The 134,253-nt window shown below is 41.7% G+C and overlaps 5 protein-coding genes across 7 annotated transcripts; 2 read left to right on the plus strand and 3 right to left on the minus strand.

Moving 5' to 3' along the window:
• Nucleotides 1-8,349: 8,349 nt before the first annotated feature.
• Nucleotides 8,350-70,254, minus strand: bckdhb (branched chain keto acid dehydrogenase E1 subunit beta). The gene is made up of 11 exons (XM_069702179.1): nt 70,039-70,254; nt 68,549-68,626; nt 67,072-67,140; nt 61,846-61,979; nt 59,796-59,951; nt 56,424-56,532; nt 50,629-50,726; nt 48,086-48,196; nt 24,719-24,805; nt 9,264-9,413; nt 8,350-8,826 (listed from the first exon to the last, which is right to left on the minus strand). Exons 1-10 carry the CDS (start codon nt 70,232-70,234, stop codon nt 9,273-9,275), a joined length of 1,179 nt encoding a protein of 392 aa, XP_069558280.1. The 5' UTR covers nt 70,235-70,254; the 3' UTR covers nt 8,350-8,826; nt 9,264-9,272.
• A 2,515-nt stretch (nt 70,255-72,769) lies between these two features.
• Nucleotides 72,770-85,857, minus strand: ttk (ttk protein kinase). The gene is made up of 25 exons (XM_069702188.1): nt 85,768-85,857; nt 85,204-85,317; nt 84,895-85,111; nt 84,638-84,744; nt 84,398-84,541; nt 83,691-83,805; nt 83,527-83,608; nt 83,304-83,443; nt 82,568-82,652; nt 82,326-82,434; nt 81,062-81,284; nt 80,395-80,501; nt 79,334-79,477; nt 79,081-79,250; nt 78,044-78,189; nt 77,696-77,834; nt 77,347-77,439; nt 77,095-77,252; nt 76,738-76,889; nt 76,517-76,641; nt 74,857-74,931; nt 74,566-74,742; nt 73,740-73,836; nt 73,495-73,580; nt 72,770-73,416 (listed from the first exon to the last, which is right to left on the minus strand). The coding sequence occupies exons 2-25, from the start codon at nt 85,289-85,291 to the stop codon at nt 73,330-73,332; spliced, it is 3,066 nt and encodes a 1,021-aa protein (XP_069558289.1). The 5' UTR covers nt 85,292-85,317; nt 85,768-85,857; the 3' UTR covers nt 72,770-73,329.
• Nucleotides 85,858-86,402: 545 nt separating this feature from the next.
• On the plus strand, nt 86,403-92,776 carry ebag9 (estrogen receptor binding site associated antigen 9). The gene is made up of 7 exons (XM_069702180.1): nt 86,403-86,692; nt 86,920-87,022; nt 87,452-87,533; nt 87,697-87,852; nt 89,065-89,175; nt 89,815-89,906; nt 90,682-92,776. Exons 1-7 carry the CDS (start codon nt 86,668-86,670, stop codon nt 90,797-90,799), a joined length of 687 nt encoding a protein of 228 aa, XP_069558281.1. The 5' UTR covers nt 86,403-86,667; the 3' UTR covers nt 90,800-92,776.
• A 1,353-nt stretch (nt 92,777-94,129) lies between these two features.
• On the minus strand, nt 94,130-108,700 carry sybu (syntabulin (syntaxin-interacting)). 3 transcript variants are annotated; one of them, XM_069702184.1, is made up of 8 exons: nt 108,576-108,700; nt 103,185-103,231; nt 101,554-101,740; nt 100,861-101,007; nt 98,992-99,082; nt 98,626-98,778; nt 96,812-96,967; nt 94,130-95,966 (listed from the first exon to the last, which is right to left on the minus strand). In XM_069702184.1, exons 2-8 carry the CDS (start codon nt 103,206-103,208, stop codon nt 94,784-94,786), a joined length of 1,941 nt encoding a protein of 646 aa, XP_069558285.1. In that variant the 5' UTR covers nt 103,209-103,231; nt 108,576-108,700; the 3' UTR covers nt 94,130-94,783. The 3 variants fall into 3 exon arrangements, with proteins under 3 accessions (XP_069558285.1, XP_069558283.1, XP_069558284.1); XM_069702182.1 differs by having other exon boundaries at nt 100,861-101,061; XM_069702183.1 differs by having other exon boundaries at nt 100,861-101,061; nt 108,572-108,700.
• Nucleotides 108,701-114,682: 5,982 nt separating this feature from the next.
• Nucleotides 114,683-121,495, plus strand: gdf6a (growth differentiation factor 6a). Its single transcript, XM_069702189.1, has 2 exons — nt 114,683-115,043; nt 119,158-121,495. The coding sequence occupies exons 1-2, from the start codon at nt 114,683-114,685 to the stop codon at nt 120,132-120,134; spliced, it is 1,338 nt and encodes a 445-aa protein (XP_069558290.1). The 3' UTR covers nt 120,135-121,495.
• The last annotated feature ends 12,758 nt before the right edge of the window (nt 121,496-134,253 follow it).

Consider the following 134,253-nt stretch of genomic DNA (forward strand, 5'->3'; position numbering starts at 1 on the left):
CTACTGGTAACCAGTGAAGGGAGCGGAGGAGCGGAGTAGTGGGAGTGAATTTAGGAGGTTAAAGACCAGTCGAGCTGCAGCATTCTGGATGAGCTGCAGAGGTCGGATGGCGCTAACAGGTAGACCTGCCAGGAGGGAGTTACAGTAGTCCAGATGTGAGATGACCAGAGCCTGGACCAGAGCCTGGACCAGAGCCTGGACCAGAGTTTGAATGACAGAGCCGAGAGAGTTGGTGTACAGAGAGAAGAGGAGGGGACCCAGGACGGAACCTTGAGGGACATCAGTAGTGAGAGGACAAGGTTCAGACACAGATCCTCTCCAAGTTACCAAGTAGGTGCGGTCATTGAGGTAGGATGAGAACAGGGAGAGAGCAGATCCTGAGACACCGAGGTCCTGAAGGGAGGAAAGAAGGTTCTGGTGGTTCACTGTGTCAAATGCAGCAGAAAGGTCAAGAAGGATGAGGACAGAGGAGAGAGAGGCTGCTCTGGCAGTGTGAAGCTGCTCAGAGACAACAAGGAGGACCGTCTTTGTTGAGTGGCCTGTTGAAACCAGACTGGTGAGGGTCAAGAAGGTTATTATGGTGGAGATAGGAGGAGAGTTGATTAAAGATAGCTCGTTCGAGAGTTTTGGAAAGAAAGGGAAGAAGAGAGACGGGTCTGTAGTTGTTTACTTCAGCCGGGTTGAGGGGGGGTTTCTTCAGGAGAGGGTTCATTCTCACCTCCTTCAGAGAGTTTGGAAAGCAGCCAGTTGACAGAGAAGTGTTGATGAGATGGGTGAGAAAAGGAAGAAGGTCTGGAGCAATAGACTGGAGAATATGAGATGGGATGGGGTCAAAGGGGCAGATGTTTGGGCGGGCAGAGGTTACCAAGGTGAGAACTTGATTGGGAGACGGGGGTGAAAGAGGAAAGCGAAGGGGATGAAGATGAAGATGATGGACATGTAGTTACAGAAGCTGGGTTTTAAAATGAGGAGCGTATGCCATCTATCTTTTTAGTAAAGTAGTTGACAAAGTGGCTCGGTAGAAGGGTGGAGGGAGGAGGGGAGGGGAGTCAAGGAGGTTGGAGAAGATGGAGAATAGCTTTTTGGGGTTGGAAGATGAGGATTGAATTCTGGTTAGGTAGAAGGAGCTTTTGGCTGCAGAGATAGAGGCAGAGAAAGAGGAGAGGAGAGATTGATAGGTGAGCGGGTCGTCAGGGTGGTTAGATTTTCTCCATTTCCTTTCTGCCGCTCTCATAGTGGCTCTCTCGGCACACACCGATGCCATGACAGGTTGCCGCTTGGGATTAATAGGACAGTACAACCTTCTGGTTGTGTTAGTTTCCTTCATCTTCATTACATTTTCTCTACACAAACTTCAAACAGTTTTGACTTGAACATCGTTGTTTCCCCTTTTCCAAGAAGCCTACTTGAAAGATGGGTACAATGAAAAATTAGGAGGAAAGAAATTATATTAAGGTCAAAGCTAACTTTAAGAAGCCTTGCTTTGAAATGTAGCTTTCAAGAAGCAAGCAGTCAGAGGCTCAAGATGTTTTTATTTGTTTTTAGAGTACACAAGCACTGTTGTGGAAACTGGTCTATCAGAGTTTTTTCTGTCTGCAAGAATCCAGTCCGAATAAATCTGTTTCCACTGCAACCAAAGCATTGATGACCTCATGTCACCAATAACTATTCTGTTTCCTTCACCAAAAGCCTTTTGGATCTGTAAAGTCTACTTTACAGCTTTACAAACATTATGATCCATTGACGGTCAGACTTGGGCAGATGGTACCCATTTGTGTCGAATCAACTTTCACAGACAAATAGTGTGTTGCTCCCGCCGAGCTGGAGAATAGAAATGCTTCCCTTGTTGAGTGGGGAACAACTTCGAAACAGAGACCCTGTTTGCCATGGATGGTGTAAATGTGTGAGCCTGACATGCAATGCTCCTTCAATTAGGGCTGGAAATGCTTTTGTTGCCACACAAATTAGCACCCCTTACGTCAGATGAGACTGAACGACCCTCTGGGTCTAACAGGATGTCATTGGTATGTACAAGCCGTCAAGCCGACAGACAGGCAAAATAACCCCACCCCTCTTACCATAGCAACCAGTCGTCAGACCCAACAACGGGAATTAAAACCAACCCTCGCCGAACTTTCATAATATCCAGCTCATTTGTGAGAGAAGGCATGGTGGGATCGTCAGACCGGCAGATGTACATGTGTTTTGTGTTTCAGTCCTGTTGTGAGTTCTCTGTTTGGCTCTAAAGAGGCAGTGGACCACAGCTTGGAAACCCAAACAATATGGTGTGCAGTCGACGCTCTCAGTCTTGTGGCACCAGTGAACTAACATACCGTACAGGCCTTATGTGTGTGAAGTCATGAAAGCACACTGCTTGCAGGTAAATGTTTGATGGGGTAATGAAGCTTTGGATAAACATAACACAAAACAGCTGGTGTTCTCCATTGGTTCCTTGTGGTTCTAATTGGCAAACTCTGGCATTTGTGTTTTTAAAGGCAAATACACATATCCTAAAAGAGAGAGGTTTCATGTCTGCCCTTAAGGGTAAAATTTGGAACGTCTCATCATTTTTTTTTTTTTTCAATAAAACCGATACATAGAATTGACCACAACACAAGGACCTGAACTCAAATGTCTCCTCATCAAAGTCCAACAAAGGCTTAGCATCATACCTCCCCATTACAAGGAAGTAATAAAATATACATACTGTTTTGGATCAGCGTTCATTAACTCTATGATTCATGAACCTCTGAAGTCAGTTGTTCTGTTCAGATCTGAACTACAATGGGAAAAACAAAAACCATGACATGGTAGCCATCGGTCTCTCTTGTTTCATCAATATGACTGAGTATAACAAAAACAACAGCTTCCTTTTAGCTTGAGAACAGAGGGATGGTTTATTTAAGATGACAAGAAAGTTGTGTGGTCATTGTTGCTCTTCCTAAAGCCAACTCCAAAATGCATTACTAAGTTTATGTGGATATGTTCTTAATTCTTAGCATGTTTGGCTCACGTCACAGCATGTGATCCACTAGAGGATACTATCAATGTCATGTTTTACCTCACCTTAACACAAAACGTACACGTATGTCTGAACAGGGCCAAAATAGGAGGTCATGTGACGAAGGGGATGGTTCAATGAAACAAACAGGCTGTTTTTCCCTGACAACCCATAATCAAGTCCATGAGAAAGAAAAAGTTACCAGTATTTCTTTTACGTACATAACGTAACATATTTTACTCATGTCACATACGTTAAGTAACCTACGTGATGTGACATTACTTAAGTAAAATTACAAATTTGAATCCAAACCCTTAATTTTCCCAACCCGAACTAAGGGGTTTTATGCCTCACCCTAACCGATTACTTTTTGGTGGGCAAACCAGACCAAATTGCATTCAACCCAAAACATAATTAGTCATTTATTAGCAAGCTAACAAATGTTTTGTCAGTTGGTTAAGTCATCTGTGCTGCTGTCATCCACCTGCATTTAATTCTAACAGGCAGGTAACGTCATGCAGGAAATGCAAAGTCACAGAGGAAAAAAGATGAGGCCGTTGGGAAGATCAACATTTTCCTCAGACGTAGGCTATTATCTAAGTTATGAGGACAAACTCTACGTGACTAAAATTACAATATATTAGCTTAAGGTCCAACAAAAAAAAAGAACTTCCATGATCTGCCATTCATGTAAACATCAGCAAACACGTAACAACACGTGAATACCTCATGAGGGGGCCGTTTATACTGACTCTTCTTGAAACATGAAAGCAGCATCATTCCTTCCAAAGAAGTAGCTGGTGTGATATAGAAATCTCTGTTTAGTAAAAAGTAATTTCATGACTGACCTCATTCCTAACTTTCAAAAAGAGTAATACCTTGGAGGACATTTCACAGCTAGCGCTGGGAGACTTGATGCGATTGACAGGCATGACTGCAGGTATGTTCACCACAAATTTGGTTATGTTCTGTCGAAATGAACTGTCACAACACAGTGTACTGCTAATTTGCTGTTTTTAATATAACCAGTTGTGTTTTTCCTATCAGAGAAAATTAACATGTTTCTCAGAAATGAAATGAGTTCCCTCATTACATTTATGCAGCAGTGTAAGAAAAAGGACAAACCACCATCGGTGATGCTCAACTCAAACGAACCAACTCAGTAATCCAACAGGCATTTTTCTGTCCACCGCACATTTATTTTACCACCACCATCATCATCATAATTTTACACTTTAACCACGACACAAACTATCCCAGGCTCGACCTATTATAATTAACTATCATAATAAAATAGCCGATGGACGTTGAATAAATACCATCATCACAATCCCATGAATGTGTAATGATGCTGTAAAACATGCTCCGGCACCCGAAAAAATTCACAGCGGGCCACATTACAGGCTGAGCGGTTCTATAATCTGCAGTAATGCCTGGTTGTATGGATCGACATGCAGTAGAGCTTCACCCCCCGTCGCTTCACGTCGTGACCTACCACCCCTGGTTTCTGCGTTTCATGTAAATATAGTGTGTAATGACACACTGCCAGAGCACAGATGCTATTACGGCCTTCCTACCAAGCAGAGGTCATATTTGCCACCCCGCCCAAAGGAGGGCCCGCCTTACCGCCGTGGTTAAAGGCCCTGCTTTCACCCAGACCAAAATGACACACAGGATTTTATCTTTACATTTTGAGCAGGGTTTGTGGTGGGGAGTGCTGAGAATCTTATCTGAAACTTGAAAAAAATATTCACTAATTAGAGTAAATGTTTCATTTTTTTTTTTACATTTGGAAAACTATCTGAATCTTTGCTCTTTTTTTTTTGCCTAGTTTTCTGCTGCGTCCAGATGCTGCAAACTGCCCACACACTATGATAGGTGTCACACCGGCGTACAATACACCTCCATGATTATGAGAAACCGGGAGAGAGCATTTCGTGCAGAGGCAAATATCCATTACATTCCAGCTTTGAGCCAATCCAGAGAGACATCAACTGTCTGCCTTTGAAAGTTCAGATGGTGATAGGCTGTATATATACTGCAGATAGAAGAAATACAGTTCAGTTCTATCACAACCCTTCCAAATGTATTTATTTTTTCAACTGGTCTTATTTACCACAAGAGACAATTTCTCGGAAACCCAGAAAACATCGGTTATCAGTTTTTTCATGTAAAGCACACAAAGCCGTTCCCATCACTTTCAAAAGGTGAGGGAAAGTGGAGCGCACTGCAGCAGACATCTTAATCTTTATACTCATAAAATATTTCCAAATAATACAAAGAAATTGCCAAACCTGCAAACTGAGTAATGTTCATAAGATTTTCCAAATGACTGTTTTACATTAAAACCATGGGACTTTCTCTGGTTTAGATTTGAATTTAAGCCATCCTGTCAAGACATTTGCTCCACATTCTCCTCCCTTTCAGAAAAAAGAAAAAGATCCCAGTCGGTACCATGGGGAAAACATCCCTGTTAAATTAGTCGCACTTTGAAGTTGTTCTCACCTTTCTCCTAAACTCCACGGATGGGTCGAGTTCAGCGTTTAAGACTCATTAAAAGCAAAGACCTTGAGGCACAGGGCCATCTGCTCTGTCTTATGCCTTTACTGTACATGATTCATTAGCAGGATGATTATTCTTTCCCCCTCACAGGAGGAATAAATGACTGCATACAGTGAGGGTGAGCAATGAAGAGTGGTGTCAAAACTACATCTACAATGTCTGCTCATATTGGGTGGAAAAATGGCACAGAGAAAATAGCACAAAATAAACGAGGCCTTTTAGGTTTACATTTCACTCAATATCAGTTTCCATGTTTCTGCTTTCTTCTGTAAAGTCAGCGCATAGATGAAAAACAAATGTGGGCAAAGAATGAGATGGCATTGAGTGGGTTGGGGTGCTGGGTCCTAACATGCACCACAAGATGAACGATATGAATAGAAAAAGGCTCAAATGTGAGTTGACCGAGATGTCAGTAAGCGCCTGAAGGTCGGTGCGTATGTTGGAGTCCGACAAAACGTGCTGAAGTAGTAATAACTTGTACTGCTAAGTTATAAAATACTGGCTGGACATTACAATTCCATTTGGTAATTTGGCGTCTTTTTTCCAAGCTTAGGACACACTGGAGTCATGATGTAATCAAGACAGTGATGTTGATACAGTGAGAGCACCTGGTATTCATAAAGGAGAAGAAACCACTATTCAAATAGAACAAATTTGGGTGGACTTATCATTTGACCCCAATTCAACCCAATTAAAAAGGCTACACTTCTTGATGGTTTTATATCAACAATGGATCAAATAAATATATTTAATGTGAAATAGGTCACTTGCAGTGACAAGACCACAGAAAAATGATCAACAAATCTGCAGTTCATAGACTTTCAGCTCTGTTAGGATTTTTAGGCCAATAACTTCTTCACTCTTTACCCCGTTACCAGTTGCAGCAGACAACCATTTATTAAACCAAACAAACAAAACAAGCCCTGACAAACCCCAGTACATATCTAGCACCAATTGGCAGATGGACAAAGTTAACTCGCTTGTGAATAGTTAACTGGTTGGTTAATAACTAAGGAGAAACTAAAAGGAGAGAAAATTAGACCAACTTTTGTTATGTGATTAGTCAAAATTCGTAATCAGGTTTATAAAAACTGACACTGACACGCTAAGCTTGAGTGAACTGACGGTTGTTTTACACACTTTGGCACAATACTGAGCTGCAGAAACATGATTCCACATGAATGCTAATATTGTTCTAGGCCTAATGGATGGATAATTAGGCAGCAGTTTGTCAAAATGTCAGCTATAACCCACACTATAAGATAATCAAGCAATGGTGCATGTTTTGTGTCCCCTTTAATACTGATTTGAGCGTAGCTGGAGAAATAAAACCTGGCTCCATGCAGCTTTTAGCGTCTTTTAGCTCATTGTTTTGAACTTTAGCTAACACCACCTTCAAGTAAAACTACCAACTTTGAATGTGTATGAAAGTTATGTTTTGGTTTTGGTCATTCGTGGACCTCAGAGGATAAACTCACGACACTGGGCAACATACATTTTTGTACATGGTTCACAGCGTGCCTGATTGTTTAACAGGAAGATTACAGATGAGTTTTACATCACACTTTTTTATGCTTCAGAGAGCATCTTGGTCTAATTTGGTGATGAGTCCAAATTTGTAACCAGGTACATAATAAAATTGTGGCTGCAGGTCAAAATTGTAATTGATCATAATTTAAAGAAAATAAAACCTGCCGATTTTGACATTGAACTTAGACCATAACTTACACTTGTATGCAAAGAAGTGTTTTCCTAAAGCTTGCCAAGTTATTTGCAATTGTATTCATAGTCCTTTTACATTTTTTTGATTGTGCGATGTGTTCTCGTGACATCCTGACCAAGTGTAAAAAAATAAACTCCATATACAGTGAACCCTCGCTATAACGCGGTTCACCTTTCACGGTCTCGCTGCTTCACGGATTTGCATCGTGCATTGAAATCACATTACGACTATATGTAACGTAGATATATTTAATGTCCAGTTCTATCTATTTCAATTGTAAAATAAAGGTTACTACTTCACGGATTTCACCTATCACGGTTTCTATTTGGAACGTAACCCCCGCGAAAAACGAGGGTTCACTGTATACACATAAACACTAGCTTTGAGAGTAGTGAAACTGGTTGAACACAGCATTGTTCCACATCGATTTTATGTAATGGAATTATTGGAAGAACTCCAGCCTCCGATGGGCAATTTTCATTGTTGTTTAAGTCATAGATATCCAAGGATTAAAGATTTCTCAGACAGATGTGCAGTAAAAGTGTGCAGGGTTCAAACAGTGATCGATTCCATGACTCTCCGTATCAAAATCTAAATTGGCAGGAGATAGACAAGAAGTTTAATGAGGAATGATAGAAAGAAGAAAGATTTTCTTCTCTGGTAAAATGAAAAGGTCTTAAAATTTCCCAGCTGTTTGACCAGTGGCCCACGACATAAAATTCTGACATTTTCTACAGTTTTACAATTTTACATCTTTAAATCAAAATGCTACTTTAACTGAAAAACATCAGTTCTTCTTTTGATTTTTTTTTTTTCTTCCCTGCAGGGAGAACTGGATGGGCAGCTTGCTGAAAAGTAAGAAACTAATACAATGAAAATATTTCAACAAGTCGTAAAATACCTCTGAAATATGTTCCGAGACTTCATCGGAAGATTTAGCAAACTAAATGTACATTTCTCTGGATCCGATGAGCAGTGTGGACCCAGTAGGTCAGGAAACACTTTATTTTTGCTTCCAAAGGGACACAGTAAAATCCAGACAAATTCAAAGCACCAAACCAAATGTTTTCACCAAATTCTAATATTTTTATTGTCCTTAAAAACCACAGATCCACTATGTTAGTACAATAAGGTTCAGTTCATGTCAAACTAAATATAGACTGGTGCACAGTTGGACACATTCAATCAAAATAAACACCATAGAGAGGCAGATTTCACAAAGTCAACCCAATACCGTTTTCACCTCAGTGTCCAACTTTTACTTAGGAGGAAACTAAATAATGTGCATTATGTTGACAGCCGAGGCCAGAGAACAGTCTTACCATACGCATCCCCAACAACAGAATGAGGTTCTCTCTAATCCAGAGATATGGTAACAGTCTTTTAGCTGCAGGATTCAGAAGGACGTGGAGCCCATCTGGATACCGCTTTCTGATTGGATAGTCAACCAAGTGTCTTTTCCTGGCTGCTCTCCACTGACTGGATGAATGGAGAGGAAAAGGTGCAAGAGCGTGGAGTTCAGGGCTACCAGAAGTTGGCTCTGGGAAAAGGAGAGAGGTTCAAGAAGTGAAAATCTTGGCAATCCCCAGCGGATGGCAGATGAAGAGGAAAAGTAGAGCTGGATGGAGATAGTGAGCAGCGAGGATGTACAGATGGATTTCTGATGGTGTTATTACTGAAGGACCCTGGAATGTGTATTAGCCTGTGTTGTTTGGACAAAGATCAACTAGATGTGTAGTGAGGGGTGATATAAACAGTAAAAGAGTGTGCAGTAGAAAAGGCAATAACGTTCTCTGTACTGAAACCTCTTGTTCCAGATGACAGGTCATATTTAAGTCACCTTTTCATGCCTTCATAACTGCATTACTGGAATAAATAATACAGATTACACGGTAGCTGTTGGCAGGCTTTAAGACACATTCAGCCTATGAAAATGACATACATCTGCTTCAAAAGAAGCCATCAGATCTTTTCTACCTGACGGGTTCAGTAGTTGATCATCCTCTTGATTGCATCAAAGCACTTCCACTTATCTGGGATGTAGAAAGGCTCGAAGATGTGAGGGAAGGGAGTGTCGTAACCACACACCCTACTGATGGGCGCCTCCAGGTTAAGGAAGCACTCCTCCTACAATAAGAAAAAAACAAAACAGATGAGGACACATACTGCCATTATTGGTTGCATGCTGTCAGTGCTCAGACATCTTTCACTCAGACAGGAAAGCTACGCTAACATGTTCAGACTGCAGTGTTTCGTGTCACAAATACGTTCAGTCAAGATGTGGGTTGAATCAGTAAGGCCAGGTCACCACAGACCACAACATCCTGATCGACCATTTCATCACTCGTTTGTTTACATAAATATATCCAAATGGATTTGCAATTTTCATCATCTAAACACAAGCACATGCTTGCACACTGCACCTCTGAGAGACTGGCAGTAGTAACTCCTGTAATCTAGAATTAAATCAAATGTCTTGTACAAATGTGTCGAGTGTTTGGGAGAGAAAAAGCAGGTATTGTTTATTGTTATGAAGACGGGAGTGGTGGAAATGAAATGTTCAGTAAAGTAGCAATGAGATGTGCATTAAGGATCAATACAACCACAAACACCGAGTTTCTTATCTGAGCTTTCTCTGACACTGACCTTTGTCAGAGCAGGAGACATGCATTTGCTGGTGGTGTGCAGTGTTTTTGAAAACGTTTTTCTCTAAATTGTGTCAGTACAATGGATGTAAGTGTAGCCTGAAGTCCTGGTCATTTTATAGGGAACGTGACCTAGATTTAAATTAATTATGCTTTTATTTGACAGAAATCAGTGACTGTGTGGCTTGAAGATGTTTCAGACAATTGGGAATTGGTTGTCACAATTTTAACCCTCACCACCACAGCCAGATTTATAATCCAACACTACGACCCTGGATCGGTGCTTTCGCAGGACCAACCTAGTCTAGTGTAACCCGACCCAAATTCACTCTGTAAATATATGATTTTAGCCACGCTCCAGTGAGGATTGTTTCCAGTCATTGCATCCCAATGGGCGTAGACCTCAGGTACATTTTGAAACCTTTGGAGCAGCGTTCAACCAAATAGCATTGACCACCAAGTGATGCATGTTGTATGCCGAAACTCTAACAACACCAATGTTTGAACAACTTCCAAGTCATTGAGTAAGCTACCCCCCCCCCCACACACACACACACACACACACCTCCCGGGTCCCTGATTGGTCCACCCTTCAGAGTGGCTGAGCAAACCTTCATGTGAACAGGGTTTTCAGACTATAATGAGGACCAGCCTTCAACACCCTCTTATTTAAAGAAAAGTAGACACCTTGTTTAGCCTTTCTCTGTCCTATCTAGAAGGGATATTAGATATAAAGCAGGACAACAAGTTTAAAATGGTTATTTCAGAAGAAAAAAAACAACCTTTAGTTTCATTATCATATCTACCTTGTATGAAATGTGCCAAAATGTCTCAATCAGGCTCCTCAGCAGGCCAGTACCTCAGGCAGTTTGGCTGGAGCGCAAAACAAGCCACGACTCGTGTCTCTATATTGACTTTTGACCGCCTCCCATGGAGACAAAGCAGAATGAAGTTGGCCAAAACACTCCAAATGGGACAAACCCCCTGATGAGTTAAATGAACACACTTGGACGCATGCACACACATTTGCAGAAACAGACCTGAAGTACCCTCTTTTCAGATTGAACTGACCTGCCAGCAACTCAAGCCGCCGAAGCAAAAATACCGGGGTTGAAGTTGTACGCCGCGTGTTCTCTCACTGACCACGACCTGTTTTTTGTGACACTGACTGCATCACAAACTCAGCCATTCATGTAATCCCACATTATGAACCCACCAATTGGCTGCCATGGAGCAGTTTGATGTTTGGCAGGGAAGGACTTGTATGTTTCACACTATGTTTTTCAGTTGTTATAAAACATCTGGCAGAGTCCGGGGGAATGTCAGACTTGATGAGGAGGCCGTTTGTGCTTCGGTGCTTTTACAGCTTGTAAAAATACAACACAACAAGAGAAACAGAAAGAGACGGAGAGAGAGTTGCTGCAGAAGCTTTGTGTGCCTGTGTAGCTCACATGGTACAAGAGCAGCTTTCCAATCAGGATATCAGAATCCCAAACAGGAAGACAGCATTATCAAGATTGGATGCAAGAAGCAATCCATGTAACAGCTGAACCGTAAAACCATCAAACTTATAAATCCAAGCAGGAGAATACTGATGCCACTGGATAAAGGACGTGTTCCATGGTGGGATGTCTGTGGAGGTCATTTCTGATGGGATTGCCAATTATTTATATAATCCAAACTGCAACCTTTTGCATCAACAATGGATAATCAATTTAGCAATCAGTTAACCATTATACTACACACACTCCAAAAAAGATGGCTCCAAAAAATAAAGGAAACACTTAAACAACACAATGTAACTCCAAGTCAATCACACTTCTGGGAAATCAACCTGTCCAGTTATGAAGCAACACTGATTGTGAATCAATTTCACCTGCTGTTGTGCAAATGGAACAAACAACAGGTGGAAATGAGGCAATTATCAAGACAACCCTATAAAGGAACGGTTCTGCAGGTGGTGACCACAGACCATTTCTCTGTCCTCGTCCTTTCTGGATGATTTTTGGTCATGTTTGCATTTTGCCAGTGTCCTCACCACTAGAGGTAGCATGAGGCGGTGTCTACAACCCACAGAAGTTGCTCAGGTAGTGCAGCTCATCCAGGATGGCACATCAATGCACGCTGTGGCAAGAAGGTTTGCTGTGTCTGTCAGCACAGTGTCAAGAGCACGGAGGAGATACCAGGAGACAGGCCGGTCCACCAGGAGACGTGGAGGGGGACGTAGGAGGACAACAACCCAGCAGCAGGACCGCTATCTGCTCCTTTGTGCAAGGAGGAACAGGAGGAGCACTGCCAGAGCCCTACAAAATGACCTCCAGCAGGCCACTAATGTGCATGTTTCTGCTCAAACTGTCAGAAACAGACTCCATGAGGGTGGTACGAGGGCCCGACGTCCACAAGTGGGGCCTGTGTTTACAGCCCAACACCGTGCAGGGCGATTGACATTTGCCAGAGAACACCAAGATTGGAAGCTTCTCCGTCGGCGCCCTGTGTTCTTCACGGATGAGAGCAGGTTCACACTGAGCACATGTGACAGACGTGACAGAGTCTGGAGACGCCGTGGAGAACGTTCTGCTGCCTGCAACATCCTCCAGCGTGACCGGTTTGGCGGTGGGTCAGCGACGGTCTGGGGAGGCGTTTCTTTGGAGGGCAGCACAGCCCTCCGTGTGCTAGCCAGAGGTACCAGGATGAGATCCTCAGACCCATTGTAAGACCATATGCTGGTGCAGTGGGCCCTGGGTTCCTTCTGATGCATGACAATGCTCGGCCTCATGTGGCTGCAGTGTGTCAGCAGTTCCTGCATGATGAAGGCATCGATGCTATGGACCGGCCTGCCCGTTCCCCAGACCTGAATCCAATCCAGCACATCTGGGACATCGCGTCTCGTTCCATCCGCCGACGCCACGTCGCACCACAGACTGTTCAGGAGTGGACTGATGCTTTGATCCAGGTCTGGGAGGAGATCCCTCAGGAGAACATCCGTGGTCTCATCAGGAGCATGCCCAGGCGTTGTAGGGAGTGCATACAGACACGTGGAGGCCACACACACTACTGAGCCTCATTTTGACTTGTCTTGAGGAATTTCCACAGAAGTTGGATCAGCCTGTGATCTGATTTTTTTTCCACTTTTATTTTGAGTATGATTCTGAATCCAGACCTCCATGGGATAATGATTTTGATTTCCATTGATCATTCTTATGTTATTTTGTTCTCAACACATTCCACTATGTAATGAGTAAAGATTTTCAACTGGAATATTTCATTCATTGAGATCTAGGATGTGTTGTTTAAGTGTTCCCTTTTATTTTTTTGAGCAGTGTATTTCCCACCCTTGTCTTCCTCTTTCTAATCAGACAACATAGTAGATGGAGTTGTGAATGAAGACAAACTACTGCTCTGTATTGCAGAGTGTCTCCAGTATTTTGTGGTCTGCAGGTTCCCCACGCTTTTTAGTGATCCGGTCAAATCCCCGAACAATTTGATCAAATCCCTGTCGAAACAAAACCCTCCCAACACACTCTGTTTCACTCAGAAATCTGTCACAGTACAAAAGACTAAGTTGTACGCTTAAGTTTTAAATGCTTATTCACTCACACCTGGGATTTAAAAGTTTCAACTGTTGGGGGGAAACCTGATGTTGTTTCACACCTTGGGGAGACAACAAGCAGGGCAGGATGCCACCTGTGTTTAAGCTGTGTGACAGGAAACGGTGTTGGGTTAGAGACTAAGCCCGTCACTTTTCATTCACAATTTTAACTGCAATGAAAACAAAATGTATGGTCTATAAGTGCAGTGCTATATGTAGCGTCTATTCACATGAATCCAAAGCACTTATGCATTGGTTCAAATATGTTCAAAGAGTTTGAGCTTAAGAAGACACCAGTCATCTAGTGTGTTCAAATCAGTAAAGATAATCAGTGATCCAGTAAAGAAAGTAAATAAGGACCAGCCCAGTATTTTACGAGGTCTCTCATTGTGGTGCCAGTTAGAATAAAACCCAGAACCCAAGGGGAGCTGCTCCTGATTTGCTGTGCAGGACTTTTTGATGTGCCTGGCAGCTGGATCCAGCGCCCTACGGCTGGCAGCCTGCACCACCCGGCTAATTAACTGTGATTAGCTTTAATGAATGTACACTGAGTGGAGACAACTAGTTCAACAAACCCTCCTTTCCTCTTCACTGCTCCGTTTCCTCCTTCCTTAAGGACCTCAGAACAACCCGAGACTGATTCTCTCCAACAGGCTGTGGCAGATCCTGACAACAGCCACTGTACTACGGTGATGTGAACGCATAATCGTGGTATTTTCCACGTCTTTTCCCTTTAAGTTTGCTTAAGCACATTACTTTTATGTACTGATAAATGTTCATGGCCTTAGGGCCTGCGGCAGGTATTCAAACGCAGTTGTGTATTTAAAAAGTGTATTTGAGTAAAGAAAAAAAAAAAGCATTGAGTTCTGAATTGGGAAAAGTTTGAGTCTTTGAGAACGTTAGGTGTCCTGCTCACACAGCTTCCAGTAATCTACACTGTGACTTCTTTCTTTGGGTTATAATATCTTCAGAAGTACATATAAATAAAAAAACCAGATTCTTCAGTCTTGTGTTGAGGATCATTTCAACATCCTTAATGCATGCCGTAGCTGGTGGTTTACAAAGGTACCCGGTGTTTTCTCGGGCAAAGTTCAGTCTTATTCACTGCAAACCTACAAACTTTGTCCTGTTGAATGTCAGCGTTGAACAGGAGTGTACTTGAATAAGACTTAGCCTGGAGCAAAGCTCTTGCACTCATAAGATTTTGTCTTGTCAGGTCTAGACCAACACAATCACTGCCTTTCTATAAATGTGCATCTGTGTTTCTTGGTTTGTTTGTATATAATATATATAGATATATAATGTACTGTGTATACTGTGCATTTTATATTTATATTTTCTACTGCTATTTTATTGCTTTTCTATTATTCTATTCTATTATTTTATTCTATTATTTCTATTATTATCTTATTGCTTCTGTATGCTGCTGTAGCGAAAAAATTTCCCCTCGGGGATTAATAAAGTAAATACCTACCTACCTACCAACCTACCTGTGCAGGCTTAACTGAAAATCTTTTTTTTTTTTTTTTTACAGTATTATTCTGACAGTATGACAGTGAGGGAGTTTTTGTCAAGGTATTTAAGAAATGGTGAATTTTTGCAGGAGAATGAAGATGGAAAAAAAAAAAGTTTCTCACTAAAATAATCAAACACCAGGAGGTGCTTTCTTTTCATCTCAGTGTATTAGTGAATGTGACACTGTGATTCCCCAAAAATCCATCGAGAGTACAACCCTGGAATCCGTTCTCTGCCCAACTACAGACAACCAGTCAGACAGTACCAGGGAGTTTGCTCATTTGTCTGGATCAGATCTGTAATCTCCTCTAAATACATTTACTGCAAGTGGGAGAAAAGTACAGTAGTCTGCCTGCCTGCCACCACAGCTGGACGAGGGACGGCCACACAACTCAGATTTCATTCAAATCGGTGTTTATCTTTTGAAAAGTGCATCATTATATATAATACAGTTAAATGTCAGACTGAAAATATGTCAACATGGCTGTATCGAAAAGCTTGGGTCCTACAGTGGCGCAGGATTTAAATAACTTGACAACGGGGGCTTAGCATCACAGTGACAATATTGTGTCTCCTGTCACGCGAAAGTCAGAGATTGTCAGAAACACCCGCAGATTGGGGGTTTGCAGTAAGACAGGGGAAGGACACTGCCAATATCACATGCTATATCAGCTAAGACAATGCCAGGCCAAACTAGCTGGAGTTCAACTGAGGACAGGCTCTAACTGTTTTTGAGTTCTCAACGTGTGTCTTAAGATCGCTCAACTTAAAGCCTGAGTTGTGGTTCTTATCTTTATCAAGATGCTAAAATGGTACTTTGCAAAGTGGGAATGCATTTCAACCTGCAGAGTGACAGCTTTCAATGTTGCATTATGTTTGCAGAGATTATCTGTACAGCCGAGTCTGACTATGTACAGATAACCTTGACGAGTGCATTGTCCTAAAGCCTACTGTGTAATGAAATATTCAGAGGATACAATAACCATACAGAAAATACCATCCATTTTCAAATAAACCAAGGTGTGAATTACAGCAGGTGATACTGAAATATAGGGCAATCAATTAATGAGTGAATCAACACATTAACTGTCATGATGACTTTCTAACCTGCCAATTTTCCTCATGTCGATATGTTTAATAAATAAATTATTTCACATAGACAGCTCGCTTATCCTTAATGCTCTGGAGCTGCCTTACCTCACCATCAACCAACCACTCATTAATGTAACTAACCGGGGGAGAATAAAGTCATTACTGTGCAAATCATAAGTAAAAATTGAAGACCAACAAGTCCTAAAGAAGTTATTACCACATACCATATTACTGTAAAATGTTTAAACAGACAATTATTTCATTTCATTTGAACAATGATTCAAATTTGCATTAATTACTTTCAAATAACAATTTGAAAAAGTAATCAATATAATGCAAAATATTCAGGTGTAAATCCAGTAAGTGAGAGTTTGATAGATTTGATAAAATGAGTGTAAATGAGTGTATTTTTTTGTGCACTTTACAGTGCTGCAAATATAATTCTAAATGGATCAAATTTAAAACCACAAAGAAAATATGTCTTTATAAATTCTTGCAAAATTATTAAGAACCAAAAACTGTAATCTCACATTTACAGACCTTTAAGTCAATATTTGGCAGCCATTACAGCTTCAAATCTTCTTGAGTGAGTCTCTACAGGCCTTGCACACCTGGACTTGGGCAGTTTGTTCCCTGTCTTTCTGACAAATCCTGTTTAAGCTTTGTCAGATTGGATAGGAAGCGTCTGTGAAGCCAGATGTTCTTCATGTTGTTTAAGTCTGGGCTTCAGCCGGGGCCACTTAAAGATACAGTAAGAGACTTGTCCTGAAACCATCCCAGTGTCGTCTTGGCAGAATGCTTTAGTTCTCAGGCGAAATGCCTGGAGGTTTTCTTCAGGGGACCTCTGTGTATCAACCATTCCCTCAACTGTAATCTGTCTCCCTGTCCTTGCTGCTGAGAAACACCCCAATGGCCTGATGCTGCCACCTCCTCGGCAGATGCAGCAGGTGATGAGCGATGTCTGGTATAGTCCTTTGAGTTCCTCCTAAACAGTTCAGTTTTTTTCCTCAACAGATCAGAAAGTCTTTCCTCTCATGCTCTCAGACTCCTTTAAATGCAGTTTGACAAACTCTAAACAGGCTGTTGTGTCTTTAACTCTTTCAGCTGCTCTGCCAGAAAAGCCTGATTGATGGAGTGCTGCTGAGCTGGTTGACCTTTCAGCAGGTTCTGCAGAAAACTTCTGTTAGACTGCCTATTAGGTTCCTGTTCAAATCCCTGACCAAGGACCTTTTGCAGCCAAAGCCTGATGAAGGAAACTCTCCAAGCCTTACCAAACCCTCCTCTGTTCATAATACAAAAGTGAAACTGAAATCCATAAATGGATCTTTCTGTGTAAGCCCAGAAGCCTCAGGTAAAATGTGGAGGTAGTAGTTGAAGCCACTTTCTCCTGAAATAACAGTGAAGTTTAAACAAAGCTCCCAGACAACAGAACCCAGACTATACAAGTTTACCAAAAGCAGCTTATCTTTTTCTCCCTCCATTTTGAACCTCATAGGACTACACAAGTAAACAAGAAGGTGTGGTAGAAATTAAGACCAAGTGGTCACCCACTGTGGCCTCACTCACTGTTTTGTCAACTACAGTTTTGAAGCCTTCAGTTCGGCATTGTGGTCGTCGCTATCTTGGATTTTTGGAGCCAGAAGTCACCATATTTGGACCTGGGTGGAGCGAAGGGTGGATCTAACCAAGAACCCCAGGACACTATATACCTGCCCATCTATACCAGAAATGGGAGACGCCCTCAAACACCTCAATTTGAGGCCTAATATCTAATTCAATTTTGAATTATTTTGTGAGGGACCATCAGAACACTGATCAACTTTTCAAATGGAAGTCTATTTGAGCCAGACGTTTTTTGGAGCCAGCCCGTCCTCAGTGGTGTTGCAATTTAAGACACTTCTGCATTGGATTCATTTGCTGCTAATAATCTACACGAGTCTGACTCCAACGTCCTGACACCCATCCTGAATGTTATTGTTGTTGATGCAGGCCTGTGACTCACAATCTCCTTAAAAGCTGTATTTTTAGAAGCTTACTTCCATAAAATACTTTAAAACTCTCTTTTTATTTCATGACTTAAAGCCATCACATACACGACAACATGTTTTCTGCATTGAAGGTAGCAACAAAAGTTGTATCAAACCAAGGGTTTATTGAAAAGAGACTGCAAGAAAAACAACAACATTTATAGCATCAAAGCCAAGGAAATGCCGATGGAAATGGAAATGGAGAGAAAGAGAAAACAAACTTAATGTTCAGGCAAAAACATGCTTGGAAAGGTCACATTTTACTGCCTGATGTCAGATTCTATGACAGTAATCACAGTCAAACAGGATTCTACGCCTCAAGTAATACGTTGATTAATGACTTAGTTTATCAATAGAAAATTAACTAGCAACAAAAAGCCAAATGTTTCCTTTATCTATCTTCTCAACTATTTATTTGTTGCTCTACTTTGTATTATATGATCACAGGCTGAATATGTTTGAGTTTGGTCAGACAGACCAAGCAACTTGAAAATGTCAACCCGGCCTTTAGGAATTTGTGATAGCCATTTTTCACCAATTATCAATTAATAGAGGTCATCATCAGGAGATTAATCAATTATGAAATTCATAGATTAATGAATCTGTGGTGAGTTTTGAGGCTGCAGCTCTGCTAGTGTTGTGTTGAATTCAAGAAGGTATTTATATTTCTATATATTGTTGTCACACTGAAATGGAGGTGGACAATAACAATTCAAAGAGTTCAAATACTACTCCACCCAAAATCTTATCTCCTTGAGTATCAAGCACTCACCTGCTGCAGACTTTCTATAGGAGAAAGATGGTTTTGGGGAACCAGATTGCTGAATGGTTAAGGCCTAAAGAACAAAGCCTACAAGGTCCTTAACGAGTCCCTGGTCCAATAACCAGCTGGACAGACCTTTACTGCATGTCATTCCCTGCTTTCTCCCCATGTTTCCCGTCTTTCTCTCGAAAGTGCACCACCACATGAAGGCAAAAATACCAAAACATTATCTAATAAAAAGAAATGGTCTTATAAGAAAAAAACATTAGATTGTAGTTAGCTTAGATCCACAGCGGTTACAACAGATCCCCATGGTGACCGAGTTTAATGATGAAGGAAAAAGAATCAAAACATCCACACAATCCTCATAAACCACTCAAGCAACATAATCTACTCTCCTCTGCCCATCCATCTACTTGGTATATACAAAAGACTTTGCCAAAATATGTCCGAATACACAACTGCAGTTTGAGTCCGGACTCAGCCAAGGTACAAGCATGTTTCAGGTCTAACGGTCATATTCGGTTGGGAAGGGTGCTCTGAGATGACCAGGTAGGTTCATCTGGCCAGTACTGGCACAAGCCAAAGCTGTGTTAGGTAAGGCAGATGGTTTATTATGTTTGTCATGCAATGTGCTTGTAACTGGCTGCAATCTGTAAAGCCTTAATGGCACATCTTTTAAGAGGAAAGGGTTATTGGCTATTATACAGTAGGTGACTGTGGGCCATTATACCTTTTGTTTGTGTAGTGTCCTAAACAAACATATCACTTTCTCTTTGAGGAAGAGATATCTACAGTATAATGCAGTGCTTAACAGTGTGATGAAGGCCTGGAGGTCGAGCTGCACCCTGTTAAAACCCAACTTTAAACAAGTCTAAAGGTTTCTTTCCAGCAGGAGCATCCAATTCATCTGAGGCCATGTAAAAACTGCACATCATTGCAATCAGTGAAAACACCAACAACTTACATCACCCGCACACAATGTGGAAACATGGAAATGAGGGGGATGAGTCACTGCCCAATTCAGCCCTCAGACAGAGAAGAGAGCCACATCTGACTGACAGTGAACACAGAGAGGATCGATCCGTTTGATTTGACAGCTCCAACTCCTGCACATTAATGAGGAAACTGCTCCAGGTAACACATGCAGTGTCATGCAGACAACAGGTATGATGACATTTGAGGAGGCAGACATAAAGCAGAATGGTATTCACTGCTACAGTAAAAGCCTCACAGAGAGAAAACACTCCACATACCGAAGATAGTTACCTCACCATGCTAAAATAGATGCAGTTAGGATGATGGGAAGTGGAGGACTTCACACCTAGCTAGGAATTTGTCATCATCTGTCTCTGACACATCTGCATTACAATGTCCAGGCCTTTTGTGTTTCCAGCTGCAAGCAATATTTCGTAAACCACATTTGGGTAGTCAGTCTTAGACGAGTAGATTAAACTTCCCCAACACTTTCCGTGCAGCTCTGTAGAAGACTGACAATGAAGCTCCCCGAGGATGTTTTCCTTGGTTTTCACTTGTTGTTTAAAGGCTTATAGCAAAATCACAGCTACAGTGCATCCGGAAAGTATTCACAGCACTTCACTTTTTACACATTTTGTTATATTACAGCCTTATTCCAAAATGGATTAAATTCATTTTTTTTCCTCAAAATTCTACACACAATATCCCATAATGACAAAGTGAAAATAGTTTGTTTAAAATGTTTGCAAATCTATTAAAAAATAAAGAATGAAAATATACTACGTACATAAGTATTCATAGCATTTGCTCAATACTTTGTTGAAGCAACTTTGGCAGCAATTACAGCCACAAGTCTTTTTGAGTATGATGCTATAAGCTTGGCACACCTATTTTTGGGCAGTTTCTCCCATTCTTCTTTGCAGGACCTCTCAAGCTCCATCAGGTTGGATGGGGAGCGTCGGTGCACAGCCATTTTCAGATCTCACCAGAGATGTTCAATCAGGTTCAAGTCTGGGCTCTGGCAGGGCCTGTCAAGGACATTCACAGAGTTGTCCCGAAGCCATTCCTTTGTTATCTTGGCTGTGTGCTTCGGGTCGTTGTCCTGTTGGAAGATGAACCTTCGCCCCAGTCTGAGGTCCAGAGCGCTCTGGAGCAGGTTTTCATCAAGGATGTCTCTGTACATTGCTGCATTCATCTTTCCCTCCATCCTGACTAGTCTCCCAGTTCCTGCCGCTGAAAAACATCCCCACAGCATGATGCTGCCACCACCATGCTTCACCGTAGAGATGGTATTGGCCAGGTGATGAGCGGTGCCTTGTTTCCTCCAGACATGACGCTTGGCATTCAGGCCAAAGAGTTCAATCTTTGTTTCATCAGACCAGAGAATTTAGTTTCTCCTGGTCTGACAGTCCTTCAGGTGCCTTTTGGTAAACTCCAGGTGGACTGTCATGAGCCTTTTCCTGAGGAGTGGCTTCCGTCTGGCCACTCTACCATACAGGCCTGCTTGGTGGAGTGCTGCAGAGATGGTTGTCCTTCTGGAAGGTTCTCCTCTCTTCACAGAGCAACGCTGGAGCTCTGTCAGAGTGACCATCGGGTTCTTGGTCACCTCCCTGACTAAGGCCCTTCTCCCCCGATCGCTCAGTTTGGCCGGGCGGCCGACTCTAGGAAGAGTCCTGGTGGTTCCAAACTTCTTCCATTTACGGATGATGGAGGCCACTGTGTTCATTGGGACCTTCAATGCTGCAGAAATGTTTCTGTACCCTTCCCCAGATCTGTGCCTCGATACAATCCTGTCTCAGAGGTCTACAGACAATTCTTTGGACTTCATGTCTTGGTTTGTGCTCTGACATGCACTGTCAACTGTGGGACCTTATATACACAGGTGTGTGTCTCTCCAAATCATGTCCAATCAACTGAATTTACCAGGTGGACTCCAATCAAGTTGTAGAAACATCTCAAGGATGATCAGTGGAAACAGGAAGCACCGGAGCTCAATTTTGAGTGTCATGGCAAAGGCTGTGAATACTTATGTAGATGTAATTTTTTTTTTAAATTTTTTTTAAAATTTTAAATAGATTTGCAAAAATTTCTAAAAAAATTATTTCACATTGTCATTATGGGGTATTGTGTGTAGAATTTTGAGGGAAAAAATGAATTTAATCCATTTTGGAATAAGGCTGTAACATAACACAATGTGGAAAAAGTGAAGCGCTGTGAATGCTGTCCAGATGCACTGTACTTCATAGAATAAATTGGGCTACACAAAAACACAATCAGTTTGAAAATCAGTGGTACTTCCAATGTTTTAGGACAACAAAAACTTGTTCTATGCAGTTTAAAATGGTTTGAGGATTTTTCCTGTCAGAGGCTCGGAACACAAGACAAATATCGGTACATAAACTAAGAGCCTTATCAATATCAAACAAACAATAAAGTAATAATAAGTGTATGCAAGCAAGAAATATGATGCAATTTGTTTTCAGGAAAGAAAAATAACATCACACATTACGGACCAAATCTTTAGTTTTCAAGCAGTTTAGTGTGGAGGAGTGCAACCCAGGTTGTCTGTAGCTACAATTAACAAGTGGTCCTTAAACACCTCACGTGCAAGTTATTGCCCGTTGCTACGATTTTCTAATGTTCCCTAAATGCCTCGCATGCTAACGCTAGATGTCGCAAGCTGTGCACAGTGAAGCTCATGCAGGTCAGAAAGATATGAGGCCAAAGATTAGTTTGAAAACAGTGAAATAAGTCGTTCTAATGTAAGATTTATATACACTCACCGGACACTTTATTAGGTACACCTTGCTAGTACCGGGTTGGACCCCCTTTTGCCTTTAGTACTGCCTTAATTCTTGGTGTCATAGATTCGATTAGACTTATTGTAAGTCGCTTTGGATAAAAGCGTCAGCTAAATGAAATGTAATGTAATTCAACAAGGTGCTGGAAACATTCCTCAGAGATTTTGGTCCATATTGACATGATAGCATCACGCAGTTGCTGCAAATTTGTCGGCTGCACATCCATGATGTGAATCTCCAGTTCCACCACATCCCAAAGGTGCTCTATTGGATTAAGATATGGTGACTGTGGAGGCCGCTGGAGTCCAGTGAACTCATCGTCATGTTCGAGAAACCAGATTGAGATGATTTGAGCTTTGTGACATGGTGCGTTATCCTGCTGGAGGTAGCCATCAGAAGATGGTACACTGTGGTCATAAAGGGATGGACACGGGCAGCAGCAATACTCCGGTAGGCTGTGGCATTTAAATGATACTCAATTGGTACTAAGAGGCCCAGAGTGTGCCAAGAAAATATCCCCCACACATTACACCACCACCACCAGCCTGAAGCATTGATTCAAGGCAAGATGGTTCCACGCTTACATGTTGTTTACGCCAAATTCTGACCCAACCATCTGAATGTCGCAGCAGAAATCGAGACTCATCAGACCAGGCAACATTTTTCCAATCTTGGTGATCCCGTGCAAATTGTAGCCTCAGTTTCCTGTTCTTAGCTGATAGGAGGCACCCGGTGGTCTTCTGCTGTTGGAGCTCATCTGCTTTAAGGTTCCACGTGTTGTGCGTTCAGAGATGGTTTTCTGCATACCTCGGTTGTAACGAGTGGTTATTTGAGTTAACGTTGCCTTTCTATCATCTGAAACCAGTCTGGCTGTTCTCCTCTGACCTCTGGCATTAATAAGGCATTTTCGCCCAGAGAACTGCCGCTTGCTAGATATTTTCTCTTTTTCGGACCGTTCTCTGTAAACCCTAGAGATGGTGGTGCATGAAAATCCCAGTAGATCAGCAGTTTCTGAAAGACTCAGACCAGCCCGTCTGGCACCAACAACCATGCCACATTCAAACTCACTTAAATCAACTTTCTTCCCCATTCTGATGCTCGGTTTGAACTTCAGCAGGTGGTCTTGACCATGTCTACGTGCCTAAATGTATTGAGTTGCTGCCATGTGATTGGCGGATTCAATATTTGCATTAACAAGCAGTTGAACAGGTGTACCTAATAAAGTGGCCGGTGAGTGTAAATTGTAACCCAGTAAATTGATCTACATGGCGAGCCGCTCAAGTAAAGGCTACATATAGTAAACGTTGCGGCTCAGTGACGCTGTGATTCACTTCTGCATAAACCTGGCCAACCACATTTATAGGCACTACTGAGTGGTAGGGAGCATAATTCCTTTGGTGCTCTAGGATTTTCAATGGTAGACATGCAGAATCAACTATCAGCAGTACCTGTTTGCTATGTAGCCATTGATGTACAGACCACACTGGATTACTTTGACACTTGAGAAAACAAGAAACCTCTTCTTACATTTTGTATTTACAGTATTTGCAACGGGCATTGGAGTTAATCTTCTGTAAATGTAAGTCACAGTTAACCCAAATATATGTGTGCCGAATCTGAGCAGAAATATAATTTTTGATGCAAATTGCACTAAAGACCATTAAATGGGTCTAAGTACTTTAATTGATTGCCTCTATGAGCTGTTTGTCACCGCCACTGCTGCAGTTCTGACTGCTGACTGTGTTGGTGAGCAGCCAAATCAGCTTCTCTTCCACCTCACACATAATCTCTGCCTCACCGCTCCCCCTCACCTCCCCCACCTCACAGTTTGAAAACCACATTCTCTCCTCAGTGAGAGCCTAATTGAGCTTTATTACAAAGAGGGACTTTTATTGAGAAAACCATTGCAACCTATTAAGACCAATACCTTTGAAGACCGCCTCCTACCCCAGGCAGCTACACAGCCCAATAAAATGTCATAAAATACAGTGTGTTCTTAACACATAGGATACACACACTCACCTGTACTGTGGTGCCAATTTCAGAAGCGAAACCTCCTGTCACTGGTGCCTCATGGCTGATGAGCAAACGTCCAGTTTTCACCACCGACTGAAAAACAAAAGTAAAATGACACAATCAGATAAGTGGAGTTTTGACTGAGGATGATCAGAAGACGCTTGCACACAAATGTCTGTGTGTTTGGGTGTGTCATAGATGTATGGGATCCTCTGCAGGGGTGAGAGGTTATCTCCTGGAGGTGCCACACTTGAGGCTGAATGTTGGCCAGAAGACGGGTGTTACCAAGTCAGAGTGGTTCAGTTACTGCCCGCTGTGGTATGCTATATCTGTATACTTCCCTCAGGCTGCGTGTGTCTGGCTGTGTTACGCCGTGGGTGTGAGTGTGAGTGCATGTATAAAATGGATATGACACAACAGTATAAGCTGCAGGGTTGATTTAGGCTGGTACACAGGGCCAACAGGACAATCATGGACATTAGAGGTCTCAGCCTCCTAGGCATTTGCATCTGGGTTTTCTACAACCTGACATTACTGCAGAAGGATGCCTCTGCTCCACCCGTTATCTACCACAGCATAAAACCAATACTATACTATAATCTCATCCACTTGCCGCTGGTCCAAACCAAAGCTATGTCTGCTCTTTGCAACTTCAGCAAACCTTTTCTCTCCTCTGTCCGAGGTGCAATCCAAACGTTAAGAGACTGATCCTGGTGTGCATAAACAGGAGCACAGCACTTGTGTCAGTAAATATTCCAAGTAACATCACTTGATCAACATCATCATCCGTGTTGTGTATTTTTGTGACTACTGGCATGTGCACATTTGTGATTTCACCATGGGTCTTAATTTAAGCAGCATGCATCAAATTTTGAAATTCTTCAGAAAGGCTATGGCAATGAGTTGGTTGAGCTGTTATAAGTGGCATTTTTACATTTCAATAGTGGCTGAACGTCACTGTCTGGGACCGAAAATGGCGTCAGGTCAGGAGCGCAACCAGGAGGATTTTCTTTGACATTTCCAGGTGTGCGTTGTGACTTCGTCCCCCAGGGTGAGACTGTCAACACCGAGTTCAGTTGTGATGTTCTGGAGTGTCTGAGTGAAAATATTCAGTACAAATGACCTGAATTGTGGTGCCATGGCACTTGGGTTCTCCAACACGCCCTTTTACAGAATGTTTAAACGCTCCACAAAAAACAATTGTTGCTGCCCACCACCTCAACCCACCAAATTGGCTCCCTGTGATTTCTTTCTGTTCCACAAACTTTGATGTGTGCTCTCGGCTCAAATCCATAATAAAAATCACAAATATGCACATACCAGTGGTTACAAAAGCGTGTGTTACTCAGGTACTGATGTTGATTAGGCAACATAACTTTGAATACTTACTCATGAAAGTTATAGCTTCCTCTGTTCTATGCACATCACTGTGCTGCGCTCCATTTGTGAGCGACGGGAACAATCTTGGTACTTCTTGATCGAACCTCAAAGTTGTGATAGTTTATGAAATAAACCTATATATTTGGCAAAAACCTCTGATATCAATAGCTATCAGCACATTATTTTGAGATCTACAACTTTTACCAGCATTTAAAAGCAATGTGTGAGTAGAATCTGTGGTCCATGTTAAAGAATGTGGATGGATTGTCCACTGAAAAAACGTCACTGTGCAACACACTCTTCATTTAAACACAGCTGGGTGAACATCACATACCTCTCCATCCCTCAAAGCCACAAACCAAACCAAACTGACTGTTGGAACTAAATAACCTACTCAAAATAAGCATTATATGTCCATAAGGCTCTTTAAATTCAGTCTGACTGACACACACACACACACACACACACACACACACACACACACACACACACACACACACACACACACACACACACACACACACACACACACACACACACACACACACACACACGAGCATTCTGGGCCCTCAAGCTGATGCTACACTTGCAAATGTTTACATTGCTGAGGTCCCGGCTTTGGCTGTGAAACAGTGAATAACTGTGGCTATCTGTGCCACTACCACTCGTGAGTATTGAAGGCTAAATGAGCCAGCGATGTGTCACTAACACCAACATGCCTCAGGGCAGACTGTAAACACTGTCATAAGTCGAGCTATTTAGCAAAATGAAAAGAATTTGTGTAGAAAAATCAATGATTGATCAATTAACAGAGGCTTATTTAGCAATCCTTAAAGAGCTGAGGTGAATGAGTTCAGTATGCAAAATATACTGATTATATGACGTTATCTTCAGGAATGTGGAAGTTAATAACAACACTGGAAGACAATAAGAGTTGGCAATCGGCACAGAGAGGAGGAATCAAGCGAGGGGCTGAGAGATGGGCGATGTCTTGATATGACATGTTGCTGTTAGGCTTGCCTTAGCACGATGACTCATACAGGTCTGGTGACTAAACAGAGCTGGGGCCCAATCTTCTACCCCGCCCTGATGCTGAACCCATTCTTCATCTTACGCAAACACTTGCACAAATACTGTGTTAACATAACTTCCAATTTACACTGTGACACCAGCATCGCCCTGATCTCCCATGTTGGTCATCTCCCCCCCGAGGGGACGTCCATCACAGTGCTCGCTGCATCAGGATTGCATTCTTCAGATGCTTTTGACACAAAAGGAGCCAGCCACTGTTTTTACAATATCGTGGGATAGAATTTCAGACACTGGGGGCCAGGGGAAACTCATGACCTATTTAATAGACTTGTACCAAATCTTTGCAGCTTAAACACAGCATAGTTACTGGCAACTGGCTCAAGCTAACTCGGGTCACGCTATTCCAGATGTAGCTTGGTGAAAAATGACAAAATGCAGTAATGTCTGAGACCTGTGGCAGCGGGGACACTGGTACGGTAGGTAATGCAGATCATACCATGAGCTGCAGTCACGGCATTTCAGTCACAGACATTAGAGGAGAAAAATAAACTAAAATCCACACTACTACATTAAAACAATCACATTTGCTTGCCTTTCTGCTGCTGAACATATTACATAAACATCCAAAAACATGCACCTCAGGTCAGGTTACCTGGCGCCGTGCTAGTGGCAGCCTGTTGCAGCAGCTCCCCCCTGAGAGCCCCCCTGCTGTAGCGAAGAAATTTCCCCTCGGGGATTAATAGAGTGAAATAAAATAAAAAAATAAAAAAATAATATTGAACTTTGGGTAAATAATCCAACAAATTTGTGCAAATTACTGCACATTTTAATATAACGGCTGTCTATGCTGGACTAACTGACATGTCTAGTTTATCTAGATACCAACGGTGTAGGTTTTCGATTTATAATTCAACATTGGATTATTGCTGTTGATATGATGAGGTCATATCCTGCTCCACCTTTTTTATTCTTGAATATGTGACTTTTCCACGCTGTTGCAGTTGTTTCATTCTCCATGTCACAGAGCAGGAAAGGCTCCAGTTATCTAAGTTTTCCATCCATTATCTATACCCGCTTTATCCTGAACAGGGTCACGGGGTGGCTAAAGCCTATCCCAGCTCACTTTGGACGAAGGCAGGGCACACCCTGGACAGCTCACCAGTCCATTACAGGGCCATTATCTATGTTTTCAACAATCTAATGATATCAGAAACCTGTGAGAGGAAGCTGGTTTATGACCAAAGTTTCTGGTAATAAACCAAATTCCTGATCATCTGGTTCATTTTTAGAGAGAAAGACCATGCATCGCCAAAGTCATTAGGATTAATCCTCTGGGCCCCTGGACTTCACTGAAAACCTCAAATGGTGGCGCTGGATGAAAAGACAGGGGATGACCAAAGTCATTAGGACTAATTGTCTGGGCTCCATGAATGGATGTTGGGATATTTCATTCGATAAAAGAACATGTTGAGCTGCTGGTAGAGAATCGATTCATCCTCTGCAGAACATGAATATCTGTACAAAACGTCACGGTGACCCATCCCATTTATTTTTATGGGGAAAAAGTGGTGAACAGATTGACATTACTATCCGTTGAGGCAAGCAGATAGAGGCACTCAACAAGCAAGATCAAAGTCAGCAGAGTCTGAACAAAAGTTAACGATAATCCTTTGGATATACTTCGAACTGGACTCATAGAGCAGCACTTCCATCCCTTCAGAAACACTGCCAGCATTGTTAAAATGAATTCATGATAAAACAAAAGCCGTTTTACATTTGTCTCTTGAAAGACCCCTTTGGGTACACATTTCTCTCTTTGTTTCAATGAACCACTTTTACCATCTACACTGAAGAGCAACTGTAATGGCTTCTGTCGTCAAATTTCCAGTCTATCTGTTGCCGGCCTTACACTGCAGCTGTCCAACTCAATGCCTGAACTTCAATTACACATCATTTCAAGAGACATTAAAAAGACACACACAGACTCAGTCATTTTTACATCTCTGACAGGGGCCTGTGACAGGACTCCAACTTCAACATAGCAATTGTGGCTGTAGCCTTTAACCCAGTTGCTTCCGGTTGCTGGAAGGGTTTTCAGGAGAAAGAACCACCCGCTCTCATCATGCGGTTTGACCCTTTTCTCCAAAGGCAACCAGGCCTCTTATTTGCCCATGACCGCCACCTTTTATGTCAGTGAAACTGGGACTCAAAACGGGGCAAAGCTGCTACTTTTAAGACAGCGGTGGAGCCTAAGGAAGTCCACTGGACACTGTAGGGAAGATGACCAGTTAGATGCGTCCAAGGGGAGAAATTATATGCTTTCAGTGGGGAAAGGACAGTTAAACATGTCATGAATCTTTTGATTTAACCTCAGGACAACGGCTGGCAGGGGGATCTCTTTGTTTTGGTAAAACCATGGACACTTGTCTGATGAGTTTATTAGTAACGGGTTCACGGCCTGTGAATCAAAGAGCTTCCTCTGAAGAAAGTAAGAGCTGGAGAGTATAGTAGCAGACTGCACACCAATACCAAGGTAGAGAGTGACAGAGGCACCAAGGGAGTTCAGGATGGAGACAAAACATCCTTAATGTGGGTTCAGTTTGGAATAGGTCTTAACTTGGTCAACATATGTGGTTGTTTCACAATTACAAATATAAATGAATAAAGAAATAAGTAAAACGAGCACTAGAGATGTTTCGTGCAAATAAAATAAGAAATTCTGATGTATTAATTCTATTTTTGTTCTTCTTTTTGACGTTTTCCCCGGCTCTACTGCACTACTGCATTAATATAGACTGAGGAAAGCAACAACGTTGAATCTTTCCAAACACTGTCTAGCTTCTGAGAAAAAACAACTATCTCTGAGGAAGTCGGGCTATAAATTAGTAAACTTATCATTTACTACCAGACAATAATTACCTGACAGAACAAGGATACACACCCAGAGTCATGCTTGATATAAGTGCCAGCTGGGACACTGTGGAATCATCTCAGTGACACCGGTTTCATTTCAGTGGAGGGTGGACACTTGCCAAAGTACGGCTGGGTAGAAAAGCCTCTGCATGGGACTTTATGTTGCTAATCAAGTCGGAGATTCAATGTAGTAAGAAAATATAGTATTTAGGGACCTTTCCTGAGTTGGTGGAATATTTTATCAAGCCAGAATCTCACTTGTGTAAAATGCTAGTGTGATACATCCTGCTCCTGCCCCGGCCCTGGCTCTGAGTCAAACTGAGGGCTCCTGCTTGGTGCTGGCTGGTGGTAGTTGGGCTGGGCGACAGCTCTGGTGACCACAGCTTTACTACTCATTGTGCTGCAGAGCTGTTATTTGATCCCGGAGTCGTTCCGCTGGCTGCAGGGGAAATGTCATGTTTACTGCCATTCCCATACACGCCCAAACCTAATGAGCAGCATGGAGCTCGTCCTCAGCGTTCGCTCAATCCTCACTTCTTGGCTCTGCCTTTTCCTCCACCTGGGCCTCATCTTGACTCCGTTGTTTCTCTGTGCTGTGGTCTGACTCATCTTCGTCATTTTCACTCCTCCCACCATCTGTCCCTCTAACCATGCATTTGTCCCGCTCTGTTTTCATGCACCCTGTTCTCTCGGCCCCTGCTGTGCGGCCTCAACGCTCGCAGGCTGCCAGCCAATGACCTGGCATGGCCTCAGCGGCTAAGGTCAGCTCTGTCACTCTCCCATGGCATATAAACTCCCTAACACGCACACACAGGCTGACGGGGGGGCCTCCAAGGCATCTAATCACACACACCGCACAGCCACATATGCATGTGTATAAACTATGTGCAAGTACACACATATACACACACTGCTTTTCACACACTACTTATTCAGGATTGATTGATTTACATTCTCTAATATGCATATAGGAAACAAAGATCCCGAAAGGCAGTAGCATATTCATACAGTATATAGTGATCACAGAGCAGCGACTCATTCTGAAAGGACAGAGTGAATAAAAGTCTATGCTTGGAGCTAAACCGCGATGTGGTTTGACTGGTGCAGAATCGAATAAAGTGCTTTCAAAGTTTTCAAAACACACGCGAGAATCTTTCCAGAACACGTTGCCAACAATCATTTGTTGCGTCTGTATTTTTACACCACTAAATTGGTCCAGAATAATTCAAAAATACTGGTGATGACAAACAAAATCTGCTGCGCTTGTACTGTACGCACACATACACACAAGACTGGAAGTGGCTCCCCGTGTTCCCATGTCTTCCTTCGGGCCGTCCATCAAAACGCGACAGGAACACAGAGTTTAGTTCTGTGCCGCCACCGAGGAGTCGTCCTTGCCGCTGGCTTTGCTCCACTTCGCCGACCCTGTAATTGCGCGGCCACCGCAGGGTCCTAACTCATGCGCCACCATGTGATCTCCGTGACAACTGAGAGTCGGGACGAGGCTTTCCTACTGGCTCGGCCCTTTAAAGTGGCGCTCTGCGATTAGCGGAGAGGGGTGAGTTCTAGGCGAACCGGAGGCCCGGTTAAATCACAGCGCTGAGAGGGAAGCAAGAAACACAAACACTCGCTCACTTTTCGGTGCCATTAAATCCCTCGCTCTTTCACGACAGAGAGGGAAAGTGAGAACCAGAGAGAGGGAGAGGGGGTGAGAGAGTGCGAGAATGAAAGAGCAGAGGAGAAAGTGTAGAACAGCCTCGGTGCTGGGCGACGGGCCAAGCCATCCTCCAGAGGAGCCAGAACGCCAGAGGAGACCTCAGACAAAAATAACTCCAAACATCCCATAAAGACCCATTAAAACCAATTCAACTCAATTACTCCCTGACGCGCACACACACACACACACACACACACACACACACACACACACACACACACACACACACACACACACACACACACACACACACACACACACACACACACACACACACACACACACACACACACGCACACACACGCACACACACACGACTTGATGACATTTCTTTGTGATACAGGCTGGCGCATGTATGAGGAGACAGTGCAGTAGTAAAAATCAATCAACAATTTTTAAAGGCTCTATAAAATGATGTAAAAACATAACAAAGGGGTGGTTTCTGGAGATGTAACATCCCGAGCATGGCTTGTAAGCAGGAGGTTTTCTCAGCAGGATAACCTGTATAATGCAAAATTATACAGTATTTGAAGTAAACACGTCGTCATTTTTGACTTAGGATGGAAACAACATTAAGCACCTAAGGTTAGGCACTGAGGACAATATGGCAGTCTGCAGTGAACTCTTTGCTTAGGCAATCCAACTAATTGTCATGATTGAGGGGGATACTACAGGTGGTGGACAGAATATTAGGAACCATCACAGTCCAAAACCAAGCTCATAATGCTGTTTTTTTCAGAGTCATAAGACTGTTGATTGTTGTCTATTAGAAGTGACACAATCGGCCAACCTGTATGACCAAATAGGTCATTGGTAAGACCCACAGGAGTGTTTCGCCAGGTTTTGGCAAAACCAAGTGGCAGAATCCACTTGGTTAGGGAAAGATAAGGGTTTGGGTTGAAATGATGACTTGAACTGTGTTGTGCATTAAAGCTACTGCTTCTTTAAAGTTATACTACCTAAGTCGTCATGGTAACAGTAAACATTGTTTTAATAAATGGTCCTGACTCGCGGTTGGAAATGGGAACCAAACAGAGGCCATATGCTCCCAAGTCTGCTGTTGCATCAAACCCTCCTGCCTCCTCCTAACAAGGAAAAAGTCACATTATAACGACTTCATCTGAACTGCGACACTTCTCCGGGACACCTGAACGTTGTTATTTATATGACCGCTAGACGTCACGTCACTTTAAAACCTGAACTGTGAGTCTTAATGCAGATGCAGGAAGACAAAAGATCTGTGGGTTAGTTTGCTGGAGGACAGTCTCCTGGTTTTAGTCCTTTTTGATGCCTAGACTCCGAGTATTCAAAGTTTCCAACATAATGAGTTACTCCATTTCTGTTTTAAAAAAAAGTTCATGGACATTTTTTTGTTTTATTACATTTTGTGGACCAAATGATGGATCTATTGGTAATGACTATCATCAACTGTTCCCTTGTCATTTTGATTGGTAACTAACTTACTTATAAATTGCAGTTGGCTTTGTTTTATGTAATTTCCAATGCAAGTTTCAATGTAACACATACAAATCTACATGTAAAAGGCAATTTTATTTGCCTCAGAGAAATTTTAAAACGTGATAACACTAATATTTAGTAGTGATGTGAGGGAACTCACATTGGTGTAAGAATTCTATGACAACAACCATACTCTGTATGATTTTCACTTCATAAACCTCTTTAATTTGTCAGCATTTGCATCTAGATGACTCCTCAATAAGAACACGAATCTTCAAAAAAAAAAAAAAGAAACACTTTGAGGAGTACATTAGTACAGTGGTAATACATTCCTCATGAATGATCACCGCATTAAAATACAAGAGTCAAACCTTCCCAGCGACCAGCATTAGAAAACAAAATATCTTCTTCCTACGTGACCATAACGCAGTGCTTGATAATAACAAACAGTGCTTTGAATTTGTTTGGGGCTTTGTGGCTATAAAGACATTGAACATAATCAAAAGCAAACATTATGCAAATAGAGATTTCTTGTTGTGAAAGTAGCATCACAAGACAACAACACAATTTCCTTAAACAATCAAAAAATCACCACAAGACAAAAGACAATACATTTGCGAGAAAGAGCCTCTGCTGTAGCACTTCACAAACCTCCAAAACAGGAAGCAGTTTTAATGCGTCCCAGTGCCAGTGACATTCCTGCAGGAGCACAAAAAACATCACGGAGGACACTGCATCTTGCTCCCATCAATACTGTACAAAAGGAGGGTAAAAGACAACATTTTCCAAAATCTATTGTCTCTTTTACAAACAGCATCAGTCCAGAAGTCAACATCATTTACCGGGTGACTCTTTTGGAAGAATTTAGGCTTTTAATATTAATTGTGATTGTGCATGAAATTATATTTTAAAAAGAAAAGAGGTTGAGGACATCTATTGTTTTCATAAAATTTATAGTAGGTATATAAAAAGTAATACTATAAGTAGTATTGAACTACGACTATCTACTACCAGTGTATGTCAATCTCAACCTCTCATGTAGCACCAGTTTCAAAATATGTGCACATTTCTACTGGATAAACAAAACCATTTTAATTAAAGACCATCTTTCCAGCAGTGAAATTCACCTCTAAAGCTAAATATTGCAATTCTATTCATCCTTGGTGCTGATGTGAAAATAGAAATAGAAAAACCTTTGTGTGAGACTGATGATAAACTATTATTACTTTTAGGTTTCAGTTTGTGTAACTGACTTGATGATTTATAATTGACTTTTAAAGGAACTGGAAAATCTCTGGGCAACAGATGATCTGGTGTGTGTGTGCGGACCACTAGGATTTATCTTTGTCCCTGTGACTTCAGTCTCCTGCGTTTTCCGTTCGGGCCTGTTATCAGCCTAAAGGCTGACCTCGATGATCTCAATCTGCCCACACCTCTGGCCAAGGCTCCTTAACAACACTGTCCTCTCCAGTGGAAAACCGATGACCTGGCCCAAAGCGCCATCAGCCGCTCCAATTTCAAGAGCCGTGTGCTTTCAGAGGGGTTGTGTCATAGCAAAAACTGCCATTGCCTTTATCATTATCATCTGGTACCAAAATCACATTTAGCCAACAATCACTAAATGACACAGATGGGACAGAGATTGTGTAATCTCCCTGCCTAATCTGAATTTTTGCATGTACTGTCAAAGGTAATTAATCTCATGTTTGTTACAGTGATTGTTTTGTTTTTTTATAAAACTTTAAAGACCACATTTCCCCAGTGAGTGACACTGGGAGGAATATGAGAAATCTCCAATGCCTAGCCGGGGAATGTGAGCTACGGCTTCTGCCAGGACGGAGAATGGAAAAGCGGTCAGCGGCCGACAGACACGAGTGGGGGGATTGGAAGAGACAAGGAGGTGACTTTACTATACCTTAAAAATTTCTGGTAAACCACATATGGCCTTCATTAATTTCAAATTCTGTGATGTACACATATACTCCTGATTAATGACCCAAATGCTGTAAAATGAAGTTCTGGTTGAGGATTTCTTCACCAGAAACACTGGGAGAGAGAAGCAGCATGAGTAATTTTCCATTGATATAAGCAGTGAAACACTGCTGCAGCACGACACATGACAGTGTTATGACACACACACATCAACTTTAAAGGCCCGTATGATCCCGTCCACTTCCCAAACCCCACTCAGTCCTGCCGGTTGGATCGACGGAGCTCAGTGTTAACATTGTAATTACAGATGTGCGCTACAATATTACGAATATGGGCCCCAAAACCTTGCAGCACTTTCTTCCCTTGCCATTTTCTTCTAGTTTGATTGTTTCCAGTGCGTGTGTGACATCAGGCCAAAGATATTAGGAGTGCTGCGGTGGGCCAGTGAGCAGATCCTGGCTGAAACACTCGGCATGAGGCTGATGGCCAGCAGGTTGCCTGCCTCATCCCTGGCCCGGCTCCACAATACAGGGTCAGATAAAGGCAGAGGTTGCTGGACACCAAGGCACTGCGATACATCCAGACATTTTCATGACACGTTCGTTTCAATTAAATGACATTTTGGAAACTATGCCCAATTGATTTAACAAGATTGACTGAATGTAGAGCCACTTCAAAGGTTTTACATCTGCTGATGTGAGCAATCCTTTGACACACAGCAGGGGTCCCCATCTTTTCAAAAAATAATTTCCCCGCACAATCCTAACATCTATGGGCTAATCATGTTCTCTGAGCATAACTCTCATTTTCTAAACAAGCATTTGACAGGTTAGTAGCTGACTTTTAAGATCTGTTGTTAGATGCTGAGACTTTGTGGTCAATCACCAATGGGTGTCATGACAAACATGTATTATCTGGACAATGATATCTGATCCATGGGTGTCTGCCAAGAGGCAAATCACTGTGATGCCACCTATTGGTTTGTGAACTGCCATTTCAAAGCATCCAGTCTGGCATTTTGGCCGTCTCCATCTTTTTTGGAACCAGAAAGAACCATATTTGGACGAACTGGAGATTTCATCCATTTCTTCACCTTTAGCTACACATTTGACGTTTCCCTGAGGTCGACTCGGTATTCAAGAGGGTTGTTGAGAACTGCTGTGTTACAGAACCATAAGAGCAGAGTCATAATAGATAACTTGTTCCTGTAACAACTTCAGCAGCTTTAAAAACAGAAATTCTACAAATGTAGTTTGGTACCATCACCGAAAACATCATGTCCTTGGCTTTGTCTGCTGTGTGAATATGATGGGAAAACCTCTAACTTGCAGTAAAAACTACAAATGCAATATAGATCTTCATTAACTTTTTTTTTTAAATACATTCGCATGAAAGCAATAAATTATTCTGTTACCTAGAGTTCTTATTGCTTTAACAAGAATGTGTTTAGGTTTTTGGTCGGGATTATCTATTATTATTTCTTCAGATTCAACAATTATTGTAAGAAAAAAGAATCTAATTTCAAGAGATTAAGTTGACCGGATCATGAGCCATGTTTTATTTGAATACTACGACAACTGAAACAAGTCCTTCTTGATAATAACAGCAGTTCTCAACACACAAAAACAGGCTGGCCCTGGCCCACAATCTGGAGGCCACCTGTTGGGAGCCGTGATTTGCTGTTAAATATGATTATCATAATGAGCCTCAAAGCTCATATTTCAAAATGGGAAATTAAGCCAAAAAGGATGGGTCATCATTTCTACTGGAAGTTTCATGGAAACGCAGAGTGTGTAGGAGGCGGCGTGTGCTGCGAGAGCGAGGTCACGTCAAATTACTTCAAATGAAAAGTGATGTCTCCGGGTTCACATTAGTGAGTTTCTTCACTTTGTTTAAGAGTAAGTAGTTTCCATATCTGTCTGGTGTCTGGTGCTGGACTACAATCAATTAACATTTTTGCTTTCAGCATCATGAGCGTCGGGGTGACTTAAATAAATCTGAACCAGCTTCTGTAACAGATTTCCATGTGGTCATGCAGAAGCCGGCTTGATTGGTTGGGCTCTACACAGTTTTATGATTCAAAATGAGATTAGCTGAAGCGCAAAGATAATGAGGTTGCTGCGAGTGGCAGATATCAAAGCAGACCTCTGAATTGCTGGGATAGGGACTGTGTCCAGGCTTAGTAAAAAATAAATGTGTCACTTTTTGCTGGCTTAGTAATAACTACAAAAAAAATTCTAAAGTCAAATTGATTTTTTTCCACTGACCACCTGACAAAAAAAAAATCCTTTAAGTCATGGAATCATTAATAACTGAGCTCGGGGTCTCTTGTAATGTTTATTATGGAGTTATTGTAAAATGCTGCTGCCAGATGTGGCAGATCAATTCTGTGTCAAAACTGAGGACACGGAAAAAACAAACCCTGTCAGACTCTTGCCATGAACTGATCTTACATTTGAAACGTAACCACAATAATTCAAACACTCAAACATTTCGATATTAGATCAAGTTTTCCAAAACATGTTCAGAGGAGGTTGAAAAGAATGCGGGTTGGGGGTAATAATCAGCGCGTCAATAAGGCTTGTTAGGGTTTTCTAGCTGAAAGCAACAGCCAGCCTCTTTTATTCATCATAAATATTAATGTTATGGTTTAAACTGCTTCAGAGTCTGCTGTTTATTCATTATGTTTCCATCTGAAGAAGCCAGGATCAGTTTTGCACAAGTATAGACAATCAAGTATTTTTTTAAGTCATCTTTTTCATGTGTGGTTGCACTTTTGGAATATTTTCCAACGTGCACTGCTGTGCTCCAGTCTCTGCTCAGGCTACTTTAAATGACTTCACTCCATATAATTTGGTAGGCTGCATTAGAAACACTAACAGCCACAGCTGTCAAGACGAGAACAACAAGTTGAACTTGATGCTGAGCAGAAACAACTCGGTGGATCCTCGAGTCCATTTGTTCACGTCTTTTTCCACCTGAGCGAAGGACAAAAATGTATGTCAGCGCACCGTGTCCCACCTGGCTGCCGGCTGCTTCCATATTTACCTGCTGTCTTTGACTCTGGACACACATTACAGCTTGAAACCATTAAGAGAGAGTGAGGGGGTGAGCGGAGCCGTGATAAGGAGGTCTTATCTGTACAGTGAGTCAACAGACTGCAGAGCGATCCGAACACACATCATAACCTGCTTCACTTCCAAGAATCACAACTGATGCTGATGCAGGCCCCCTCGAAGAAGGATTCAGATTCTTTACTTAAGTAGAAGTACCAATAGAACAACATTAAAATCCTGCTTAATTTAAAATGTTAGCCTGCCTCCCGGTGGAACAATCAGCAGCCATAAGGGTACGGCTAAATGTAATGACGATGAAGGCGGAGGTGGTAGAGCCAGATGAAGCGATACAAACAGTTGTAGCAACGCCATCAAATATCAAGGAACTGAAGCCAAAGTCTGCAAAGTTGGTGTTGCACTCTGCTTACGCTGGAGGAGGGTCTCTGTTGGTGGTTCGTCAATGTCAATTGGTTAAAGGCCGCTCCAACAGTCATTTTGGGTTTGGTAATACCTAACAAGCAAAATGTTGCTAAAATATTTAAGTAGTGATTTGGGCTCTCGGACTGATTATTAATGGTGAAGCATCAGTGTGCCAGCAGCATAATGCTGTTGTAGCTAATAAACAGTTTTATAGACAGAGACAGCAGATCAATCTAAGGGGTCGTCAGGGAATTAGTGGGCGAGAAAAGAAGAACAAATCTGTTTTCAGTTTTTGGACTTTTTTTCGAATCTTTGATTTTTGCTGAGATAGCCGATCATTTGAACATTTATTGAAGTGAAAGCATGCGAGAAGTTTAGAGGAAAAAAGTACTATTTGCTGCTACACTGCTTTTTGTAAGACATCAGAAGATGAAAAGGTTGGAAACTGCTCGTTTAATCTTTAACAATGTTTTGTATTTCAAAAGCTTGCTATATTTTACGTTGTCAGATCATTTTACAAGCAAATAAAGCTGTCAAATGAATGAAGTGTATTAGAAACTACCTGCGAAATACAGCAGTGCGAGTATAAAGTAGCATCAAACAGAAATGCAAAAGTAAAATATAAGTAGCTCAAAAGTGTACTGGTAAGTTAGGTAGTTGAGTACATTTACTTAGTTACTTTCCACTATTGTTTGGGACTCTGATTTAACTTTATTAATCTGCTTGGAGACTGGGGATATTGGTGCACTGCATGTCCTCAAGTGACTCCTCGAGCATGTGTTCTGCAGGTTTGGCCAAACTGCTTGCATCACTACAAAGGCAGCGCCACAGTCACCGAGACTTCAGCTGGGGCGCACGCCAAGACACATCTAGTGAGGGAGAAAGTTTACACACACACTTAAGAAAAGACAATGAGCTGGAGAACAGCTGAGGCACACCAGTGACCTACAGGCCATCTTCAGTCCTGAAGCGGAGCATCAGAGTTGGCACTGATCCCAAACATTCAGATCACTGTAGCTGGTCCAGCCAGTCAAGACGTCCTAAAATCAACACTTTAATGAAAAGCACTCTGGCATGACTATAAACAGCCTGTCTGGTCAGCTAAAACTACTTTGAAATGTCAGTGGTGACAGGTTTGAACAGCGGAAACTCACAGGTAAAGCAGCTATTATTAAAACTGCCTGTTAAATCCTTTTATAGCCCGCATGCTATATATTAATAATGTTCTGCTGTCTGAAGAAGAAAATTCTGTCTTCATAGAGCTTAAACTCTCCCTTGTATTTGCAGAGCACATGTTTGTAGCTGTACTGTGGTGTAGGGATACTCACTAGATGTCACATAGCCTCGGTGTTCCCGGCATAGACCCTGTGTGAGCTTTCACCCTCCTCATTGCTTATGAGACACTCACTAATAGGCTCGTTCAAGGTGAGCCAGGCCTGCACAGATTCAATCACAGCGATTGGCGCACAATGCAAACAGTTCGATTTCTGTCCAATGTTGAGCCCGATTTGCTCTGATGTCATTTAACAATGTGAGATCAAGGCAGCAGCAGGTTTTGCAGTCGGGCGTCACAGATGCTCTCTTCATCTGCATGATTGTCACCTTATCTACGAGTTGATTGGACAATTAGAACCATACAATGTCCTCTCGAAACCTTTACATTTTTTTGAGCTGGGCAGATTTTGAGTGTATTTGTCTGATTTTTAAGGTTTATTGTGTTAACAGAATAAATGCTGTTGGTTGAGGTTGATGATTATCAGTCAAAACAGGTTGAATACATTCAGATTATAGATCAATAAACTTTACATAATATATCGTAGTTCAGTCTGTTGTATATCAACATTGAGATAATTAAATTCACTGAAGTATTTAACAACATAAAAACATCTGGTAAATGGGATGTGAGGATAAAAAAAAAATTACATCTGTACAGATTTGATAGTCTGATTTGTGAATAGTAAAAGTTATTGTCTTGCATTGACTATTCATTAATGTTTTCAGTTTATTTATATAGTTTGAGAGAGACAGGTCTGCTCAGTTGATTTATTTACAGCTGCAAACTGTTAAGACGCTGACTTCCAAAGCAAGAATTTAATTTGACCATGTAAAATGGCCTGTGTGTTTTACTGTGCATATAATAATAAAAATCTCTCTCAATGTAAAATGGAGGTTGAACCATGAACAGACTTCACAGATCACATGTACAGCATTTTAATCGGCTTCCCTGCTGAATTAAAACCATTGGAAACTGTATACAAACCGTTAACCGGGGCTGATAACACTTTATTAGATTGAGATCAGCTCCAACAGGATGTGAGAGTTTCTGTGACTTCCTGTTCAGACTGAAGGCTGCTGAAAACTACCCGAGTTCATTGCAGCTTTTTGTCTCCTCCCCCGGCTGCTGCTGCCTGCTCTCTTTCCAGGCGAGGAGCAGTTCATCTCAAGCGGGCCTATTGTCTTTAACAGCATGTAATTGAATACAGATCCAATTACACTACGATTGTAACGCATACATTCACATTTTCAACCCATCCTGTTTGCTTGAGAAGTCTTCCTGAAAGGTCTCGATAAATCACAGAATTCAATACTGCCTTCTTTCACTCAGCCAGACAAGGTGCATGCTGGGTAAACAAGGCCACACACTAAACAAACAAGTTGACAGCAGAGTATTATGCGAGCTATATTGGATGAGAAGTTTTGATTGATTTTTGTTTTCATGTTATCCAGCTGCGAAAAATCGTTGCCATTGGAAATGAACTCAAGCTGCAAAGAGCCACCGCTCATGAAGGAGCAAACACACGTTCAGGTTGGAGTGTTTTGACACTGAAAAGACAGATTTTGGATGAAGTATCACTTTAGGGGTTTTACAGGAGCAGATGGGACTTGCAGAATCACAAGCTAGCACGGACTTGCTAAAAGAACAACTAACATACTCCCTGTGTTGAAAAAAAAAAAAAAGACTCAGTGGGATGAGTCCAATAATACTTGGAGAGATAAAGGGAGGCAGAGACATGACAGACCGAGCTTTGTGCTCAGCGAGTAACTAAGAGATACCAACACAACACAGGCTGTAAAAACAGCTTTTCTCCCTGAAGATATTACACTCCTTACACAGAGACACACACACACACACACACACACACACACACACACACACACACACACACACACACACACACACACACACACACACACACACACACACACACACCATTATTAGTGATGTCAAGTTTAATTTTGTAGACATCACTCAAAAAAGGAGGAAACAACTGTGAGGTTGGTGTATGACAATGAATGAATGTAAAGTTAATAGGATGTTTTCAGGGGTGTGAAACTCTGATCAGGACAGAAAAACAATAAAATCTTTGAGCAGTCCAGTAAAACAGAAAATTCATTCTTTCTCATGACTTTTGAACTTTTTGTTGATAATGTGCAGATGAGGAGGTTGTAACTGCTCTAAGAGAGTTTCCCAAATAATGTAACTTCCTTTTGGCCACATCATGTAATTGATCCCAGCGGGTTTTGGTCTGGCCTAATTCTGTCCAGTCCCATTTGAGAAGCTGAGAGGAGATAGCCTGACTACCCACCTATTGCAAATATTTTCACTCTTTGCTTAGATTATAGTCTGGAAACCCTGGTTGCATGACGGTTTGCGCAGCCTCTCCAAAAGGCGGACTAATCAGTGAGCAGTGGGTGTGGCTAAATATGATGACAATAAAGTCGAGGGTTTCTAAATGTAGTTCCAACAATGGTACAATGGTATAACTAGGTGAAGAGATACGCACAGTTATAGTGTTGCTAGCAAATATTGAAGAATTGGAGCTAGAGCAAGAACAAAAACTATTTAAGCCTGCAATGGTCATTTACAGACATGACAGCAGCCAACCACGACATCACCCATTGGTTTGTGAACTGCTGTTCTGAAGCCTCAATTTCAGCATTTCGGTTATCGCCATCTTGATATTTTTGATCCAGAAGTGACCATATTTGGAAGAACTAACGAGGAGCAAGGAGTGACTCGATCTGATTGGGAACCCGAGGACACTACGCCTCGCCCGCCTATAGCTGAAGACTGACTGTACCACAAGCCTGTCAATCAAACAGACAACCCCCAAACGTACTGCTTTATGAGGTTTAATATCTAATTAATGATGCCATTATTTTTACATGAACCACTAGAAAACTAATAAGGAGTCGCTTTAGCAAACGACACCATAATGACTTTGTATTTCGTGAGAGAAGTTGAATGGGAGTCGATGGAGCCGCAGTCTTTTTGGAGCCATCCCCATGTGACTTTCAATGGTATTGCAGTTTGAGGCACTTCTATAGTGGCCTCACTTTTCAGACCCAGAAGATACATCTACTTTTAGAATGAATCTATGGTTGCACTCTGCTTTCATTGGGGGAGGGTCCCTGTTCTTTACAGCTTGGTGAGTTTCGGCACACAATATGCGTCATATGGTGGTCAATGCCGATTGGTTAAAGGCTTCCCCAATAGTTCTTAAATGAACCCAAGGCCCATTAGGATGCAACAACTGGAAGCTATCCCCAATGGAGCATGTCCAGACCCATATATTCATGAAGTGAATTTGGTCTGGTAATATCTGGGCAGAGTGAAGAACCACTGGAAGAAAAAGGATGAAAAAAGCAGGCCCCTCTTAAAGGCTCCTCATGGTATCCTGGGTGCATGAGCTGCTGCCCATCAAGACATGTGTGCTGCTGTGGAAGTGCATGTCCCATCATAATCAATGGACTGACGACTGTATTACAGAGCGGCCCTGGTGAGCCATTCTGATTCGTCACTGGCCGGATCTGCAGTCTGGAAAACCTGAAAACGAGTCTGAATCACCGACGGCGGACTAACAGAATAATGGCAGCAACAGAGAATTTTTTCATGCTGACTGGCCGAGTCAAGGCCAAGTCAAACAAATGAGGATCCATGTAAGGACGGATGGAAATGTTGGCCTCATGCCCATCTGAACAACAATAAAAGCCATTAAACAGCAGGGAGTAAAGCAGCCCGCTCTGTGAGGAATCAAAACAGTCAGGTAGGATGTGCTCCTAACATGAACATCTTGACACAACTTCACATGTTCCTGGTCAAAGCATGACAGGAAGACTTTCCATAGCATATCATCTGAGCCTCGGGTCTGGCAGGGGTAACCAGCCATTTCGTTTATCCCTTAAAGAACGACTATTACATTTTCTGGACCGCTCTCGAAAGTGGGACTAAATAAAATACACTCAATTTGATGTACTTTTACAGCGATCTCTGCCCATGACTCCCTTTGTCAACAAGAGGGTTGAATATATTTAGATACAAGTATAGCTGGTGGCTGCCAGGATGGATTCCTCAGGAAAAGAAATATGGCATGTTCCTCCATAGCGCTGCTTTAATGATCTCATTCAGACAGACAGACAGACAGACAGACAGACAGACAGACAGACAGACAGACACACACACACACACACACACACACACACACACACACACACACTTGACTAAAAAGGATACGCGAGGTAAATGTGACTCAAAGGACATGAAACATTTTAATTGGCTGCCAGCAGCCGGTTGTGTGTCTGCGGCCTATCTCCCTGTCTGCACGCTCGCCGCATCAGGCGGACGTTAATAAGCAGCACAAAAGGCCAGCTTTAGAGAGACATGTGCATGCCGGAAAAGCTGGACACCAGGTGGACAATCTTTTGAATTAAGAAGTTGACGGTGTGTCTTGGCTACTCCCTCTCTGCAGCTAAGAATGGCACTGTTCTCAAAAATCTATTTATCACAGGAGAACACCCTTTTCAAAAGGCTCCACCAATTCTGCACCTTCTATTCACCGAAATGAAAACATTTCCACTGTCGACTTTCCTGCGGTTTTCATACAACACAGTGCCTCAGGACTACATTCATACATTTTAGTCAGCTTCAGTACTTGGTATATCCTTTTTACTCAATTTAAGTGTTATATTTAAGTTGTATCTTTGTTGTCTTTCATTTTATCTTTTACTGTGTGTGTGTGTGTGTGTGGGGAGGGGGGTTAGCGGGGGGATTTTGTTGTTTTGTTTTTACTGTGTAAAGCACTCTGTATTACAATGTATTTCTATGAAAAAAAGCTAAAGAAATAAAGTCTGATCGATAGATTAATTGATACACAGCGACATGATCCGCAGTGATGAAAATATAACCCAGGATCCTGCTTTATAATTTTAGTCCAGTCACAGCAGTCATAAGAAAATGGTCATCTTGTGTATAATTTAGAGTTTAAAGATATTTCATTAGTGCAGTTTCACCTGCGGGAGCTTTTGAAGGATGGTGTAGAGCATGTTGCTGCCTCAGGGGAGCAAAAACAGCGACAAATAGAACGAGTCAAGTCTCTTAACGTCTTTATCTCAAAAACACAAAGAGGTCTGGAATGTCTGTCAGACAGCCAATAATCATGACAGGTGAGCTAATAAAAAAAAGTCTGAAATTGCCTTCTAAGAGCCTGACAGGAGACTGTGAGTCGTGACGCAGGCAATCTACACTATTGTGGGTTATGCTCTAACTGCAGCATCCTTTGTTTTACTTACATTTAGCCTACTTTACATCTTCTGGTCATCTAATATTATGACCAACACAGTAGATTTCACCTCTGTGTCAATCTGGAATTAAGCATTCCAGGACTTCTTGTTTAGTAAAAATATCAACATCCAGTTTGTTTTATCTGCCATCTGTGAGGATTCCCTCTGTTTTAAATCACTGAAATTAATGAAATATCTTTGGTTTCTGAACTGCAAGCCAGACAGAACAATTATTTTTTATTTTTAAACAGGTTTTGGGCTAAACAATGAATAAATTCCTGAAAGTAAATGACAGATTAACCAGCATTGAAAATAATCTGTAGTAGCAGTTAAAAATGGTGCCGTATATAGACATTCCTCTTAAACTAGTGGTGCCTGGGTGGGTTTCAGTGTGACGGACCTCTTCGATATTTCTGTGGCTGCAGCTCCGCTCATGCTCAGACATTTAAAGTCCCGCCAGCCCAGAGCAGCTGGGCAGCACCCAGTAGTTAGGGCACCACTGCGCGGGGTTACTGAGGACACGCAGGGCCCTGCTTCTCAATTTATGCATTTGTGTTGACTCTCATCGTTACAGAAAAGGGGACATTAAGGTTTGGGGCTTTTTTTGTTGTTGTTTTCCTGTGGATTTTAGGAGGGGACTTCAATTTCTGTGACATTCAAACTATTTATTTTACAATGCGTTTGAAACCCAAATATGCAAAGCACTTTCCAAACAGGAAAACTGTGATGATATTTTCTAATGCTGTCACTCACTTTTGAAGACTGACATTGTTAAAATACTAACCAGTGCAAATTCTTAAATTTCTTTAAAAAAATTGGAAGCAGAAACTAACAACAGAACTTTTTTGTCGTGTAGATTGTCTCAGCTGTAACTCCTTCCATCACATGTCAAATAAGCCAAATGTAAACACAAGCAGACACTTCTTATGGATAATAAAAATGTATCCGTAACAGAGATTAAAAATGCTGAAAATGTTCCTTTTAAGTGGATGTCCAATCAGTGTTAATGGTAAGGCAGTCAATTGAAGCAAAAATTCTGTAAAGAAATTCTTTGTCTCTGGGAAGCAGCTGCAGAAGTTGTTGTTCTTCAAGCACCAGGAGAAAAATGTCCCTTTAATTCGAAAGTGGAAGCAGCACTGGAGACAAAGTTCACACCGACCATGACAAATAAAATAATAGCAGACATTTCTACCTTCAGACAACCAAAGGTCATATCAGCGCTCTGCCCTCAGCTCCTTTAAGGCATCAGGGGAACACGATATTACATTTGTGTATCTCACCAGCTCCTTTTTTCCAACACCTTTTATTTGTGGTGACACGTCTTATGTAAGCTCCTCACATTTGTTTTCATCCTGAATACAGCACATCTGGATATCTGCCTGTGGGCTTCAGATTAATTAAAAGATTAAATAAAAGCCCCTAATGTGTATTCCTTTACATTTGTCTGAGTGATAACAATCATGATTTAGACTGAAATTAATTCTGGACCGTCACTGAAATTTGATAATAGCTTGATTGAAAGGCTGCATCTCTGCTCACCCAGCAGAGGAGGCCAGAAAAACACACACACACACACACACACACACACACACACACACACACACACACACACACACACACACACACACACACACACACACACACACACACACACACACACACACACACACACTAGGGATACCAGTGACAGCCAAATATGAAAGAAGAATCAGGGTATGTGCGTGTGCGCGTGCACGTGTGAGTGTGGATTGCAGGGTTTATGGCTTTGACAGATGTTTAAAGGTTATTTGGTTGGAGGAAATGACACAGAGATGTTGTTGACAAGCTCGAGGTGGCAGGCCTGGCATTAGGCCCACTAAGCAGCACATAAACACAATATTTAATTTCATGGCAGTTGCTTTAATGGAGCACTACTTCCAAAAAAAAAAAAAAGAGGCCACATTCACTTGTGAAGCCCCCTTTTGAACAAACAATCTGTAACTGACTACCGCTCACTTGGAGTTCAGCGCCAGAACAATGCTGCAGTTTCTGCCATCAGTTCCAATTGACTCCCTATTAAATTACTACCCTGCAACCACAGTTTCATCCTGCGCTTTAACTGTTGGTTATAAGATTTGCTTGGCAGCAGGACCAGCATGGTGCTCGCTGACAGAGGAGCTACTTGAAGGATAAATATGCTAAATAAAAATTATATCTGGTTATTGTTGCCACTGAAAGACATCTCGCGATGCATTTAAGAGCCGTTTAGAAGGCAGCGTCCCGACTCGAGTGTAGAGAGGATGCGGACTCATCCCCCGCAGTGAAGCTCCTTGATGTCTGCCTCAACACACACCTTTGGTTTTCATTTCCAAAGCGCTCTTCAAAACCTCAGCCTTTCTGCAGCTGCTCTTCTGCTGGTTTAGTCTGTCAACACTCCCCTCTGGTGAGCAGGAAAGAATCTTTCTGTGCCACTATTCTGCCCCAAACTATCTTGTGCTGTGCTGCTTCCTGCATTTCAGAGTAAATAGAAATGGAATATCTAGTGGAAAGAAAGCTCCTTTTTCTCAAAGCCCTCCCACATTAAATGTTTTGTTTTGTGAGTGCCATAGGCGGTGTGAGGCTGAGACAACACAAACTGCTAGTTGAGTTCTTACCAGCAGTGGAAGGAATCCTGTTTATCAGGCACCAAAGAGAACCGCAACTGGCCAGAGGAACAATGCCTCACACGGCACCACAATAAACACAAATCCAGCAGGAAGATTATCTCAGTGAACAACAGTATGACTGTCAAAGAGAATTTTAAAGGATCTAAAGAAGAGTCAAAGTCATCACTTGGGAATTTAGAATGTGGACACACTGCGTGTCCCTGAAGATTCAGACTGCCACTCAAACGACAAGCTCTTATTTTGAAAGAAAGTGTGTTACCTTGCAAACCGTTTCGACATCCCAGGGCAGGATGGTCTGGAGATCGATGACCTCGCAGGAGACTCCCAGTTTCTCTTGAGCCATGTTAGCCACCTCCCTCATCACATGGATCTAAATGAAATGAGGAGCAAAGAAAGCCTTCAAAACAAATGGGATAATGGAGTTTGCAGTTTGGCACTCTGCCATACATTTGCTGTATTTATATTCTCATAGGCTTATAAACACAAACGCACGCGCGCGCGCACACACACACACACACACACACACACAATCAAATCTAAGGTGCCTGACAACAAACATTCAGATTTTCATATTATGTCCAGATGTTGCAGGGTTCCCTATTTATCAGAACACAATAACACAAGCAGCCTAGTTCCAGTCTTAAAACCAGTCTTCTCCTACAATTGCAAATTTAACTGCAATACAGCACAGAGCAGTTTTTAAATTACAAAACACAAACACAGACTTTGGATTTGCTAAACAGAAGCTTTTTTTCTTTTCCACCACAATGTGGAATGTGCAAGAGTTGTTTCACAGCCCCATGATGTATTATCTAAAACAGTGGTTGTCAACTGGTGGCCGTGTGACACAAAGGTAAGTTGCGGGGCCACTTTGAATGGCTCACGGATGTATGCATGGAATAAAAACAAACCTTCTGCTGACGTCCTTTTTATTTTGAAGCACATACATCTCACATGATGCAGCGTGACTGCAGTTGTAATTTGCTACAAAATGGCAACCTCTGGAACTAAAACAAACTAAGCCAAAGGCCAAAAACTGCAGTTCCTTGATAGGCCACTTAAGGCTGTCTCCAAAAGTGACTTAATCCCCCAGATCCCAAACTTTACAGCAGAAAAAACCCCGATGTAAACTTGATACGAAAACTGGTTCTGGTCTCTTATTATAAATGTTTGTATTCATGACAATCCTACAGGGGGTATACAACTCCCCCTTTTAAATTGTGTTACCGCTTAAAGTTATGCATAATTAAGATCGCGAATGCTTTGAGTGACAGGTGGGTGATGTGACAGTTGGTGAGCTGCCTGCAGGTTTCAGCAACCAGGCTTCATTCAGCCTGCCTCGGCTCTACCCACATGCCACCTCTTCGCCCATCTTCACATTACTGGGAGTATGGCTGAGTCGGGCACTGCCAAGATGGCGACAGCCAAAGCCACCTGCAACTGAGGTTCAACACTGCTCTTCAGGAAACCTATGGGTCACGTAACAGAGGCTACCTCCATTTTTTACATACAGTCTTCGTGTGCTACCAGCATTGTCATGACAGTAATGACAAGAAAAGCTGCGGCAACTCAGTAGTTAGCTCTGATCACCAGGTTAAACTTGTTGCACATATCCCTGTTGTTCAATGCGAGTCTGATCTGAATTCAAAACTCATTCTTTTGACTTTTTTAATTGAATATTCACCTCAATTACTTTTTAAGTGCCATGCTGCTGGTAAAAACTGTAATTAAATATTAATGAACACAATTTTCTTGAATTGCTTTCTATTAAAGACACACAGCGTGTAATACCTCATTGTCTAATAAACAGAAGGCTGAAAACAGCTATTTAAACCTCAAAACATGGCATTCAAGTTAGGCCTCATTAACTCATCATTTCAGTGTTTGAGTTTACTGGAAGGAAATATCGGCTGCTTCCGAATAAGAATTACTGTGATGAATCTGAATGATCACAACTACAAATGTTTGTTTGAAAGATACAGGTCCTGGTTTAAAGCACATAATATTTGTGGTATTTATTGTTAAATGATGCTTCTATTACATTATTTGTAGAGGATTCAGTTGATCTTTCGGAGGAAGAAAACATTTAGGAGGAGGAGGACTTGCACAACTTGCTGTGAAAATTGAGCACTGCTCCTTTTTTACTCCTCTCAGTGCAAGTTGTTTTCTTTGTTCTGATTTGCACTCGTCTGACAGACTATGGGAGTAATGAGGTGGGGAAAAAGGATGACATTTCAAAAAAAGAGCATCCCGCTTTCCAATACTTTATCAGATCCTTTTTCTCCTGTGTACCACCCTTCAGTTTTAATACTGGCTTTGATGGAGACGTTTTACCCACAACGCCCTCCGCCCCCCCTGCCATGCTGCAGGTACATTGCACCCTGGATAAGCCTGTTAAAGTGGCTCGGTACAATCGAAGTCGGGGATGACTCCCGGTGAGTTACAGGCACCTTATACCCAGCTGCAGAAAATAAAATCTCTTGGATGAAAAGAGAGGCAACAATGGAAAGTGTGCAGCGGGCGTGTAGCTTTAACACATGGAGAGCCTTGATGTTGTGGAGATTTCTAGGCAGATACAGGCTCAGACTGCTGGCTGAGAGACCTTGCTGGGACGAAGGGGACTTGTGATAGACTTAAAGTTAATCCACCGCTACCCTCCGTGGCTTTAAAAATCATTTAACAGAGATGAGACTCGGCTCCTTTCTTCCTGTGGCCATGGAAAATGAGCCAAAGATAGATGACGGGTTAAAACTGCTTAGGTCACCCGCTGAGAGTCGGACAATGATGAGTGAAATTGCCTACCTGCGTCCCCCAGGCAACCAGAGTGACATCACTTCCTTCCTGTAAGACCTCGGCCTGCGAGAGCGGGATGGTGTACGACTCCACGGGAACCTGCTCCACTGAAGAAACACACACACACACACACACACACACACATTCAAACACATTACATGCAAAATAAATGAAGGTCGATCTTAAATGCACTCATTCATCATTTCACCATGTTCCCTGCGGTTTCCATGTAAAATATTCTGCTCCCAAACTGACCGGAGCTCGAAATAATAGGCTAGATGACAAATTGGTGAAATAACAGACCATCAAAAAACACTAATTCCTACTTCAGGACATTTTAGCTAGCCCATATCGCATGCTTTTTCCAGAACCTCATCTCTCACCAGAGGCAGTGTGCTTTTATCAGCATAATCTACTGTATGATCTAATCGGACCGTTTGCCAGCTCCGGACCAACAACTGATTCATCTTAACAACAAAACACGGGGACGGGGTATCAATCAGAAAAGGGGCCACATAAACGGAATATCGGCCCGAAAACGGGGAGCCTCGCTTTGAACTGCAATCCAAGACCAAGTGCACAGAACTATATGGTTTGAATAATAATTTTTAATGTCTTGGAAACCAGAAGCATGGAAATTATTAGAATGAAAAAAACGTATCGTAAACTCAAACTGCCATCACTTTCAAACAAGCATCTTATTAGCAATATTTATACGGCACAGACACAACATATAATCTCTGAATATATTATTTGACTGTCTTTGAATCCCACTCACCATCATGGCTTTGGCTGGACAGTCTGCACAGCACAGGGTCTTAAAGTGTGAGTGGATTTTGGAGGAACTGAAGGACTAAAAGCATTCCTACAAGGCAACTCATGAAGTCAAAAATTACAATTAGGCAGAGTAATTATACTCTGGGGAGACGCTGGGTTTGAGACCTTTCTGGAAACCTTGAATGGCTTCCATGATCCTTTCGAGCCTCCGAGAAGCCGTAAAGGAAAGGAAAATTGCCCATCCCGACGACTCACTGTGCTAAAACAACACAGAGTGTTCTGGTGAATCATACGTACTCTAACTCCTGGTTTGGGCTTCAAGACGAGACAGAAAATTGGCCAATTGAGTGGAATAATAGCATTTTTCAGAAGGTTAAAATTGAATTAAGAAAGCTGGGTTATGGTTTAATAAGTGGAATCTCAGGCCCCAAAAACCAGTACTGCCTCGGTGGGACAAATGTGTGGTTTGTGCACAAGAAAAGGGGGAGGCCGCCGCAATTAAAAACATGACTTCATAATCCAGGCAGAGATCATTAGAGGCATCTGGCGCGAGAGCTGCTTCGCTCTGCTCCTTCAGGATATCAAAATAACCTCGACACGCCACCACGAACCCTCAGAGTGAAGCAGATAAGTGATTCGTCAAAAGCTCTTTTCAGACGGCAATTAAATGTGTCAGTCTCACGTCTGAATACGCAGCCTGGTCGCTTTTTTGTACAAGTCACAAGAGCAATGTCACTACATGGGACCTGGTTACATGTTTATAGCACTATGAACACGGTACATGTCTGAATGGAACCAGTTATGCTGACAGACATACATGTAATGTGCCTATAGATCATGACAGCAGCAGAAACCAAGGAAACACTTTGACCTAATCCCAGACAACATTCAGAAGCATCAGGTTTCTAATTGATGGACATAGAAACACAACACAAGCAAAAACATGTCACAAAAATGACAAAAGATTTGCGCTTTCTTTCTGTTAGGCCAAAGTCAACACAACCACAACACAACCAGGCAGCTTAATGGAGCCGTAAAGGTTTCATATATTCTATGTGGCTGAATAAAGCCAGAAGGAAGATGAATGTAAAAGTCAACCATGTCTGAATGACACTCAGCCACCACTTCAACAGCAGTTTAACCAAGCCAGCAATGTTGTGTGTTCCATGTCTGATAACGGTGTAAACAAAGGTGGGACAATTCGTTATTAAAGGTGGAATTAAAAAGTGATGCATTTACTTAAATACTGTTCACCTTATACACCACTGACTTCCAGTATAACTCGGGGTCATGCCAGCTGCTGAAGTTCTCCAATGTCTCTGCAGTGGTTGGGTGTATAAGGGATGGACGGCAGGAGGAGTACAGGGCATTAATGGAGGACTTTGTGGAGTGGGCGGGCAGAAATTAGCTGCTTCTGAACGTGGCCAAGACCAGAGAGCAGATGGTGGTCGACTTCAGGAGGAAGACGACGGCTCCACAACCGCTGAGAGTTCTGGGAGAGGAGGTGGACATGGTTGAGGAGTACAAGTTCCTGGCTGTCTCCATCGACAACAGACTGAACTGGAAGACCAACATCAACGCTTTCTACAAGAACGGGATGAGTCGACTCTTTTTCTTGAGGAAACTTCGATCCTTTAATGTGTGCAGCGAGATGTTGGAGATGTTCTACCAGTCTGTTGTGGCCAGTGCATTGTACTTCGCTGTGGTCTGCTGGGGGAGCAGCATTGGAGCCGGAGACACCAACAGACTTAACAAACTGGTGAAGAAGGCCGGCTCCATCACTGGCTGCAAATTTGACAGTCTGGAAAAGGTGGTGGAGAGGAGGACGCTCAACAGACTCATCCAGCTCCGCTGTCACAAGGACCGATACAGGAGATCATTCCTGATACAGGAGATCATTCCTGCCCAATGCAATAAGACTATACAATAGCTCACCTCTGGCCAAATCAAGCTAACAACTATAACACTGTTGCACTGTTGTTTGTTTAAATATTTGCACTATTTTATAGTTAGTTTAATTTAATATTATTATAATATTAAATATAAAAATGCACAATATATACAATAAAAAAATATACTGTATAGATTGTGCATTTTTATATTTCATATTTTTTACTCTGTTATGTGTATTGCTTTACCTGTATCTATAAATGGTGCTGTAGCGAAAAAAAAATATGTCCCCTTGCGGGATTAATAAAGTAACTATCTATCTATATAAACTTGAAAAATTCAGCTGGTCATTAAAGGACCAATTCACAGATTTTTAACCTTATTGTGTCCGTGGGAAGCAGTTTAAAAACAATCTGTTATTGTTCCAGTAACAACTGTCATTTGACGTGCGCAGTGATGTAGTTGGTGGACAGATGAACTACACTCTAATTGAACTTTCTGGGTAGCCAAAAAACCCTGAACAATATACAGACTATACGACAGAAGAAATGCAGCAGAGAGAAGCAGAAAGCGCTTTAGCTGTGGAAGAGGATACAGCCGGCGGGGCCCATCCAGAAACTGAGCTGCTGCTCGTGGTTCTTCTCATGTCAACAGACACTGAATCATTTTACTGCAATGAATTTCAACATGGGCAGTTTCTGTTGGATGCGCGCTACAATACGATACATGAAGGTTTTCTCCTCACAAATACAGTGTCCTTCTGGACACTGATGATAAAATGATAAAGACACCTGAAACCAGCAGGGCTGAGAGGTCAGAAGACCACAGAGCTTTTTTGTCATCTAACTGCAGTATATGATATCACTACGAGTCACTTTCTGATGAATAAACACTCTTCAAACAATATCATCTGGCTGCTTATCGTCTTTTGGTTGAGAAAGTGTTACATGGTGTGCGGGTTCGGTGTCAGAAGCTTACGCGCAATGCATTCTGGTACATGCAGGCCCTGCTGGCACAGCAACAAGCAGGAAAACTAAGCTTTCTCAGCCAAGACAACAGTACTGAGGAATGTCTTGCTGAATTTAAATACATTTACTTTCAACAGAGGGGACATCCGCATAAAAAGTACCTCCTCTTCCAGACTGGCCTCGTCATTGATTTAGACTTTAAAATCACACAAGAAGTAACACACTGAGCAATATAATATATTACAGATTTACTATCTCATCGCTCTCCAAGAAGTCAATAAACCTGACTGAGAAAGAATGCAAAAAAAAAAGAAGAAGCCCTGCAAGGAACCTAGACACCTGCTCTCGGCTGCCGGTGGAGCCACATCAATCTGAAACATGATGCTTGGATTACATTATCAATTCTTTCACAGCCACTGAATCCTAAACAGCGCTGACTATTAGATTATAAAGCCACAGCTGTGAAGTATTAAAGACATCCATAATGATAAAAGTAAGCTTGCATCAAGTGTCTGCCTTTATGTTTTGTTCTACAGTTTATTTTATGTCTGCACTTTGTGTTTTGTAACAATCATAACAGACTCTATGAAGGATCCAGTTTTCAAAGTCTGACTGAGGCCAACACTCCAGCTAAAAATTGAACAGGTTAAATCAGTTTTGTCCAAGGCAGCGTGAGAGAAGCTTTGGAACTGTAAACAATTTTTTTTTGTCCGTTTTCTTTTGTCCATATATAAAATGCAGACAATGCAGATCTGATATTGAACACAGGGTGGAGTATTGACATATCAAGTGTATATAGCTACGTGACAGGAAACAGGTGATTGAAATGGGAAATCAAACAGTTTTTTAAGTCATATCTGTGTGTTAATACAAAGATAAACAGTGCATTAGACATTGGTGGTTTTGTGGCCCAGAACACGTATCCGTTCACCCATTAGTGAGGCTGCACGATTGTGGATAAAATAAGAATCCCAATTGTTTTGCTTTTTAGAATAAGAACATGATTCTCATACATTTTTTTTTCTATATAAATGATTAGTGCAGAAGATAGATACAGAAGAACACACACAAAAAAAATCTAATGGTGCCTCATAAAGGACTTCAACTTTAGACAACAGAAAGGGAACACGCTTGTGTTTAGCATATATGCAGCAGCTCCATGAATCTGATTGGTTCAAGTTCAATCTCGTCTTCTTTTATTAAACACAACTCTGAACAAGTATTTTTTTCTGTGCTTTTTCTTTTACTTTTCTTCTGCCTTTCACTTACTCCGCTGAATTTAATTTCCCTCCTGCCAGTTTTTTATGTGCCACCCGAGTCCCATCATGCACCACAGACTTCCTTATTAACGCACCCCAACGTAGCGACAAAGAACTTTGATCCCTGCGAGTTGTGAGTTATAGAAGCATGATGAATTTTGACAAGCATTGTCATTTTTAATCATGACTTTTAATCACAGCTCGAAGCTCACAACTCTCCTTTTACATCCTCCCCTCCAACTTTTAAAAGAATGGAGGGTTGGATAGTTGCAAACATTATCCAGTTTCAACTGACCGCTGTCAGGCGAGTATAAACTGCTCCATAGAAGAGACGTGGTTTGTAGATACATTTCACAACCTCGTCTGGCTTTCATCAAAGCAGGAAATAAAACTTCTTTTTTTTTTTACTTTTCTTCGAGGATGGTCGTACCAGTCTGTTCAGGTCGTGTCTTCTGTTCAGGTCGTGTCTTTCAGTACTATAATGAGCTCAAACATAATCTTCAAGCCTCCAAATCTGTCTTAAATCAAATTATTATCATAGGCAGCACTGTTTTGCAACAGCTGCCAACAATTAAGGAGTTCATTACAATAATGCTGGACACCTTTTAGCACGGCAGCCTGCCCAGAGCCATGCTGGCCTTCGGTTTTTCCATACTACTGGACATGGATATGGAGGGGAGGATTCAGCTCGGCACTGTCAACACTTCACAGCCCATTTAGACGGTCTGCTTCACATTTGTGCTCCCGCTGATCTCACTCACATCGTTTGCAGCCAGGCCTGTTGTTTGTTTGTCTTGCCTAACACCTCGAAAAAGGGAGAACATTTGCTTTCCGTAAAACCCCCGGGCAAACAGACGGAGGGCCAGCTCAGTTACATGTTTACTTCAGGTTTATACTCAAAGCGGCTTACCTGCTGCTCTGTACAGGATCTTGGGCTCGAAGAAGATGCAGGGGTTCTGGTCAGCGATGCAGGAGAGGAGGAGCCCTTTGGCCTGCACTGGACTACGAGGGATCACAACCTGAGCAACACACGACATCCAAACAACGTAGTCAAGACTTCTGAACTTGTTATTGATTACGAAAGGATTAAGATTTGAAATGTTAAAGCATGAAATGCTGATTGGAAGTAAGTAAGGAACATCATCAAGTAGGCCAACATGGTTTGAAGTAGATTCCCAGTCCACCCAAACTACTGGTATGACTTATACAGAACTAATCAACGGAGATAAAACCTGCAAAAGTAACAACGAATTAACTTCTTAATCTTAAAGCGTTGTTTCTCACACATATTATTTACTTGGACGGGCCGCCCAGGAATATTTGGCAAGTCATTTCAGCATTTTTTATTTATTCATTTTTTAATCTGCCTGAGACAGGGACAATGGACCGTCTCCCCTCGCTCTTCTTCAGTTGTGTCTGCTCCACACCGTGTGAGGTTTAGCTCTGCCACGAGTGAGACACACAGAGATCCGAGGACAGAAACTTCAACACACCTGCAAAACGCAGCTGAGACTCTCACACTGAGCTGGAAAGACACTGGTGCTCATAAATTAGGTAAATAACATAAATACAATATTTTTGGCTGGACCGCAACAATAGGGCTGAAGCTATAAAGTGAGTGTCTGTCACCGAGTGAGTGAGAGATCAAAGTGACACAAATGAAGACAGAAAACTGACATTTTGGTGAAATATCTGTGTGTCATAAAAACACTGATCCAGAGCTGCATCAAGCCTGCCAGCCCGTGTGTTTGGGAGTCAGACCCTCAGATGGAGCGAACAGTGCTGATAGTATGTACAGAGATTAGCATTTATCAGTGTGACCTTTGCAGATAGACAACATGTTTATTGCTCTCAGCGGTGGTTACTCACAGTGGATGAACTGCAGCTGTAAACTATACAGTCCCTCTCAGTCTGAGGCATATGAGAAACCTTCATGATGATGTCTATACGTATGCTCAGTGAAAACCATCAAAAAACATTTGAACATGATCTTGTTTACTTTGAGCACATGCTGTTAATTCCATTTTAGTGACACAATTAATGTTCAGAACATAGTGAACTGTAGCTCATACAGTATCTCAACTGTATGAACGTATAGTATGAGAAGATCCATTATTTTAATCCTGAGGCTGCTACATACAGAATCTCCCAGAGCGCACTGATTGTATATAAAATGGACGTAGTCTCTGGATCTGAAAACAGAAGCCAATGAGGAAGGGCCTTAAAGTGTAATACTACTGACGATCACTAGAGGCCAGCTCAAAAAACATCTGGTTCCAATTGACAGCCATTGAAAAAGCATCAACTTTCTTGAGTCCTTGTGGTCTTTCTAAAAACATAATTCACTTATTAATTAGCTATTAGGCCTCAAAGAGTGCTATGTTTGGAGGCGGGCCTGGGCTACAGTCAGATTTGCTGTATATGTGGGCGGGGCATAGTATCATCATGCTTTCAGTTAGCTCCACCCCTCTCTATTCCCCAGCTCCTCCAAAAATGGTCATGAATGACTTGGGGCTTTGAAATGGCAGTTCACAAACCAATGGGTGATGTCATGGTAGGTTGCCACTTTGAGCATGAAATTAATACAACTTATATTATAATAATAATAATCATCATTTATATGATTCAACAGTTATTATGTACCGTTGCCACTCCACTGGTGCCTGGATCTCTTTCTAAATTTTGTTCGTAATTTTCTCTTTACTTCAACTCCCTATATTTAGACACTGACCTCAATGATCAGCCTTTCCTCCATTTTGTTGCAACTGTGCTTCTCTTTTCTGATTGGGTCTTAACTAATCTGATTTATTGGCAGAGAACGAAAAGGTGAACCTCTCAGGTTCTCCAGGTTGCACCTCCGTGATTTTATTGTGTGGCAGCTGGATGTTTATTTCCAAAATACATTTACAGTGAGTGACAGCCTGTCATGCCTCCAGTGTAGGAGCGTACATCCAAATGCTGCTTATTCGACTTTAATGACATTTAAAATGAGGAATGCCTTGTGAAGTTCAAGGTGACAGACTTTACTGCCTGCAGCCATCAGTGGACTAACTTCCTGTATCTCATCATTTTACACTGCGCACACAGAAACACCACCTCTGTGCTTTAAGATGTATACACTCTATCAAAGTTATGTTTAGGAGGAGGAAAATAAAGTTTTAGTCTGAACATAGGGCTGAAAGGAAATAGATGCTTTTACAAATTTAATAAGCTTTAATTGGACAGACTCAAAACTTCCTCTGTGATTTTTAGGACTGATAATACAGCTCAGCTGCTCACATTAAACTGTATTTATGTTGGTTTATGACAGAAGATATGACAACCACAGAATAATGAAAATAATGAATAAAGTCATTCACAGAAAAAAAAAAAAACCTGTATTAAATCATTGCAATGGCTTCGTGTGGACAAAGTCTCAGGGTGCATTTGCAACAGGGGGAACATTGAATTCAGCACATTTTTACCTGGCAGGATGTAAAGTTTGAAGGGGATGGAAGTTGTCGTGAAAAATGTCTCCCTATCTGCCTGAGAAAAATAAAGCTCAAAAGGAATTAACATCTCCGCAAAAGCCAAAGAAGCCTTTGTTTTGATGATGTACACAAGATGTTTGTGGGACAGAAACAATCCTGTGAACCAGAAATATTAGCTGTGTTCATACTGAACAAGAGTCCAATTTCTTCAGAATAACTTCACTCCTCTGTACGAGAAGAAAGTTTAGATCCAAGTAAATCCTTGGTTTCCCTCACAGACTCCCTTGTTAACTCTCCACCATCTCCCTGCTTCTCGTGGCACTCTCATCCTTACCGACTAAAACGTATATGTCTCTAACTATGGTATAATTTTTGATCAGAGGTCCTCAACTGGTGGGTCTGGACCCAAAAGTGGCCATTTTAAATGGGTCACAGATGTGTGAATGAAACAAACAAACAAAAGTTGAGGGAAAAAACAAATGTTAATACTCAAAGTTGGATAAAAAATATTGAAGGGGAAAAAAAGTCCAAGTTGTATTTTAAAATCTACAGAATTTCTGCTGCTTTTATTTTAAAGGACAAATGTTTCCCATGAGGAAACACACATGCTGTAGATGTTTGCTGCCAAAATAGACACGACAGTAAGAACCAAAAATGACTCACACTATTATGGTTGCCTTTACATCAACATAACGGCACAGATTTAATCACCCTAATTTAAAAAGAAAAAATGGTCAAGAGATGACATTTAACATTGAACAAAGATGAGGGGAAAAAAACAACAACTCAGTGTAATGAACTGTGAGGCTGACCTTGATACCGGGGCAGTGGGCGAAGAAGGCTTCAGGGCTTTGAGAGTGGTAAAGAGATCCGTGGCCGACACACCCCCACGGGGCCCGGATGGTCAGGTTCCCGCAGTCAAACAAGTTGCCAGAACGGTAACGGTACTTGGCTGCTTCATTGACTATCTGCAAAGGGACCGAGACGATTCAGGTTATGTTGACAGCAGATTATTAGAGGAGACTTTCCTGTGATGCTGTGGCAGCAGAAACAGGAAGTTATAGTGTAAAGAAAGGATAAAGAAAACATCACTGAACAAACACATCCTGAGAAACAGAGCACTTTCTGTGTTTTTTTGTGACTTTAGACCACACCACTGGCTTCATGTGCAGAATCGTTCTCTCTGCTATTCCCCGTCAAAATATTAAAAAGCTACTTTACTTTTAACGAGCACCATCACCTCAAGTGTCTCCAGTTTCTTTTACTTACTTCTACAGTTTCTGACACTGAGCTTCCTCCAACAAGGTGTCCCAAATCTTCCCCCCTGACACCCAGGTGGGCTGTTAATCTGAGCTTTATGCCTCTCTAAGGTCAGTTTGGACTGCATCATTTTAAGTGAGAGCACAGGAGGCGAGAGGAAGCCCAGGCAAGGGCCGACAACAGATTAAATCGATTGTTTCTCTGCATCGCAACAGGAGGCTCGTGGAAAACAAGACCTATTGTCACATATTCGGTTTTGTGTTGCCTTGACGTAGCAGTGGGGACTCTCATTCATTTTGTGGAGGGCGAGAGTACACAGTGACACTCGTGTCAACATGTACGCATGGTTAAACAGCAGCACTGCCCACTGGCCTGCTCAGCATGTTAATGTCACATTAATCTTCCTCAGGAAAGGTGCAAAGCAAGAGGTTGTAGAGAGGGCTGCTGTTGTTCAACTCATTTTCCTTGGCTGCTTTGTGGAAAATGAAACAACAGATGTTCAAGGTCTGCTTACGAGGAATATGCTGCATCAGTGTGAAAACAAGGCAGAGAGCATTTTCCTGTCCTTCTGTTTTGTTTCTGTCTCTGAGTTTTGGATGCACTGCTAGGAAGCCTCCTCACTTCTATACAAACTAAACTGCATATACAGAGAGGAATATCACATATATACTAAAAGAGTCTCCATGGATGCAAACCAAAGGTAGATTGCACGATCACGTCCTCTACTGTAACACCGATCTGTGACTTTGTTGTCTTGGATGTTCAGGTTCAGTGATTACTCCGTGCATGTTATTGGTGGTCTGCACTCCTGCTTGTACACAGTCCAGAGTCCTGCAACAGCAGAACAGCATGTGCTGATACCAAAGGCAAGTATAACAGCAGGTAGCGTTGTGCTTTCAGATTGTAGCTGCCAAACACAAAATTATTCCATTAACGGGTTTCATTAAACCTTTCACAACCTTTTTTTTATATCTATCTGTAGACTAATGGTATAGACACACATGTCTTAGTTTTCCATAAATTCGTAAAAGTGTACTCCTACAATTGAAACTCACAATGGTGAGCTTACAAAAAGCAGCAGAACCAGAGATATAGTTGTTTTTAATCTGGCATCTATATACCCCAAATGCAGCTCAATCATTGACAGTGTGGCTGTGCTACTAGTGGCTAATGTGGCCTCAAACTGCTGACCACAAGCAGAGGTGGAAGCACCGGGTCAGATACAAACACATGATTGTGGCACTGAGAGTTGCATTTATCTTCATTGCCTATTCAGAGGACGTCAGCTGAGTAGGCGGTCTTCCTATGTGGCCCTGGACGCATTAATGTGGCCATATGCGTCCCTCGCCACCTCTGAATGTGGCCTGAGCAGATCACATCTCACTGACCACTGATGGATGTTAATGCTAGGTGTGCTGACACTCGTTGATATTTGTGTGGTTCTGAGGTGTCATTTGGTGCAAACGACCTGAACTGTGGCATGATGGCACTTTGGTCAGAAACAGTCTTTGAACTTTTCGATCATCCTTCATAGCTCTTGCTTTGTGCTACCACTGGGTTAGTTTGCACTAGTATGCCACTGGAAGAGGGAGTGTGCCGTACCTGGTCAAATGCAGGATAGATGTAGTCCGCAAACTGGATCTCAGCAATGGCTTTGGCACCAGCAACCGCTGCACCGATGCCAAATCCCACAATCCCCTGCTCACAAAGAGGAGTGTTGAAGACTCTGTCCTTACCTGGGCAGAAAGGAAAGCAGAGAAAACAATGATGACATAGTGAATAGATGCAACCAGTGGGTGAGAAAGGTCACAACAGAAGTTCTCAGAAAGCTTTAAGGTGTGGTAGCCACCATTCAGGATGAGACTGCTCAGCAGCCCCCTGAACATACAGGAATTACTCATTGGGGATGAATGACCACAATCGTGTGAAATAGTGGGGCTCTGCTGAAACTTCTCACAGTTGACCGATGAGATTCCAAAGAATACTCCGTGTCACGATGCCATGCAGTCCTAAAAACAACTGGAGTGACAAGTTGATGACTCCTCCTCAGCTGTAGCCAACCAAGCCTGCGATGCACATACAACCTTCACCGAGTAAAAACAGAAGAAAGAAAATCTATTTTCCACTCTCCACCCTATAATCTGAAAATGAGCCGCAAGTGTGGGACACTAAATTTGGGCTGAGAATGTTATTTTTGCTCTCATCTTTGTGTATTTGCCAAGCCGGTCTTTTTCGGTTGTGCTGGGAAGTGTGCTTCTCGGCGGTGAAAACTCTGCCCTTATGTGCCCTCTGCACTCAAAGTTCAATTAGCAACCAGACCCACAAACCCTTTGAGGAATAACAAATTAAGTGATCAAAATGTAGTGCCTTGCTGCTCAGACTGAAGCCAGCCTCAAACATGCAGCTTCATGTGAAAGTGACAGCAAATCAAATGTGTGTGTGTGTGTGTGTGTGTGTGTGTGTGTGTGTGTGTGTGTGTGTGTGTGTGTGTGTGCGTGCGTGCGTGCGTGCGTGCGTGCGTGCGTGCGTGCTTATGTGTCATCAAAGCAATCAGCAGGAAGTCAGCTAATGATCAAACAATACAACCGGTCGTGTTGCTGTTTGTGCCTCACACGAGTCTTGACAACCATTTTAAATAGACAACGTGTTATAGTCGTCCGTCTGACAGCATCACTGCTTTCAGTGAAAAAGGACAAACACATCATAGAGAGGGAGAGCGAGTCAGAGCACAGAGTCAATGTGTGCCGTTGTTTTCACGGAAACAGCACTCAGAAGCAGCTGGCGGCGGGAGAGCTGGATCAGCGAGGTGAACGCATCCGTCTCGTAAAAAGCCATTCATATAGTGTCTGCCCTGCATTAACCTCTTGTTCTGTGTAATGGCTGCGGGTGGCAGAGGTGTGCACCATCCCTTTCAGTCGTGCGAGGGATAAAAACAGCTTTGCGCTCGTCACTGTACACAAGGATGAGATGGAAAATAATGATCCTTTTCCAAAGGTCAACACTTCTGACGTCAATGAAAACAAAAGGCAGAGCCGGCTACTGTAGGATGGATCTGAGACTTCCCGCTATTAAAAAGGCAGACGGAGTAAACTGGAAAAAGACTCTTAAATAAGGCAATCTATATTCAACATGTAATTATTTTATAACGTGAAAAAAAAAAAAAAATCACGCTCTGTCGTTGCAGTTTCCATGCTGTTAACCAGGTTTTAAAGCACTTGGATTTATCTGAGGACACAGAGCTGTGCTATTACTTGGATGCTGTTGCCAGATTATTAGAAAATTCTGCATATTTATTTCTTTTAAACTATCGAATATTTTACCAAAGGGCATTAGAAAGTGTCTCCACATGAGTCCTAAGTGAAGGCTGATCAGATCCCACATTATATGCAAATAAACATGTACATCATGTATATAAACAACTGAGTAGACATGAACAGAAACGCAAGGAGAGTGGCTGAGGCAACAGGCATTAAATAAAATGAGGCAATTTCGCTCACTCGAGCCTCATTTTGATGCACAATCAATTCGCCTATTTAGGACATATTTCACATTTGTAAATATATGAAGACTCGAGGTTGTAATTCACAACCTGGACCATCAGACTCAACCTGATTATGTCTGTTCAGGCTGAGATTATTTATCCATTCCAGAAGGTTATAGAGGGTTGGGCTCTGCGCTGCGATGGATAAATGAACTGTGCGAGGGGGCGGGGCTGTTCCTAAGCTTTGGGGCTGATGTGTGTCAGCAATTACAGATGAGGTAAACTAAAAGCAAGAAAACTAAAGTAAACCGAGAGGAGACTTTAGTGAAACAAGCGTCAGGAAGACAGCCCGTGTTCTTATTCAGTAAACAGCTGCTCTAAAGCTTACCGGTTCAGTTAGCAAGAACATCTCTCCTAGTCTCTGTGGGGTTCAGCTGAACCGTGAGCAGTTCATGAAAAATGCATGCGACATCGTTTTTCTAGAGGATTTATAGGATACGTATATTAAATATAAGATGTCAGTTGAGTAGGTGGTCCTTCAATGTGGCCCAGGACACATTTGCGCTCACACTGCTAAAAGAATGTGGCCATGTGCGTCCCAGACCACGTCTGAATGTGCTCTGAGAACATCGGACCTAAATGTGCCTTCAATGTGTCTTGGCTGTGCTCACACCTGGACTTTGAGCTGATCACTGGTGATCGAATCCCCCTGGACACACGTTTATTCCAGGTCTGAACAGGGCCAAAGTGTGTTTTCATCCACCTTTTTTTAGGCACATTTTCAATCCCAACATTGATGCTGCCGCTCTTTTAATAGATTGGTGTTCTTTTAATAAAGTCGTCTCTTCTTCTTCCGTGGCTTAATGATAGCGCCTGCTGGGAGAATTAGCACCACCAACTGTTTGTGGGCTTGGCTGATTCCTATATAACAGTAGTACCGTACTTTCCAGACTATAAGCCGCTACTTTTTTCCCACGCTTTGAACCTCGCGGCTTAAACAATGACGCGGCTAATTTATGGATTCAACGGGTTTGGAAAGGCTGGACTGCTGCGTGTCGAAGAGGGCAGCATGAGCTCAGCGGGGAATTTGCCTCCGGATGAAAGTAACGAGAGCGACAATGAAAACGATCCAACATCGGATGAAGCAGTTCTGAGGCTGTTCAACTCCAACACCAAAGGAGGTGACTTCAGTGGTTTCAGTGCACAGGAGGAGGAAGATAGTGACCAATGACTTTCTTGGTAGGCTACTGTTCACCACTAATTTTTGATTTTTGTTACAAGCCGTGTTTCGTTAAAGCCTGTGTAAAGTTAATTTGTTTCAATGTACCGGTAGGCACCTGCGGTTTATAGACATGTGCGGCTTATTTATGTTCAAAATAATTATTTTTTTTCAAATTCGGTGGGTGCGGCTTATATTCAGGTGCGCTCAATAGTCCGGAAATTATGGTAGATGGAAATGCACATTAATTTCTGTTTTCTTTGGCTGATTTTTTTTTTGGACATTGGTTAAAATTTGCACTGCAATTGTTCAGAAACTTGACCACAAAGGGTGTAATTAGTCAAATGAACTATGGCTGCATTACTTTTAGCTCCTTCAGTTTAAATCTAGGCAGACACTGTATGGATTTGGCTTGATTTTAACCACAAATAAGTCACATCCAACTTAATTTAGAATTGCGTAGATTTTCTACCAGATCAGTTCTTATTTCACGCAGCTTGAGAGCACAATTCAGCAAGTTACCTCAATGTGCTCGCAAAACACGAGCAAATGATACCAAATATGGCACAGTGCGCATTGTGTGGACAGAATCTATGGAAACCAGGTTGACTTCTGGCAACAACACACTTGCCTGCAGACCTGTTTTTCTCTCTGTTGAGGATGTGGCCATCTTGCTTGAACAGAATTTTACTGGACTAATCAACGGGCAGACCTTCGTACATCCACAGGACAAATCTGTTCTGTCCCCCTATGAAAGGCAGCAACCACAAGGCATCTGGTTTACTGAAAATCCATACGAAGAAGAAAAATCAGTGCTGGCGCTCATGTCATGACTGCTTGATGAAACGTCCAAGTCTGAACGCAGTGTGAGCACAGAGGTCACGGGCTTAATGGCTGATTAAAATGTGTAGTGCAAGTTGACACAATTAATGAAAAGCGCACAGTGTCTGCTTGGCTTCGAGGTCCTGGTTTTGTTCATGCTGGCTCTCTGTCATGGATTACTGGGACACTTGAAAAGAACAGAGCCATGGTTTGTTATTAGTAACATCTGTTATTTTTCAATGACAGCTAAAAATTTCAGCTGTAAAAAAGGCCTACAGAGAGCAAAGTTTTACAGCAAAGGTATTACTAAAACATTACAATTGGCTCCTCTGCATTTAAAGGTCCAGGATTGTATGAATTCAGATTTCCCTTTTGATTAAAAAGCAGATCTAGGGTGCTACACAAATACTGTGAAAGTGTCAAAATGTTCAGTCCACAGAGAAATGCACATACAAAACACAGCGAGTGTGCCATTTGGACTTTTTGAATTTGAATTTCTGATATCACAAACTCATGCTCATGCTGAAGAAAACCTGTGGTTGGCCTGCCTGTGCTACTTTGAAAAGAGTCAGCCAATCAGAAGAGAGGGTCATAAAGACTCTGACACAAAACAGCCTGTTTTGGGTAGAGAGAGAGAGAGAGAGAGAGAGAGAAGCTTACAAGAGATGAGAAACGATATTGAGATGGTCTTCAGTACTTAAATCCACAAAAATATCTTCTTATGGAAATCAAGAAAGCAACTAAAACATTGGAAAAGTGTAAAACACAGGATTTTTGGGTGTCCTTTTAAGTTCTACCTGTCAGACAAACTAAAGAGAAAAATCAGAAACACCCACTAACAATGTTATTAATTCAACCTGTGCGTCTCCTGCTGTTATGTGTCAGTCTTTGTGACTATAAAAGTCATTGTATCCTTTAAGGGGGACATTTCTGATCAACCCGTTGGATTTTAAATGTACCATTTCAAGTTTAGGTCACATTTGAGCACTGGAGGCTAAAATGGAGCCCTACAAAATAACCTCACAGCAAAGAGCATCGACCTTCTCTAACAGTTCACTGTATCAAGTTTAGGCGGCCCTGCTACAATGAGCACATACTGCAAACGGATCCCTGTGGTCCTCCAGGTGAACAGTGAGCTGTAAAACGACCTTGCAAGAGCAGTCACTGGTGAGATTCTTTGCGGTGCTCTGCTGCCCTCTAGTGGCAAAATAATGTCACAAACTGGAGAACCGGTTGCTGACGGTTTCTGCACTCAACAATCAGTGACTTTTGAATGGTGGATTTAAAGAAGTACAGTGTATCTTACCGTATTTGTCTCTCAGACCCACTGTGCATCGGAAAACTCCACCAAAGGCAACATCTTCCCCGAAGATGACTGCAGATAAACAAGACAACACAGTCGGGGGGAGTGTACGTTATTCAGCACACAAGACAAAAGTATTAAATCCTGTAAATGACAACATGAGACTGTTTTTAGCTCTGTGAGTTGGGCTTATCAGTCGTGGCAGCTGATCAAACAACATTTCTGCATTGTGAAGTGGGAGGCGCTGATGCTTTCTTCCCCATTCTGTGTTCCTATTTCAGTTTTTCAATATCAACTAGACTGGCTAATGTAACAACCCTTTAGTTTTATGTTATGGCCACCAGTTCTAATAATTTCAACTACCTTTCGAAGAAATCATGGGGTGGTGACATTGGTTTTTTTACATGTTTTGAAGGCTCCAGTTTGGCATTTCGCCCTTCATCAAGTTTGTCAAGTTTTAGAAATGCAGCTGCACAGCAAGTATATCAATCAAACCAGACACGCCCACAATTATAGCTCTCTTTCAAGCCTAATTTGGAATTAATTATGGAATTATTTTTCGATGGACCACCAGAACACGGATGAGAAGGAGTGAATTTAGTGAATGACACTATAATGACTTGTAGAAAAAAATATTAACTTTGTATTTCATGAGAAGCTGAGACTTTTTGAATGGGAGTCTATTGGAGCCAGAAGTTGCTTTGGCCCTCGTTGGTATTGCTTCTAAGCCACTTTTGCAGTGGCCTCATTTGTCAAGACCAGACTTTGATCATTGTTATATGCAGTCTATGTCCATACCCATGAACTGGCAGCCGTTGCCATGGAGAAAAAGCCAGTTAAAGGTGCAAATAAGAGGAACAGTAAACTAAAACTGTTTCATTGCTGAATTTGTGAACGCAACAAGTCGATTTCTGAATAATTGTAAACTTGACCGAGATTGAGATTCAAAGCGTTGTGACTAAAAATGCCTCTTTGCAGTCGCAGATAACTTTAGAGTATTTATCAAAGAACCAGATATTTTCAAATTCAGTTGTTCATGTTTTGGACTGATGATTTAAATGAGAGGGTTTAATGGCAACACATGTTGTAGAAGAGGACAAACTATGAGCCACGTAACATTGTGGAAAAAAGAATACAATTTGTACTTTTGAAAGCAGGACATCTCACACTTCACAACTCTGTAAGGGATTTGTGAAACATTGCGTGGGGCAACACGAACAAACTCATTAGAATGAGGATGCACCATAAAACTAAATTTCCTGAACCCACATGTAAATTGTATTATATTATCATTCTACACCACTTTCACTGTGTTACTTAGGTTTTAAAAATGTGTAGTAATCCCCTCAAGAGTGAAAGTATAGTTCTATTTCCTGGTGGCTTGGAGAGTCCATTTTATCTTCTCAAAATCGTCATAATTGTTAGCAGGATCGATGTTTTATAAAGTGTATGAATTCCACTTCCTGTTTCGGGGCCCTACCTGCTGTCGGATCACTAGCGAGAGTGTTGTCCAAGGCACTTGTAACAGCCTGAAACAAGTTCATCTTCTGGGTAGAACCTGAGAGTTAAGAAAAAAAAACCAAATACTTTAAAGAGCTTGACACAACAAAACAATTCATTGGCATGTTAACAGTGGCCAACAGTGCACTGTCAAACACAAGTACAACTCTACCACAGTAGAGTACAATACTAGTTATAGCCGGAAAAGTGATCACAAAGTAAATGATGATTCACTGACTGCAAAACAAACACTTCTTTGTTCAAGAAAAATAACAAATAATACTTGTACACACTCATAACTATGTTGACTTCCTGGATCCAGTAAAAATGATCGGTATTATGGCTGAGTGCCAACATCCTGCAAACAATGGGCTCATTTCTTCTTTGGGACTGCCTGGCATTGGGCAACACACAGATACTCTGTTGGGTGATAAGGTCACTTCAAAAGTCCTTTAGTGCCACTTAGTACAGCCAAATGTGTCCCCAGGCAGTGTTTTCATTCCAGTTAATGCCGATAACCTGGCTCGGCAGTGCTGCTAATAATAAATCCCCCCAGCTCCTCACCAGCAGTGTGAAACCCAGCTGTTGTTCCAATGGGAAATAAAGCTGCTTGGCATTATGTCATGTTGCACAAAAGGTAGTTAAGCTTATTCATAGGGCTGCATATAATGACTATTTTCATTATCGGTTAATCTGTTGGTACTTTTCTTGATGTCTTAAATGTTTGGTTTTTATGATGACAGAGGAAAAATGTGGACGAGTGTTTCCCAAAGCTCAAAAATGTTTAGTTTAGTCCCAACCACCAGTCCACAAACGAAAGATTGTCATTCCTTTCATCATGGAGGACAAAAGGGAACCAGAAAATATTCACATGTAAAAAGGTGAGATCAGTTAATTTGAGCTTTCTTTCATTAAAATGTGACTGAAAACAATTCATTGATGATAAATAAATTAAAAAAACCAGTTACAGATTACTTTTCTGTTCATCAACTAATCAACTAATTGAAGTTCTCCTTTTAGCAATGATGGCAGTAAAGTTTTCAAACTGAGTTTGCAGATGTTAAGTAGTTACCGTGTAGTAGTCAAACAGGTAAGATGTTATAGCCAGTTAATGAGAATTACGTTTAGTGAACACACTAAGTTTTAAAGCTGCCCCTCAATGATTAATATGTTAATTAATGATGTTAATATGTTAATTAAATTGAAAACAAGTCTATCAGACGCATATTATCATGTTGATTACTCCTTTTCTAGCATCTCCACTCAGTAGACCTGTATGACGGATGTTGGTTAACATGTCCAGAGTTGAACAGCTGGATAGAAAATGTCTACAGCTTTTTCCACCATAAAAGTCTCCAGTGTGCTCGTAATCCTCGTGTCTATTTCGCGGTTAAACTACGAAACCTTCGTTGCACAAATCCTTGATGTGACGAGCCCCGGCTAACGCTAGCCGGTTAGCCAGCAACTCACCGTACTGTGTCCGGACGGGCTCAGGCTGAAAGGTAAAGTGTGCCACGTGTCTTCGTTGTGTTTTTGTGCGGGAGCTGCAGCTCGGCGATAGTTTTAGCCGAGCGGCCCCAAAAGAGCTCTGAGCCCCGGCGGCAACTCCGGAGATGGGACATTTGGAGTTTGCACCTCGGATGAAGAAGCGCGCAGCAGCCGCCATCACTGTTGTTATGACTGAACAGGAAGGTAGACGGGAGGAAAGATCGTCTAATGAAGGAAGGAGGCATCACTCAGTGGAGAGGACTCGGACTTTTTTTTTTTTTTTTTCCCGGTATCAAAGCCAAACTCCAAACCATCCTCCGGGGTGACAGATGATACTGCGGTTTTCTGTCAGCATCCTGAAGCTAAATGTACCGCTGTGCAGACTCTGCTGATGTTTGAGCACCGGGTTAAGACAAAGCAATTCATTTGTTTGCATTACAGCCGACATTACAACCATATCAAATGGGTTTTCGCGCAGCAGCTTATGTAATATATCTGTGTTAAAGCTTTTATATCAGTATAATGGTAAATATGGTGAAGAAATCGGGTAAAAAAAAAAAAGTCATAGAAATAGTTGAAATACACGGTAGTTTAAATTGGAAGAGGGACGCGTGCTCTTTGGTACCTAGAAATAGTAGCAGAGTGACACATCGCCTCTTCTTTCCTCTCCGCGGTGACCTGATAAAGGTTGTGATTGGTCGAAGAGGAGGGCGGCGTGTGTGGCGACGACTAATAGATACAGACGGTCACAGGTGCCTAAAAATCCACTTAAACTTGTTGCATTTTCAGTTGGGTTTATTTGGAAAAACCTGCATTGCATCTGCAAATCAAAATAGCACTTTTGCTTTTTAATATATATTTATATTGTTTGAAACAGATGATGAAGTGTCATGGGGACCTAATTATTGTGGCCTGCATTGGTGTTGGCTCCAGGGCATTTCTAATAGTCTGCATAGTCTTCAGTATCATCCCATTTTGCACACTTAATATGAAACGTACTGGCATTTGGTTCAATGTGGCTCCAGCTCTGTTAATTGAAGGGCGGATCATACATAATCGCTGATGATGTTTTGGCACATCATAAATAGTTCACAGCGCATTTAGCGCTGATGTCAATGACTTGCGGTGTAAACAAGCAGATACCGTTTTTGCTCAATGAATTTACTCATCAGATTGTTTGCTATTTATTGTTTTATGTACATTACATTTACTGCTTTTGGTTTCACAAAAAACGGTTTCCATAAGGAGCCCAAGCTTTAATGAAGTCGCTGTAAAGTCAGTTCTACCTGGTAAACGTGTCATAGACACACTAGGTTGACTGCTTTACATTGAGTATGTAGGTTTTGAACATGGTTGGATGACGATGTGGTACCAAGCTCAGGGGCACAAATAACTTCACCAGCAAAATGTCACTGAATCAGACACATATGTACTGACGACATAGAGACTTACACTAACTGCACCTACATAGATGTAAAAAGGCTACTAAAAATAGACAGATCATTTGTTGTGCCGGGGCATTTTCTTTTCATTCTGGGCCCTGGAGTCATCTAAAACTAGACCAGCAGGAGAACAAAACCCAGAAGAACAGAATCTTTTTATGAAATGCTCTCTGCGAAGATGCCACACCCAGGTCTCACCATGATGAGCGCCATGTGGATGTTTGCAGGTGATGTTTCTGTTCATCCTGTCAGCGAAGAGTCACCTGAAAGCTACCGCTGTTTTACAAAGAGAAAAATGATCTTTACAAGGCAGCAAAATTCATTGAAATAAAATACACGACATAATATCAAAACAATAAACAAATAGTTAATATATTTATGTGGGGGGGGGGGGCACCCTGTACATATGTACATTGAAACAGTCACTGGGTTCTGTATCTTCTGTCCACAGATGTCATATAGATCTTTTCTTTTGGCGACTTCAATGTAAATGATGGAGGACAAAAACCGAAGTACTCATCAAGTTCACCTAAAGCTAGTAATGTAATAATGTTTAAGCAGTCTGACTTGTCGTTGACAAGCAGGTATTTTCCAAAGTCTCCCCTTTTTTCTTGAAAAATTCCCTCTTCTCGTTTCCCTGGACAGTACTGAGCTGCGGCAGAGGGATAACATGATTTATGGATTCAATATAGTGGCTGAGGACATGTGACACAGGAATCACTTTAGAGATGGATCTCTTCCAGGTCCAGTGCTGACAAGAAGAATTAAAGGGAGCAATCACTTTTTCATATGAATATTGATTTGAAGACAAACTGGGAGAAAATAAGAACTTATTTTCATGACTCAACATTGATGTCAGTTCCTCCGTTTTCTCTACAATCCCCTTCCAGATGTTTTAAGATGCAAAAAAAAAATCTATGAATATGCAATTATATTTCATTTCTAAAATGTTATTCCTGGACATGAGATGTATCATACTTCACTGTAAAGTCCACTCTCAGTGTTTGCGCTCTGGAGGCTTCAAGTTTCCACATCATACTTGTGTAATTTGAATTGGACTACAATCGGCCTCCAAACCATTTGTGATGTCACTAATCATGCTTGTGGGTCCTCCACTTGAAATCAGATTTTCAATGAGCAGCGAGAAATGTTTTCCCTCTTTAGCAGATAAAGGTGAAAACAGCCTTCTAGTTTTAAACAGGGCACAATAAAGTTCAAACATTTAACTGTGGTAACAGGAAAGAAACATGATTTTTGAGCAGAGGGGAACTTTAAATACTAACAGCAGGAGAAACACTGACAGTTTTCCATGACAGTTCGGATACAGATATGATCATCAATATTAAATCACAACACCAGATTTATTTTTTGGATATATATGGCCTTTATATAACTTTGAAAACTAGCTTTTATACAAGCTTTCAGTCTTTGTTGAAAAGGGGTTTTAGTAAAAAAATAAATAAATAAAAAAAAAGCCACAAGATGGAGTTGTTGGAACATCTAAATTCATGATCATGGGGAAAATGAATGACAGAGCTACTTACCGAGATTGTGTATTCAAATAGTACACCTCGTCAGTTTGCTCTCTTTTTTTTTAAGCTGCCACAAACAAACTAACAGCTCATAGGGTTACAGTATCTTTATTAGACTATTCTATACTGTATATGCTTACATTTATTATCACTAGTTAACAAGTAAAAATGAAGATGATCAACTTCCAAAACATAAGAAGAACGTAAAAATATACATTTGTTAGTTTCTACATTTTACAAGAGGAGTTTGTACTAAAGTGGTTACAAAGTAGGGAGAAGATGGAGAAGAAATATCCGCATCACATTTTCCAGGACAGGTCGGATGATGACTTTGCGCACTCTGCAACATCCAACTTCCTGCCGCTGCTGCACATTTTTGCCAAATTCTGCAAGAAGCAGAAAGCAGAGTTAGTATTCCAGTAAACCAACGTTTTGAGAAGAAGTTCTAATGAAGGAGGTCTTACATTAGCAGCTCGGATGATGCTGTTCGGAGACTGTAGGGCTGCAAGTTCCGTTAGGATCTGCTGGAGATCGTTGCGAGATGGATGTTCTGAAACATACATGGAGTACAGGTCAATGTCAGTCGTGATAAGCAAAGATGGCTTCAACCTTTGTACTTGTGCGCGCGCGCGTGTGTGTGTGTGTGTGTGTGTGTGTGTGTGTGTGTGTGTGTGTGTGTGTGTGTGTGTGTGTGTGTGTGTGTGTGTACCTGGTTCAAGTGATGCTTGTGAATTCAGCTGCATGTATGGATGCTCCAGCAGATCTGCAATAGAGATTCTCTCTCTGGGGTTTCGTACCAAACACCGCTGGTGAAAGCAGACAATAAAATGTAACACTTCTAGTTAGTCACTGTAGACTATAGAAAAGTTTCCGGGTCTGAAAAATGACTCTGATGCGCAAGTGCCTTAAGCTGCAATACCACAGAGGGCCGCTAGAGGTTGGCTCCAAAAAGCTGTGGCTCCTCAGACTCCCATCCGACTTCTCCAATAAAATTTGAAGACAGTTAAGTTTTTCCACAAGTTATCAAGGTTTTGCGAGCTAAAGTCACTCCTTATTAGTTTTCTGGGGTTTCATTGAAAAAACAAAACAAAAAGTCACAAAAAGGTGTGTTTTTGGGGGCTTGTCTGTTTGATTAACAGTCTGTGCTGCATTCGGTGTTCTGCTATCAGTGGCCGGGACGTAGTATTGTCGGGTTTCCAATCGGATCGAGTCCCCCCCGCCCACGCTCGTCCAAATATGGTCACTTATGGCTCCAAACCAGCAAGATCATGACGGTCAATATCTGAACTCGAGGCTTCGTAACGGCCGTTCCCAAATGAATGGGTGACATCACTGTTGGTTGCCGCTTGATCAATACCTAAGTTAAGCCTTAATTATATTCTCTTCTACAGATAAGGCCACTATGTTAAAATCTGGTCTAAAATTGTTACACCACACTAGACAATTTATGTAGAAGTTAAAGAAAGTAAACAATGTGTCAGATTAGTATAATTTGACTTCATATCACAATAATTTATCTCGTTTGGGTCCCTCACCTTCAACACATCCAGCAAATCCTTCTCCGAGATGTTGGGGAACTCAATCTTGTGAGAAGGGTCGATGATGGCGTGCAACTTGGATATCTGATTGGTGATGCTTTGGAAAGGAGTCTTCCCGTAAGTCATGTAGTACAGGATACATCCGAGCGACCACACGTCACCTTTGGGGCTGATCTGTGGAACAGACATTTAAAAAAAAAAAAAAAAAAAAAAAAAAGGGGGTTTCAAATTCTGCTGCTTTCAGTTTCCTGCACAGATTGTTGAATCAGTGAAAGTGAAGACGAGTACCTTCGAGCAAGCTTTTCCTGGCTGTGATGAAGTGTCTTTGATGGCTTCAGGGGGCATATAGTTCAGAGTTCCTACCTGTGTTTGACAAACAATCACGTGTTACACATGTTGAGCTCTTCCCCCAGGATTAATCTGGAGTGTAGATCTGATGCAGCTTCATTATATTCAGACCTGGCACTTCATCTAGGCCACGATTTACAAAGTAAAATCAGTCCAGTCAGCAACCCGACACTTTCTGACATCCTTCACGTCCACCTCAGTTCATCTGTTTTGGTCGTTGAACAAACACGAGTATCTGAACATTCATGTTTCTCCATGTTGGCTGGGAATGTTCAACAATGTTTCATCTTCATGAATGTAAATCTTACAGAGTGTGTTGCCAGAGAGCAGGAATTGGTAAGCAGTTGGATCTGCTGGGGATTTCAGGTTTTCACTGCATCTCCTGCCACTTTACAACTAACGGTGCACAGGATTCATGGTGTGTACCTCAGTTTTGAGGTGACAGTGGAACATTTTCAGCACATAATTCCTACTGTAACAACATATTAACTGATTATCAATTAGAACAAACAAATCATACAAATTTCAGTCTAGCTCCATTGTAATACACTGACCTGTGTATAAACTTTTTAAAATGTCAATAGAGACAAGTGCAACAGATTCATAATTAGCCATTATAGCCAGCATTGAACTTTCAGTGTTTGAACTGCAAAAGACGACGCCAACTTTCTCTGCTGAAGTCTGAGGATACGCCTCAATACATCTTGTCTGATAAACTTCATACATCTTTTCACAGAAGACATTTCGCCTTGTTAAATCAAGAAAAGCAGAAGTGAAGAAAGTTCACTAACGATGGATCAGTTCATAGTGCGACCTGACAGTGAGCCAGCATGCAGTTGAAATGTATCTAAGTGGAATGCAGCTATCGTTCATACATGTGCATAATTTATATTTGAGCCTGACTGATGCTGGATTTTTGAGACCAATACCGAAATTAGGGAGAAAAAAAATGTGAACTGAAACAGTCAACTTTACGGTATAAAAAAAAAAGAAAAAAAAAGAGAGAATTAAATAGAACCATTTTCTAATTTACCCCAAGCATCTTTTTCTGCATTATGTTTTGTAAAAATAAGTTTTCATGCCGGTGCATATAGGCCAACATATGGATATATCTTTTATAGGCTATTATTGGGCCAATAAAATAGGCGCTCTACTTTATCCATCAGTGATTTTCCTGCCATGTCAAAATGTGCACTGTAAAAAAAGGTGTATTAGGCGCCAGTCGTTTGACAGGTACAGTTTCACAGTAGCAGATTAAAACTTGTACTGTGCGTTAACACATGATTCAAGATTAATACAAAATTGTGCAGTATCTGCCCAGGTTTAACGGCTAACTTAATGAGGCTGCAAGAACTTGGACTCTGCTGCAAGTTCTTGCAGGTGGGACTACGTAGACATTGACCTTTTATGACACTATTTTTGTGGATCTCAGGCCGTCCTGAACTGAAGTGTCATACCGCATGATACAGCGTAGCATCACTTCCCCAAGAATTTACACCCAGACTTAAAACATTTTCCCAACAACACAAATACAATTTGATCACTACAAGTTAATACACCACATGAGAATTTGAGTGGTTTCAATAAAAGTAGGACTTACTTGTGAATCCTTCATGATGCTCGTCACATCTGGCTGGATTCTGTTTGCGATGCCAAAGTCAATCAGTTTCAGAGAAGCATTCACGATGACAAAATTGGCTGGCTTCAAGTCACTGTGGATGATCCCTGCATCGAACACACACACATGCAGAGGTTAGAAATGATTCACTCGGAAATATAGTGAACAGTGCTGGGAATGAATGAGGGAACAATTGTGAGAACCATGTTTGTGGATGGTGTAGACAGCCTCCAGCATGTTCTTCCAGTAGAACTTCCTCTCCAGGGGGTTCACAGTTTTGCGGTTTCGTATCCAAGTGTTCAGATCCAAGTTTCCACACTCCATCACCATGTAGATGTAGCTGTTGGTTATTTCACTGCAAACGCACACGAAACCGTCAGGATATTTGTGGCAGAGATCAAAATTACAAGCAAACCTGATGCACTACATTTTCATGAGAAATTACTGGACATAGTAAATCTCTTCTTCATAAGTCCCCACATCTAAACTGGCAAAAAAAAGTACGCTGTGACTCAACTATGATACAATAACATATTGTTTTTGGACAGACAGGTACTCACTAGTCATAGAGCTTTATAATTTGATCGCTGTACTGCTGTAAGTGGTTCAGATGTTCTATTTCATTTTTGTAACTCTCTATTGTCTGAGCATCAGCCTCCTCCAGGTCGACGTATTTCACAGCAAACAGCTGCTTTTTGTGATCCAGGACCTGGTAGACCTGGAAAAACAACAGTCTGTCAATCAACAACACAAGATTGTAACATGGACCATGAACCCTGATGAAATGTTTTGGCATCACAGAAAGCCTTTACCTTGCTCGATCCACCGCGTCCAATCATCTTGAGGATGAAGAACTGCTTCCCCTTGATGGTAATGGATTCATTTGGCAACCCACTGAAAGGAGCCTGATGCAAACAGAGACCAATGTTATACTTTTGTACAGTTTAGTTTGATTTAAAGGCCTCTTGAAAGCATCTTATACACCAAGACAAGCTAAATGGAAATCACTTGGTCGACTTGACATTGTTGAGTGATTATTGCTTTGCAAGGAGTTTAGTGATGGGAGAAAACTTGTTTAGGGTACCACGTAATATTTCACACATGGAAATTATTATAACAGAGACATAGAAGATATGAGGACAAATTAAGTCAAAGAAAGACCTGTGGAGTCTGGAAACGCGCTGTTTGGTTTAGAGGCGTGCATGGCTGCTGTACGGGTCCAGTCCTGTGTGCTGCTGCTGCTGATGATGATGAGGATGATGACACTTCGGGGTCTCTCTTTACAACCGGAGTAATGAAGCTGAGGGCGAGACAGATGGAGAAATGAAGAGTAAAACACATGAGAACAGGAAAATTCTTCAATCAAAGTACAGTGTCTTTACTCAAGTAGAATATACTGTTAATGGAGCTTCTTGGAGGTTTAACATAAAGTGTGTGATATTTAAATAGGTTTTCAAATTGAATTGGAACTAAACAGCAGAACTGCACACACCCAGGTTAAGATATTACCTGTTAGCAGAAGGGTTTCTGTAGCCATTAGGTGTCTGGAAGACGGATGGTGGGTTCAGTCTGGATGGAAGTTGGAGGGACGGAGTTGGGAAAGACTCCACGAGACGAGGAACATGTCTGGGATCAGGAGGTGTGATCCGTTTATCCTTCAACGAAGAGGAAGGAAAAAAAACTTGAAGGGTGAAGGTAAAATGAGGGCATATAAAGGGAAAGGTGATGAGAGCTAAACAGAATCACTGTTTATAGCATAAATCATTTGAAATTGTCATGCAAGTAAGAAATAAATGACATCTGCTGTGAACATCAAAGTAATTATATCTGTGAGATATGATAAATGGAAACTTGGATGAGGTTAACATGTTGTTAGTTTTATGAAGACTTGATGAAATGATCATAATAGAGACTCTTACTCGTGACACACAGTGTTGACTACATTTTTGACATTCGTGCTATCTCATCCAACTCCTGACAAAACTTAAAATGTTCCAAGTTAATAAAAAACTTGTCAACTATGGCACCAGACATTTCAAACGAGTTGAGAGCGTTCACAAACAGGCAACATGGCAACCCTCAGAAAATGTGCTTAATTTCTCCTGTCAGAATACAGAACCGTAACTAACAGCCTCATCATCGTCCATTTAATCCAACACGGGGACAAAATTATTATCCATACACTGCATTTGTACACATATTTGATGTACTGCCTTTATTAACATTTAACAGAGCTACTTAACCAAATGTGGTTATTGCCCCTTATTTTTGGAGGAAGTACAGTTCTTTCACAGCAAACGCTGCCAAATGAAGTGATGTCAAAGCGACTTCTTTAACCCCTTAAAAAATGTGCCAAGTTCCTTGTGAAATATTTCCAGTTCAACAGAAGTTCAGGTGTATTTTCCCAGTCAGAGGTAAGAACTTTCCCACTTGCTCATGAACGCCACAATAAACTACAAACACTAACAGACTAACATCCGCTGGCACATACAAAGTGTTGATTAAAATTTTGGTAACTTAGTAGTAGATAAAGAAAGCCATCAGACCTCTGGAGAAGCATAGCGGTTGACGAGTGTTGGGATCTTCCACTCTGATAAGGGCTCCTTGCTGGCAGGTTTCGGCTGATCCACCGAGCGGTTCACAGGCACCCGAGCACGAAGCTGTACTCCCTGGTTTCCATCAGAAGTGGCTGTTACTGGAAGACCTGTTTGCAAATCTAAAAGAAAATAAATGAATACAAAGTGCATCCAAACCACTGCTTTGACCCAAACAATGAATGGACCTTCAGTGGACCTCTACCTGTGGGGGGGTCCAGCTCCATGGTGGGCATGAGTTGTTTCTCCCCAGCTTTAAGGCTGCGTATGGCCAAGTCCAGCAGCTCAGCTGGCCTGGCATTTAGCGCCTGAGCTTTGTGCAGAATTGAAGTTGCTTTGATCACATTACCTAAAAGAAGGAAGGAAAAAGTAGTATAAAAAAAAAAAAAAAAAAAAAAGCAGGGCTTTAACCATCTTCTGCAGAAGGTCTGGATAGACAAGTACCTTCTTCACTGACTAAGTATAATACAGTCATTAGACTATTACATCACTGGAAGATCTTTGGCATCTGGATCCATCACTTTTGAAACATGAAGCATGTCAGATACATTAACAATAATCGTTACATTGACAACATGAGCTTGATTTGAAGCATTTCCTTAGAAGCAAAGTTTAACAGTTCTTAAGTATCTTTGATAAAATTTGAAATTATACTGCAACTGATCATTTGGGTTTTTCCCCCCCCCCCCCCCCCCCCCCCCCCACACACACACACACACACACACACACACACACACACACACACACACACACACACACACACACACACACACACACACACACACACACTCATTTTGATTTGACCACAAGATGGAGCTACATTGTGTAATACAAACAGATAGCAACTCAGGTGACACAGATGATGTCATTATCTAAGAGGCTTCCTTGTTGATATTCGATAATATGGAAAGCCCCTTCCTGCATGTTGAGGTTGGTGTTTTTTTTTAGGTATGTGATGTGTGAAACGCTGTCTGAATCAGTGTTTTTTTAAAAAACTGCGAGTATCCCTGCAGTCCGAAAACAGACACCCTCAGCCGTGGTGTTAACTGTTAATTTAAATCCTGCAATGTTGCCTGACATGTAGAAAACGTCACAGGGACATGTCAACAGGATACAAAGTAGATTTTCACTGGAGGGGGGTTTAAACGAGTTCTAAACTTAGGAGTGACGTGTTCCTTATTTGAAGAGTTTCTCTAACTTTGACACTTTGGAGCTACTTAAGTTTGAGGGTGTTTTGTGAACATGGATATCAGGAACATGACATACCTTGAGCGACCTCAAACTGAGCGTGTGCTATGTGGACAAAGGCAAAACCTTTGCAGCTGGATCTCGCAACTATGAAGTGGTCATGTGCTTCGTCTGGGTCTTCAATCCTGGAGAGGAAACAGAAATGACGACACATTTAAAAGAGCACCTGAATATGTAGTTGTGTTGTTTGTTTTTGAGTCTGGTGGTCCGATAATGTGTCTAAGCCCAGGTAGTCCATCATCACAGTGAGGAATTGATGGATGGATATACTAATTAAAAAAAAAAAAAAAAATGCTTTTGCTAAGAACATTTTATGAGTCGATGAGTTTCCAAGCAACTTAAAGCTACGAGTGATGTTGACTGTCCACATCAGACAAGAAAAAGACTTGGATGTAGTGTTTTACAAACACTACTCAAAAAACAAGGTAATAAGTTTACAATATTTGTATCAGGTCTCTCATTGTAATTGTACAGTGACAAAATCACTATAACAATGTTATTATTTACAGAAATATTGTAGTGTATCATTCACACCAGAGCTGAAACTATTCATTTACAGTTACAAGAGTTTCTTTGCATAAAACACATTTTTGGCTTAATTGGATTAGATGAGCTATCCATCCAGCCCAATTAAATCCACACAAAATCCCAAAATAGAAACGTAAAAAGTTTCCTCAGAACTCACGCCTTGAGTTCTGCATATTTGACAAGTATTTTGGCGTAGCTAGCGTTTTCGCTGTACTGTCTCATCGGCAGCCTGGAGAAGATTTTCGAACAACAGTCCTTGAGCTTATTGAGGAGGAGGATATCTCGGTGAGGGTTGCCTCTTTTCTCCAGGTTCATCAGGAACGTCCAACACGACTCAGGAGATTTGGAATGGATGACCTGATTGAAATGGTAAGTTACATCTGTCAAAGAAAAGCAAGATGTCATCAGAACAGGAAATGGGACTACATGACCATCATAGTTCTTAGAAGTCCATCTTGGGTATTTTTTTTTTAGCTTTTACTTTCAGGTGGGTATTTTCCCAGAACAAGAGGAACTACAGTGAATTAACTGTACAGTGATTGGTTCACTACTTTACCTTGCTGTAAGACTGCATTTTTCCACAAGGGAACTGTGCCAGTATATCGCTCTCGTCAAAGCCACCAAACCCATTTTCAAAAATAATAATTTTACGCCATAGAACAGGACTTGCTGATCTACTGCTGCCTTGATCGGTTATTTTGTGTTATGGTGCGGCTTTTGTGGTATTTTAACATGTTAGTTCATATCTGAACTAACACAAAAGTGACACAATAACACAAACAAACCAATCGAGGCAGCAGTGGACCATCAATTACTGTATTCTGTGAGGTAAAATCATTGTTTTTGTCAAGGGAGTCTGGTGGGTTTTAAGAGATCGATATAACGGCACAGTTCCCCTTTGTCTGAAGGCGAGGTAAAGTGGGGAAAACATTATAAATTAGCGTACACTTAAACAGAGATTGGTTTGTTTAGATGGGCCTTTAATTAGTTGGCTATAATACGTGTTGTTGCTAATCCCGACCACAGCAGTGTATCGCTTCGCTTCTGTTAGTTCAGCTTGCCGAGTCTCCAAACTGGAAATGCAGTGGTACCAATTTACAGCAGGTAATACACTGACTACGGACACATACAAACCTCATACCAACACACTTCAAACAACCTGATCTATCCCTTTTTCCCTGCACTGCAAAACACTAAACAAAACTTGGACAAATGAACAGTTGTTGTTTGTCGTGCAGAAGAGACGCTGCCAAACGGCTTGTCATTTTAACGTTCCTATTGGTCGTGTGAATACAAACAGAAAAAAAGTGGATAGGACTTATCGGGGAGTCCCTGACCGGTTTGGTTGAAAAGGTGCTTATTGTTCACACAGAGTATAACTGCCCACTCAACACACTGTGTGCCAATAGATGATATAGTACCTTCCAATCTTGAGGCATCCCTTGCGTCATGTGTGCGAAGGAGTGTGGTGGTGGAATCCATGGCTGCATGGTCCTCCCAGGGGTAACACTCTGGACTGAGAGCCGGTACCTGAGAACACACCAATGAAACAAAAGGATTTAGCTCTCATCTCTTTAGCTCAAACTAAACACCATCACAGAGCACCAGAGATGAAAACCACCCAGCGCAGATTCTGACATTAACATACTGAAACACACTTAACCTGAACGTTGTCTAAATGTCCATCTGCAGCATTTTTCTTTGAAGAGAGCCCAAATTCTGAGCTCACATTTGATCCACTCGTTTGCCTGAAACAAAATGACATCAATTACATCAACAACACATACAAGTCTGAAAGAAAACACACACTGGACTTCAATATTTAAGAATTTGCTCGCAGTGTAAGAATTATTTTTTTTTTAGGATTTTGTGGTTCAGTACATTTTCATGGACAGTCATCTCATTTCTAAGTAGTTTACAACAAAACTGCAGCAGTGTTTTACACAATATGACAAGAAAAGAAACATTCCCACAGCTCAGTTAACACACGACATGTTGACCCTCTGCAGTCTCAATTGATACTTGTGCTTGTCTGCAATCTGAAGATGCCAAAACACAACTATATTTTGGACAAAAATTGTAAATTACCTTTTAATTATTTGTAACACCATGTGACATTACAGTGGCACAAACACTCAGCAAGCACTTTATTAGGAAGACCATCCTAATACTGGGTTTGACTTCCTTTAGCTTTTAAAACGGTCTTAATTCTTGTTGTCATGGATTCCACAAGTTGATGGAAACATTCGTTTGAGATTTTGCTCCATAATGACATGATTGCATCACATCACGTCTGCATATATCCGATCATTAATCTGGCAACCAAACTGTTTTCAAATAGCATATCTCAAGCCACAATCAAATTTAACACAATTGTAAATAGATGTTATATAAATTACCTGGACAAACTGGTGGGGATTGATGCATTGCTTCTTTTGGAGGGCTTCTTAATAATATAGCCATCATCATCATCATCATCATCATCATCATCATCATCCTTCTCTGGGATAGAGAAAGGTACAACAGGAACTCTCCCTGGCTGGAGAACAAAAAATGAGAACACAACTTCCAAACTTAAAGGACTATTTGGTAATCAGCATCACTCAACAGGATGAAACGCACCAAACCAACTGCTTTCTTGTGTTGAGATCCTGATCTCCAGCTTAGTAGTTGTTCATCTGACGATCCACTGAGGGGCTCCACCCTGAGGGACAGAGAACAGTTAACATCAGATGGTCTTTCTCAACAGAAACCTTCTTAGACATTGAAAGCTGCTTTCTTCTTACCCTGGAACAAAAATACTGGAGAGCTGCAGGTCGCCTGTCCCATCTGATGTTCTGCTCACTTTTTGGAATTCTGAGCCTTTTTTGACAGAATCTGGCACATTACTGCTCGGTAATACTGGCAGAAAGAAAAAACCAACAAAATGTATAAATGAAGAAAGCACAATCAGAGAAAAGGCAATGAATATCAAATTACATCTGGATTCCACCGGGCATGTTGATGACATCATGTCTACGATGCCGTTTTGTTCCATCCTGCCTTCATACCGCACCGGGAGCGTTCTCAGAAGCGGAGCGTTTTGTCGACTTGATCATTTTTTCTGGATTTCTGTGCATCTAGCTGCAACTAGTGGTTTACTACAACTGGGTGACGCATTTTAAGTAACAGTGTGGAGGATTTAGTGGCATCCAGCCCTCACCTTCCAAGCCTTAAGAGAATCTGCAATGGCCGTGAAAATCATGAAAGGCTGTAGCCTATAGACAAAGTTAAATACAACTGGCTTTGTTTTAGTTGTTAAAAATACTTTCATTCACGTGATTATTTCATATTGATATTTCACAGTGTATCCCCACAGCTGGTTCCGGTGTAATCCAGCCATTAGAGTACTATTGTGTTACAAAAACATTAACTTTGTGACTTTCTTAACTGCTGTCAAGTAAAACAGTTGCATGTTTATTAAGCCAAGGAAAAGACGTGAATAAATACTCACGTGGTACATTTTCCTTATCCTCTGAACAGATTAGTTGTGTTTTCCCCATCTGCATGCTCACCAAGGCAGCCTCCAGCAGTTCAGTTGGTTTGGCACCAACTTCAACGGCATTCTGCAATATGTAGAAGCCTCTCTTTGTGTTGCCTGGTGAAGTGACACAGCTGACATGTAACACCCGTTATGTCACGTGATGACGATGTGTAAATATTCACAAGGTCAACAAAAAGCACATCTCTCTACCTTGAGAAAGCTCGAACTGTGCATGTGCAATGTGGACAAATGCAAAGTTCTGGCAGTGAGTCCTTGCCATGTTGAAGTTGTCCTCTGCCTCAGTGACGTCTTGAATTCTAAGTGAGAAAAAAACAACAGGAAATATACTGAATGCCCACAAAGCATACACTATTTATGTCACGTCTTTAATCTACAGATCAGCATACAATTAAACCAGAAAAGACTGAAGTTCCTCTCGTCTTTACGAATGGTAAACTTCTACTTACGCTTTCAGCTCTGCAAATCTGACCAACATCCTGGCGTAGCTCTCGTTCAGACAATGTTTCTGCAGTGGCATATTGTAGAATACTCTGCTATAAATGTCAATGAGTCTGGTGAAGTAACTCTGATCCAAGTGAGGGTCCCTCTTCTTCTCCAGGTCCGTCAAATAGGAGAGGCAGGACTCAGGCGAGTTTGAGGCGATGACCTGGTTCTCCGTGTCATCTGTAACGAGTGCAAGGTGTCGAGATGAGGCACAGACATATGGATCCTGATCAGTATAAATATAAGAGAGTGAGTAGTTTTAATTCCATCACCTTCATTGAGAGACTTTTTAATTTTATTAAGCTTTTGATAAAGCATGGCAAGTTGCTGCTTTCTGTCCGTGTGTTCCTCTTCCTCCATCTGAAACTGAGGGGGAGATAAACACACTGGGTACATTGGAAAAATAGGGTTAGTCCTGAAGAGTCAGTCCCAAACGAGCGACAGTACAATTATGCGACGTCAAATAAAAAGCAAAAATGCAATCAAGCAAGAAACAAACTTTAATACTAATGTAGAAAACGAGTTGTAAAGTTTACAAAAAAAAAAAAATGTTCTGCTTTAATGAGCGTCGCACGAAAAGTAAAATTAGACACCGGATATGTATAATTGTGCACGAAAGAATCTCATTGACATGGACGAGACAGGTAATTGGATCAAACTCTGTCTTTACACAAGTATTTACTTTCGTGTTTACAATTTGAGTTCGCTGGCTAACACGTAGCAACGTGGCTAACAATAACTCGGTGAGCAGATGAACGGTCCCTCTGTGGATGACGTATAAACACCGCCGATGCTGGAAAGACAAAGTAGGTCTCGGGAAAAAGAAATCGTCTCACCGTGTTTCCGCTGTCATTAATCTCTTCGGTACGAACAATTTTTATTGTTCTGCTGAAACTTGCGTCAGATTAGAGAGCAAAGCGAAATAAAAAAAAAAGCCTCGCCGTCAACTGCCCGTTTTCAAATATGCTTCGTACGTTCACGTCGCGTGCTGATTGGGTAGTTTCTGATGACGTCAGGGTGCGTTCACGTTACAAACAAGCAGCAGTTTCAAAACTTTTCAGAAATTTGGGGTTAATTTGTTAAAAAAAAAATTAAAAAAAGAAAGCGACGAATAAATGAATCGTTATGTATTTGATAAAGACATGCTTACGTCAAGATTCGTTTTAGTTTGTCTCTGGAATATGTATGATGGAAAATACACAAACCTATTTTGATTTGATACCCCTTTCCTTCACTTGCTGCGCAGTAAGAGTTCATTTAGAGCATTAAATGTAGTCGAGTTCATATACATACTTACAAAACGTACATACATAAATACATATGTTATGTTCACATGCAATCTGTGGCTCAAACACAAATTCAAAATGTTTACGATAATTTGTGGTTCTCTGTTTTCCAGCGGCTCCTGAACGCAGCAGGATCACGCTGTTCCTTCCCCGTTCCTGCCCCCCCTCCCCTCCCGCCCCCCAGTTCAAAGATGGCAGCCATGGGAGACAGACGAGCGACGACACGAATTTAGGAGTTTTAACACGATACCGTGTTGGGATGTAAAGCTGTCACATGGATGGTTTTGACACCACAGCGTTTCACTTGGTCGCAGCCGATATGTCGTCTTAGAAAGACTCCTGAAGGGTTCCGAAATAACATGTTTTCGTGTGGGCTGAGCTAGCAAGCAGCGGTTAGCGAGTACATGAACTTGTCTCTTCTGCCGCTCGAGAAGACAGCAGGTGTCCTGCATGCAGCCGACTGACATCTCGCAAGGTGGGCACGTGTTTGCGTGGAAACTCTCGTGTGTGTGAAAAGGCAGTTAAGTTAAGCTCGATCATAATAAAAAAAATTAAAAAAAAAAGGCCGGCGTCAGAAAGGCTCCGTGGGTCACATGATCGGTCGGAGGGACATCTTCTTCATGTCCACCAGCTCGTGTGTCCACCTGTAACACGGCTGGTGGACGGGATGCTAACTTGGTTGTGTTTTCTCCCCCCGACCAGCTCGAGTTCACCAGCTCATCATGGCCATCACTCAGTTCCGTCTGTTCAAGATCTGCACATGTCTCGCCAGCTTACTTTCTTTCCTTAAACGGTTGATATGCAGGTAAGCACAAGGACACTGGAGAAATACTCACCTCTGTTTACATGACGTTTATTTTATGGACAACCTCGAGACAACAGAACAATCCTGGTTTCTAAATATAGATCTTTATGTAATATTACATGTAAAGAGATTTATCGGCTGATTTGACTCAACTAATATCGATGTAGGTGTTGGCCAATATGCGCCATTAGTTAAAAAAAACAAAAAAACACTTGTTTTTTGGGGTTGTTTTTTTTAACGTTGAACAGAAAAAGATGCCCGGAGTGAATTAGAAAACGTGTATATGTGAGAATATCAGCCTTAATCATGTTAATGTCAGAATTATTTTGACCTTGTGATATCATGATCGACATCAGCCCCAGAGATCAGGTGTAGTTCAAGCTTTCATTCTATTAGTTGCTTTTGATTTTTCGTTTTCTCTGAACACAGGAGCGGAAGGGGCCGCAAACTCAGCGGGGATCAAATAACTCTCCCGACGACCGTGGACTTTTCATCGTCTGTCCCAAAACAGGTCGGTGAACTATCAGCATCTGCCCTGAGAGGTTCGGGGGCGAACGTTCAGCATTTGGGGATTCAAACTGCAGATACCATCCGTGCACACGATTTCTAATTTGGCATTTGGTTTTCTTTGACAAATGAACTTCGAGTGGTATTTTGTTGTCTAATCTGCGCAGCCAGAGATTGAAGAATGGAGCTCTTGGGATGAGGAGGCTCCCACAAGTATTAAGATTGAAGGTGGCAACGGAAACGTTTCCCCACCACCCAACGATGCAGACGAAGAGCCCGACTACTTCAAAGACATGACGCCCACCATCAGGAAAACACAGAAGGTATGTCCAATGACAGTCTCAGACCTACTACGTGACTCCTTGACATCGTAAAGCTCTCTGTAGATAAAAAGATGAATTAAAGTGTCGCCTCTGTGCATTCAGTACAGATGAAGCCCTTTGATGTGCTTTTCCTAAGTTTTGTTTGCACAAACTTTCTATAAATGCAGAGATGCCCCCCACCCAAAAAAAAAATTGTTAAACTGGAGTCATAAGCCATCCAGATCTTGACCAACTAATGTATAACAGCTCAGAATAACATACAACACATAAATATGTGGACTTTGCGGTGTCGTGCTGCTGATGCAGTTGGCGTGCTCCCTCCCAGCGAGCAGCTGAATGTCACAGAATATGTCGAGTGCACGTAAAAGAGAAAAGGGAGATTTGAAAAATGACAAACCTGTGGACTTTACAGACACAGCAGTCCATCACAGGTGTAAAACCGCTCATGTTTAGTTACTATTGAATGTTAAATGGATGTTACTTGAGGTCCAAAAAACGTTTTTGTTTCTTTCTAATTTAAAAGTGGCTACTTTGAAGGCAGATTTTGTGCACAACTATATTTACAAATTACTGAATTAATTGTTGTTTATTATCAGTTTATATCACCCAACCTTACTCTGAGACACTGTGCAACTGCTGCTGTTTCAATGCACAAGCAAAGTGCTTATTAAAAGGCATTGTTGTGTTTTCTATTTCTAGAATTGTCACAGTAAACACACACAAATATGTCTGAATAATAATGTAATGTGTCAGAGCTAGGTTAGCCGTGTCCTCCTGTTTTTTTGTGCAACACTGGAAAAATCGTGCCTCTGATGTTTCTCTATAATGACACAAAAGTATCAAATTAATTCTAACCCAATCATGTTTCTTTTGATAAAACTGCAAATAACTGAATTTCCCTCATGGGATTTTTCCTCGTGGCAATATTATTAAATAGTAAATGGAAATCATTCTGTTGAACTGGTTGTATAATAATGTGGGTGTGACCATATTGGAATAAAATTACGTTTTCTGTTCATTGAACCTTGATTGAATCATGATCAGGTTTATCCAGTAAGTAAACGTTCAGAGAGCAAATCTTCAGCGTAACAGGATTGTCAGCTGACTCGTTAAAAATGCTGCTGTCCTCACCGTTTGCTCGTCTATTTCAGTAATAATTTTGAGTTGAATTTAAAGACCTCTTCTCCTTTTTCTCTGTTTCCCACCTTGAAGATTGTGCTGAAGAAGAGGGAGCCTCTGAACTACCTGGTGCCTGATGGCTCAGCAGGATTCTCCAGCAGACTGGCAGCCTCTCAGGACATGATGACCTTCAGTCCTCCCTCAGTGAGTTCCACATCTATACACTCTCTCAAGCTTCAGGCATGTTTTCTCCTTCTTACACATCCAGGGCTTTTATTCTTTAGTTCAAATACACTGATTTTTAACAATAATGTCACACAAAAGATGTGTGTGAAAGAAATAATTTTAACAAACCCAGAAAGGACGGGTTGGGGGATATGGGTAACGATTGAACATGTATAGGGACCTCAGTCCTCCTCCTATATTATACACTGTGTATGTTACTTTAATAATGCATATTCATTATGACATTAAAAATATTAGTATGTGAAAGAGTTTGTTGGGTATCAAAGGGAAGTAATACTTGCTGTGTCAGCTATTGGGCTGGTAAAGAACTTACTTAAAGCTGCAGGAGAAAATACTTAAATTTAAGGACACACCTACTGGATAATATCAGTGAGACTGACTGAATGATCCTTCGGCACAGTGCCGCTAACATGTCACAACATGAAATGTCCACTGTCCTCCATCTCTTGTAAAACTAGAGGAGACATCCAGAATAGCTGTCTTGTGAAGATGTAAAATACTCTGTTTTGGCCTCATTCATGAAATGCAGCTCTTGCAACAGGAATGATGTGATCGTAGTTGCATCGTCATGGGTATAACTGTAAACTATCTGCACAGGCCGAACTGGGAGAAATGGACAACTGGCAGGAGGACGCCAACGCCTGGGAGGACGAGTCTGATGCTGCCTGGGAGACAGAGGAGGTGCTCAGGTAATAGTCCAAGAATGCATCTGTGCCTGTATATAAAGTAGACACCAGTTTGTCAGCTGAACCAGTCAGTTCTGAAACTGGCTCATTTGAACCATATAGGAACGTCACATCAAGCTGCCTGTGGAGACTCTGTCTGTATTAATACAACCTGTTTAGAGAAGGACATCATTTGAATTTGAGATTTTCTTGAAAGAAAGACACAAAGAACACGTACAATATACAAATATGGAGGAATTGAAGCCAGAGTTTACAGCTTAGTGACTTTCAGCGCACAACATGCCTCACATGATGCTCAATGTTGGATTGGTTAAAAGCTGCTCCAACAGCTTTAAAATAAACCCGAGGTCCCCACCTGTTAGGATGTAACGATTGGAAATGATCCATACTCTATATTACACATTGAATTTGTCTTTTTTTTTTTTTTTGTCTTAAATGTCGTGTAAATGAGAAACCTTGTTATCCAGGTAGATTCCTCCGGGTGATTACAGATTTTCAGGTTTGCAGAATTAGGTTGGTGTAATGAAGAAATCCCATTCCTGACTGGCTGCATGTAAACGTGGCTCCACGTGGTTTACTCGGAGCATGTACACCGACAGCCATTTTTTTCTATGAGGAGTGTAGATTCATCTCGTGGCCAGCAGGTGTCAGTGTACACCAATGTTTCAACACCAGCGGCACAGGAAGAGGATTTTGTTTTTCCTCTCTCCTAGCTTACTAGCCTGTGTAGCTCTGTGATGACACTGCCTACAATTGTGCTTTTGTCTTCTTTGAACAGACAACAGAAGATGGCTGAGAGGGAGAAGCGGTCCATGGAGCAGCAGAGGAAAAAGATGGAGAAGGAGGTCCAGAGAATGATGAAGAAGGAGCAGAAGATTGCTGTCAAGCTCTCGTAACATTTTAGAAATGCTCAGTTTTGAGCCAAAGGGATTGGGGGTGGGGTGGGCAAAGACACTCGATCAATCATTACCTAAAAAGTCATGAAACCGACCCGGATCATCAGCGTACAATACTTCTCTGTTAGAAAACTGTCCTCCCTCTCCTGTCTCCACCAGCAGCCATTTTAGTGTGTTTTCCAGCTGCAGCAGTGTAGAACACATCAGTCCTGAGGGCAGACGATGCACCGGGTGGACTCACTGTTCATGTGACGAGGTCATTTTGGTCTTCAAGGGAGAGCTCCATTTACATGATCCACTTCATCATAGGTTAAAGGTTAGAAGCAGCATTTAGACTCAGAAGAAATCTGTTAGGTAGCAAATTGTTCTGTTTTGGTTTTTACCAGGAACATTTGTAAATAAACTGGTACCTGTGCTACCTTTTGAAACTCAAATAGGGAGTACAATTCCTTTTCTTTGTCTTTTTTTTTATCACCACAAAGGAGTGTAATTTATTTTAAGCCTCGCTGTATAACAGTGACACCCCTTGATTTGCTTGGATGTGTGTTTTTATATTTATGTCATTCATTGTCTGAAAACACTATTTCTTTTCTAATGAATGTTGCTTGATATCTCACATCTCTCTCTGTTCTGTAAAGCCCTTATCACACTGGAATTCTGCATTAAAACGAAGGTTGGACATTTTCAAACTCGAGTATCGATAACTGATCATAGAGTAGACCCTAACCCAACTATAAACGCTAGCTGTGGGTTCCTATGGTAACCTCATGGCTGCTGATCTGATCACTCTCCTCCTTTGTCATCTTTAAGTAGTGGAAGAAAACACCCAGCGTTCAGTGTGTTTTTTTTTTTTTCTTGCCCTCTGCTGTTAAACACCGTCTGTATAAAACATGAATCACCATCACAGTGGAACCTCAGATCAGTTTATCCAACAGGAAGGTGAAAAATGTATGTTTGTTTGGATCTAACTGAGCATCTTGTTATGCATCATTGTAATGAAATTCCTGTTGGATGTTGGAAAAATTACTACCAGTGCCAGCGTTGTCATGGAAACATAGACAGGTGGAGAAGCTGAAGTATGTGTGTGGTCCACGACTTATTGTAAATGGTTTTGAAGCGAGGCGAGGGAGGTGGATGTCTTTACTTAATGTTACAATTACACAAAGCTTTGCAAGTAGTGTGACGCCTCTGAGTTAACGTTATTTATCAAATAATTTGTCGACACACTCAGAGGTGCTGTTTCTGTTAAAACTGACGATAAAATGGTTATGAAAACGAGACGAGTGCATGACCAGTTTTAAGAGTTTAATCGGGAGCAAGTGTTCATTTCAAGGGAATTCAACAAACTGCCTTTGTGGATTTGTGTTTTCTCGTGAAGTGTTTTTTTTCATTGAACAGCTAGCTGCATGTTGTTCTATTTTTTTTTTTTTTTTTTTTGCACATTTAATTTTTTTTTTTCCCAGAAATGAGTTATTGAAACCTCGGGGTTTTTTTTCTCACGCTTTTTTCATTGTTAAAAGTGGTGACGGTTGAGCACAAACGCAAGAACTTACATGGAGTAATGAGTCCACGAGCTCAGTCCACATCTGGCAGATTGTACAGTACAAATACTGCATCAGTCCCACACAGGTTTTAATAAAATGATTCATACCTCAGGAGGTGAATAACCGTGGCAATACCTGGTATGTAATTTGTGAAACACCACCTACTGTACAACTCTTGTGGAAAATATATCATTACAGATGGAAATGATTAATTATCCAACTTTTATTTGAATACAACATTATTAGTTTTGCTCGTAGCCTGCCTCTAATGATGACACTGCAGGTCAGCCAGATAGGTCCAGACTGAAACGTCTTTAATAACTATTAGGATGGATCATAATTCATTTATAGTGACATTCAGGCTTCCCGGGGGATGAACTCTGACTGTATTATACTATAATATGTCAAAGCCATTAAATTAATTGTCATTCAATTTGGTGCTCACCTTCGTGGTCCCCACAGAATTGTAATAACTAAAGTGACATCTACTCCGGCACCGTCATTGCATTAAAAATACTTTATTTTATGGCCACATACCTGCAAAAATAAGGACATTCCCTTCATACTCAGCTGGAGTGTTTGTGCACGCTAAACTGAGATGACCCGTCCATAATCTATACCCACTTTATACTAACACTTGAGACTGGTTACCAGTCCATCACAGGAACAACTAATTAACCTTGCAAACATGTCTTTGGACAAACTCCAGCCAACCTGCAGGTTTGAACCGCGAACCTCATTGCTGTGAGGTTACATACTCGCCACCACGCTGCCCTAAAACAATAAACACGCTATGTATGGTTCCTGCTAATCATCATGTTAGCATTGGCATCAGCTCAGATTACCAGTGTGCCACTAACGTTTCTGTAGACTCAACAGTCTGACATGAAGGTGGCCTGTAACCTGGATTGACAGACCGTTGTCATCACGCCTCTGACCCTCATCACAATGATGTCACTCCCATCTGCCTGGGGACGCTGCCTGCTTGCCAAATACCTCTGAGAGACTGACCCACTTTCAAAAAGGGAAAATGCACTTCATCAGTCTTCAGAAAGGGAACAAGCCACATGGCTGCAGAGTCACATAAACCGATTCTGACCAGAGTGGTACGTTTACAAACCATTGCCGCCCACTCATCTAATCTAGCACCCACGGACTGGTGAGGGGATTACAGTTTCTAATGATTTATGATCTCAGAGGTCATGGTTATGCAATTTTAAGACAGCGCTCCATATGGCAGAGTGGAAATGCAGTCATCATGGCAAGGAAGCAGAATGCCAGGTCATTCAGGCTTAATCAGCTTTTTCTTGAATTGTCATTGAACATGGATAGATTAGTTATGTAATGACTAAAGAAGGCGTGGGTCGTGTTTAGGTAGGGGGGGGGGGACTTACAGCTGTGCTGGCGCTGACCCAGATGTTAGGGCCCAGAGAGCATTTTACAGCTTCTGCGAGATTGCATTAAAGTGGATCTAATGCACTCTATGTTGTCAGCTCCAGAACCCAGGGGACGTCTGAAAACACAGGCCGAGAAAGCTTTTACATAAGACCAGCCTTCATGAGAACACATTGCTTGGTTGCGCTTGGAGATCAGAATAGATATTTCCCCCCCCTAGTTTTATTTATTGATGTAAACAACTTGCACAAATGAAGAAACTCTCCCAGTCTTTGAAAGCATTTTTAACAGACCTGTTTTCATGGGTCAAACTTTTAAAAGTCTCTCCGGTTCAGTCATAACAAACCTGTCGGATCGGAAAAAAAAAAAAATCAGGAGTCCAAAACACAGCCAGAATTATCATGCTTTAATAAAGATACAAGGAACATTTGATGTAAACCACCAGTATTGCACATTGCTCAGGCACATAACAAGTGTCAGTTGCTTTGAAGCATCAACTTATTTCTATGAACAATACACAGGCTGGACCAAGTAAAGCTCTACGCCCGGGGAGGAACAAAAATATAGACTTCTTCACAAAAACAACAGTGTACTCACATTAAAGCTTTGGCTGAAGGTTTAAGGTTTCTTTCTGAACAATAACGCAAAACGGATTTCAGAACACATCCGAACACAAACTGGCATTCAGCCTTCACCTCCGAAAATCTCATCCCTAACAAAGAACTTTTTTTTTGTACTTTTATTTTTAAACAAGAAATAGGGACACCACGGGACAATGAGAACACAACCATCTACCCAGATGATCTGCTTATACATTTAAAGGATAAATAAATACATAAATAAACCCCATTATAAATAATCCCTCTCGTCACCACTTGGCTTCAGCTCGTGGTAACTGTACAGTGCAAAACAACAGTGCGGGAACCAAAATTACTGCATTGGTATCATCGAGTGTCAAACAAAAACAGATCTCACAAATACTCGAGAAGCTGCTTCAAGTTCTTTTAGTTCAAAGGTTAGGTGTTTGCATGCGGGTTGGAGACCTTCACGCATTCGGCCTGTGAGTGACGTGACGAAGTGAGTGCAGTCCCATGATGCAACAGCCCCTGATTAGAGCAGCGATGTTGTACACCGGAGCGCTTCCGTCCACACCGTGCCGCGAGTACAGCCAAGCCACCGTGGGTAACACCGGGGCTGCCACGGCGACCAGATCTACCAGGAAGCTGTTGCTCCAGTAACGCTTGCCGACCACGTCCAGTCCCGGCGACGGACAAGGTTCCTCCTCAACGATGCCAAAGTCCAGCTCCCCCATGAACCGACGGCTCTCCGCAGGCTCCCAGCAACACGTGCCGGAATCTGTGGAGGTGTCGGGGCTCTCTGGAGGCAGGCTGGGTCGGGGAGGCGTCGAGTCGGGCTGATTGGCGGTGGTGGAAGTGGAGGCAGGTTGGTTTGGGAATCCCAGAAGACTGCTGGTGGCCGATAGAGCTGCGTCCCCCGCTGTGACCCCGTGGAACTTGAGCAGCTGAAGGAGCAGAGCCTGCAGGTCTGGAGACATGGGCGTTAGGTCCGTCTGGATTCCTTTATCCTCTGCGTTCTGCTGGGAAGGTGTGTTTGAGGAGATGGTGACTGTGGTGGACAATGCGTTTGGTGGAGGTGGTGCAGTAGATTTATCCATCAACTGTCCCTCGTCTGATATTGCAGACACCCCGAGCTCCGACTCCGCCTCAGCCCTCACGTTGCTACTAGAGTCGTGACTGAAATCCACCGCAGTGGACATGAAGACGTGCTCCAAAATGTCCGCACTGTTGGCCATCTCATCGTTTAGAAGCAACCCGCTGTCAGCCATTGCCTCCGCTCCTTGGTCTCCCAGCTCCATCCCACCCTCTTCCTCCCCCACAATCTTCTTCCCGCCGCTATCCGGGCTGTCGCAGATAAAGTCCAAGGTGTTCTCGTCTTGGAGGTTGGCGCCGCTCTGAGCGAGCTCCATGCTTTGCAGCAGGGACTCCAGCTTCCTGTTTTGGATGTTGATGTCAATGAAGTACTTCTGTATTCCCTTGTCCTTCTCCATCAGGCTGCTCTTCATGGTTTCCACCACCTGACGCAGCTGTTTGATCTCTTTGCGAGCTTCTTTGAGGGACAGCTGAGCCTCCACCCGGTGACATTCCTCCTCAATCCAGTCCTCCCTCATTCTGCCAAGCTGGGCCTTAAGCTCCTCAATCTCCGTCTCTCTAAAGAAACAGGAACGAAAATGTCTAGGCTCACTTAAAAAGGAATCGTTGAACATTTTGAAGCACACGATTATTCACGTTTTTGTTGAGTTTAATGAAAATATAAGTACCACGTTTATGTCCATGTCAAATATGAAGCTACATCCACAATCTGATTAGCATAGCTTGGATAAAAATCGAGCCCACTTTGTTTGTTTTGAGTTGAAAGTTTGACAGTAAAATGTCAGATATGAAGCCGTTTCATTTACAGCTTGTGGAATGTTCTTGTTAGCCTGCGAGCTCCCACACGTTTAAACACCACTCGTGCAATTTGCTATCATGCCTGCTTTTTGCCTTATTGCACACACACAAGTTGTACTGTTAAAAATGACCAATTCATATGTTTTATCTGTACTTTAAACACAGCAAATTTCCATTTTCTGGTGAAATGGTTCCCACCCATTTCCAGTATTCATGCTAAACTAAGCTAACTAGCAGCTGACTGAACCTTCATATTCAACATATCTTGAGTGGAATTAATCTTCTTATCTCGCGCTTACCGAGAAAGAAAGTGTGTGTAAAATAATGTCAAAACAATTTCACAAGATATTAAGCACAGCAATACTAGTCATGAAGAATACAAGTTGAATAAGTCGCCTTGTCTGCTTTCTGTATGGGGAAGATTTCTTGTACAGCATCGTCCTGTTTTTACATACATTTTATGGACTAGTCATTTCCCAGAGCGTTTCCGCTTCACAGGATGTTAACGGATGAGCAGAGCTGCTGCGTGTAGGCATTACATCACAACTAGGGTACCACATTTCCCCCCGAGGCGACCATGAGATGCTGCTGCTGCTGCTGCTAACCTGTCACGAACTGTGTTCTCAGACTCCATCAGTTTGGTCCTCAGGTGTCTGATGGCCACTTCCTTCTGCTGCAGAGGGGTGAGGTACTGCTCGGGGTTCGGGGGCCTGATGCCATGATTGTCTCTGCAGGAGTGGTAGCGGCCAAGAGTCGCTCTTCTGTTGGACGCAGGAACAATGATGGTGGTGAGATGCCAAGTCTACCCCACTAGAACTGATTATCTATCATTCCTCAAGTAGACATTTTGAAAGGACTGCAGAAAACAAACCAATTTGACGCTTAAAAGCAAAATGACTCCCTACAGAAGGTAATTAGTCTGGCTGAGAGAGTGCCATCAGGGCAGATGCTCTCTGAAGCCTGGAATTAGTCTTGCACAGGATTACTGGCATGCAGGCTAGAGACAAAAAAAAAAAAAAAAACTAAAACGCTGGTTTATCTGAATACAAGCAGCGTTAGCAAGCAAAGAAATCAACCTTATGAGAAAAACCCTAATCTACAGCTAATTGCATTAGCATTCAAATGCCTTTTGCGTGTCCTATGACCAGTGTTTTATCATGCTCAAAGAGAACTGATCAAAGGATTCCTGTTTTTTGCTGTAGAGGATGAGTGGGTGGATTTGGACTATATGCAAAGCAGCATGCAAACCCCTCTCCTCCACTAGCACAATATCCTAGCAACCTGGGATACTTGGGGCTTTGATGCGAACACTCTGCATCCCTGCCAGAAATAGAAACAGCCCAGGAGAAGGTAGCATGTGAGAGGAAAAGGCGTCACATGACACTTAGTCAGGCAGGGGGAAAGATAGACAGGGTGTCTTAAAGTGATAAGAATGGAGGATTAAAATGCATTTAAGGAAGCTGTCAACATGAGATCAACAGCCAGGTTCTGCTACTGCATGACCTCAAGGACTGTGGGCTGAATGTTTGTCATTTATACTGCAGAGAGGATTTTTAGGTTCAAATCTTATGAGCTGCCAGCAACCATAAAGCCAACGTAAACCGTACTAGAAATATGCAGCAGCATGTCAGATTCATCATTTTCCAAACACTGTGGAGCTTCAGGCTATTCAGTTCTGCTCGTATGAAAAATTTATGACCCTCTTCTCTACTCCAAACCAAGGTGCATTTACTCTAATTTAGTTACGAATTGGTTTCAGTCAGTAGGGTCACTGTCTGGTTACCATATTCAGACTTTTGCTTCATTAAATCCCCATTAATCCCCGCTGCAGCCAAATCATGACTGATATAATCCCAGCCAGCTGCAAGAGAGGAAATGATAAAACTGTCTGAGCTTAATCCAGCCACCCACTCACTTGTGGTTATGCTGCACATTGCGTGAGCCACAGTCCAAATCTCAGTCTCCAAAGTCCACTTACTTCTCCCTCAAATAGAGGAAGTTGAATTTGTAATATATCCAAGTGGAGAAATAGATAAAGAAATGGCAATGAGGTCACAATAACTGACCAGATTACCTTACTTTAAATTTGCTTACTTAAATTTCATCCTTGATTATCAAAGGTCTTTTATTGTATAAATTTGGATTGTCATTTGTTTTTATTAATAATGCAAGTCTAGTTGCTTTACTGTGAAAGTGTCAAAATGCTTAGAAATGCACACAGACTGTATTCAGCAACTGTGGCGATTGGATAAACAGTTCGGACTTCCCCAAGTTTGTGAAGTCACAAGCTTACGCTCATGTCATACGTCCACCCTCACTCACAGCAACCTTTTATGTGCTCATTCTGACACAGAGCGAAAACATCAGTAAAGTGTAAAATATGGGCTCTTTGATGATGTACGAGGTCCATGTTGAGTACCTGGAGGTGGGGCTGGAGTTGCAGCTGCTGCTGTTGGTTGAGGCGGCGGCTCTGGGGGGAGTCCTGTAGGGGGCGTACAGCTCTGCATCGCGGTTGGCTGTTGGGCTTCCGGCTGGTTTGAACACTGGGAGCGATTGGATGCGAGTGCCGCGGCTTAATAATAATAATTTAAAAAAAAGAAAAACAAATTAAGGAATAATTGTGTTAATTACAAAAATAAATACAGAAATGAGAATGAACACACCCGTTTTAGTTCTAACTTTAAGACAAATGGGTCCACTACTAAATTTTTTATGTTTTGTTTTTTGTTTTTTTTAATCTGTTAGCAACCCAAGATGATCAAAACGCATACATCAAAGATTATACCTGCGTGAAGGAGCTTTCTTCCCAGCTGTGTTGCTCTGCCGGGTCTTTAGGCTCCCCGTGCTGCTGGAAGAGCTGAAGTCTGCCTCACTACCTGCAGGGAGTTGGCATCCATGTGTTAGCATTCTACCAGGCCTAAAGCAAGACTATGTAGCTTTTAAAAAAAACAGTATAAAACATCTTCCTCTTTGAATGAAAAGTTGAATTTATAAAAAAAAAAAAAAAAAAAAAAAAAAAAAGTACAATGTGCCAATTTGTATTCACTTCAGGGTTTTGTTGCTACAACCATACTAGGTCTGGTATGACTTAGCTTTAAAGGTGGCTAATATTCAGCTAATGGTGGGGAACTTTAGGTGGTCAGTTTGCTGATTTTTTTTTGTTGTCTTTTCTAACAGTGCTACTCTTTCCTGCTATCTCCATCTTATAAACACCTCAACATGGTTTGAGCCCAAAAGTAAAACCCGACATAAACCCATGTATACCTCAAGAAACAAGTTTGTTGTTAACTTTTAGTTGTCCCATTTCACTTAATCTCAGTGCCTGCTGTTCTCAAAAGTTTATATAGTCTCCCTTTGCTAGACAGCCAAAATGCAGATGTTTACTTAGTAAAAATGGTGTTGTACCCTATATCTATATTTGACTTTCTGAAATTCCACTATAAATGGATATCATGCAACAGAAACATTTTCCCCCAAAATATGAACACTACACGTTTCACTGAACAGCTAAAGTTTAAATTAATTCCTGAAATGGGGGAAAAAAAAGCTTAAATCATGTAACATCTCGTGACTCTTGTGAATTTTAGATTTAGATATTTCAGGGGTACAATAATCATCCCATAAAAGATGAATCAGAGCAGTAAAACTAATTTTACAGAAAATGTCCCATAGCTACTGTTCCATTAGAATCAAGCACGACTATCATGTTTATAGTTTCCTCTAATCAGGATTTCCATCAAACCTTTTTATGGCCTGCCCACAATTTATACCCCTATTTACACTGATGTGAGTTCAGAACAGAGATAAAACACTCATCACATGTTTATGTTATTACAAATACCATTGACATGCTACAATTAGCCAATAACTTCATTTTGTTTTTATATTTAACACAATCTGATCAAATGTTGCAAATCAGATTTTTTTTTTTTTGCACAATTATGAAGCCTGCCGACTTAAGAACAAAGCTGGTCCCTTAAATGTTGTGTTGAAATGATTAAAAGTTCAAGTCATACCTGAATAGCATCTTTTTCCATCAAACAAAACCATAGCAATGTGTCCAGTGATAACTGTGGCAAATAAAATAGCTCAAAATTCAGTGATCCCCCACCACTTAGTGAGTCAACTGTGGGTCTGTGCACATTCAATCAATGTGGTACCCTCCTCCTAATCAGCTTAATTGACTAAGCCCCTGAACCTTTTCCCCTCAACCAATCAGCTTTCTTCTTCAGTCTGACTCATGATCAAGCAGTTTTACCTCTTTCCCAATATTAAAAGTGCACTGCTTCTAATATATATTAACAGGGCACTGATGACAAATCCCTCTGGTTATTATTTTTCTTGTAGTCAAGCAGCTGCAACCCTGCCAAACACTGGTTTGTTCCTACCTGGGAATCTGTTGGCTGCTGACATGTGACAGATACTCTGTTATTGCACTTTGGTCTTTGGGGAACCACGGGCATGCACTAGTATATATAAATATGCAGCATGTTGTATAGAAATCTATGCAGCCTATGTAAAAAAAACAACATTGAATTAACACACAAATCACAGCACATAATAACATAGAGCAGGCCTTGGTCTGCTTTTTCTGAAGAAAACAAAAATGATCATTTTTCATGTTTTTAATCTTTATCTCTGCATTGTTCTTTACCTCTGACTTTCATGGCAGACCTAAGCTCCCTCTTGTGCCTCTGCACGCTCCGAGCTTCACCGCTCCACTCGGCCATCACCCTCACCCTCTTCACTTTGGTCTTCCGCTCGGGGAGTACTGGCGATCCGTGGGCACTCTGCTCTGAGCCTGACGGGGTTTTGGAGGGGGACACAGACTGACTAGTGGGGCAGCCGGTGTCATCTATTGTAGACAGGCACACAGACAGTAATAGCCAAGAAGAAGCAGCGCAGGGCAGGCAGCGAACACAAGCAGTCAATCAGAGCTCAAGGTTCAGCCTTGTTCTCTGACAGATAGCAAAACAGCTCTCACAATGGCCCGTCACTTTCATAAAGTTGCTGTCAAGTGGTCCCTGTGTTTGCAGAGTGCACTGTATACACACAGAGAGGCACCTTCTGCAGTGTCATGTTTGCTGTATTTGTTAACAGAGGCCAGTTCAGATGAACATTAAATACACATGGATGAGCTTGCGTAATCCTTTGTTAAACAAAGAAACACTTAATGAATCAAAGATCTAGATGATTTTGTAACACATTATACAATAGATTTTATGTTTTACCAGCCAACTAGAGCGTTATACAATCTGGCACCTGAATGCCTGTCAATGGTGCTGGACGTTCAAAGTATGTGAGGGTATAAACTCAGCTGTGCTTGGACTGGAGCTGAGCTTCTTACCAGAGCAGAAACTGTTGGTGCTGATGGTCCTCTTGGAGTGGTCTGAGCTCATGTCACACTCCTTGCCCTCCTCCTCTGAAAAAGGGGAGTCAGACAGAGGCGATCCTTTGTCCTTTGGTCGGAAAGGATGGAGGACCAAACGTGGGATACGGCTGCGTGGGCTTCCCTTCTCTGGGGATTTCTTTTCCTGTTTAAAGCAACATTTGTCACAGGAGAGCAAGGACATAGTGTCGTGAAATATACCTAAACTTAGTTTTACTTTTTAATTGAAAAAAAGATTCATATTGGTGTTTGATTTTCTCATGAAAATATCTGCACGGTCACAGTTTACCCATCTTTGTGCCTGATTTACTAAATGTTTGCGTGTATAAAATCACGTGCAAACTCCACACCACCCGCAAAAAAATGTCCAAGCAGATCTACTAACGACGTTCAGTGAGGATTGCCTCTTTCAAATGTGCAATTTAACAAACGTTGTCCATTTTGCTGGTTTGCCTGAATACATATGTAATATTGGGCGTTTCTGCTTGAAGGTGCAAAATACTAAGAGGGGAAATGCAAATAGAAAAATGTAGCACCCGCAACGATATTTATTAAACCTGAAAGTAGAAACAGGAGAAGTGATTGTTGTGTGTTTTAGTACGACTGAAAGGAACGTATTAATCAGGTGCGCAAATCTGGAGAAACTGCTGCTCTTATTGTGGTGAGAAGGAGACGCAGAGAAACCAAAGAATATATGGAGAACGTGTTTTACACCCGTGGAAAAAAATTTGAGATGTCAGAGGCTTAAATTATTCAGACGTATCGTTTGTCCAGCGTTGACATTTCCGAGTTATTGAACGAACTGAATGATGATTTAAAGCCAACAACAAGGAGGAGCCACGAAATATCAGCAATTAAAAAACTTCTTCCGACTCAGCATTTTCCTGTCTCTGGGTCGTTCCAGTGTATCGCTGCTTGGATATCCCACCAGTCCTGTTATTCAGGTGAGCTGTCACAGGTCCTGAATGTGTCCCGCAGAATTCACAGGTAGTTTCATAAAGTTCACGAGCACTCGCGAGACACTGAATGAAAAGTCACCTGCTCATCACAGAAAGATCTGAACCTGCTGATCGGTGTTTGTTAGAGGATCTCATCCACCGTCCCTCCTCTTTTATTTTCCGACGTTTTATTATTAAGCCTTTTTTTTTTTTTTCACCTTTTTGTTTTTCCCACTGTATTGACTTTCTTGGTGATAATCTCCTAAATTGCGTTTTGTTCATGTTATATTTATATTTTTTTAAAATTTCAATGGGATTAGATTTGCTTTTGCGGTCGCTCTGTTTTCCTTTGCTGGAATCACTTTAACACACGCAAACCCCTCATTGAAATACAACAATTTGCACCTGATATCAGTGATGCAAATACTCTTAGGAAATCACCCGCAAAACGTGAAATAAATGCGAAATAAATGTGCAAACTTTTGGAAAAAACATGCAATTTTGTACCCTTTATTTGAGATCTTAATAAAACAGGCCCTTTGTCTTTACCATTTGATGCAAAAAATATCTACTTACTATGTGTGTATTTTCTCAGTTCATTTAACATTCAGATATTTATCCTCAGTGACCAGCAGTAATGATAAGACTCACCTCATATTCCTGGAACGGTCCCATTGTGCTTCACACAGTGTTCTCCCCTAATGAAGGGGAAAGACAAAAATCAGGTCAGTCATATTACTTTGGACTGTGTATGTGGCAGGCAGCCTTTTGATGTGGCTCTCAAACTTAAGGACCCTCTGTCTGAAGTCTGTAACGGCACTAAATCCAACCCATCACACACACACACACACACACACACACACACACACACACACACACACACACACACACACACACACACACACACACACACACACACACACACACACACACACACACACACACACACACACACGCTGATTTTATGACCATATGAAACAAATAAAAAAGCTAAAAATAAATCACTGACTTCCTTTTTATATCAGGATTTTTACATGTTTAAACAAATTGAACAACAAATTCAGTGGAGTCAGATTTGAAGAGCAAATGCACTTTCTCAGTAGAGTCTATATAGCCATGCTAGCAGCTTAAAGACGGCTGCGCTTTAAGATACATGCTTACATACTCACAGGGATATTGCTAGCATGCTGATGTTAACTGATGTTTAAAATCTGCGTTTACAATATTAGCATGCTGATGTACAGCTGAGGCTGTTTGAAATATAATTAGCTTTGTGGGTAAACTATAGCGTAAACAAAAATTTGGACGTGAAAATAGTGCTGGATGAAAGTGTCCTATAAATAAAGTGCACTATAAATATCTGTATTTGCGAATTTTTTTGGCGATCCATCCAATAGTTGTTGAGATATTTCAATAACAAAAGTCATTGTGCTGGAGGAGAAGTCAGGGATCTCCAACATAAGCATGATCTATCATGTGGTAACCATGAACGTCTGTGCACAAATTCACAGCAATCCATCAAGTTGATGTTGAGATATTGTATAACTTAATAACTGAAACCGTTGACTTTGTAGTGGCGCTAGAGGTAAAGTCACAGGATGATCAACTCAGTAGAATTTATCCTTAAGGGACCATGAATGTCTGTGTCTTTAAGGTAATCTATTCAGTAGTTGTGGAGACTTTTTTTCACGATCAACATCATGTTGGAGCTGAGGAAAATGTCATTAGATCAACTAACTCAGTAGGGTTCATCCTCAGGGGACCACAAATGTCTGTACAAGATTTCATGCCAACATATCAAGGAGTTCTTAAGATATTTAAAGTCTGGACCAAAGTGGTAGACCGACAAACCTACATGAACAGAGAGGAGGCTAGTATTGTGGGGATGGGTTTAAAATAACTCAATTAACTCAACTGCTTGTGGTTTATAAGACTACAGTGTTCAGAGTACAGATACAGCTATATAAAAAGGAGGGTGTTATTCTTTTCATATTTGGATTTTTCATCAAAGTCATCCCAGATTAAAATGATCAGATATGAAGCACAGCTACACATGAATGAGAAGATGCTAACTCTTGTGCCAAAACTGAGGGGCTGCTGGCCAAAAGCTACAAAGTGCTTCAATCAGTGAGATATAATACAAGTAGATGATGGAGCGATATTAGATTCTCTGTTTAAAAAAGTAGAACCCAGTGTAGACAGAAACTGTGGTCTAACGCTAAACTTTTTGTTTTGTACGTGCACATTTAAACAAGGAGAAACATTTTTTATTGATGCTTTAGAGATAAATAATGCAGGTCTTCTCTCATGCTTGAATAAACTTTATACAATCACTTCACTTACTGTTGATAGCGTCCCAGTGTCCTCGCCTAAGGGGTTCAGTTGCATAAGGGCATACATGTTTTTGGTTTTTTTTTTGCATTATGAGTGATGTAATTGACCGCAGGGCCTGTGTGCTGCTGTCGCATCAGTGGATCTGAACCTGTCTTCCTTCCCTACATTCAGAGGGTAACTTTTTAAAAAAAAATTTAAGCTAGATGGATGTTAGTCCTGCCATAACTAAACAATCCCCTGCTGATAACAGTCTGATATTACCACTTGGTGACCTAATATTGCGACCTCATATTCATTTATTAGCAGCAAAATCCTCTTTTGTCGAATCCCCAAGGCCCAAATGGCATCGTAAAAATAGACCAGAGAGTTGTGGGAATCAAATTAAACCTCCTTTTTATCAGCCTCAAAAATAGATTTACGTCCTGGGCGGCCTGCACCACCCTGCCTGCAGTTTCATTTTTGTTTTCAGTATCATCACACTGGCACTCCGAGCATGGCAGAATCAGATTCGAGGCACCAAGCAGGGCTGAGCAGCCACGGCCGTGCCCTAGCAACAGTCCTAGCAACGGAGGGAAAAAGCTGCATGAAGGACTCGAGCTATGGAACCAATTATGTATGAATGTGCAGAGAGTGTAGGGTTCTGCTGCTCATTCGGAGATGCTGTCCTTCTCTGAGAAAATATGGAGAGTGTGCCGAGGTGATGCGTGGGTGTTATACCATTCAGCTGCTCACAGTTTTTCTCAGACTGAATGAACATTGCGTCCTTGAGCCTGAATGTGTACGCTTAAGGGAGCTTTCGACACTTAACCAAGTGCTTCTGACTTCCTTTACATCATCAAAGTATGTTTTATTTTTGAATATTTTTTTTTAACCATTGCACTTATCAGGAGGTGCAACAGATCTTTTTTTTTTTTTTTTTTTTTTTAACCCAAAACAATAGAAAACAATTGATGCTTAAGAAAACAAGGGTAAGACATGATCGATGTGTACGAAATGAAATAAGAGCTGAGCAGAGAAGATGTGTGATTATTCAATAAAACAGGGTGTGGTTGAGAGAAGGCTTTTAGCCCTGCGAGGCTCATGGCTCTCGGGATGTCAGTGTCAGTCGGTCGGCTTTGATCCTCACTGAAATATCCCAACAAAATATCAAACAGTTTGTCATGAAACTGTGAATGTTCCTGACTTTGGTGATCCACCATCGACAGGTTGATATTTTTAGCTTTTAGTTGATTGTGTATTCTGTGAACTTCAGAGAGATTTGCCTGACGGTGACGGGCTTTCATCAGCACTGTGAACTTTGTTTGGTAAAGGCTTAAATGTAACAGACGTTTATTTATATATAAAGCTTTAAACTTTCTTATCATCATTCATTGCAATTAATTTGGACTTTTCTTTTCATGCCATTATCAAGTCAAAGTGTTGTCAAGTACTTTGTTCTGGGACATTAAGACGAAGCTGGACAGAGAGTTTATCTTAGCAAATATTAACATTTTAACATGCTACACTGAAGCTGAACAGGGCAATCCAGCAAGAACTTTTTTGTTTGAAAAATGTTCTGGGAATATAATGCAGTGTTTTAGTATTGTTTTCAGTGATGTTTTTTCACCTTAAAGGAAGGACAATGTTCTCTACATGTTCTCTTTAAATACTTAAACAGTTTTTTCATAATATTATTAGAACATTTTGCCCTAATTCAGAAAATATTTTCATTTTTTAGTTTCCAGAATGTTGTCATTTTAGAATACGATAACTAATATGCTTAAAAAAAACATTATCAAAATGTTTTTAAGAATGTTTTAGGATATTTTTAGAGAACATTCGACTTTTCAGAAGAACATTCTGGGAACAAAAACACTGATAGAACATTGCATCATCTAGCTGGAAAACATCGCACCTGCGTCACATGACCATTTTAACATTTTCACTGACAGCATGTTAGCATGCTCATGGCTACAGACTTTTATTCTAAATTGCTTTAAAAGTAAAGACAGAAAGTGAGTCAGCTGTCGAAAGGTTTACGGGTTTGCAGCCTTATCCTTCATCAGCAGGGTTATGAATTCAAAGAAATAGAAGAGAAAGAATCACGGATCACCAAATCTGCAAGATGTCCTGATAACCATTCAGAGATTTGGAATCATCTCATGTTATTTGTTCAAGCGCCTGATAAAATAACTTGCTATGGTCATTTACTGTGTTTTCACTTGCACCCGTCCTGGACTAGAGCCTTCAAGGCGGGATCATGCATTTGGTCCTCTACTTGACTCCAGACAGACTTGATTGGCTACCTGCTGAGTAACAGGCTCAGCATTATCTAAGTAGCAAACACAGGATTTTCAGCCAAACTGCCATATGGTCCACAATCAGTCCAAAACCGTACCCAAAAATAAACTAAGAGGGAGGGCATTAATCACATCGATGTATTGGGAGAGGAAGACTTATACAGGCCGTTAGTGGGATACTGATAAACAAGTCTTTAAGCCTCCACTCGGCCTCTTTCCCTCATCCAGATGGTGGACTTTTAAAACAGCATGGAGTGGGCGTAAAATAATTCTCTTAATCCATCTGAGAGAATGTGCTTTCTATGTTGATCATACACATGGACAGATGTGGAGCTGTTTACTCCACTTTGACATTAACCCCATGACGCAGTCGGTGCATTTGCTCTGTTGACTGTTAAATTGTGTAATCTCAGAGAAGGCAAATGCTTATGAACGCCTAAACCACATACAATTAAAGGCGTGAGCTTCATATGCTCGATCTTTTATCATCTTTCATGCAGGAAATAACTGCAGATTTCATTCTCTTCTGAGTATCATTTGCAGAATATATTTTAAGCTCATCCATCCTTTAAAAGACTGCATCATCATTGCATGATGTCATTACTGAGAACTGTCTGTCACCATAAAACAAACCGAAACAAAAACCATCTTTCATGAAATAGTCTGACAGTATAGAAGATATGTTTCTACTATAGGAAACCACAGTTATGATAATCAACAATGGGATTAATCTCTATATTGGGACATTTGGTTCCATTGTGTTCTTTACAGTGCTGTTAAAACCTTGACATTTTTCCAAACAGAAAAATGTGATATATTTTTAAATAATTGTATATTTTATTCCATCACGTAGAACCACAGTCCCCATAAATAAACCCTGGAAATACCCTCCCATGTGTTTACATGCCTCCCTTTGTTTCCCACATTTCACTTCAAAGTCATTTTTATTGGGTATTATATTTAAGTATTATAGAGGTTTATGAGGTGATATCCCCTGACAATGATAACAACTCTCCCCACACTGCCATCTAATAGTCGCATTTGCATTTTTATCATGTTGTGTATCCAGTCGTGGGATTTTGTTTTGTTTCATCTGGCGCCACTTCAGTTACACGGAATGTTTTCCAAAGGTGCGCAGATGCCTCCCAGAATAAAGACATGCGAAGTCGGCCACATGATGTAAGCCGTGGTGATGTAAACAACCGACTTCACACCCGAGGTAGTCACATTTTTTTCAAAACATTTCAAATCTGTTCGCATAGTCAGATAATCTAAAAAACAAGACTCGTTCCTGAACTTGTAAACAGCTCGTCTTCAGCCCGTCTGCTCCCATCCCCACAATACTTTCATTTCATATTTTGGCATAATTATAGTACTATTTTGGTGGGAAACTATTTATCGTGAAAGAATAATCAAATAAAACACCTGCCTGGATGTTGGATGGTGATGTCTCTCAGAAGGATGCGCGTCAGTGGGTGAAGCACAAAGGGTCGTTCCTGTGCTGGTGGTGCCAGCCTCCGCTCTGCTGTGGTGACGATGGTGGAGGAGAGCTAGATGCAGACTGACGAGCACACACCATTGGGCGAGAGGCGAGACCAGTGACAGCGCACGCACACAGTGCCTGCCATCCCCAGTGTGTTACATAACGCGTTATTTAACCACTGAAGCCCCTCCGACATATGGGAACATAGACTGAGGACTGGCTGCCGTGTAAATACTCTGTTGGTTATTGGTACTGACATGTTTGGGAAACGCAAATGTACCTTGTCCGTATGTGTCATCTAACGGAGACATTTTACATACACGTAAGCTATATTTTAATACAGTATGAGCCTGCAAGTCACGATTTATATTTAATAATAGTTACCCAGAATCTAGGACATTTGGTCCGTCAGGATTTCTGGGATATTACGTTTCCTCAAAGACACGAGGACTGACTCACATGAAACCATGACAGATAAAACGCACAAGATGAGATATAAGCCTTTCCTATGTTCAGCATATAAACAGCAGGTCTGTGTGTACAGTGATGTGCATGGATGCAAACACAGTGTTGACCTGCTCGCAGAATCAGATCTGTTAGATCTCTGCTGCTGAAATCAGGTCTGATGCAATCTAATCTTTGCACTTAGATGCCTTTCATCCCAAATACATTTACATATTGTTTAAGAAACATAAAAACAGTGTTTGCCTGTGTTGGCCACTGATTCGCAGCAGTGCATAAACCAGACTGACAAACTGCATAGAAGTGTACGTTATAACTCAAATACATCTGATTGTTACATCCTGACTCATTTTTTTCCGAGTACCTTAAACTGGACACTGTATAAAATGTCAGCATGTGATGTGGAGGAAGGAGCTGGTTTTGATGACTGTCACCGAGGCCCTCTGCTGGAACAACAAGATACTACGGTGGGAAACAGGTCAATGAAACAAGTACTGTCTACTTTTATTCTGAAGGACTGAAACCGGAAGTCGTTTCAAAAGAAGTGGTAGAACAGAGTCGACAAAAAGATGGGAAAAAGTGTTAAAACAAGGAAAACGGTGAAGGTTTTTTGTTTGTTTCGCACCTGGCTGTTATGGGCTCAAGGTCAGTACATGTTTGATCGCATTCTGTGAAAAATATTGTGTTAAGATTGTTACGGTTTTCATGGATTTTCTGTGGCATAAATGAAATAATTTAAAATAGCAAACTGCTGTCTCATTTTAAATGCACCGCCATGATTCAGTCACGTGGTTAAATTTCGCCTGCCAGCAAGACGGATATGATCAGAATAATAAATATTGTTTAGAAACATTTGTCTTTATTAGCTCTTACTTATAGTTCACTGCCAGTTTTCACTGCGTTTTATGGATTCAAGTCCCATTTAATAAAGTTTTCAGGATTCTAAGGTGAACACTTTGGACAACCTTATATACAGTATATATAATATATATGTTATGGATGGATTTAGCCCTTTGATTGTTTGATACCATAAAGTTACTAAACAAAACCCAGCCTATAAGAGTGTTTACACATACAGGCCTCGCAGACAAGACCGTCCAGCACACAACAAAGAGAGCACTGCCACCATCTATCACACAGCCTACCAACAACTAGCAAAAATGAAACCTGGTAACAGCCCAACTCCTAAATAACTGCTATGTGTGTGGCTTTATTCTACACACTACATAAATAGATAGGTAGATACTTTATTAATCCCTCAAAGGGACATTTTTACATTACAGCAGCATACACAGGGCAAAGCATTGAATACAATGACAATACAAAATAGAGGTAGTAAAAAATATTAAATACACATTAAAAAAAAACCACATTATATACAAATAAAAATGGAATAATATTAATTTAAACAACAGTTTATTTAACGTTATTGTGCAGTCAGATTGCAGTAAAGCTTGTTGCATGCCTCCACATCAGCACTCTGCAACAGGGGTTTGTGAAACTTGAGTTTCCCCAAACCTGGACATGAAACATGGAGGACGCCTTTCAGCACACGTGAACAGACGCGCGGGTACACTCGCTCCATGTGACTATGATGAGGTTTCTCATTGACTCATACCGCAGAGGACAGTACGGCTGCAGTTGTGTAAAGACAGAATGAGCAGCGGATGGTTGGTTATAGCTACTTTATTTGACCATTTGAATCTTGTAATAGATCTTGAAGCCTCTGACTTTATGTGCTGTAACTACAGACATAAACATTTACACGTGTGTAAGGATCTCTTTAAGTTCGTGTCAAATTTATTACATTTCAATCACATTATTTGAAACGATAAGCGCAAACCTCCATGTTCAGTGTTTTGTTAGTGTGTCTCTGCTCTGATGTCAAACAAGGACAGATGATTGAGGTGTTATTTACACCCAAATCATTGCTTTATTGCTTCTCGGACATTTGAATGTAGGGAAGTTTCGTTTCATGATTTTAGTTCTTTTGAATATCATGCAAATATTCCCAACTGCCAGTTTCCTGTTTTAACAATCACTGTCTGTAGAGCACCTAATCACTGTCCCACATTTTTAACCAGACTTTGCAGAGCTTTGATCCATTTTAAATACACATTACGACAACATTCTTATTGTTGGGGATTTTAACTTGCATGTAGATTATTTTAATGACAAAAGAGCCACCGAGTTCAATTTTTTAATAGAAGATCTCGGGATTTTACAATATGTCTGGGAGCCAACCCACTGCCGTGGCCATACCCTAAATCTGATTCTCAGCAAGGGGGTAAACATTGAAATCTCTCCAATGATGGAAACTGCTTTATCAGACCACTTCCTGATTGAATTTCATGTTTTTGCAGACATAACCCCGAGTCAAGACAGAATCCACCAGAAAGAAAACACATCTTACACCTGAAGTCGCTGAAAGTTTCATCACACACTTCACCATGTTGCCCCGTCTCACCCGCCCTTCCTCTGTTGACTGTCTATTAAATGAATTTAATGTTAAGTGAAGGACAACAGTTGACCTACTTAAACCAAAAACAAATCTGCAATGAAATCTAAACCACCCTGGAAGAATGAAACTGTAAACATACTTAAAACTAAATGTCGACAAGCTGAGCGCAGATGGCGAAAAAGCAAACTCCATATTCACTATGAGATCTTCCATCATCGCCTTCTTGAATACAATAGAGCAGTGAGAACGCCAGACAAACCCACTTCTCCAATCTCATCAATCGGAACCGCAACAATCAGTTCTTTTTTCAACTATTGACAGCCTGATAAATCCCACAGCCACCTGCCCCACTTCTTACTTGACAGACACAAAATACAGTGAATTCTTAGCCTATTTCAGTGACAAAATAACATCAATTAGAATGAACATAAATCAGTCAAGCCCGCATGATGTTTTTCATTGCACTAAGCACTTTACGCTACCTTGCAGTCTTTTACCCCGGTGGATTCAGTGTCAATCAATGACGTATTTTCTGAGCTGAAACCCTCCACATGCTTACTGGACCCCATACCTACCTCATTTTTTAAAGATTGTTTTTAACTACATTTCTGAGGAAGTGGCACATGTTATTAAGCTTCTCTGTTCACTGGCACCTTCCCTCACGTTCTAAAGACTGCTTTGGTTTGACCACTCCTGAAGAAAACTAATCTGGATCCTTCTGCTTTTAGTAATTACTGGCCCATGTCAAACCTTCTGTTTTTAAGTAACATTTGAGAATTTTGTTTTTGTTTTAATTAGGTAAATTATTTTGATTAAAAACAACAATATTCTGGAGAAATGTCAGTCTGGATCACAGTACAGAAACTGCATTAGAGGTGAGTTAAGAATGAAAAGTTACTCAAAAAGCTCTCAGTCCTTGTTCTTCTGGAGCTCAGTGTGGCTTTGGATACCGTTGATCATGCCATCCTGTTGCATTGACTGGAGAACTTGGCTGGTCTCTCGGGAACAGTTTTGAAGTGGTTTAAATCGTATCTGTCTGGCCGGAGGTTCTTTGTCTCCGTCGGGGATTGCTCTTCTGAGGAAAGCTACACTTTGTATGGGCTCCCACAACTGTCAATCTTAGGGCCAGTTCTTTTTCATCTTTACATGCTGCCACTCGGTGATGTCATCAGAAAGCACAACTTTGAATTTCACAGTTACGCTGATGACACACAACTGTACATTTCAGTAACACATGATGATTTTAGCCCAGTAGAAAGTTTCTTACGTTGTCTCCATGACATCAACAATTGGATGTCAAACAATCTCCTACAACTGAAAACGGAAGTTATAATATTTGATGCCAAGGCCCAGAGATTTTGGCCAATCACCTCGCATTAGAGACACAACAAAAATATCATTTTATCACATTAGAAATATCGCCAAAATCAGTCCTTTTCTCTCACAAACCGATACAGAGAAGCTTATGCACGCTTTTATACCTCTGGGCCCTCCTGTTTGCTCTTTCTAAAAAAAAAATCTACCAGCCGCCTCCAACTTGTCCAGAACGCAGCAGCTCGTGTGCTGACTAAGACCAAACGAGAGAAAATGTTTCGCCTATTTTAAAGTCATTGCACTGGTTGCCTGTCACTTTTAGAATTGTTTTTAAGATTCTTTTGCTGGTTTTTAAATCACTGCGTGGACTGGCATCAGCATACCTCACAGACTTGCTTTTAACATATGTGCCCAGCAGATCCCTCAGATCCTCCACTGCTGGCCTCCTTTTATACCCAGAATCTCCACAAAAACGTATGGAGAGTCCACTTTTAGCCGTTGTGGACCAGCGCTGTGGAATAACCTGCCTGAGGATCTGAGGGACTCTACTTCTGTGGACATTTTCAAAAGGAAACTTAAGACACATCTTTTTAGCTTGACTTTTAATTGAGATTCTAATGTTTTATTGTCATATTTACTGTTTGGGTTTTAATTGTGTTTTATTGTTTAATCTTTGTTTTACCTTTCTCGTGTTTTTTTTATTATTGTATTTCAAGTTTCTTTTATCTATGAAGCACTTTGGGATGCATTTTTGTATGAGAGGCGCTGTATATATATATATATATATCTGAGTTGAGTTGAGTTTCCCAGGTGACGTGAATGCAGCATTTGTCGTCGTCGGTTCTTTACACCACAATGGGAGACATTTTTCTCCTCTCTTGTAACAGATGATAAAGGCCACTAGAGGTCAGTAGAGTCGTTCAGTAGCTGACTGATGAATTTGAATGACTTCACACTGATCCAAATATTTTGGGTTTACTGTGTTCACGCCTCTCAGTTACATTTAAACCCAAGAGATCTCAGTGCTCAGGTTATTTAATGACGCCTTTGCTCCCAAGAGGTGATTCTGTGTACTTTGCAGATAAATTAAAATAATATAGATCAAATGATTTATTCTATTTTATTTTATTTGGCCCTCCTTGGACATTATTTTGCTGGTGTCTGTAAATAATAATAATCATTATAACATGGAAATATTTGCACATTTCTAATATTTCTTTAAAAAAAATCTCAGCTTCATGATCCCCTTGTTTGTTGTGTTTAAAATGTTGTGCATAAAATCAAATCTTATCTAATGTCATTGTCCTTCTTGGATGCTTTCAGGTCAAAGACTTTGAGATAAGGAGAAATATCGCTCTTTTGGAGTGGTTTGAAATCGGTGGAATTTATATAACAAATTTTGGCGACATGATTTGATTCACAAAATGATATCATAACGTTTTTCTCATGCAAAATAAAGTAAAACATTAATCTCCACAATAGATACTTCAAACATTCCCACATCGATTTCTTCTCTGGCTGGTTGGCTCTACTGCGCGTCTATTTGGAGGTCTGTGACATGACATTGTTTGGGAAGCCCTGCACTGAGCCACCATGTGGGCGTGTTTCTCTCGGCCCAACAGTCTACGCTCTTGTGTGTAGTCCAGAGCAAAAAACGCACTTCTTCTGGTTCGACCGGAGAGCGCAAAAGTAGCAGCTCTCCAACCCTGACGCGCACACCATCTCCGGCTCCGGCTCCCCCCTCAATCCAACTTCTCTGAGCGTGGAGACAAAAAAGAAAAGAGTTTCTTAACATCTCCCGGTGACTCTTCCAGCCATGGACGCATCTCGAGTCGTTATGATATATCTGGGCCTCCTCTTTGTTTTCATTGGGAATATACCGTGTTTCCAGTCTGCTGCTATCATCTCTCCCTCTGCGCCGAGGAGGAACAGGGGAGCCAGGATCTCTCATCAGGACGGACAAAGGTCATCCAAATTCTTAAAAGACATCTTCGCGTCTTCGCATCCAATCGTGGGACATCACAAAGAAGACCTAAAGGACGCTATTGTTCCGCATGAATACATGCTCTCTATATACAGGACATACTCGGCTGCAGAGAAGCTCGGACTAAACTCGAGCTTTTTCCGCTCCTCTAAATCTGCTAACACCATAACAAGTTTTGTGGACAGAGGAACAGGTTGGTTTCAGTCAGCTGCCAGCTCCATCAGCTCTCTCTTGCATAATTCTGTGGCACAGTCTTTCCTCATCTGATGGTGTAATAATGTTCTCTTAGAACTTATTAAAATGTGACCAAAAATGAATGTAACACTTAAAAACAAGCTTGCAACAAGCTCGCAGTGGCTACTTTTACGCACGCAGTAAAGTTAGCAAAACGACTTTTACGCGCAAAAAAATCTCATGAAATCATAAAGGTTAAAGAAAAGTAAAAACTGCACGTTTATTTGATGTTCCTGAGTGTTGCGTTTTGTGGTCATTTTTGGATCCGTTTGGTGCACAGTCGCAGAAACGTGTAACTTTTTCCTAGTATTAAGTTATATTACACTTAAATTAACCTCTGGGTAACACGACAGTAAAACACTAATTGAGGCGCTCTCTAAATGAAGGCTGTAAATCACTGTCAGTGCAGGCTGCAGCAAAAACTATTCTACCCCCACCTCCACGTGAATACACAGAGGAAACTTTTTTTTTTTTTTTTTTTTTTTCCAGTTATAGCACTCGGTGGTTGTTTCATTTTCGATTTTTCCACGGATCTCCAAACACCCTCACAACAATCGTTGGCGTTTAAAATGCAAAAACAAGAGTCAAATCCGGCGCTTATTAAAACGTTCAATCTATTGCCATTGTGGTGCCCAGTTGGGTTAACTTGTGCTGACAAAGGGAGCTGGGGGACATGGGCAGAGCGGGTCGGTGTGAGAAGCAGGTGTTTGGGTCAGTTAACATGTGTAACCAAGTGATTTGACCGGCCCGCGGGAACAAACACAATCTGATAAACACAAACACATCCAACACACACAAGCGGACATAAGCCGAGTTAATCTTTGAGGGAAAAATACAAGCTATCTTTGTTTGCGTTCCCTCCTGTCTGAACCACTCCGAGCCTGGGCTCTCGGAATCAGACTGCGCGCTACAAAAAAAAGGTCCATCCTGATGAGTTATTCATTCCAACGACGGCTGCGTGAAGCACGTCGTCATCTACCAACGTAATGATGTGCAGTTGCAATTATATATGTGAAATTCTTTTTTTTTTTTTTTTTCATGATTCATTATCAATTAAATAATTTGTTTCTAGAAGTTTCATTTATATTTTCCGAGAAAAAAAATGAACTGTAATCAGTATAAGTGGAATTTTCTCACAAAATTGCTCGTTTTAGGACCAAAAAAAGAGAAGTTTTAGGAGTGCATTTAAAGTTAAATAGCTCGTCCGTGTGAGCACTTCTTGCAGTGTGAAGCTGATTTGATAGGAAAAACGCCTCACTCTCTCCTGTGATTTTGATGTGATGTGTCACTGGCTCTGACCCCGAGCTGGACCCTCTGAGAGCTGCTTGGCATCGAACGGCTGACTGGAGTATTTGAACTCGGTGATCTAATTGAGTGTTCATGTCATAACATATCAAACACTGTCTATTCTCCCATAATGACCCAGCTCGGCCACGATGGGCACATCACCAAAAAACGACGAGGGAGAAAAAAAAATAAAAAAATGAAAGAGCACTTCCTCCGCTGTGAAGTGGTTCGTATTTTATTTTTAATTTTTTTTACTGAGGAACCTCCCTTTGCGACAGCCAATTTAATTACGGAAAATTATTTTTCTTCCCGTTCTTTCAGCTCAAGTGCCTTTGGTTACTTCTGGGATTCCTCCCAGCATCCCCAAAGTGTTGCATTGCATTAACCTGCAGAATGAGCCTCAGTTTGGACTTTTCTTTATTCAAATCGCCTCCATCAGGACGCGATTTTGACGCGTAAAGTAACAACTTTTACACATTAGTCCTACCTGCAGTGACAGGTTTTACTGAGGGCACGCAGAAGATCTACGGCTTCTTTTGCTGTCACACTTTTTTAGGTAAATTAAATTAGCTTATAAAACCTGGCGGGGTGTTTCCTGGAGGTCAGAAAAGGCAAGATCAGAAAAGAATAACCCGAATCTGAAAATTACTTTTGGCACTTTGGGTAACTCATTAAAGCGCAGATGGTGCCGCCCGGCCTCTCTCTCCCTCTCTCTCCCTCTCTCTCTAAACAGAGACACAGATGACAAAAACATGTTTTGCATTTGTTCAAATACAACCAACAAGGTCAAAGAAAAGTGCACAGGATGCCGGTTTTAACCAAGCAATAAAACCCACCGCATTCCCCCCTTCAATTATCCACCGTCGAGCATCTTACGCGTAATGGAAAAAATTGACCTTTTACATAATAATGAAATTAAGAAAATTTGGGATTTTAAAAAAAAAAATTTTTACTGTCAACATAAATAACTCAATAATTCCAACAGTCTGTTCAAGTCAGTCGGTCCGTGCAGGCGCGTTTTAAGCGGAATGTTGTCGTTGGCAGGATGAGATGAAATATAAGAGGGGAAGTGCTTTAATGAGGAAGATGGGAATTGAGAACTGTTAATTATTTGGTGAACTTGTATTCGATTTGTTTGAGGCCTTATAAAAAAAAAAAAAAACTAATGCAAACCAGACGTGCAAAGTCACTGAAAGGAGCACAAGGTTTCAATCTACTTTTACTGTTTGACTCGGCAGGGTTCACGGAGGGGAAACTGACAAGCAGATTCAAATATCTCTGTGGAGCAACTTTTACAAATTATATCACAGGGGTGTTTACATGGAGCCATGTCACATTAATGAAAAAAAAAAGAACAGACCGAAATGGTGACAATAAACAGATGCATCACGCTTTTATTTGATAAAAAAGACCACAAATTATTTAAACATTAATTCCCTTTTGAGATTTAAGACGTTTTTTTAAGAAATGGATTTTTTTTTATAGATATATATTAAAAACGTTATCCGATCCCTAATTCCCTTCGTAAATTTACTTTTTCCAAGTTTTTCAAAAATTCAATATAGTTGGAAAAAAAATAATTCTGCCGTGTTTTTCCTGCACTTAAATTGTTGACGCTTGTTGAAGGAAAAACTGTTGAAACAATGAAAACTGCTGGAAATAGAAGAATAATTTCACCCATAGTGGCAGATTTTTCCATTTTTTCCATAGAAAAAATAGATTTAAGTCGGAAATGTTACAAACAGGTTTTTCTGCTGCAGATATGTAATACGTGCGTAAAAACGCCTTTTCATGCGTTGTCTCTCAGTGTTATATTCCAGCCTCATTGGTTCGCCTTGATGAAATATTTGCAGGCCTCCTGGGTCTCCAGCAGGGAATAATGCATTAATTGTGTATTGTTCAGTTGAGTGTACAGTATGTCGCCTTTGGTCCGTTGTGTCTGGCAGCACCCAGGGTCCTTCACATCACTAGGCCCCTTGTTTTTTCTTTTTTTTCTTTCTCTCCTTTTTGCTTTTACAAGTCAGCAAAAGTTCTCAAAGAAAGAAATCTAACCCCATTTCTGATGTTTTAGGCTGCTGCGTGGATTTAAGAGTTTTTTGAGCTGCAGAGAAGGAAAAGTATATTTCTACTCTGCCCAAGAATTGGAAATTAATAGTCAATCTGTCAGCGCGTAAAATGAGAGCGCAGCTATTTTCATTAAAACACGTTAGGTTTGATTAAAAGTGGCGTGGAATTAAAACATCGACATATTGTGTTGGATTATTCTTGAAAAAATGAAATTTGTTCATGTCTAAGGTGATGAATCTGACAAAAATATACGGTTTGAGTCAAATTTTGTTGTAATGACATGAAACATGTTTGCTTTGCATCAAAATATTATTTAAAATTACGACATAATTACAGGAAATGAAATTTGGAAACGCGAGATTTGATTTTATAGAGAAAGTTTATCAAATTAAACCTTCATTCATCCTTCACCTTTAAGAAAGATGTAAAAACTTTATTATTAAGTGAATTCTGAGGAGAAAATTGGAGGGAAACAATAGTTAAAGAGAGTTTGAAGGAGTATATGTAGTCATGGTTAACTGAGTTTTTTCATTCTTCAAACTGAGGACTTGTCAGCTGCAGTTTGTTTCAGGCAGGTTCAGGGTGGACATTTGAAAAACAAGAAAGAGAGAGAAGGCCTCTGTGGGAGAATGTGAGTCCCCCTCCCTCCCCCCTCCCTCTGAACACTGTACACCCTAAGTGAATCTGACTGCAATTATTTTCTTCTTTTATCTTTGCAGACGATCTTTTGCACTCTCCTCTGCGAAGACAAAAGTATCTGTTTGATGTCTCAACCCTTTCAGAAAAAGAGGAGCTGGTCGGTGCGGAATTAAGGATATTTAGGAGAGCGCCCGGGGATTTGCAGACTTCCCTGCAGACGACGGGCCTCTACGACATCCAGCTCTACCCCTGCCGCTCCGACAGGCTGCTGGACTCCAGGTCCCTGGACCCGCTGGACTCCACCAAAGCCAGCTGGGAGGTTTTGGACGTGTGGGGAATGTTTAAAGCGCACCAGCATCATTATCATCACCCACATCATCACCATCACTATCAGCAGGGGAACCCGCTCTGCTTCCAGCTCAGAGTCACTCTCGGCAAATCAGACACCGAGGTTGACCTGAAGCAGCTGGGGCTCGACAGGAGCGGCCGGTCCCAGCAGGAGAAGGCCATCCTGGTGGCCTACACCCGCTCCAAGAAGAGGGAGAACCTGTTCAACGAGATGAAGGAGAAGATCAAGTCGCGGAGGTCGGTGGGTGAGAAGGAGGAGGCGGCGGTGGTGAAGGCGGAGGAGGAGGACGGGGTGTCGCCGCTGCTGAGGGGGGTCAGAGGAGAGGGGCCCCGGCGGCGGCGGAGGACCGCGCTAAGCAATCGGCACGGGAAAAGGCACGGGAAGAAATCCAAATCCAGGTGCAGCAAAAAGGCGCTGCACGTGAACTTCAAAGAGCTGGGCTGGGACGACTGGATCATCGCGCCCCTGGATTACGAGGCGTACCACTGCGAGGGGGTGTGCGACTTCCCCCTCAGGTCGCACCTCGAGCCGACCAACCACGCCATCATACAGACACTCATGAACTCCATGGACCCCAACAGCACCCCGCCCAGCTGCTGCGTCCCCACCAAACTCAGTCCCATCAGCATCCTGTACATAGACTCGGGCAACAACGTGGTGTACAAACAGTACGAGGACATGGTGGTGGAGCAGTGTGGGTGCAGGTAGCGGACAGTAGTTGTGAGAAAAAAAGCTTTTAAAGACAGAGAATATTAAAGATAAGTCTTGATGGGTCCCAGGCTGATGATATAAAGTCCTCACGGGGTCTGAAGTGCTTTTACGCATGACGCGCCTCGTCTTTATTCAAAAGGGATGCACACACGAGGCGATATCTATTTATTCAGACTCAGTACAGTCACATTAAGTTACACTCTCTGCCTTAAAGTGTTAAGCACATTCATTTCCATTCATGCAACAAGTTATCGCTCATCAAACAGGCTTTTGTTTCCCAGAGAGCGAGACGTGTCCATATGGCACCAGGAATGGGCGCATGGTGTGTGTGATCTGACTGTGAAGGCGAGATGGGAACCTATTGAGTCCGACTGCGCACCTGTTCGTGCAAGAGGCCAGAGGACAGCGGGCTTCGCCTGTCAGCAGCGCTTTGTTGCAGCTCTGCCGTGTGATCTTGCCAGCCAGGCCCGGACTCTTTTGGGTATGTGCATCCAGGCCGTAATTGCCACCGTCCAGCTGGAGTCATTACAGGCCTGAGCAAGTGCCTGTTTTCCAAAAAAAAAAAAAAAAAAAAAAAAGAGGGTGAATGTCTAATCTACCAAACACAAACACAGACTGGTCTGAGAAGAGGAGATACGATGGTGGTGGTAATGCCTTCAAGAGATTTTTGTTTTTGTTTTGTTGCCTTACTGGAGACCTGAGGCGCTGGGAGAGGCGTCGTGTGGCATTTACGGACAAAGAGGACACAAAATCAGATTTGTGCCCAACTGGGGCCCTGTTGTTTAAAAGAAAAAGAAAGCACACATAACTGAGGCGAACTTTTTGCTCAAAAGTCTGCATCTTTACGAAATGCACTTCCACAACTGACTGCGCCAAGGACATGTGGTCAGCGAGAGTTTGTCTTCTTTGATGACGAAAATATATATATAAAAAAAAGACTCGCAAACGAGACGATATTTAAATGCACATTAGCTCTGAATGCACTGCTGTTCATTATTTGTTTTGAGCTGTAAATATTTGTACAGTCGAAAACTTTTACAAAGTGCAACGAATGAAGAAATGAGAAAACGGCATTTCTTTGTAAATATACAAAATGCACTCAAATCGGTATAATTTCTATTCTATAATTATTTTATTATTTGTGATGTACAGAGTTTCATGATAATCATATATTTCTTACATTGATAAGAGTAATTTAAGGTGTATTCAATATTTTGCAGAGGGTGGAAAATACCATTATTAATGTCTACCTCATAATTGCATATAGGATCTGAGTTTTGAGGTGCATTCAGTTAGAGTGTAAAGAGCTTTTACAATGATATATAAGATCATTTATATACATATATTACTGGATAATATTCCACACCATTACTGTACAAATAAAATTCAAAACAAAGTCCACCTGTCTGGCACTTCTGATGATTAATGACACCCCTTTGGCATCTATTTCATTCATTGTATGTGTTTATAAGAATATTTGACTTCCACCAAAAAGTACAGAAATCATTGGTCAGAATTCTTGCAGGACATTTTTATGAGTAACAAAGAAGTCGTGTTTTTATCAGTGGATTAAATGACATTGCTGGTAGTGCTTATTCTTAAGCCTAAAATTCTGCATGCTTTCTCAAAATCATACATTTTTTTTCTTCCTCAATGATGCTGAACTTACAATCACAACATTAAAAACCCATAGTTTCAACTCATACTGATTGGTAAGAAAGATGTTACATTTATTAGCATATTTATAATAGTTATTGAGTCTCTTATGAAGTTTTATTCCCCAACAAGATGTGTGCAGTGCATCTGGACCACATCTACCTTTGCCTTGAGGTCCGATTTACCCCCAGCCGTTGTAAACACATTCTCATCATAGACAACAAAATGTAATTCTTCAGTGACTGGATGTCTCAGGTTCGCACCAGGAAACCATATCAACATATGGTGACCATCCAAGTAGAAGGACTGACTGTTACTGATATGGCACCCAATGTACGAACCCCGGCTATTTCCCAATGAATTAGCCCTGCCTGGGTCAAGTTTACTTAACACTTAAATGTTTCCCAATCTGCGGATGAAAACAAAAAAAAAAAAAAAAAAAGCTTGAAAGAAGGGATTGCTTCCATATAGACTATCGACCTTGGCCTGGAAACAATTAGGAAATTGCTTTGAAATGTTATATGTTGTCCAGGCTCTTGTACAGTATCATGTCACTCCCCACATGTTTGCTAGGGGGAAACAGAGGATGCTAAGTGCGCTCTTTAGCGGCCGCCGCAAATGACTGACACAACAACCATTCCCCTGAGTATAACCAAATGGCCCTCCAGGCTATTCGTCTGGAGCACCATCGCCGGGGTGCTACACACTGCTGCTTACAAGTGCAGCATGAAAGATACAACAGGACACACCTTTCAGTGTCTCTGGATTAGAAATACTGTGCTTGATCATGTCTAGATTTCTGAGCAGCCCCCATGGTAACTGCTGGAATAAACCTTTACTTTTTGATTTATATTTATTTGACAAGTTCCCCAGTCTGGTGGGCACTGGCCTGGAGGTGAGGCTGAATGTTAAGGGAACAGTTAAACGGTGATGAAAGGGAAAGGAATGCTTTGTTTACCCGCTTCAATCCCTCACTCTTAAGTTAAATGTTCCTATAAAGTTTTTCATCACAACTGCCTTATTGTCCCTCCATCCAGAGTGAGGGAGCGAGAGAAAAAAAAGAGAGTTGTGTTTATTTGAAACTTTGTACTAATATATTAGTCTAAGCAAACCAAAATTGGCAACGAGAGGGGTCCTTTTCATCAGAAATGTGGAGAATGTATAACACAAATAGTCTTGACACCCCACATCTGTGCGTGGAGGCTCCTCTTTTGAGAGGGCTGCATAAGTGAAGATCTACTAGGTGTTGCCCGGAGTGAAAAGCCCGGGAGCGTCTCCAAGATTTGGGAAAACGTCTTGGCTCGTACGGAGACATAAATGCTCCTCGTACTTAACGGCTCTGTTATCAACGATGTCCTCACCAGCCGCAGGACGGGCATAAATCACGCTGAGCTTTCAGACAGCGAGGACCTCTAAGCAGGCAGAAATTTGTTGAATGGGCATTAAGGAGCATTAGAAAATTTATCGTGAGGGCTCAGATCCTGCGCTTTGATTTGCTGAACGGATCCAGTTGAAATGTGGAAAAGGGAGCAGAAAAGAGGAGCTTGGATCCTGCCAAAGCCTGACTTTTAAACTGCTACTGATAAAATCCAGCAACAACTTCATTTTTTAAAAACATTTTTAGAGACTTTTTCTCTCCTCACTGATTTTTTTTCTTTTGCCTCTAGAGGGGTCCCTCCTTCTCTGGTTTCTTCGACTTCCCGCCGTTCTGGTTTGCAAATACTGTATTCTCCCCTTATAATAAAGCTTGACACCTTTCTCCAGCCAAGGCCGTGCAAGGTGGCGTGTCTCTGGGTTTTAACAGATGCAGAATAAAAAAAACCACTGCAGAATTACATGTCCACAATAAAGTGCGTGTTTGCACGCAACATTACAGAGGGTGTGCTTGTAGATGTGTGTGTGAGTGGACAGAAGGGCAGCAGCGTACACAGATGGGAAGATGAGTGGTGCAAGAGAGCAGCAGATGCCTGAAGTGACCCCTACTGCTGCCTTTCATTGAACCACTGGCTTCAACACAAAGGCAGGGTTGGCCCCAAACATTAAATACACTTGCTTGTGCCTTAATGCCAGAGGTCGCATTTTTTCTTCTTTCCTGCAAGCAAAAATTTAAAACAAGTAGAATTTCTTTTGAAAACAGTTGCCAAACGAGGACCAAACACTGCAAAAATCCTGGATGCACTTGGCAGATGCTGTTTAAACAGAGGCAGGTAATAAACCCTAGACAGAACAGCCATGGTGTAACAAAAGACCGGGATGCTTTTCTCTAACGGCGCATCTGCCCGTCTTTTTCCTGCTGCCTCTTCTTCTGTGGTCCTGCAGAAAAAAAGCTCCCCCTCCCTCCTGTCAGGCCATACGGTAACAGGAAGACAGCAGACACCTCCGCCTCACCACAGATAACCTGCTAATTGCATTAAACTCACTCCCAACTGGGTTTTTGAAATGTGAGGATGGAGCTAATGTAGCGGTAGAAACTACACTTTCATGTTTTGAGCCATAGAAAAGTAATTTATGTTTTGAGATCTGGGAAAGGTCTACAGATGCGACACAGTTAGAAAACAGCAAAAGCTGAAGTTGATCGATCTGCTTGGAATACCTGTCCAGAGAAGCCCGTTTTTGTTCTGTTTATTTTCTAAAGGAATGTCTGAGGGTGCCCTTTCACCCCTCCTCATCCATTTACTGCCCCTGGTCTATGTTACAGATGGTGACCCGGGTCCTCGCCATCCCTGATTAACAAGTATACCTTCAGATTCTCCTGCAAATCCCAACATAAAGGAAGATTGTCTTTTTGGAGGCTCCCAGTCCATCTTTTTGGTTTTTGTTTGTTTGGCTGAGAGAGAGTCTGTGTGTTTGTGCGAGGGTCTGAATGAGCTCGAGTCAAAAGTAAATTTACTCACTTAACTCTGACAATGCCGATGTTTGGGAGTGAGGCAAGGACATGACCTCGCTGCCAATTTATATCCGTGGAGGCTTGTGGAGTGCAGAGGGAGGGTCGTTGGCCAGACAGTGGCATTCAATGGTGTGGACGCTTGGCCCACTGGAGGGACACATTCGGTTTAAAATGTACTCTTTGACCTGGATTGTCAAAGAGAAGACAGGATTTAAACAGCAAACCAGCTCCAGTGGTAGCCGGAACAATTTCTATGGCCAGAAAATGAAGGAAAACCCAGAACTTCAGAGTCAATAGCACAATTCTTTTTGTCCTGATCCATGCTCAATCAGAGCCCATTCAAATTTTCACTCCTCCACATAAGACATACTCTAATTTAAAAAGGGACCTGGGTGGTGGAAGAGAGGTTTTTGGTTCTGCATTGTAAAACGAGACATGTAGGCAAACAAACATGGGTCAGGGGCAATGAGGCAGCAAGACAAGGATCTGACTTTGGAAAGGGGGGTTTGGAAGGTGGGGGGGGGTGGATGGAGAAGAGTGGGCTCGGGGGGTGCAGGAGGACTTGATGGACAACTCCACAACTCGGCAGAGGCAGAGCTTTCACTTAAAAATGGTGCCTGGCCTATCTCAAAAGGTCAGAGCCCAGAACACTAACACACTACATTAATCATGAGCGACTGCGGCTTACCTGTCTAGCGTTTCAGTTGTGCCGTACAGTTAACCTCAATTATGCTTGATTACGAGGTGTGGAAGACGCAAAAGAGCAGGCATCAATAATGCAATTTGAGATTAGGTGTGCCCTTCTGTCACTGAGCAGAACAGCTTCATGGTGAGCAGCGTCCGGGGTCACTGAACAGGTAGAAGTTTTTGTAATATCATTGAGCTGAAGTTCAGGTCTTCACAAGCTACAATGAAGAATAACCATCTGCATACGCACAGGCATATGCATACGAGACGCAAACACATACACCAAAGTGCTGTGTGGTGTACCAAGAGAGCTAAAGGCTTCATGCTGTCTCAGCCCCCTTCTTGGTAATTGCCCCATTATGTGTTGGTGGTGGATGGAGCCATTACAGATGTTTTATGACGGGGCCATTTTCATTTTGTCTTTGCAATGAGGGACAGATTTATGGTGCAAGACAGTCTTCCATTCAGGGGTAAAAAAAAAAACCCTCACCACTGCATTCCCTAATACACACACACACACACACACACACACACACACACACACACACACACACACACACACACACACACACACACACACACACACACACACACACACACACACACACACACACACACACACACACACACACACACACACACACACTGTAGCAGAGATGCATATAAACTCGCTGCATTATCTTTTATTTGACTGTCATAACTGTGAGCCTGATGTTCCCTCCCTTCGCCCAGCGTGCTGCAGCGCCCAGGTCTGCAAGTGAGGTTGTTGGCAGAAGCTTAAGAGATGAATAAATGTTTGATGGCCCCGTGGAACAAGGCACACTTCCAGGCAGGTCGTCAGTCTGTTCCCCGAGCAGAAGGGGGGGTGAAGGGTTGTTGGGGGAAGACCTCCTCGAAGAGTCCCTGGTCTGTGGGGAAGCAGCAGAACTCGACTAAAACCAAGTCTGACACTTTCTCACCAAATGTTATCCTACTAAAAGGAACCATCATAAAGGGCAAAGTAAACACCCGTTAGCTTTTCAGAATTAATCTCTTTTAGCCTGCATTGAAGTGTTTGAAGTGCTGAAGACTCGCTGGCTGCGCGGTTTCTTTCCAGAGGCTGTTTTGGTGTGGTTCCCCAGAGTTCCCGTTTGGAAATCAAATCTTTAGCTCAGTAGCTTTTATGCCAAGACAAATATTGGTCATAAATTGGTGCCTGAATAGGCAGTCTAATTACAGGGCTATGGACTAAAGATTTACCCTGCAACTCATGGCTACAATTATTAAGGTTAACAATAGGGACACTGGGGTAGAGATTGCAAAGGTTCAAAGAGCTCATCTTATTTTATGACTCGTTTAACCGACGCAGGGACACGTTCTGAAACCGGAGAAGGTCCCCGTCTGTGTCAGAAACAGTTTTCTATTCGTGCACGAACTGTGGAAAGTTGTCAGGTAACAAGTCCTTTAACAAACAAGGTCAGCAGAGGAACACTCATTATTAATCATTTACCAGAGGAGCACAAAGAGAGCTGGAGAGACTAGATAGCCCAAAGGACCCAGGGGTTTGTGACTGAAACACGGCCTCATCGTGTTACACACCGGCCACTGAAATATTTCTAACACCTTGCTCCTATCAACCCTACCTGCCTATCGGTGATTGATTCTCCCATTGTGATAGTCGCCTAAGTCAGGACACCCTTGTTGTCTCATTCCTGGATTTATCATCATTTGACTGAACTGAAAACCTCACTGTTGTGGCTCCAAATGTCAAACTGCAGCTGTTTGAGCTGCATCAGGAAATCCGACCTGGCTCGAAAACTCGGTTGCATTGGATGTGGAGTTGAATGAATGATGTATGGCTGACCATGTCCGAGGTTAGTTTCTGTCAATTCTCTCAAGTACCGCTCTTTATTCACTACAACATAAATCTCCCGCTCCGGCATGAGGAATGGAGTGAGGTTTGTTTGACCAGATGTAACTTTATCAGGGACTCTGTCTCTCCCCCTGCTATTCTTGTGTCTCTCACATCTCTTAGCTCAGGCACAAAAAAGGGAGCGCTCACACAATATTTCTGTTTGCCGTAGTCTGACCTCTTTGTGAACTGCGGTAAAGTGAAAGGCACTTTCAGCCGGGGGGAATCGGATGGCAGTAACCATATGCCTTTCAACTGATACAAAGGTGGGAAAGGGGGAGGCCAGGGGTGTGTGTGTGTGTGTGTGTGTGTGTGTGTGTGTGTGTGTGTGTGTGTGTGTGTGTGTGTGTGTGTGTGTGTTGGGTGGTGTGGTGGCAGGGGGGAGTTGCATGCTAGGGTGAAAAGGAAAGTGCCGTGCTGCATCTTTTTGTGTTGGTAAAGTGGTGGCGGTTTAGGGTCGGGGGGTTTGGGGGAGGAGAAGGCGGGTGTTGGCTGGATGTGGTGCTCGACTCAAGGCAGTGTCCGGCTGACTGGCTGCTGAGGGGGAGCCCTCTTATGGATGAGTGCAATGAGTAAACAGCATTCCTTTCTCTCTGTCTGACCCCCTCTGTCTCCCTATTTCTGTCTTTCTCTCTTACACATAGAGTACCCTAAAAAGGTCGACTTCCAAAAGAGAGCTTACTTATTTGAGCTTCTTGAGATGTCTTGGAGTCCGTAGAGTTTCCTCTATGAATATCTAATTTCTGGCCTACTTGCACAAGAAACCAAAACTTCCAAGGAGAGTGAATGAGATAATTCTCTTGGCTTTTTGGTTTTCTTTAATCTAAACTATTGAATGACTTTGTGGGTCATTGCTAGCCTGACAGTCCCCAACTTTTGCTCACAACTTGGGTCTGAGATTATAGTCTGGAAAGTCTTTGCATTAAGTTAAATAACAACTACCTTTTTTGGATCCATGAATATTGAATTATAAATCTATTGCCCAGTTGGCTACTGACAGTAGGATGAATTTCAGCCATTTCTATTAATCACTCTTTGGAGCATACAAATGTTTTGATGACATCACTTTTGCTCTTTGAATATTCGTATTTATTGCTGCTCTTTTTGACAGCGGTTCCTTGTCAACTGATTGAGCACAGTGTTGTTGCCAGATTTAGTCTTCTCTCTATGTTTGGGTCTGTTTTGGGTTGACTTTACTTTGGTCTAATTATCCTCCATGGCTTGATTCAGACTGGATCTGTACTTAGGTCGCCTTCACATCAGGTCGTTCTCTTTAAAACAAAAAGATTCATGCACAGGTAGGTTTCAAGTAGTTTTCCCACTGGTCCATTTTGGACCTATGAAGACCTCCACTGTTGAGCATCAAGCAGCTGAAATATATAGCAGTCATGTTAAGTCTGCGTGCATGTTGGCACAGAATACAAATAATCAGCATAATACTAGAAAATTTCAATGTAACAATAAATCTTATTTAACGCGACCTTCTTCACAAAGAGGTCACAGGTCAAGAACAACTCTGGCTGCTCTGGAGCTGATAGGGTTCAGTGCCTTGCTCTAGGACACTCTAGTATGCGTCACAAATGGGATGACTGTTTACACAAGTCACTCAAGCCACCATGAGGCAATAGGGGATTTTTCTTCCTGGGAAAAACGTCTAAATATGTCATCATAATGATCAAAGATGAGTTTATTCAGGCACTGTAATTATTTACTCATAACAACCGATACATACACCAACATGTGAATGAAGGGAACGCTTATTTTATTCACTTTAAGCCCATGTGCCAATGTGTTATACTTATAGCATTCAATTCTACTGCAGACAGGATGAGGCAACCCTGTCACAGCTTTTGAGTTATCACTTTTTATTTCCAATACTGTGACTTGGTTGAATTACAGGTTAATGAGTAAAGTAATGCTTATGTGGCTGGAGTCTGGTCATCCAATCAGGAGTCGCCTCATTTATAAGAGATAAAGTGTTGCATTCGCATACATTCAGTAATTCCTACTGACCAGTTCTGACGCAGAAAATACTCTTTGGAGTATAACACAGGTTTTACTTTCCCTGTAGGGTTTGTGTTCACATGCCGTTTCCATTTGGTCGGCATAACTCAAAGACATATAGATTAGTTTAAATCTCAATTACAATAATAGGATACAGAATCAAATATTTTCCGACATAAAAATGAAACACAAATGCCTTATCATTTTGAAATCACAACCAGTACAATGTTGATACATGTACACACATCTTAAAATGATTTGCTGCCTTATCATTATAGAGTCAGTAATCTCTGTGCATGGTTACAGTAGATATAGGGAGCCAGCATATTTAGTAGGAAAGGGGAACAGACAGGAAGAAGGTTTGTTACAGAAGCAACATTAATCTATTCCCCTCGGCGCTCTTTGAAGAGCAGCAGCGGCTATGACAGGCTAAATGTTTCCAGAGATGTCACATTTCCACAAAATCTAGAAAGGCTCTTGCGAGCACTCATCCTTTCATGTTTGATTGTGTGTTGGAGATCCTATGATAAACAGACGAGGGTGGTGGTTTGGGATGGGTGGAGGGGGGTTTTGGAGCGGGGATGTGAACGGGAACGTACTCCGCCGCTCGCCCTGCTTTTGCCACCGGATCCAGATGCTTTTTGCAAATTACCTCTTTGTCTACTTCAGAAGGGTTCCAAATGAAAGTCTGAATTAAGATCCGGGGTTTCTCTTCAGACTTCTAGGATTGCAGGGTTATTGCACCGAATCTGATGAATCTGAGGCGAACTGTTCCATCCACTCCTGTCACTCGTGCACTTATTGGCCTTAAGAATGCATATCCACCCTCAGACAGACATTGAACAGATGCTGCGGCACTGCTGTGAACCGTTAAGCATGTGAGATGTGGCTCATCACCGTCAGACTGGAGCAAAGCAGGTACATTCAACACCATATGTCCCCTGGAAGCTAAATACACTTCCTGTGAGATTTGGAAATGACTTCAAATACCCTCCCGCCCCCTCCCTTCAAAAAAAGGCTTGGTCATCACGCTGAAATATGTTGGCCACACCACACACACATTCTCTTCCAGTCTGTCTCCATCTCTCTCCTCCTCATTCCTCCAAGGCTTTGTGTCCCTGTTTGCCGGCCCCGTCCCGCCATCTTTTCCAGCGCTGGTTAAGTGTTTTGTGTCTCAACACTCTGTTAGAGAGTCATAAAATTCTTGTGGAGAAAGCAGAGCACTTCCAGCTGAACTCCGAGAGAAGGGTGCAGTAAAGAGAACGGACCGAGGCAAAGAAACAAAACGGAAAAGGGAGGAAAAAAAAAAAGTTCTCATAAAAATAAAATAATAAAAATACCAGAACGGTAGTGAAACATCTTTTCAGCATTTGAAAATAAAAGCTCTTAACAAGTGTGTGCATTGATGGATACAGTTTCATGAAAGACTGCCATTCACTTGTCTATGACTGCAATTTAACTGCCCCAGTGCCTCCTTACTGGCTCTAATCAATAGTTCATGAATCAAAACTTCAGTAGTGATGTGAAATAAGAATGACATCTATGAGCATCTTGTCCTTCGTGCTCCCTGAGTGAAACTTTAAACTCATGGGGGCATGAGACTGCCTCCCATTACATGCAGCTTATGTAGAAACAGCACTCTGGCATGCACAGATAGAGAGCGCACAGATGCAAAGCATTTGCGCTCATAATCCTCCACCTCTGGGGAAGTTGGTGGCAGTCTTCTCATGGTCTGAGGATGGTGCGGTCACAGATCTCCTGGTGAGTTTGGTATGAGCCATTAGATGAGGAAGGAGGAGGAGGAGGCAGTGGCAGAGGATGAGGAGGTGGAGAAGGAGGGCATTCCTGATTTCCAGCCAGGCTGATCGGCAAAAGCCTGCTCCTCATCTGTCCCACAGAGGCAGTGCTCTGCGGAGCCTGCAGGGTGTCCTGTGACTGGCACATCTAGTTAGCGCGGGGAGGAGGGGACGAGCGAGGGTGAAACTGAGAAAATGAGACTGGGAAAGCAGAGTTCGTTGGTTCTCAAGCCCGCAGCCTGTTTGCTTTTTAAATTGGGGGATGAGTTGCATAAATGCATCATTTCAATACATCCAACACCATAACTCATCAACTAAAGCCACGGGAGAGCCGTTCCTTCTTTCACTGCCTGGCAATTTGGGACATGAAAGGACTTTCTTCCGGGGTAAAACCGTAGCCCGTAATTCATGGCACGTTTAACCCGTAATGTACAGTGCTTCCTGTTGCTGGGTGGGATCACGGGTGGATCAGAAAGCAGATCCCGGGCAAGGTCAGTCCAGTTGCTGTAATTTTATACGACAGCTGAATAAACCAAATAGACAAGCAACAACTCTTAATTTCAAAATCGCTCTTGTTGATATTTCCTTTGCTTCCTCATTATGTGTGTAAAAACAACAATAATGACTGCAGTTTTTCCTCTTTCCCTTTGACCTCATTAAAAACGCATGTGTGGTGAAGTTGTAACCACAAAATTGAGCTTGAACATTTGATGAAGATGACAAGCTGGGGAAATGACCATAAATCACTTTTATTACACCAACTTCAGAAATATTTAATGTTTTATTTGTTATGTGGGCGATGTGTGAACAAATATATATATTTTTTCATTCGACAAAAAGTCATTCACGGGCAAAGAAATCTGCAGTTAGTTATTGTACACAGAGAAAACTCCTATGACAGAAAACTAAATAGACTTATTTGGCCGCAATGCTGCATAACAATGTTGTCAACACCATCAGTCATGTGAACATATAAAAACAACTGGGATCTGAGACCTTTGACTCACAAAACAGAGCTATGGCATCCTTTTCTGTTTCGGACTTCTGATGCATATTATCAGTTCAAAATCATGTTTATAAGCAAATCTCCAAAAGAGGAAAAAATAAGCTTTTTCTAGTTTCTAACACAATTTATTTATGTTTTTTTGAGCAGTGAATGAGGAGTTACAACAGAACTTAACAGAAAATATGTCTAAAACTACAATAGATATGATGTATTGTATTGTGGAAAAAGGGTTTTGTCTGCTTTTGACATTTGCGAACATACGGAGGAATTGGCTGTATATATACTTTTTGCATTATTTATTTTCTACACCTGTTTACTCACGTCTTGGGACATAAAAACTGGATTCATCGAGAAAAACAGCCGCACATTTAATGAAAATGTCCGGTGCACCTGAGCTCCTTGTCCTTGAACTGTGGGAAGAAACTGAATCACCTGCAGGAAACCCACACAAACACACAGAACACATGCAGACTCCACACAGAAAGAAGCAGCGCTGAGTCTCAATCTGTCCCCTCCAAAATATTCTCTACATGCATAATGTAATGGTTTGTCCTTGTCTGAAGACGAGAGCCCCCTGATACCCATAATATACAGCCAGCCATGACTCCCTGGCTTCAGTTCCTGGACTCAGACTGTACTTCAGTGCATCTGTGCACAGTAAACTTTTTGTTGTATGTTTAGTCTGGCTGCAACATTCGACTAAAAGGATTTTGAGACTTGTCTCTTTGAAAAAAATGAAGAAGAAAAAAAAAGCACTTCCCTTCGAGTGGGAACTTCATCCAAAACCTCTCCAGCTGGTTGAGAATATAAAGAAAAGTGCAGAGTGAAACAGCAGCGAAAGGCATTGCATCTATTCATTTGTGTCAATAAATGCATGAATTTACAGACATGTCAATTTTATGAGGCTCAGGCCGGAGTGCCAACGCTATCCACTAACAGAGTTGGCCACATAAAATGGCTCAACTGTTTATGATTGACTACGTTCTCAGGAACAACAGTTAAAGTTTGGCATACTGCGTCTGCCTACCTAAAGCTATTTTATAGAGTGTGTATGTATGTGTGTGTGTGTGTGTGTGTGTGTGTGTGTGTGTGTGTGTGTGTGTGTGTGTGTGTGTGTGTGTGTGTGTGTGTGTGTGTGTGTGTGTGTGTGTACATTTAATACCATTCTGAACATCTGCTCAGAATAAGACATTTAGTCTTTTATACATATGCAATACAGACGCATAGGTTTCCACGCAGATTTCAGATTTCAGATTTCAGTTCTCTTTTCAACTCATCATTAAACTGAGCGATCTGCTCTTGTAAAGAAAAATTACATGAGTTATTTGAAATTGATTACACCCCTCTCCACCCCCACTTCCACCCCCCCTGCAGATATGAGTGGGACCCCTGTTTGCTGATTTATTAGCTTTATATACTACTGTGTGTGCTTAACTTGCCTTGGAAAACATGTGGAGAGAAGTTGCAGCTCCCCCCCCCCCCACACACACAGACCACATTGTGCTCTTCACCAATCACAATGCAGGCCTCGCGATGTCATTTGAGGTGGGAGCTGTGGTAGCGAGGGCCCGAAGTGAGGGTGGGTGGTGGAGGGAGGGGTGGCGTGGGTGGGAGTTAGTTCTTAGCCAGACACTAGGCTGAATAAATAAACCCGGAAACATTAAAAGCCCTTTTCCCCTTCACCTTTGAACTTGTGCATTAGATTGTGTAAACATACATCAAGACATTTAGACACAGCTTGTCCTGACACTGTGCTACACACTCCGACGGTTCTTCCTCCTCTGCAGACCTACCCGCAGGTTTCTCTGTGTGGGAGTGCACAGGGTCAGAAATAAAGGCAACACCGACTATTTACGGGAGGAAATGTGGGATTCCACTGCATCGCTTCATCCTAAATCACAGGATTTCAACATTTCTGTATGTGACTCCTTTCATCAAAGCAATGATTATTTGCAACCTCATGTCACTCACTGTGATCATTCAGCCGGAAAAAAATCAGCATAACTCAGACTAGCAGAAATATATTTTTTAATTTCTTGTTAATCATCTCATAATACCCCTTCAAATTTATCATTATCTTTCAGCATTAGCAGTAACTTGGATGCATCTGTAGGGCAGTGAAAAGTGAGGTGAATAACAATGAGGTAAAATTAGTAGTAATATATCAAAAACATGGTTTGAATTTATGA

This window comes from Brachyistius frenatus, unplaced genomic scaffold (genome assembly GCF_029030835.1).
Source record: "Brachyistius frenatus isolate BFR_SWC_R1_liver_20210118 unplaced genomic scaffold, ASM2903083v1 Contig_40, whole genome shotgun sequence".
NCBI lineage: Eukaryota > Metazoa > Chordata > Actinopteri > Embiotocidae > Brachyistius > Brachyistius frenatus.

Excerpts from the sequence above, each read along its gene's own strand:
- bckdhb (XM_069702179.1), bottom strand. The coding sequence starts at position 70,234 with ATGGCGGCTGCTGCGCGCTTCTTCATCCGAGGTGCAAACTCCAAATGT. Across the intron at positions 67,141-68,548 it reads CGCTAGTGATCCGACAGCAG|TCATCTTCGGGGAAGATGTT; the intron begins GTAGGGCCCCGA and ends GTTTATCTGCAG. Across the intron at positions 48,197-50,628 it reads TGGTTGCCTGGGGGACGCAG|ATCCATGTGATGAGGGAGGT; the intron begins GTAGGCAATTTC and ends CATTTCATTTAG.
- ttk (XM_069702188.1), bottom strand. The coding sequence starts at position 85,291 with ATGGAGGAAGAGGAACACACGGACAGAAAGCAGCAACTTGCCATGCTT. Across the intron at positions 74,743-74,856 it reads CAGGAAAAGCTTGCTCGAAG|ATCAGCCCCAAAGGTGACGT; the intron begins GTACTCGTCTTC and ends TCTGTTCCACAG. Across the intron at positions 73,837-74,565 it reads ATTTGCTGGATGTGTTGAAG|CGGTGTTTGGTACGAAACCC; the intron begins GTGAGGGACCCA and ends TGCTTTCACCAG.
- ebag9 (XM_069702180.1), top strand. The coding sequence starts at position 86,668 with ATGCAGCCGACTGACATCTCGCAAG. Across the intron at positions 87,023-87,451 it reads CTTAAACGGTTGATATGCAG|GAGCGGAAGGGGCCGCAAAC; the intron begins GTAAGCACAAGG and ends CTCTGAACACAG. Across the intron at positions 87,534-87,696 it reads CATCGTCTGTCCCAAAACAG|CCAGAGATTGAAGAATGGAG; the intron begins GTCGGTGAACTA and ends TAATCTGCGCAG.
- sybu (XM_069702182.1), bottom strand. The coding sequence starts at position 103,208 with ATGGGACCGTTCCAGGAATATGAG. Across the intron at positions 101,741-103,184 it reads GACCGTTCCAGGAATATGAG|GAAAAGAAATCCCCAGAGAA; the intron begins GTGAGTCTTATC and ends TGCTTTAAACAG. Across the intron at positions 99,083-100,860 it reads GTCTGCCATGAAAGTCAGAG|GTAGTGAGGCAGACTTCAGC; the intron begins GTAAAGAACAAT and ends AACTCCCTGCAG.
- gdf6a (XM_069702189.1), top strand. The coding sequence starts at position 114,683 with ATGGACGCATCTCGAGTCGTTATGATATATCTGGGCCTCCTCTTTGTT. Across the intron at positions 115,044-119,157 it reads TTTTGTGGACAGAGGAACAG|ACGATCTTTTGCACTCTCCT; the intron begins GTTGGTTTCAGT and ends TTATCTTTGCAG.